A 141,967-nucleotide genomic window follows, 5' to 3' on the forward strand; every position below is an offset into this window, starting at 1 on the left:
TAATTGATAGTTTAGCAGTAAATGCAGTAACGTGATCGCAATAATACCGTTCCTAAGACAAGATACAACTTTCTCGCTCATAGTCTCGCGAGGTTTGACTCTTCATAGTGGCCTGACTTAAATATACTTATTTGAAACAAGTTCACTGTAGCCAAGTTATTTCAAGCTCTATTATAAATTAAAGTAAGAATAACTAGCACTTCTATTCTTCCTGGAATAAGATCGTCTACGAAAAAACAAGCTACCCAGATTTTGCTGCAAACAACTGCACACTACGCGTTTAGTTATCGAATTGGCCGTAGCGCGTTTTTATAATGTAACTCGGGACACTAAACTCACCATTGAATCAGGAGATCTTCCAACGCCATATAGAGTCAATAACCTATTTCTCTAAGGCACCGTCCTCTACACTAATAAGCTTGCCCGTTTTCTCCTCTAAATCATCTTATCACCGTGCTACCGACAAGACACATACTAGTTCAAATGTGCAAAGTAGTAGATAAAATGTTAATCATGTTTCTTGGCGAAATCTCGTAAAGTAAGATGTACCCTGCTAAATTGTGCCGACGATCTCGTACTACTTTGCCAATTAGAACTCGTTAGACCGTGCTCGTCTAATTCCGCATGGCGAAATCGCTTGTCTCCATCATCCCAATCTCGCCTCGACGCATTCGTTTTCAACGGAATGAACATCAAAATAGCGCGATAATCGGGAAAGCACCGCAAAGTTGTCACTTTCGGTAGGCAACTTCGTTCGCACACTCAGTCCGGATCAATCCTTCGAAAGCCCGCCATACTACGCACAACCAACGTAAGATCCGGCATAATGCCCATCAGTTTCTTCAAATACGAGTTCCATCCGAGCCCACGTCCATGATTTCACATCTATCCACGACATAGCGTTAGTTAGGCCAAACGTCTCGAACGGATTCACTCCGTAGCCAAGTTAAGCTCAAGCTTCAACTCGCATTTCTCGTATATCGAAATACGGCTATGTGGGGTTTCGGAGCTGTAAGACACTGGCAAACAGCTTCGCTTATAGATGAATAAGTGATTTCTCGGGAGAGAACTCTTCTCTTTATCATTACATCGACAAGTTCTTCCCACAGATGTTACTTCGAAGGTTCGAAAGCCGTGAACTCCATGCCTGTAGTGCGCAATGTAGCCCCTAGATACGATACTCGAACTTCGCATCTGAATAGATTATTCCGAGAGGAGGATTGGCATGTACAGGGACTGGTGAAGCCGGGCCGGACATATGACGTTCGAGAGGGCTTGGCAAGATTGGGACTGGAATAATCTTCATATGGACTTGACATTGCTCACTGCGTATAGCGTCCGTTATCTCGGGCGGTCCATCGTGGGCGATGAGCCCGCCTTGTTTAACAAACTGTTTTCATATGTAAAATAATGAAGTGCTTCAGGTCAATACGGGTCATACATAAATTCCTCTGAGACAATAGAGTTCCCAAAATACATAATAATAATAATAATATAATATTCATGATCACTGTATCACAAATTAATGTTTGAAAGCGAAAAAGAGGAAAATACACCCCAACTTTCAGGTTCAAGTCGCTTAATGTCATCAAAAACATATGTGTACACTCAATAAACGTCTAAACCAAATTAAATGTACTATAGCTAAAATAAGCCATTTCTTAATAGAAAAGAGAAGCCCACAAAGCCACTTGAGAAAGGAATAAGACAAAACCATACATCTACTTTATGCAATGAAATAACGCAGCACAAGTCTTGTTATTATCCAAATACCGCTAACGAATACGCGGCAAAAAAAAAAAGAAGTGTACAATCGCAAGAAAATACGCCGTACGAAAGTGGCCTGAAATAGACAGACCTGTTATTCTGATAACGCATATGATATCGTATATCTGCATTGTCGCATGCACCAACTCCATCGCTGAACAGCAAATACCATTGGCTTCTCCCTTGCGTAATACACCGGGAAATGAAACGAACCCAAAAATCGGTTTATACAAAATTAGGAAAATTTAGAAAAAAGAAATTTTATATCCACCGAAAAGGAGATTTCGATACTTACTACCTAAGTGATATCTTGTCACATGGTTTCCGAGTTGAGATAGGAGAAGAATCGCGCATCTGCTAATTCTCTGATAATAAGGCCTATATCCTTTGTGAATTAATGGGACACATATTTGATACACTCCCTGATCAAGCTGCTCCTCTTAGAAACGCGCAAACCCGCAGATATCGGTTCGGCCCGTCTCTCTCGACGATTCCTCGTATAAGGTCCAATCCTGAAACTTCTTACAGCGTTCTTACGTGAGCTCTTGCTCCCGTTCCTTTCGAATTCGCGATCATCGCTCTTCGACTGTTTCAATCCTCCTTCTCGCGAGAGCATCTTCTCGATGGCCCGATAAATTTTCGCGCTTATCGCAACAATGGCCGGTTCTGATTTAAAAAGATGCTCTTGAACCGCGAGACTCTCATATTACTCATAACCTATGTGATAAATTTAGAAATACTATATGGTAATCGTGTTTTTTCGATGAAGCACTAAATAAATATAATCAGAGGAAAGCACGATTCAGCTCACCTGCTAAAGAAAAGGCAACCTAAGCATCCCAAAAGGTATTAAAAATAAAAGATACAATTAGACGCAAAGGGAATCTACTTAAGAAAAACAAGTAAAAACGGAAAAAGCAAATGCCTATTCTGTGCAGCTTTCATCAAGAATCGATAAACCACCAAAATACCCAAAATTTAAAAGTAAAATAAATCTAAGATATCATTTGCCTAGTGATCGAAGTGGCTCAAAATCAACGGCTGAAAATAAAAATCTTACAAAATATAATAATATGACATTAAAATTTTAGATCAAACATATTGATCTTATTTTATATAGTATAAAAAATTTTCTATCAAAATTTTATCTGATTTGGATATTTCTATACTGTTAAACTTGCAAACGGCTCACCACGACCATTAAAATTATTGATTTTGAGCCCCTTCGATCACTAGGCAAATGATATCGAAATATCACAAAATTTATTTTCTAAGTACTTCAAATACTCTAGATCAAGTTTAACGGAACCGATCGTTGATTCGAAAGTCCCAATATCGAAAACGACTTAGAAGCACAGAAGGCTCCGTACTTTCAGAAGTATACCAGCTCTCTCTCTCTCTCTCTCTCTCTATATATATATATATATATAGGGTTAATTACACCAGTAGTCCCCAACCTTCGCACAAATTTTCAGTTGGCTCCCCAACCTTTTTTTTTTGCAATTGAGTCCCTAACCTCTTAATTTTATTACAATTATGTCCCAACCGTTAAAAAAACGGTTAAAATTAATGGAATTACCACGTCAGCGTCTATTTGGCAACTTTTTGCATTTCAATTTAGGTCCCTAAACTTTGCACATTTTTTAGTTTAGTCCCTAAAACTAAAAATTCAAAATTTTAAATTTAAATTCAAAAATAATATTAAAATTAAAATTTTAAACTAATGAAAAATTAGAATTTTGAATTTGAATTTAAAGTTTAATTAAAATTTTGAATTGAAATTCAAGTTTTAAATTTAAATTTTTAATTGAATCTAAATTTTGAATTCAAACTTAAAATTTTGATTTTGATTTTGATATTTCAATTTATATTTAAAATGAAAGTTTTGAAACCGAAATTTAAATTTAAAATCATATTTAAAATTCTAATTTTAAATTTTAAATTTGAATTCAAAATTTAAATTTGAATTTAAGATTTGATTTCAATTCTAAGTTTGAATTTAAACTTCGAATTCAAATTCACATTTTGAATTTGAAATTTCAAATCGAAGTTTGAAATTAAATTAGAATTTAGAATTCCAAATGTGAATTTGATTTTAAAATTAAAAATTTAAAATGTCACGCCCCGGATATCACGTTTCCCAGGCACGCCGACAAATCCGCCGTATACAAAGAAATTTTTTCTGTATACAAATCGATACTGTAACTGTATCTGTAATAATACAACACTACAACCAGTAGTATAGAGCTGCTAGGGAAAAAGAACATGCGTATATAATAAAAATGGAACACGACATATACAGTATCCTGATACAAAAATACTCGCTCCAGCGAGGTATAACATCAGTATGTAATGAACCAAAAACTATAACTACCTGTAGCTAGTACTCCACTAGCTCTGGCTTGTCTGGTAGGGCTCTAACTCGCGACGCCCTTGCCAAGATCAGGATCAGCAGCAGCCGACGACGATGGCTCTGCAAAACGAAAAGGAACAACAGGGCATGAGAACTACTGTATAAACAAGTAGTCCTTAGTGGGTGCCGCCCTCAACAACGTCGGTCAACCCACTAAGTCTATAGAAGGGAGCAAGAATAGTAGGAAATGCTGGAAGAAAATTTACAACTACAAGTCACTACACTATCATGCTCTACTCTAACCAACTGTAGTAAATGTCAAATCTGACCCAATCCAACTGGGACTGTAAGACTACCGATCCCTAGGACTGTGAACACACCCGTCTCGCCCGGTTGCGACTATACAGCTACCTCCACACTAATCGGCCCGTGGAGAGCAAGTCCAACCTGCACGAACGACACCAATGCGAAAACACAACACCCGTCTCCGGAGTGGCACTAGTGGGAGCTACCCAACCGAGTATGCAGCGTATCTCTGTCGAGCTCAATCAGGCTCTCACAAGCCAAAATCAAGTAATAGGGTCCAACTGATCTAACAACTAACAGGTCACGTGCCCTCGGCACAATCTGACGCCAAAACGGCGATAGGGGTCCACCGGCAACCCCGACGGCCCCCAACAGTCCGAAATAGTCTGAACACTACTGTAAAAATACACTCGGCATCCGAGCATGAGCGTAACTGAAATCTAAACTATCTGGGATATCCACCACACTGATACTGCAACGATACAAAATAACAACGGCTTCTAGAGCTAAATCAGATAATTTAAGCATATGACAGGTCATAATCGTTGTTTTCTCCTAAGTCAAATTTCAGTCCAACATGTGCTAGTAGATACACGCAACGAGGAAACTCCAATTCAGATTTTATATGGAATATGCCAAAATTCATGAACTGAGCAAAATTTATCAACATAACAACACATGTCGACCAACTATATACTTAGAAGACAAACCGACGATTAACCCACCTCGATAGCTAATCCCAATCTGGCGCGACGTCGAGAACGGCAAAATCGACCCTCGTCCGGCCTCCTCACGATGCTACGACGACGAAGACCTGCTCGAACGGCACCGCGGCGCGACGTCGACGAAACTCGAACTCCACCCGAGCTCTTCCTTGCTCGGCCGATGCCAGCGAGAGAGGAGAAGAAGCAAGTAGAATACTCTCTCTCAGCCTCTCTACACATGTAAATAGTGAAGGGGTGGAGTGGTGACACGTACGAGGCATGAAATTACCAAAAATTTCCTTACCTACTTAGGTCTACCGGTACACGGGCAAATGTATTGGTACAAATGGCAAGCCGAGAGCAGTTGCGCAAAATCTGTCGAAGTGTATTGGTACACCCTTGATGTTGTACCGGTACAGAAAGTGTACCGGTACACCTTGATGGTTGTACCGGTACAACGAGCAGAAAATCTGCAATTTGCAGATTTTCAAAGTTAAGTCCTGCTCTCGCGTCCCCGCTGAGTCTGTTTTGCGTCTATTTCACGCCAACACGACTCGGACTTGTCCCCGACACTCTCCAGAGCTGTCGACAGGCCTCAACAGCTGTACACCTGGGATACCACATAAAATTAAATACAAAATCGGAATTTGAATTCTAATTTAAATTTGAATCTAAAATCAAAATTTAAATTTAAAATTTAAATATTAAATTAAAAAGAAAATTTTGAATTTATAAATTTAATGAGTTAATTATACTATTGGTTCTCAACCTTTGCTCTGTTTTTTAATTTGATTTTTAATTTTTTTTTATTTTTTTGCAATATGCTGACACAGCGCCATCGTGCTCATGGTACGGAGTGGGCACACAAATCAATGTAGCGCCATAAATTGTGATGTACAAAAGTTGAAATGGAAGTTATACTACGACTTTTCAGAAGCGAAACGATGTCCAGGTCCTAATTAAGACCGCCTACTAGGTTGCACTTTGTGGGGCACGTTAAAATGGTTTATTTTATGGAAGGTGAAATTAAGATTGAAATAATTTATCAGATAAATTTTTATTTTGCTGTTTACTTGTATAATTGTGTAACTAAAATTCTTCGTATTCAACTATTTATTTGGTTGAAAGTGAACAGCATAAAAGTTGAAAATTTTGATCGGAAATTTTATTGGAGAGATTGGATTTCAACTGTGTTGATGTAATAAAAATAGCGTTAACTAGTACGTAGTTTAGCACGTGCGTTAAGATGGCATGCACAAATTAAAACACAATACGTGTATGTGCATGGTACACCGAGAGCCGCAAAAAAAAAAAAAAAAAGAGAATTCTTGGATGGGAATGGGTGCATGATAATGTGGGCGAGAAATGTGAGAGTAATTCCCGCGAGCAAAAAAAAGACGATTGTAGCGTTTCCATAACGCGAATTGTCAAGTAGCTGTAGATTGACAACAGTACTATAAATAACGTAAAAACGTTCGAAATAAAAGTCTTCCTCTCCTGCGAACAAGAAGACCACTTTCTTTTTAAGCATTTCTCTATTTTCGAGGAGTAAAATACTTATACAATCTTTCCTTTCCTACACTTTAAAAGCTTTTTTAGGAGTAGAATAGCTTAGTCTAAAATTAGGAATAGCTTGGTGTTACGGCCTTAGCGTTTTTGCCCGTAAAGTTCGTGCGGCGTCTGTTTTTCTGCTCGAAAATGGATAAGTCTAACTCCCTATTACTAGACTGGACTTTCGCGCCCTGCGACTAAGTATGCGAAAAAAAAAAAGAGAAGAGAGGGAGGCAGATCATGAGGGCTGACATTCCTAATATATAAATTAGCATCTAAGTATACGAAAAATTTTTGCATACTATCTAATTGAATTAAAATACCTGTCTAAAAATAGGATTGGTCATGTTAATGTAATATACTCTTTGTCCATGATCAATTAATCTAGAGATTAAGATCGATCTCTGAGGAGAAATTTTAGATTTAAATTTATATAACACCATTAAATTTATATAATATTGTTCTTAAATAGCTTAAGATTTTAGACTCTTCTTGCTTGTAATAAATTAATCATTTGGCGCGGTGAGTGTAGTCAATTGGTCTTCTAAACTCGAATCATGAAGGTTCTAAAATAAAATTTTCAATTATTGGATGCGACCTACTATACATATTAAAAGATATACATAGTTATGATCCAAAGATTGCAGATCATGTGCAGTAATTTATATTTAGATTTTCAGATCTTTAGAACCTGAAGTTGTTGACTGGTTCTAGTTAGTTCTAGTTAGTTGATGTCGCGGATTATATCCAGGCAATTGTGAGATCCTTTTATTGTTTACGATTCTTATAGATCGATTACACGCATTTTTCACTCAAAATAAATGTTCGAATAAAATTTCATAAATCAGAATCAAAATATATACAAATTATTCTAAGCAGTGGTGGTCACAAACCTTAGATTGAGATTGAACAGATCATCAATGGTCGATTTGGCTCGAGTGCAGCAAGACTTGGTTTGATCGAGTTCATGTTGGATTTATGTTAACCGGTCAAGTTGGCGAAGGCGTGTCTTTAGTGCACGTAATAAGATTATTAAAAATAGCTTAGAAACAGTCATCAAAAGGAGATTTGACAGTAATTTTCAGTTCAAGTTTTCCACTGAGAAGACACTTTTCCAACCAGAAAACTATTTTCTAACCTTTTTTACGTGCGACCCAGCATGCCCTCAGGACAAAAATGAACAACTTTTTTTTGACATTGCAAGAATATAAAGATAAATGAACTCTTAGAATGCACCATATTAACACCTGGGGCCCATTTGAAGTGTTCTAACCAATGGGGCCCAGGTTCACCACATAGGCAATGACCAAATCTCTTTGTGATGGAGAAAGAAATTCAAATGTGCATGAGAAAGACCCTTAAAAAGGGAAAGATTGAGCCTCTGCATCTGCTATGTTTTTGTCAGCTGCTTATAATTTATAACTCAAAGGTGGCAAAAAGCTTAAAAATAAATTAATTAATTAATAAAGAGGTGGTCACAAGATCATTGAATTCTGATATATATATATATATATATATATATATATATATATATATATATATATATATATATATATATATATATATATTAGAATTTAAGTTTTTGGATTGGATTTGAGTACTTTAACATAGTATCAGAGCTAAGGTCGAATCACGATCGTGGGGTCGATTTAGGGTTAGTCCTAATTATATCCTATTTCGTCGAAACTTATGTTTCGCTCAATTTAGCTTATCCAAATTCGATTTCATCTGATTTTTCATATGTTGATGTTGAGTTTGTGACACATGCTAGTAGGCTTATCACTTTTCAAAGGGTTATATTAAGAATATTGGCCCCATATTAAATACTTAAACATTTTAATTTATGTTTTTTTTTTCATGTACTATTGTAACTTTAGTTACAATGTCAAAATTATATCAATGAAAGTCATTTATTGTTTAAAAAACTAAATTAAAATAAAAGAGCAAATTTGGGGTACAAAGTCGCAATTATGCAATACTTTGAAAATTAAATGAAATAAATAAAAACTATTTCTTTTTATGTATGTATGGATGCAATTACTTTTATTTTGATTAATTATGTTATTGATCTTTAATCATTATTCATTTTTTCACTTTGCACTCTTTCAGTAAAACCCAATATCACCACCGTCGATATTATCCTTCGTGTCTCTACCCATCTCAATCTCGCACACAATGTCTACTGTATTTTTAACTCGAAGTATTCGAAAATTTTCGCATTAAACTCGGCATTCTACCAAATCCTTTTAGACATTCCAAAAAAATTTGATTTTAAGATAATTCGAAAGTAATCAAACTATGGCCGTGGAGCATATGAGTAGGCAGGGCTTTGATTATAGCTGATGTGGCTTATTCTGTCAAAATTAATACAAAATTAAATGGTTGAATCTAATGACAACAAAATAAGGAGATCATGAAACTAATAGCAATAAAATAAAATAAAGTAAAAATTAATTAAAGAGTAGGATCAATGATGATGTAGTTAACCCTTTATTTATCGTCTGGTGCATGTAGTCAAAAAGGTGTTGATTCAGATTATCACACCGAAGTCAAACTCAAATCAGGGAAACTTTGACTCAGAGAATAGTGTGTGGTGTGGGGTAACGTCAACAACTGCTAAATTTAAAAAATTATTATCTAAAAAAAAAAAAGAAAAGAAGAAAAAAGAAAAGAAAAAGAGTAGGCTAACTAATCCTTAATTAATCCCCCGCGCGTATTTTAGTTTTAATTTTTGGATAATTAGGATGGCCAATGAGTCGTGGACCCAATTAACTCTTGGATTAAAATGTAACACTCACACGGATGATATGACGCTTCTAATCAATCAAATTGTTCTTTTGAAATTCACCCATCTCATCATAATTTTTTAAAACAATATCTTTATTTTATTCGTTTTAAAAGTAAAGATGTAATTGACAGTATATAAATAAGATAATGTGGTGTCATTGCCACTTCCGCTCTACGCTCTACTTGAGAAAAAAAAAAAAAAATAGAATCGAAATTGTAGTGGTCACACGAATGCGTGGCGTCTCAAATCAATTATATTTTCTATCTGAATTCACTCATCTCATAATAAATTTTTAAAAATATTTTTAAAAAATAAATATAATTAGTTGAATATAAATAGAAAAAATTTTAAATTCCATTCTTATGATTTCGCACTATCTCACATTAGTACCTTATGGTTTAAAGTGTATTACATTAGTACCCTATGATTTCGTTTTCGCTTTTTCTTATTTTCTTCGTTAATTTTTTCCTTAAATTAGTAAGAAAGTTAAACTGCAGGTTATCAAAGTGAAATCTGATAAATACAAAGTATTTAAAGGGAACATTCGATAAATTATAAGTGAATATCTAAAGTTTTTTTTTTAATATGATTTAATGAGAGTTAACAAGAGAGAGACAGAGGTGCTGATCAAAAAGAAGAAAAACAAAGCGTCAGATATTAAAGTATACACCTTAAATCATAGAATACTAAAGCAGAAAGAAGCGCGAGAACCACATGTATAGTATTTAAAGTTTTTTATATAAATAATACAGTTTAACTGCTACAATTAAAGTATACGTCCTTCTTTTAGTGAGAAAATCTGCTAATCATAATTAGACTACGTCATCAATAATTAAGCCACTCACAATCTCACTTTTTAATTTTTAATAATTACGATGAGATGGATGAATCAAAAAAAAAAAAAAATCTGATTTGCTGGAACGCCCTGTCAACTTAATAAAACAGGTAGATTCTAGATTTTCTTTTTTTTTTTTTTTTCTTTTTGGCTCTTTACGTGGGTTCTCCACTTCTCCTTCAAGCAAGGGAGAATTGTGGGGCCCACAAAAGTTTCATTTTATAAAATTCTTTGTACCTTAATTTTCAAAAAATAAGAAAAAATTTTTATACTACTTCAGTAATTTCATACAATTTTTACTTTTAGTATTTTATAATTTAAAATTATATCAATTTAGTATTATGTGGTTTTATTTTTTTTCTTTCGTCAGTTTTTTTTTTTTAAACATTTTTTAAATTTATACAAAAAATGTCAGATATTCCATCTAAGTTATCAAATAATTATTTTCGTATCTTTTTAATTTTAACTTTATCAGTTGATTTAACGAAAAGAAAATTAGTGAAAAAAATAATAAAAAAAAAAAATTACGGAATACTAAATTAATATAACTCTAAATCATATAATACTAAATAAAAAAAATATAAAATTAGGAAAATGATATTTGAAATTTTTAAATAAATTAGTATATTATATTTGATTAAAATATGCGAATCAAAAGGTCAATTTGGTGTACTTATGGGTCTGTGGGTACTTTCTTCGGTCGAGTACAAATAAGAAAAAAGGACAGGTTATTAATGGTTTATATATGGTATATTAGTGTATGGCTAAATTACAGAAAACCTCCCTGTTAATACCGCTTTTCACTTTTCCTCATGACATTTAAAAACCTACACTTTTGCCCCTTTAAAATGAAAAATTTCACAGGGGGGTTACGTGATGTAAAATGACCATTTTGCCCCTCGCATTGTTGGTCTTCTTTCCTAGCCGCCCCTTCGATCCGCCGCTATTTCCACCTCAATCGCACCGATTCCTCCAATTTTTTCTCCACCTGCTTCCCTTCTCCTCCTACATCGTCGTCGCCATCGATTTCGGCGACATAGGGAAGATACTAAGATGTGGTTTGATGGAGAGGTAGGCGAGGACAACGAGGGCGAGAGGCGAGCGGCGGAGGGGAGCGAAGCAGATTGTAGGCGGAGGGGAAGAGTGGCTGAGGATGCGCGAGGCGCGAGGGGCGAAGCGGCGAGCGGAGGGGGCGAAGCATCAGAGAAGAGCAGAGGGGTATTTTCGGTATAAAAAAAATATTTTTTTACAGACCCTGACGGAACCCTAACAGTAGGGGTGAAGTGCAATTTTTCATTTTACACAGGAGGCAAAGTGTAGTTTTAAATGTCAGGGGAGGAAAAGTGAAAAGCGGTTATTAGTATATTAATATTTGATTAAAGTTATGTACAAATCAAAAGGGTCAATTTGGTGTACTATGATGGTCTGTTGGGTAGCTTTTCTTCGGCAGTACAAATAAAGAAAAAGACAAAGTTATTAATGTTTATATATGATAATTAGCTGTATGGCTAAATTACAGAAACCTCCTGTAATAACCCGTTTTTTCACTTTTTCCTCCTGACATTTTAAAAACTACACTTGCCCCTTGTAAAATGAAAAATATTCACAGGGGGGTTACGGTTGTTAAATGACCATTTTGCCCCTCGCCATTGTTGTCTTCTTTCCTGAGCTTCCTCAGCCGCCCCTTCGATCCGCCGCTATTTCCACCTCAATCGCCACGATTCCTCTCCAATTTCTCTCCACCTGCTCCCCTTCTCCTCCTACAATCGTCGTCGCCCATCGATTTCGGCGACAGTAGGGAAGATACTAAGATGGGTGTTGATGAGAGGTAGGCAGGGACAACGAGGGCGAAGGCGAGGCGCGGCGGAGGAGGACGAGAAGAGTTGTGCGAGGCGAAGCAGTGGAGGATGGCGAGGCGGCGAGGCGGGAAGCGCGCGAGCCGGAGGAGCGAAGCATCAGAGAAAGGCAGAGGGGTTTTTCGATATAAAAAAATATTTTTTAACAGAACTCCTGACGACCTACATAGGGGTGAAGTGCACATTTTCATTTTCAAGGAGGCAAAGTGTAGGTTTTTAAATGTCAGGGGGAAAGTGAAAAAGCGGGTTTATTAGTATATTAATATTTGATTAAAGTATGTACGAATCAAAAGGGTCAATTTGGTGTACTAATGATGGTCTGTTGGGTAGCTTTTCTTCGGCAGTACAAATAAAGAAAAAGGACAAGGTTATTATTGTTTTATATGTATATTAGCTGCTATGAGCTAATTTAACAGAAAACTGCCCCTGTAATAACCGTGCTTTTTATTTCTTCTTCCCCTGACATTTAAGTAAAACCATACACTTTGCCCCTTGTTAAATGAAAAATGTCACAGGGGGGTTTACTGTGTGTAAAATGCCAATTTTGCCCCGCCATTGTTGTTTTTTCCTGAGCTTTCCTTCAGCCGCCCCTAAAATGATCCGCCGCTATTTCCACCTCAATAGGCCACGATTTCGCTCTTCAATTCTCTTCTCCACCTGCTCCTCTTCTCCTCCTCAATCGTTGTCGCCCATCGATTTCGCTGACAGTAGGGAAGATCTAAGATGGTGTTGATGGAGAGGTGCAGGGACAACGAGGCGAAGCGAGGCGGCGGAGGAGGAGGACGAAGCGTTTAGGGCGGAGGGCGAAGCAGTGGAGGATGGCGAGGCGGCGAGGCGGCGAAGCGGCGAGCCGGAGGGAGCGAAGCATCAGAGAAGAGGCAGAGGGGTATTTTCGGTATAAAAAAATATTTTTTAACAGAACCCCTGACGGAACCCTAACGGTAGGGGTGAAGTGCACATTTTTTATTTTACAAGGGGGCAAAGTATAGGTTTTTAAATGTCAGGGAAAAGTGAAAAAGCGGGTTATTAGTATATTAATATTTGATTAAAGTATGTACGAATCAAAAGGGTCAATTTGGTGTACTATGATGGTCTGTGGGTAGCTTTTCTTCGGCAGTACAAATAAAGAAAAAGGACAAGGTTATTAATGTTTATATATGTATATTAGCTGTATTGTATGGAATGTGACCTTTGATTGGATAATAGGTCACAAAATTCAAATATTGTATTGGTAAAATTTTATAGAATTTAACTGAACTACAGATTATTTATCTAACACTTTTATCATCGTATTGTAAATTGAACATGGCACGCTCGGCTCAATTTCACTGTCCTAAGCACGTCCGATTTTGTTTGTTATATTTTGATTTTTACAGGTGATATGAGAATTTTCGTATTTGACATTGATAAAATTATATTTCGCTCAGCGGTATGGGCACTGCGTGTGTTAATGCATGAGCTCTAAATTTGAGTTCTTGTGTTAGCATATTATTGACGCAGATGTGTGTTGCAACACCTGCATAAGAGTTGTCAAATGAATCACCTTCGCACGAGTCGGCGTTGCAATGTTGCTCTAAATCGAATCGAATCGAATTCGAGTCGGGTCAGTTTGGATTGGGTCAAAATTTAAACCCGCTTATTTTATAACTCACTCTTCCTGTTGATCCCCTACCTATGTAATTATGATATAGAGAAATATAAGTGAAAATCTAAACAACTAATAATTAAGATAGACTAAGAAATCATACCTAAGCCAAATCTAATTGAGATCCGCAGTGATGACACTGTTAGGTTGCGAAAAAAAATTTATAAGGAAAAAAATAATAATTAATCCTTTATATTATTTTCTTTTCACCTACTGTAGATTTGATCGATATTAATTATCTGCACCTTTATCACACGTGTATGGTGCAAAAATTTACAATTTGTCTTTAAAAAAAAACCTAGAGAATGTATATATTAAAAAAATATAGCAATAGTACCAGGCGAGACGTAATTTTTTGAGTGATATTGATCTACTAATATCTTGTTCGCTGCCTAACGCTTCATTTGGGATTATGAGAAGATTGCATTACTTGCGGTGAGAAAGTATGATGAAAAAATATTTTATTTTTTTCGTATATAATACTGCGTTCCACATATTGCGATTAGTTGGTTATGATATATTTTCTACAGTTCCATCAGAGAACGCAAAAATATATTTCTATATTTTTTTTCTCAACTCTATTTTATCTCAACTCTGTTTTATCTAATAACGTTAGATAGACATCAATATTAAACTAACCCTAAGTATATCAACTTATATATTTATTACCCGAGGAGAATGGGGGAAAACTAAAGGTAAAAATGTATACATACCCTCCACTAAATGCCATTCTAAAATAGCCCCCTCAACTATATATACACATGTGATTGAGACCCTATTAAATCCTCAACTTTTAATTTTCAGAATAAAGTGGTTTTTGTTAAAAAAAATATATATAGGAGTTTTAACAAATTCATGAGCAATTTTACCAAATTTAAACACTTTAATCACTTCTTAGCTTATAAAACTAGATTAATTAACGCAAACTACTAATATATCAGTTATTAAGTTTGATAAAATTTTTCACTTAATTAAGTATGAAATCTCAAAAAAAATAAAAATAAAAATTGAGGGAGTCTCAATCAGAAAAAGGATAAAAAAAAAAAGAAAATAGTTGAGGGGCCTATTTCAAAATGGCCTCTAATTTTGAGGGGGTCTCCAACTTGTTTACCTAACTAAACTGGGTATATACGTCCTCTATTAACACTAACTTTGGATTAATTAAAAGTATTAGTTTACCTTTCTCTCTCAAATAAAACAATATATATATATATATATAACTTAAACAGAAACTTAATTAAAACAACTCTTCTTTCTATTACCGTAATAATTAAGTACTAATTAAATAATAAATCATACACCCCGAACAGCACGAAAGGTTTGATTTAGCAATTAGTATAAAAATATGTTTAGCTGGTGATTTTTCCAAGCTAAGAAAGCGCACTTAAGACTAATTTAACATATCAAAGTAGGCAATGAGAGCACACATTTTGTCGCATTACAACACGCTTCAAAACCAAATCACTATAAAGAAAAAAGAGAACCAAAAAAAAAAAGGCTCATGCTTTATTCCTAACAAGGAGAAAATATATGTCCTTTTCTGTCGATTTGAACGTTGTGTATAACATATTTTTATTGAAAATAAAGGAAGAAAAATCCATGTACCATTGCGTTACGCTTGATCATGCTTTTTTACTTAAATATTTTAGTTTCTGAACATTATGCAAATTTTGTTTTACTTCAAATTTAAAAAAATTTCGACCAATTCTAAAGTCAAGTAGATAGAATATATGAATTTCTTCTCAATCACTGCATTATATTGATTTATAATAAATAGTTCATTTTAGCAAGATAATATCTAAGATAAAAAAGGGTCCAGATCAATTTTATATATTTTTTCTTTTGAGACCGTAATAAGTGTACAAACAATCACAGTTTCAAATAAAAAAAAAAAAAAATGTACCCTCTCCTTGCACATCTATGCACAAATTATATGTGTAATATAATTAAGTGGCTACAAGTGCGTAACTAACATGCTTATAATATATAATTTGTTCGCAATGTGACCCAAAGTGCAGGGTATAAACTATAAACTAAAATTGCTACACACACGCACACGCACACGCACAAACACGAAGGAGGCAAATCATTATGTAGCATTTTTTTTTTATGTTTGCAAGTATTATTACCAACTATATTAGCTGTGCCCTGTAGTGTTAAATGTTAAAATTGAGCACCCAAAATTTAAATGTGATAAGAAAAGGGGGGGAACATGGAAGTGCAAGGAGATCCTGTAGAAATCGACCCCAAACTGTATTCTTCTTACACTTTCTGAAGTTTTGCTTGTTCAGTTCATTATCAGACTAGGATTGAAAAATTGGAGGCCCAGAAAAACATAGGCCCGGCCCAGCCCGGCCCGTCTCTGTCAATTGCCGACGGAGGGCCGTTTAGGGTAAAAGTGTGTATAGATATGATTCTCTATTTTACGGTGGAATCGTAAAAAATATATCGTAATTAACTCATTGCGATATGAAAGACATGACATTACGCATAGAAACAAATAAAATATTTTTCCATCATATTTTCTTAATACACGTAACGTAACGTAGAAGCCTTAAAAGTCTAGTTGTGCTTTAAGTTAATTTACTTACTTAAGAGCTCAGTCAAATTTAAGGCCACACTGTACTTCTAAAAATGAAGCGCGCGGCATATTCGTTCTTGAACTTTGATTTATTATAATTCTTAGCTTGAATATTTTGAATTATTGCAATCACACGCTTGTGATATACTGTTAATGTAATAGTGATATGATAGTACTGTAGATGGTGATGCGATAATAAATAACATACCACATCACTCCTGTAATTAAATTGGATCGTAGAGCTTCATTATAATAATTTAAAAAGTTTGAGATAGAAATTAAAATAAACTAAAATTTAAGAACCAAAATGTAATATGCTCGTAGTTTGAGGAGCAAAAATGTAATTTAACAAATTTAAAGGCCGACCGACCGTTCCTAGTACAAATAGTAAGAGCTGGGTGGTTGGTGTTGGAAGCGTGATTTGCCTAAATATCACTTATTGGAGGCGTGATTTTCTCTAATATTAATTGTTGAAATCGGTATTTGCACTGACACTGATTATATAATTCAAGATTTAAAATCGAACAAAATAATATAAAAAAAAAATATTGGAGGAGGAAGGAGATAACTAAAATAATACTCTATTAATAAAAAGTATTTGATTACACTATGAACGACACCCTTAGCCTTATACAGTTGTGTTTACTGTGACTTATTCATCTAGTTAATTCATACTTAACAATATATAATTATCAATTCATAACCGATGATAAATTTAATTTTTATTTTGAATAACAACAAATTCTAATCATAATTAAATAAAAAACTTACACTATTTTGTAATTATATTTTAAATGATATTTGGGACGACAGATTCGAAATCTAGGTACTTCACGTTACCGGTCCAAACGCATACTTGTAAATGCACCTCGCGCTCTGTAATTATATGTTCTAGCACCTCTCCTCGGCGAACGCGGCGAAGAGCTTCTGGGCGTCCTCGTCCTCGGAGAGGAGGTCGCCGGCGCGCTCGTAGACGGCGCGGGCGCGGGCGACCTCGCCGTAGCGGAGCTCGAACTTGACGTAGGAGAGCCAGCCCTGGGCGTCGGGCTGCCACTGCATCCAGCGCTCGAACACCTGGCGGGCGGCGGGGACGTTCCGGAGCATCTCCTCCATGTGGATGTACTTGTACCAGAGCTGGTCGACGCGGGGGAGGAGGGAGACGGCGCGGTCCCAGACGTTGCGGGCGTGGTTGACGAAGCGGTTGCGCATCTCGAACTCGGCGTACTCGAGCCAGAGGGTGCGGTTGCGGTAGTCGACGTCGAGGGCGCGCTCCCACACGGAGCGGGCGCGGGGGAAGTCGCCCTGGGACTCCTCCCACCGCGCGTACTTGGCCCACGCGGAGGCGCTCGAGCGCCCGCGGCGGAGGCGGCCCTCGAACTCCGCGCGCCAGCGGAGGCGGTGCTCGGCGAGCTCGTCGGGGCCGGCGATCTCGCGCTTGGGGGGGCGGATCTCGCGGTCGCGGAGCTCGCGCGCCTCGCGCAGGATCTGCTCCGCGGTGATCTGGATCGGGGCGGGGGCCTTGTTCTTGACGCGGACGGGGCGGGGGAGCTGCGCCTCCGCGTTCTTCCGCGACCGGACCATTGTTGGCGAGATCTCGAGCTATACAACGAAGGAGACGAAGGGGAGAGGAGAGGGTTTGGGACCTAGCTAGGGTTTTGCAAGAAGAGAGAGAGGAGCCGATCGAGGTGGGTGGTTTAAGCTGCTAGGGTTTTATATCCGTTTCGGATCCACGTGCTTAGAGTTGGTGTCGGTGTCGGATCCGATTCGGATTATCTGCTCATGTTTTACAGCCTCTACGTACGTTCGATATAGGATTTTCGGAATGGATCCGGGTAGGATTAGGAAGTTGGATATCGGGTTTGGAGGAAATCAACTCCGATATCTATATATTTTTTCAAAAGTAAATAAAAATTTGATATTTTCTAATTTTTCTGTAATTTATTAACATGCTTTATTTCGTTATCTCTTGTTAAATTTATTGACACGAAATTAACCTACGGACACCAGATAAATATTGAGTTGAGTGTTACACTTATAAAAGTTCACTCAATTTCACCAAAAGAGAAAAAAAAAAAAAAGAATTTTAATTGTTGGCATTCGGTTAAATCGAATCGGGTACGCCCATAAGCGGGTTCGATCCGACGGATATTATGTTATCTAATTGGATTAGGATTAATCTCGCTTTCAAATTAGAAAGTTAGTTAGAGATAAATCCTAGTCATATTAGGATAACAATTAATAACCGATTTGGCCTTATCTCTAACGCCATAAGGATTTTGGAATCCCTTATAAATATGCGGGCGATCCCACATAACGTAATATATACGGAAAGAACCGAAAAAGAGAGAGAATAAGAAAATAATAGAGAGAAACCACATCCTCCATTGACCTATTATTCTAGAGGGACTTGCACGGTGGATTTGCGATCGCGCTCGTTTGTAGTTCGATCCACCGCGAGTTCGGAGAGTTAGAAGATTTGCAAGGAAGATTCAAGGACACGTAAATCAATCAATCCGATCCGGCTCGAATCGCTTCCGCAAAAAGGTACGAACCGAAAACTTCCGCTGCATTCTACATTAATCAACACAATTGAAAGTTGAAGGTGTCATTTCAAAATAGTCCAAATATTAGGGGTTCCCTTGCAACATCTGTTAAGTGTACCATTAATCTCGCCATCTATTTTTCCCCCTAAATTTTAATTTTTGATTCAATTATTTTTTTTCCTTAAAATTTTTATTAAATTTTTTAAAAATATCGTGTAATAAATTTAATGATGATGTGTAATTGATAGGGTACTACCTTATTCTTGTACTTAACAATGATTTTAATAAGGTTCTACCACCCTTGGGTTTCACTAAAAAAAAAAAAATTTTTTTTAATGAAAAAATATAATTACAATAAATAATATAAATGTGGAATGTAAGTGCAAAAAAATGTTTGGAACTAAAATAAAATAGTTAAAAACGTATAGAATTTATTTGAATTATAAACTATTTTGAGTAGACTATCCAACATTTCAAAATTTTAATTGTACAATTCAAACTTTCAATTTATTTAAGCCAACTTATTTAATTTGGCTTTATAATTTAAGCTAATTACTTTAATAAATTTATAGTTGTAAAAATTTTATAAAGTATATTAACTACATGTGTAAAAATAAATGATACATTTAAATTTAAAGTCAAAATATAATTGATTAGCTCAAATCAAATACTAAAATTAAAATTTAAAAAATTTAAATAACTGACTCAAAATAATTCATACTTTATACAAATTCAATAAGTTTTTACCAATAAAATATATATATGGGTCAATTGCATACAGATCCCTACAAACATAGTGAATTGCAGATATATTCCTGTAAAGTTTAACTTTCATAAGTTATCTCTACAAAAATTCTAATGTTTTCAGATAAGCCTCTGCCGTTAGAATCTGTTAGAAAAGTTTAGTTAACCATAGATTAAATACTTTATCCGGATTAATTTTTGATATTTTTACCTCTCTTATATTATATTGTTATAACTTTTAGAGGGACATATTTGTGAGGGTAAAATTGAAAATATAAACAGATTTTTAATGGTTTTCTAACAGTAACAAATTAGAAGGATATATCTGAAAATATTAGGACTTTTGCAAGAATAACTTATGAAAGTTGAACTTTATAGGAATATATTTGTAATTCACTATGTTTGCGGGGATCCGTATGCAATTACTCCAAATATTATAAGGTAAAGGCCAGATCCAATGTGCAATTAACCCGGGCGCGGATAACAATATCGGCCGAACCACAACCCAAACCCAAACCCAATCATATATTTTGGTCCACCCGAAACCAAAACTTAACCCTCTCCTCTGTTCCTTCTCCTTCCGCGCCTCCCCTTTCTTCGTCGTCGTCGTCGTCTTCCTCCTCCCGAAACCCTAACCCTAATGTCGATCTCTCTCCCCAACCAGAGCATGGCGCCGTCGGCTCCGGCGAAGGACGCCGAGGCGAGCCTGGGGTTCCTGACGAAGCGCGACACGGAGGTGAAGCTCCCGCGGCCCACGCGCGTGAAGAACAAGACCCCCGCGTCGATCCAGATCACCGCGGAGCAGATCCTCCGCGAGGCCCGCGAGCGCCAGGAGCCCGAGATCCGGCCCCCCAAGCAGAAGATCACCGACCCCCACGAGCTCTCCGACTACCGGCTCCGCAAGCGCAAGGAGTTCGAGGACCTCATCCGCCGCGTCCGCTGGAACGTCTCCGTCTGGGTCAAGTACGCCCAGTGGGAGGAGTCCCAGGGCGACTTCACCCGCGCCCGCTCCGTGTGGGAGCGCGCCCTCGACGTCGACTACCGCAACCACACCCTCTGGCTCAAGTACGCCGAGTTCGAGATGCGCAACCGCTTCGTCAACCACGCCCGCAACGTCTGGGACCGCGCCGTCTCCCTCCTCCCCCGCGTCGACCAGCTCTGGTACAAGTACATCCACATGGAGGAGATGCTCCGGAACGTCCCCGCCGCCCGCCAGGTGTTCGAGCGCTGGATGCAGTGGCAGCCCGACGCCCAGGGCTGGCTCTCCTACGTCAAGTTCGAGCTCCGCTACGGCGAGGCCGACCGCGCCCGCGCCGTCTACGAGCGCTTCGTTGCCTGCCACCCCCGCCCCGACGCCTTCATCCGCTACGCCAAGTTCGAGATGAAGCGCGGCGAGGTCGCCCGGGCCCGCTCCGTCTACGAGCGCGCTGTCGACCTCCTCTCCGAGGACGAGGACGCTGAGAAGCTCTTCGTCGCGTTCGCCGAGTTCGAGGAGCGGTGCAAGGAGGTCGAGCGGGCGAGGTGCATCTATAAGTACGCCCTGGACCACATTCCCAAGGGCCGGGCCGAGGACCTGTACCGCAAGTTCGTTGCCTTCGAGAAGCAGTACGGGGACCGCGAGGGGATCGAGGATGCGATTGTCGGGAAGAGGAGGTTTCAGTATGAGGAGGAGGTGCGGAAGAACCCCTTGAATTACGACTCCTGGTTCGATTACGTTAGATTGGAGGAGAGCGTAGGGAATAAGGACATGATTAGGGAGGTCTATGAGCGGGCGATCAGTAATGTGCCCCCGGCAGAGGAGAAGCGGTACTGGCAGCGGTACATCTATCTGTGGATAAACTATGCATTATACGAGGAGCTTGATGCGCAGGACATGGACACGACGAGAGAGGTTTACAGGTGAACATCCCTCATCTTGAAGAAGAACTTGAATGCAATTTCTTTCCGGTTTATATGATAAAAACGTTGCCGAACCACTTAGTTTCAACTAGTGCTAGCATATAAATTAAAAGAGCACCAACATCTACTCTGCTAATTATGGTCTGCTAATTATGTTATGAAATGATGTACTATCGAATGGATTGGATATTAGGCAGCAAATATCTTGCTTTTAGGTAGCGCATGTGCTTACATAGGAAGAACTTATCGATGCAATTTATATGGTTCCATCTTACGATGATGCAGAATAGCAGAAGGAATTTTTTTGTTTGGTTGAGCTTTCACCTTAGCACAATGTCTTTTTGGGCAATTCAAAACGCATATCTGTGAACTTTATAAGCTATTTTTCCTTAGGCAGCAAAGTCATTGTGTTGAGTTTTCAAATTCAAGAACTTGATCATAAGAAGCAAAACTAGACTGTAAAGTAGCTTTTCTTTTCTTTTTTACTCTTCGTTTGTGAGGAAACCATCCCAGAGCTTTTTCATTTTTTAGAAATCATTTGAAGATTTTATTTCTTTAATTTCTTTTTTTTTTTCGTGTTAAAGCATGAGTGGTGTCATATGTATAGGGAAGAAATTGATCCTTGCAGTCCAGAACTTGATCGACAATATCTGTAGAAGCATCATTCGTATATTACCAAAAAAAGGCCATAAATTCAATTATTTTTTTCCACTAGAAATTTTCCGCGTTAAGCTTTATAAATGGCCGTTTGTTTTCAGTTGGAGGCTCGTGTCTTTCTCTTATTGTTTTCATGTAACTCCTTTTTGTTAATTCGTTTTCCCTATATTTGTTATCATCTTTTAGACGGAAGAAGCAAGATCTAGTCGTTTTATTCTTATGAACTATACTAACATTACTTTGGTTGATTCAGAGAATGTCTAAAATTGGTTCCTCACAAGAAGTTCTCCTTTGCAAAAATGTGGCTCATGGCCGCCCAGTTCGAGATAAGACAAATGAATATCAAGGCTGCAAGGCAGATTTTAGGAAATGCAATTGGAATGGCTCCAAAGGATAAGGTAGGAATTAAAATTTTCTACTTGCATCTGCTTCATCAAGAGAAACATTTGCGCAATGAATGTTTTATGAGTGCTTTCACTAATATATTTCTTATTTTTGATAGATTTTCAAGAAATACATCGAGATTGAACTACAACTGGGCAATATCAGCCGGTGTAGAACCCTCTATGAGAAGTATCTTGAGTGGGCCCCTGCAAATTGCTACGCCTGGAGCAAGTATGCAGAGTTGGAAAGATCTCTTAGTGAGACAGAGCGTGCTCGTTCAATATTTGAACTTGCAATTGCTCAACCTGCTCTAGACATGCCGGAACTTTTATGGAAGGTATTCCTTTGTTCCACTGTTTTGTGGTTATCATTCATATTATTCTGTTTTATTCTGTAATGCATTCTATCCTTTATGCTCTCATGGAATGCACATATAAAATGAGGATCTACTTAAAGTACAGGGCAAAAATAGATATCTGAAGGGAATCTTAGAAGAACTATCAATTACTAGCTACTAGGTTTTTTACTTTCTCTACTTGCCCAGATGTTCTTCCTTTTGAGTGGAGACTAATGTCCTTAGAAAAGGAGTCATTTCTTTTTACTCCTTTTCTGTAGTTCCATAATGATGGCATGCATGATTTTGGTTTTCTGTGGCCGTGCAAATTCTTCTTGGGAGATCCTAATGTATCTTGTGATATGTAATTATTAGCAAACCTTTTTTTTTATACCAAGAATATGTCGAAGTGATGTTCTTTTTTAGTTTTTTTCTCATTAAACTGTATTCTGATGCCCTATGTTTTGTGTGTTTTATTCAGACATCCATACAATGCATATATATTTTATGCATAAACCAAAAACTTGAATGCTAGATATCATTTAGCTTCAATCTTGTTATTGCTAAACAGGTGATGGAAGATTAACATGGAAATCAGTTTTGTTGACACGATTTGTATCTTTAAAGTGCCAAGAAGAAAAAAATTTGTTGGCATAGAGAATCTACTTTTAAAAATCTCTTTTAGGCACTTCCAACTGTGTGAAGCATTGCTATGATTTGTTGGATGGTTCTAAGAGTATCCATCCAAAATAGGTGGAGTATATTTGGCTGCTTCCTTTTATTTATTCTTTGGTCAATTTCCACATAGCTAACTACTTTGAAACAGTAACCCTGTGAACAACATCTATATTTTTAACTCAATTAAGCATTGTTAAGAGGCCTCAAGTGAACACGATACTTTACTTGGTACACTAAATATCATGGATTAAGATCAACAGAAAAATGCCAAGCACATGTACGAAATATAATGAATACTTAATTGTTATTTCATTAGCTATATATACTCATCATTTTTCATACTGCTACATTGTCTCGTATATGGTACATTCGTTTACATGGCTTTACATCCCTATCCTTGTCCAATGTCAGGTGTACATTGACTTTGAGATATCAGAACATGAATATGAGAAAACGAGGCAACTCTATGAACGACTACTGGATCGGACTAGGCACCTCAAAGTATGGATAAGCTACGCAAAGTTTGAGGCTTCAGCTGGTTTGGAAGACAAAGAGGTGGATGGTGAGGCGAAGTCCGAAAACCATGACGCCTCTTCTCAAGATCAGCAGATGGAGCGTGTTCAACGATGTCGAGGTAACTTAAGCAAACTCTTGCATTTTTCTTTGCTTTGCTATTTAAAGGTAAAAATACAAATTTTAACCTGTTTCTTGTTATTAGCTGTTTTTGAAAGGGCTTTCGATTACTTTAGAACCAGTGCTCCCGAACTAAAGGAGGAAAGGGCAATGCTATTGGAGGAGTGGCTCAACATGGAGAGCAGTTTCGGCAGTCTTGGCGATGTTAGCATAGTGCAGAAGAAGTTACCTAGAAAAGTTAAGAGGAAACGGGCCATAACGAGTGAAGATGACGCTCCTGCCGGGTATGCACTCTCTCTCTCTTTCTCTATCTCTCTCTCAACTGTTAACACTTTTCCCTCTCTCTCTATCTCTCTCTCTCAACTGTTAACTCTTTTCCTGACGTATTGTTGTTTTAATGTAGCTTCGAGGAATACTACGACTACATATTCCCTGACGAAGTTGCCATGGCGCCGAATTTGAAGATTTTAGAAGCAGCCTATAAATGGAAGAAGCAGAAGGTGGACACTGATGATGACTGATAGCAAAGTAACTGTTTGGTCAATCTTTATTTTTACTTACCTATGTGTTCTTAGAGTCTCTTGGGGAAAACCGATCACCTATAGTTCGTTGGGATGGTTTGTGTGCTTGTATATGTCAGCTTTCCCCGCACATTCCCCCCTGCGGAAGAGGCAATTTGTTTTCCAGTTGGTTTTTTTAGGGTTCATCAGTTGGACCATTGGCATGTTAAATGGACTTTCCACTCAACTGTACAATTTCTTTTATACTGAAACTTAGTTTAATCTCTCTCCTCTGTATCTCTCTCTTCTTCTTCCTCTCTTCCTTCTGATAATGTTATTAGTTTGGAGTAATGCTATGCTGAACAACTTGCTACATTTTTCAAACTTTCCTAGTTTATCTTATAACCAGTCTCTCTTTTGTTTTTCTGATAGCAGTGTTACAGCATCTGCTTCATGAGTCCCACCTCTAATACTGAATTTGAATTCGAATGTTATTTTTATTTTTATTTTTATTTTTTGTGTTGTGTTATATGGAACCCTTTCTTTTACCTCCTATGTTTCTATGTCCAAAGTAAGACATAAATTTAGTGACTATTTTTAAATTTTAACGTGACGAGGTATATCTAAGTGATACTATGTTGATTCTTGCAAGGAAAATTATAGATAGGTTATTCCATAAATATTTTTAATTTACAGTGATGCATGTTCCGTTTATATTGGTAAACAGTTCCTTGGAATATATACATCTAAAAATTTATTGTTAAGTTTATATATTGGCTTGATTTTGGAGACATGTATCATACTTTTTTTTTGGTAAAAACATATAGAACTTGCTAAAATTATAAATCATTTTGAGTCTGACTATTCTATCTTGCAAATTTTAAAATTTTAATATAGTCTGATTTTTTAATTTATTTGATTTAAATTGGTTAATAATAATTTGACTTTAAATTTTAATCGTTTATTTTTATCGATTTAATTTATACAAAATTTAAATTAAAATAAAAAAAAAATAAACAGTAAAAATAAAATATTAAAAAAATTGAATAGTCGATTCAACTTCGGAGTCGTAACCGGTAAAACCCTCGCTTGCGCCATTAACGGGCCTCAACCGCTCCTCTCACATCGCGGCTCTCCACTTTCCCCCCTTCGAATTCGAATCCCCCACTCTGCAACACGAAGAAGAGGATTCAAACCCTCACCCTTGGCGTTTCTTCCTCGACGTCGTTGCCCTCCTTTCGGAGATGGAAACCCTAACCATCTCCGAGCTCATCACCTCCCTCCAATCCGCCTTTCGAGACTCGGACATGGAGGAGGTGGAGCGAATCCTCGTGGCCCGAGACGAAGCCCTCCGTTCTCAGATCGCGAGAACCCTCTCGGAGGAGCTAATGGTGAAGGAGGTCGAGAGGATCGAGCGCGATGCTCGAATTCATAGCCTTGAAGGGGAATTAAGCGCTCTTCGGAGCCGTTACGCCCTATCGGAGGAGCGGATCAACAATCGTGGAGAGGGTTTTGGGTCGGAGAGGTCGGATAAGGGGCAAAATGCGAATTTTGGGGACGTAGAGAGTGGAAAGATCGCTCCTTTGGTGTCGGGTGAGGGGGTTAGGGTTTTAGGCGAGAGGGAGCGGATTGGGACGGGTGAGGAGGACGATGGGTGGAAGAGGAGGTGCGAGAAATTGGAGGCTAGGGTTTTGAAATTGGAGGAAGAGAACCTTAAATTGAGAGCGATCGAGCAAGAGAGATGCCAAAAGGGAAAAGCTTTAGGATCTATCGTGGAGATTATCGACAGCAGCAGCGACGATGAGAAGTGCGCTGAAGACCATGGCCCTAAAGAATCCATGAAGAGGTTGACTTTATTGAATCTCGAAGAGGAAGCGGATACTGAGAAAAAGATTAATACGGATTCAGTCGAGGATGATTTCGGCGGTCGGCACGCAGAGAACGTTCTTCCTGTCCCGACACCTAAGAGGAAGCGGGGTTCGAGAGTGATCATCAGTGATAGTGAGAGCGAGACCGATGATGATGATGATGATGATGATGATGATACAATTCCCATTGCCAAACTTAAGAGAAAGAGACTCAACGACAAGGTAATTGGAGGGATTAAAGATGATTCTGACGATATTCAAGAGGACTTTAAACCTAGTAAAAGACGTTTGGTTCGACTGAAAAAATGTAGTACAAAAAGTAGTATGGAAGAGGAGAATTCCCCTGAGGATGCATTATCTAAAGATCAACCGGAAAAGGACAAGCCTGCTACTAATCGGAAGCTCAAGTTCTTGGATGTTGAAAAAGACGAAGAGGAGGATGGGTCGGAGAGTGAGGGTGCGAGTCTCGGTGGGTTCATTGTTAGTGAGTCCGAAAATCTCGAGAGTTCTTCTGGGTCTGCTGATAGTTCTGCATCTGAAGTAGAAAAAGAGGAAGAAGAAGGCAGTGATGTAGATCTTGGTGAAGTTTTGGCCAATATACGTCGGGGAAAGAATAGTAAGAAATGGGAATATGAGGGTGATATGCTATCTGCGTTCTCGAATGATCCCGAGCTTTGCTTGAAGGCCGTCTGCGCACTCTATCGGCAGCAAACGTCAGAGGAGCAGTCGATGAAGGCGGCGATTGTTCGCAACAAGAGAGGATTTAACCAATTAGATGCAGAAAGGTGATATATGCCTCTATTCTTTTATTTTGGTGCTCATAATATATGCTGCTAATATGGTTACATTGTTTTGGTATGTTGGTAGAAGATATTGTTCTTTTCCTGTTCATTAATTATATACTAAAATGACCACTGACCTTGTTGCTTTTTTTGGTTCAAGCAAAATCACATTAACCAAGATTGAACTTGATTTGATACCACTGACCGGAGAAAGTGATAGTAGAAATGCATATTGCTGTAAAAACTCAAAATATTGAAATGCTTCTTTGACAGGTGCACGAGTGGTGAAATTTCAATTGTTCTCAGAAATCATCATTTAACTAGAGGTTTCATGGGCTGCTTTTTGGGCACTTATGTTTTTTCTCTACTCATTACAAATTAAATTGATTTAAAAACAAACTCTTTATATCTGATTGCACGAGGCCATAATCGGAGATTTAAATTAGTGCGGAGAAGCGTATGTTTAATATGTTTACTTTCACTTACTCCTGCTGAAATAGGAAATAGTCATTCATCAGTCCCTCTAAATTTACTGGGTAAGGCTTCCTTGGATTTATTATTTTTTATGTTTTTGATAGGCAATCATTTTCAGTTATAACCACATATCTTTATAAAAACCAAAATTCCTGCTTATTCATCCATTAAAGTGTCTGAAAACAACCATTCATAATCGCTTCTTCCGTTAGACATTGTGTTTCAGACCCCTCTCTATTGTCGCTGTGATTTCTTTGAGATTACATTATCGGTCTCGCTTAACATACGGCCTTAGTTTTGTTCCAGGGGATCTTTGATTGCTGAGTTTCTTATGGATGGCGGTTCCTATGGTCCGATTAAGAAGACGGTCGAGGACTTGGAAAAATACGATCCCGGAGGTTCTGATTTCTGCGACAAGCTGGCAAGGCGCTACTCGAAGCAGCTGTTCATGATTTACCAGAACAAAGAGGACCCTTGTTTCCATCCATCCTAACTCTAGCTAGTTGTTACTGTTGATATCTCTAGGTTGGCTCTTTTGAGAGCTTAATGTGTTGCTCTCTCTCTCTCTCCTTTGCTTTTTAAACTAAATACCCATGTATATACTTATGTACAGGCAACTAGAGATTACGAACATCTTACTTTTTGTGAGAGAGATTCCTTGTTCCTTTTGTTTGTGATTGTACAAATCTAAAATGAAGTTGGATTGTATGTTTAATATTAGTTTCTAGTTCTTGCAATGAAGTTCACCTTGAGGTGTTGCTACTTATGTTTCTTAATTACCTGATCAATCTTTACATTAACTTTGTATTTGCGCTCAATGAATCAACCATAAGTTCCCTACTTTTGCGTGATGCTAACTAAATTATCTTGGGTTCAAATGCAGAAGCTCTGACAAGTCGAGGTTTCTATTGCAGTAGGAAGCTGTTGGGTGGATTTAAATGAACAAATTTATCAATGGTTGTTGATCATCTGATTTTAAGGTACTAAATAGTTAAAAAAAATTTATCCAATCCATCCAATTCGACATGATCAGAAAAGTCCCCAAATTGGCCTTAAAGCAACACAGACTCAAAAGTGAACCCCGAATCGGAAACTGAAACCTGAAACAAACTACACCTGAATTGAAGCAAGTCTGAAAAAGTATAAAACCCAGTACAACCTGAAGCTCGTAAATTAGAGATGCGAGAAGATTTGAAATTGAGGGCATGTTTGGTTCGCATTTTTTTTACCCTAAAATCAGAATCAGAATGGGTGAATTCGGAGGATAAATTCGGCTGCTCCTCAGCATCGTAATGGAACCAAGCTATTCAATATGGACGACTTACATACATCATGCCGCTAATGAACGGCGGAAAAACTTTTATGCGTGAATAAAATTATGTACGTGAAACTACAAAATATGTGTACCCGTTTAAATGCCCTAAGATATCAGTTGAACTTCAAAACAATTTAAAATTTGAGATAATACAAATGTAAGTGTGAGGCGCTTACATGAAGCTGGCATATTAGAACATATAAATAGGGTAAACTATTTTCGGGTCAATATTTAGGTCCAACGAATTATCAGTACTAGGGTTATTACAATCCATGTGCCTGAGTCCAATTCCATCCAAACCTGCACGACCCAAAAGCCGAAACGGTGAAGTCAATCACAGGGCAAAAGTCGGCAGCGAGATACCTAAATTTCGCCGATTTTAGATAACTTTACAAACACTAGATAAGTCGGGGACGACAGCAGACGCTCGCCGATTTCTCTTTTAAATCGGTGTCGGCGACGACATTAATAATCCCAATAAAACTTAATACGTATAGTATACGTATCCTATGCAACGGTCTCGGCGAAGCGAGTGAAGCAAACGAGCGAAGATCACGGCGTCGGAGCGTACTCTACGCTCGCTGTTACTCTCCCGTTCCCCTTCCCCGCTCTCGAAGGAGAGAGAGAGAGAGAGAGAGAGAGCGAGAGAGAGAGAGATGCAGTGGTACTTCGTCGCCGCGCTCCTCACGCTCCTCACCAGTTCCCAGGTCCGTAACCCAAAACCCTTGCTTCTGATTCGATCGTCTATTCGAAGTACTCTCTCTCGATCGATCTCGTCGATGATTCTTCGATTCTCGATTCGATCGACGGATTTGATCTCGTTTTATACTGCTGATGATGTGCGTCTAATTGAAGGAATTGTTTGATAAGAACGGAAATGGGAGCAATGAATTGTATAGGGATCAGTGAATTGTTGATCGTTTGTTGTTTAATTTAGCGCGATGAGCCCCTATGAAATCCATCGATTAGGTTTGGTTTAGAACTGACGTAGGTGGTGCAGTAGATTCTTTTTGTGATGAGCTTATTTGCTTGTTGATTTTAATTGTCTTTTTTAGATCCTTTACAGTTGATCAGTAGAGAATGGGCCAAGCAATCAATTTGTAGCTGTTGTTTGCTGCTTTTGTAGGTAGAATAATTTTTGTTTGTTTAAGTCAGCATTTGGAACACCTGAATTGGGAATCTTTGGAGAATTGCGGAGGAGAAGTTTGTGCACTATGTGAGAGTGATATGCCCAGGGATAGAGCTCTGTGATAGAACAAGAGGGTTATTTTATTTGCAAACGCCAGGAATTTATTATTGCTTTCAGAATCAGATGCTTGATTTTGTTAGGAGTAGTTTGTTTGGATCTTTACGTCAGGTCAATGCTCAGAAACATTGCAAGAGAATGGGCATACAACCCAGCTGTTTAAATTTGACATCAAACATTTTACTGTATTACTGTTTCATCTTATTCTTGTTTCATTTTTTTCTCCGTCAAGAGCTGAAGTTCTAGACATGATTATCTTGGTGCAGACCTGTCTGATTTCTTGCTTATTAGATGAATATCTATACCTATTGTTTCTGTCCTCCATTAAATATGTTAGCTTTTAGTTAATTAGCTTCTTTTCCGTTCAGTTGTCTTTTGGGAACATGGCTATATGTGCAACCTTAGTCTCCGTGGTTTTTAATTTTTGAAGTACTCCAACATTCCTTTGTTTTCCAAGTTTTGGCTATTGAAACAGCGAGGCATATGCCTGCTCTGATAATGTTGTGCTCTTCTTGAATTTTGCATTTATTGTCAAGCTGTCATAATAAACTTGTTGATTGTGCAACTGTGTGACTTAATATACAGGGAATTTTAACTACCCTTTCACAAAGCAATGGTGGATACAAATATGATTATGCAACGATTCCCTTTCTTGCGGAAATCTTTAAGGTATCTTTTTTTCTACTGAGTATCTCTGCCTTTTCAGTTTATTGTAGCCAATTCCTAAGCATTTTAGTGTTAAATTCACGGGTCTCTCATGTGGAATTCAAATTGTATAACTTTATAGAAGCGCCTCAATGGTTTTGATTGCATCAGTATTTCACCGACATTTGCTGTCATTTATTTGTACTGCAGCTTTTGGTATCCAGTTTCTACCTTTGGAAGGATTCTCGCTCATCATCTCCTCCTAGGATGACTAAAGAATGGAAAAGCATGCGCTTATTTCCAATTCCTTCGATCATATATCTTGTCCACAATAATGTTCAGTTTGCTACTTTAACCTATGTTGATCCATCAACATACCAGATAATGGGCAATCTGAAAATTGTCACAACTGGCATTTTATTCAGGTGCTGCTCTCCGTCTCCAAGGAAGTGAGATCTATCTATGTTAATTTGCAATTGAAGAAATTCTTTGGTCCTTATTGATTTGTTGAAGTGATGCATTTTAATGGTAAATTGTTCTTGGTGCAGCTAAGCTACAAAGAGATGCTCTTGATGCGGCTAAACAATTTACGTTTTCTTTTTCCTCTTTTTGATTTGTCCAATTTCTAAAGGAGGAAAAAGAGTAGTGGAACATCTCTTAATTGTTGTGCCTATTAATTGCTTGATCCCTACTTGAGCATTTACATTTAACAGTTGAACAAAAGATTTCTTTTATCCATCTTATAAGGCTTTTTTGAATGAATTCAGTTCTGATATCGGATCTTGTCATTGTAACATAGACTATATAAATGTCTACAGGAAATATCTAAGTGAATAAAACTCAACCATTGATTATTTGATCTCTGATTTTTATTTCCCTAGGTCTAGAATTTTTTTTTTTTTGACACAGAAATATGTGTGTATGTTTTTTTTTTTTCTTTGACATGTAAGATTAAGGTTGCTGTTCATCAATTTTGATGGCCCAAATGCAGGCCCATCCACTTTTGCCTAGAAATATTAAGCACTCCTATTTATATGTTCTTTTACATTTGTACATGTGGCTATCTATATGTATGTATGTATTGAAAATTCTACAATCTGGTATGGACACATAAAAGCTGAAAGGAGGTGATCTAACATTTTAGGGGAGTTTTTAAGCTTCGATCTTGTCATAACAAATGTGAATCATGTGGCTGATTGTAGTGAATATTGCTTGAAGCACTATATATCAAAACTGAAAAAACTGTTTACCTCATTGGTTTCCATCTTTCATAAATCTATTGGATGACTCTACGGGAAAATGAATGGCCTGATTTATGTATCATATTGGGAATTCTGACCAGTTTTATTCAGGACTGCAGTATTTTAAGATGTGGAGATCATGTTTTGTTTCATGAATTCTCTGTCTTGAATCGGAAAATCTATATTCGACCTTCTCACTAGGTTATTTCTTTTGCTGACCACCCCACGCAGTTGAAGCCTTCGTTTTATCTGATGCATAAATCATAGTCGAATAGATTCTCAATGTTAGCATTGTGCCCTAAAATTGAGGCTTGCACAATTTTGGCTCCATTGATTCCTGCCTTAAATCATAGTTGAGTAGATTCTCAATGTTAATATTGCGCCCTAAAGTTCAGGTTTGCACAAGTTTGGCTCAATTGATTCGTCTTTTTAGCGTTATACTTCTGTCATGGCTTTTGTCTACACGTATGATATGAAATTTATAGCTGTATGTATGCAGTATGTTTTGGTGTTTTTGACGGTCCTTGAGTTATAGGGCAAACTTCTCTTCTTTGATGTTCTAGGCTGTTTCTAAGAAGGAAGTTGTCAAACCTACAATGGATGGCGATTGTTTTGTTAGCTGTTGGGACAACTACAAGCCAGGTTCTGTTTTTATCATGGAAAATATGTTCTCCTAGTCTTTGAGTTTGCGCCATGCAAGTACAAGACAATCTTGACTTGCACCTATAAATCACTGCTGAGTATTTATCCTGGAAGAAGTCTCGATGAATCTTTTATCAACTACTGTGTTGTTAATTAGCTGATATCTATAAATATAATCAACTGAAAGCAGAAAGAATTCTCTGAATTGCTCCATTTACAGTTAGTAAAAGATGCTTAGCCACGTGGACACTTCCTTTGAGTGATTCTTTCATATGAGACCTGAAGAGTTCTTAGTCTCCACAATCTACGGCGTCCAATTTTCATAAACTTTCACTTTGCGGAGCATTTTCATGATTATTTTATTTCTGTAGTCAAACCTCAAAAGGGAAAAAATTAGAAGTCTACGAGGAAAAAATAAAGATGAAACTCATAAAAGAATTGCCCCTAATTTGAATTCTCTTATTCCAGGTGAAAGGGTGTGGGGAAAAATCGTGTGACTCGCTCTTTTCTGCACCTATCCAAGGTTATATGCTGGGGATATTGTCTGCTTGTTTTTCAGCGCTAGCTGGTGTCTACACCGAATACCTAATGAAAAAGAATAATGATAGCTTATTCTGGCAGAATGTACAATTATATACGTAGGTATCTCTATCCGCCTGTTTTAATGTATCTCATTGACCCTGAGAAGCTTTATCTTTCAACAACTTCAGCTGTCGTCAAAAGCTTGACTGATTCATGAGTTTAACTTATGAAGAAATCATGCTAACTGTTTCTTTCTTATTTAAACATTCCTGTCAGGTTTGGTGCAATTTTTAATATGGCATGGCTTATACTAGGCGATTTTAAAGCTGGATTTGAGAGGGGACCTTGGTGGCAGCGACTGTTTGATGGTTATACTGTGACAACATGGTTGGTGGTTTTCAATTTGGGATCTACTGGGCTACTAGTATCATGGTTGATGAAATATGCAGACAATATCGTGAAAGTAAGTCCATTTTCTTGCTAGTATGATCAAGAGATTCAATTTTTCGTGGGTTTCGCTGTTTTGAAATGGCGTTTTAATAAGTAAAATCATCCTATTAAAGTACATTCTCTTACAAAGCTGTCATATTTCAATTTATTCACAGCATGTATACTGACACGTGGAATTATCTAATCTAGATAGCTTCAGCGATGAACATTTTTTTTTTTTGAAGAAAGGGGGGATTGCGTTGAGAACAAATTAAAGCAGAGAATGCTTCACAAAATATGCGACCAAATGTTATACCTACCTGGGTTACATTCTAAAATATGCCTTTTATTTTTCCTCTTTCCTTTTATGGCGAAAATGTTTTCAATCTCAAACACACCACCAATATTTTTTTGTATAATTTAATTGAACATGTCAACCTTTTTGTGAAGTTATTCTCGTTTTCTTATCTTGCTGTCATCAGAACTAATATGTGGAAACCTTAAATTTCATGAAACTACTTGAAGCTCGTTTTGAAACTACTCGAAGCTCATTTTTCCTTTCTGGGCAAATTGGCTAGTTCCATTTTGCCGACTCTGTCATACACTCTCTGGACCATTTATCATGAAAACACAATTGCAGGTGTATTCTACTTCCATGGCCATGTTGCTTACGATGGTCTTATCTATATTCTTATTCAACCTGAGGCCTACTATTCAGGTACTTTTAAGTATTCCTTTTGAACTCCGATCTGTCAAATTTGTTTTAATGTTAAACTAATAATCTGGAGAGCTACATTTGTAAAATTCTGTTGCTGGTTTTAACATTTATCTTTCTGATTTTTTGCAGCTCTTCTTGGGCATTATTATCTGCATGATTTCTTTGCACATGTATTTCGCTCCTCCACATCTGCTCATGGACTTGCCAGTCACATCGAAGCCGCCACCTAGCTCCTTAACTGATGCATCGATGAGACGAGCGGTGAATTCTTGATCTATTCCCTATCGTCGGTTGGCTAAATTAGTTCGCGCATCTATTTGTCTCGCAATTGAGCTGAACTTTCAAGATGAACCGTCTTCTCTAGTTGAGAAGTTTAAAACACACAGATTTTATAGCTTACGATCGAAAGATTCCACAAAGATTGCATTTGCGGACGAAGTGGAGGTGACAGGTGCAATCCACGCAGAAGCTGTTTTCGAAACTGTGCGTCGTGCTCGCTGCCTCAAGATAAACTGATTGAGGTGAACATAGACTAAATTTCAAGGGTTATGTGAGAAATTTTGATCCAGCTAAATTCACCTTCTAAATGCTAGCTTCCAAGTACTTTATCACAATGTAGGCATATTATTTTATAATTCATTATTTCTTATCATTAGTTTCACTCTCTTTGTTGTTTAGAATATAACTAGAATCTGTTGCTGAATACCATTACTTGTTCAACATGGATTATGGTTTGGAAATTAATCAACTTAGGTTACAATAGTTTGCATGGTAAATTATGAGGGGCAAAGCTAGGCTAGGGTTACAATTTTGAAGTGCGCAGAGATATTTTTTTTTTTTTAAAATCATTTCTACTGCTGCGTAGTTTTTCTTCCTTTTCTCCTTAACAAAATATGACAATCGACCAAACTTTGGCCACGTATCCCATGTTCTAGAAGATTCCAGTACACGGCCTCACGGGGTAGTTCATCGTTCAACTAAAAATTCTTTCAGCCGAAAAGAAAAAAGGAAAGAAAAAAAAAGAGAAAATTCTATTGCCAAATGGGTCCATCTTCAAAGATTGAATGGTTGTATTGAAATAAGAGGTGAGATGGACGGTGAACGTATAGCTACGACAAATGTATCGATGCACTCGATGTAGAGAATAATTTCTCGGAAGAGCAATGCTCTCTGTACACCTATAATATGTATATAAATTTTACACCTAGAATTTGGTTATTGGTTTTATTAAATCTTTTTAAAATGTTAAAAACATAAAATAAGTTTTTAATATACATCACGGATGTAATTGTAAAGCTTACATCCTAACCTATCCACGGCTGGGATGTCCTCACTTATCTTATCAATATTTTCTAATTAAAAATGAAATTAGTTTTTTTAAACTCTAGGATCTAAAAGATATAAGATATACACACAGCTAATATATTTTTTTATTTTTCTTTCCGAAAAATTTAGAGGTAGGTGGTACAAGTGTACACAAATATTAGAGCAGAGGTGGCATCAATTTACCCCTCATCTTCACACTTCCTGTTATGCGGTTAACAATATAGCAACGGAGCAACGCTTCACGAGATGCTTCTTGTTGTATGCAACTACACAGCATTTTTTTTTCCTAAAGAAGTTGTATTTATGTTCATGTTAGCATACATAATATAAAGAATTCTCATTGATTCATATATATATATATATATATATATATATATATATATATATATATATAGTCTCAATTACCATATAAATTTATCAATACATCAACAATAACAATACATCAACAATAAGTCGCGACCTTTAAAAGAGCATGCATCGTCATTTTCTCTTTTCCTGAACTAGTGGTAAATTTATTTCCATGGTGCATCCATCCATATATAATAGTACTAATAAATGCTTTGTTGGGCCTAATGGCCACTGATCAAGTATGAGGTTCCTGACTCAGATCCCCCAATCAATAGTGTAACTTGACTAGGCTCGCCACTTATACTTTTCCATCTCAAAGCTACATCATGCTTTTCCTCTCCTAAAAGAAGAAAAGTTTTCTTTACAACAATTGAATTTCTCAGAAGAATATAAAATATATCTATCTTACTCGTAATCATTCTATTTCTGCACTCTTTCTTATATCTGGATTTGAAATTTTTTGATAGACACAGAATTTTTCTGTGTTTGAACTGAATGAAAGAAAATTCAAATTCAGAATCTCCTACTTTGATATCCTAAATGCTTAGAACTTTTAAAATAATCAAAGGTTTCGCAGATACAATAAAGCGGGTCTCTTGATGTAATACTACTAGCTAGTCGATATTGAAATCGCATAACGTTGATACCCATGTCATTGTAGAACTACAATAGATTCATTAATAATCTCAGTACTAAGGCCTAAGGGGACGTATAAAATATTTTATGATGTCATTGTAGAGCTAATTATGTAGTCTCATTAATAATCTCAGTACTAAGTGGACGTGTAAAATATTTCATAGAGCATATACTCCCAGTTATTATAAGGCCTCAAGTTTCAAGATTCATTTATACCTACATGCTAAGGAGACCATATATAATATATATATTCTAGATCTCTCGAGAACTTTTTTTTTTTGAGAGAAATGTAGCATACTATCCGCTTCGTTTATTTTATTTAGAAATAAACTTAGCTGAAAATATAAATCAATTAGGATTCGAACTTGGGTCTCGGGTACCAACCACCAAACCTTTTGCCACTTGCTCTAGAGACGGTCGGTATCTCTTGAGAACATTAAATGAGATATGTACGCACCATCAGGGGCGGAGCCATTGAGGGGCCCACAGTGGCCATGGCCCCCCCAAACTTTTTTAAAATTACATAAAAATCCTTTGTAATAAAAATTAAAATATTATAAATTTTAATTTTAGGAGGCCAAATTAATTTTTTTAATAAAATTTGTGTCTTAACTTTTTTTTCAAATTTTTTGGTCATTTTTCTTCAACTCTTACAGTCTTATTCCTCTTTGAGTATATTGTTATTATTGTTGTTAGTAATAACTGATCGGTGAATCTGACAAATTTTTTTTCTTATTATCCGAGGATGAATTTTTTTTCTATCAAATCTAAATCTTGGCCCCCCGAATTTTAATTTCTGGCTTCATTCCTGTGCACCATGAATTTGTTCTTGGCTTCTTCATTGTTGTTTCTTAGTCCTTGTTGGATATTTTTGGTTGCGGTATGAGTTATTAATACTTGTAAACATCGCCAAACTTGTATTGTTGTAGAAATTAACCTCATTTTTTTGCCACCCAATTTATTAACAACTAATTAATGAGTGTGCCAATTTAGGTGGGAGACTTTTTTTCGCCTCATGTAGTCCGTCCATTCCTTCTTGTAATGTAGAAGAATATTCCACCAATAAACCAAAAAAAAAAAAGAAAAACTTCAAATACCACCTATGTGGTTTTACACTTTTCCACTTTAGTACAATGTCGTTTAAAGTGTATCAATTTAGTGCCCTATGATTTCATTTTTATCTTTTTATTATCGACTCTATTAATTTTTTTCGTTAAATCAGTGACAAAGTTAAAACTAAAGGATACTAAAATGAATATTCGATAAATCTAGATGAGATATCTGAAATTTTTTGTATGTAATTTAAAGAAATATTAACAAAAAAACTGATGAAAAGATAAAAATTAAACCACATGACACTAATTTGATACACTTTAAACCACATGGTGCTAAAGTGAGAAAGTGCGAAACCATATGGATGGTATTTGTAGTTTACCAAAAAAAAAAAGAAAAAACAGAGTTCATACCTTGAAATTTAACTGTTATTAGTATAAATATATATTTTTTCTATTTATGATATTCAGGTATTAACCTCATCAACCTAGTTTGGTATTGTGGTAGCTGAAAGCCTACAATTTAATGCTACAAAATATTTAAAAGCAGTAAAATTGTGTAGAGACTATCACAAAATGTATGCGGCGGTAATTTTATATCATTAAAAAGAATTAAGGACCTGAAGCGTTTCTGAATATTTGGGATTTTACCAACACAATCTTCTTATAATAAGGTAGTGTAACTCTTTTGTTCATTTCTTTTTTTTACCATGTTATGAGGTAAAAAAAAAAATCAAGAATTAATATTTAATTAATAATTAAATTTGATCGCGTTTGGTGAATCACAATGTTTAACAAATTGGCTGAATATTGTGTCGGTTGTCCCGAAACTTTCAGCCAAGTTTTATTTGGGTTCTCAAACTTTCAAGCATTCTAAACCCTAAATCCTAAACCCTGGCGAGTAGTTTTTGAACTTTTTAGGAGTTTTAACTTTTAAGTTTATGTATGTATGCATTTACTGTTAGAGGATGAATTATTGCTTGCACCCGGTGTATATTTGTACATATATGCACCATGGATTTATTTTTAGAAAAAATTAGATGTCCAAACTGGAAATATAAATATAAGATAGATAAATAAACGATAAATTTACATTAAATAAATGAGCAGATGAACTAGAAGCAAGCGACAACTTTTTTACCTGAGGACTAAATAAAACACCTTTGGAAATTTAATTAGAAACTTAAAAAATTGAGATCTTATTAAAAGATCACGAGAAAAATGAAACTGGGACTCAAAAAAAGATCTGGGACTACTAAGTCCAATTTAATTACCCTCGACAAATTTGACCCGGTTGTGAATCACGAAACTAAACCATTCAACTAAATATCATGGAAAAGTGCTTCAACCAAAAGTACTTCGCAACAACACACAAATACATTGTGTGGAGCGAACTTGGGCTCCATCATTTATTTCCACAACTAACCCACCCCCTTTTTGTTGCCATGCTTTGTACGACATTACTTGATGCACAAGCTTTCAAAGTGTTAGTTTGATATTGAGACTTATTTGATACAATTCTATAAAATAGAGTTAAAATAAAAATATATCGAAATATATTTTTACGTTTTCTAGTAGGACCGTAGAAAACATATAGTAATCGACTTATCGCGATATGCGGAACGCAATATTACGTACGAAAACAAACAGAATATTTTTCATCGTAATTTATTATCGCAAGTAGCGTAATCTCTCCGCAATCCTAAACGAAACGTAAATTTCTAAGGCCCCGTTTGGATCGCGGGATAAGCGGGGATAACGAAAGTTATCCCCGCTATTCCGCCAAACGGGGTGAAATTTGGCCGGGATATTTTATCCCGGTCAAACCTTGCTATTCTCGGTTATCCCGGAATAGCAAGGGATTTGCTATTCCACCATTTTGGTGGAATAGTGCTATTCCAATGCTTAATTTCAAACTTAATTAAACTTATAAATTGAATTAAACTAAATTATATAAATATAATATGTTATATATTATAATACATTATTTTTATTATAAAATTATTAATTGTACTATATTAATACATATTATTTATATTTAAATATTATAATAAAATTTATAATAAATTATATTTAAATATTATAATAAATTCTTTTTATTAAATTTAAATTTAAGTAGAATTTTTAAAAAATTTATAAATTTATTATAATAAATTATTTTTATTAATTGTTCCCACCACTATTCTTATTTTAAAATTTTAAAAATTAAAAATTTAAATTTTTAAAATTTATAATTTATAATCTCAAAATTAAAGTTTAAAATTTAAATTATAAATTTTAAATTTTAAATTTAAATTTTGATATTTTAAATTTTTGAAATTTAAAATTTGATATTTTATATTTTTTTAAATTTAAATATGATCTTAAATTTAAAGTTTGAAATTTAAAATTTAAAATTTTGAATTTAAAATTTGAGATTTTAAATTTCAAAGTTAAAATTTTAAATTTAGAAATATAAATTTAAAAATTTAAAAATTCAAATTCAAATATAATAAGTGGATAATATCATTATTTTTTATTTACAAAACCCATTATCTTTCTTATTCCATCTTACCTAACCAAACGCTATTTTTTTTATTCCAGGAATAACCGAATTTTCATCCAAACGCAAAATTGATCTAATCCTCGCTTATACCTCAATTTATACCTATCCCTGGAATAGCCACTTTTTTCTTATCCCCGAACCAAACGATACCTAAATTTATTACCAAATTAATACACCGCACAACAAAAACCACAACACAATATTGGTTGGTCGAGTGCTTAACCTGCACGCACCGTCGCATGCGTCGCGGTCGCTCATCGCAACTTCTTCTCCAATTTTTTTTTTTTTTTTTTTTGAAAAAGAAAAAATTATTGCTGCACCGCGGTGTATACTCGAAGCCATTAGATTTAGGAGTTTAAGACCTCTATCTAATCTTGATTAGGAGTTTAACGACGCACAACGCGGAGCATGCAATAATTCCTTCCCAGAATATACCTTCTCCTCTCTCTCTCTCTCTCTCTATAAATACACGTCTACTTCCACAAATCATTAGACAAAACTAACATCTTCAAGAAATAGAGAGAGAGAGACTCTAGAGTCTAGAGAGAGAAAGAAAGAAGGCTACTATTTTGCATGGAGACGACGACGACAGCGGCGGCGGCGAACGGGGGAGGGGACGGGGGGTTTTACAGCCGGAAGAATCGGCTGCAGGCCGTCGTCATGAAGGAGAGGTGCGGCGGGCACTTCCAGATGCCTCTTCACTACCCGCGGTACGCGAAGGCCGACTACGAGGCGATGCCCGAGTGGCAGCTCGACCGCCTCCTCGCCGAGTACGGCCTCCCCGCCATCGGAGACCTCGCGGAGAAGCGCAGCTTCGCCATCGGCGCCTTCCTTTGGCCCTCTTCCTCTAATTCCTTCTGAGCTACACCTTCTTCATTTTTCTTGTTTTTCGAGAGGAGTACGCGTTTTTAATTGTGTGAAAGCTAAATTACAGATAACCCTCCTGAATACATCGTGGCTTCGACAATAAATTAAATACGAAGAGAATAAAATATGAAGCACGATATATTGAAGAGGATTTTGTGTATTTTAGCCTTGTATAAAGGACTTGCGTTCATGTTGGCTAGATTTTTAGGTGAATTAATTAATTAAGTAGTAGATTGTGAGTTTTGGGTAGGGGTTTGGCACTAGATCTCATGTATTAACTTTAGGAATTATTAAGATTTAAAGAGGTTAATTAGTGGGTAAGTTTGGAATTAAGAGGATTTTAGTTTGAATGTGCGGGGATTAGAGGAATGAGTGTAATTAGAGTATCTAAGCCTACTTAATTTGTTTTTCTAATAATAATTTGTTGGGTTTTTGTTCTTTTGACTTTCTATATATATATGTAGCTATATATTGAGATTTTTGGTTTGTTTTCTAAATTGACTGTGGAATATTCATGTAATGAGAATGCATTATAGCTACAATTTTTCTTTTTTTTTTTTCTCTTTTCTTTTTGTGGTAAAAGTAACTGCGTTTTCATTTAGTGGTACAAGAAACTCAATTGTTTTCCCATGTATAATAACAACTTAATTTAAAAAATCCATCAGATCCATCTCTTTGTTATGGAGAGTATATATATACGTCTAAGGGCTATGTTTTACCCTATTTTTTTTTATTTGCTTAAGTTTGAGAAGTTGTTTATTACTTTTGGTCCTATAAATGGAATAGCCTCTTTTTTTTCTTTTGGTTTTTCCTATATGGGACGCTTTACAGTTTCTATGCATGCATGTATTTACAAAGTATTCATTTGTTTGTACAAAAGAATTTTTTTCAAAAAAAATTAAGGTTTACTTGCACTAATAGTCCCTAACCTTTAAGTTTTTTTTTTTCACTTTGATCACAATCTTTTTCTTTGCTATTCGGTTTCTAACTTTTGCATTTTATTTTAATTAGATCCCAATTATCCAAATTCATATTAATTTTGATTAAATCAATCGCATCAACTCTAGTAAGATCATGGCTACCTATGTAAATTGTGGTCGTGGTCTGATAACTCCCAATCAATTTTGATACTAAACTATTTTTAGTTTCTGAGTTTTTAGAATAGTCTGATAGTATTCTCAATTCGACACCAAGATGTCAGATGCTCTAAAAGAGATAATGAAGGTTGCATGCTTAAACACATGGAAAGATATTGAGGCACAATAGATATGCGAATACGGTGCATATGCGAGAAGAGGTTATAGACCCCCCTAAAAAAAAAGGAAAAAAATTGAGGATCAATTAACCATAAACAAATTAAGCATAAGCAACAGTTATCCGTACACTCTATTCATAGATATAAAATTTACACTCATATAGGGCTTTTGTGGCCCTAATTAACCTATTTGTCTTAATTTTTTTATCAGCATTTGGATCTTAGGTGTAAGATGTTGTTTTTTATTTATTTATTTGAGTTATTTATTTATAGTGTATTTACTGCGCGCGTTGCATTAACTCTACCAACAATGACTAGCTGGGCATGAGACCAGTACTACGCAATAAATATTAGCCAAATCTAGGACCAGAAAATCAGAAATTGTTCCCTGCACCGGGTCTACAATTACATCTCGTGCACCGCCTTCTAAAATTAAATTTTAATTTATTATGAATATTTATAATATTAAAAAAAATGTACATATCAAAATGCGTAAAATCTGAACATTGTTCTCTCATAAATCGAATAATGCACGATTCCTAATTTTTTGACATATATTGATGTTTTAGCAATAGGTTTTAAATTGATGTGCTTAGATGATTTACAGTATCCTAAATAGTTTACATATAAAAATTGACTTGCTTATATAAAATGAGTTTACTATCAACCATTAGGTTATTTACTACTTGGTGTTCCCACAACTAAAAAGTCTAAATTTTTTTTTATTTATGGGGTAAGCAATTAAAATGAGCTTTTAGAACACAAAAATAAATTCTAATTTTAGGCCACATTTGGTATCCTTGTTTGCTTTTTTGCTTTTTCTTTGTTAAACACTGATTTTATACAATTTAAAGCCAAATTATGAATGACAACTTGTTTACAAATATTGTGGAACCTAAAAAGGTTGGTTATCAAATAAGCATCTTGGATATAAGAATCACAAATAAATTCAATCATATCTTCTTGCTTTCACCACACTAGGATGTTGCTATAGAGATTTCCATTCATACTTAAAATACATGTTTTTCGGAAGAGCGTTACTCAAATAGTAATTCTAACGCTTAAGACTCCATTCAGACTCAAATACCATTCATAATATCACGGTATGTGCATCATAATAAGTCGATTAAGATATAATTTTTTGACAGTTGTATCGCAAAACTTGAAAAATATATCTTTATATACCTTGGCCGCGACTATGTTTTTATAAACAGTGTTATGCGACCCTTAATTAATACCAAACGAGCCCTAAACAATAGTAAACATGCTTTTATGTTGAGTCACTATCCAATAATGTGATTTTTGAGATTCTGAAAGATAAAACCAGAAAAGGATAAAGCTACACAAAAAACTATCTTGGTCCAACTTCAAACTGAGAGAGAAGTGAGATATTCTGAGGGGTCTAAGGGCCCCTTGAGGCCCACAAGAGCAGGAATATCCAATCCATGTACTGTGCTTTTAAAAGAGTTTCTATTATATATTCTCTCTCTCTTCCCTATCAAGTAAAAATGTATGGAAGCCCTTAAACTATAGGATTTTTTGAATTTGGCCCCCTAAATTATATATATATATATAGTTAGATATAGATGATGCGGTGCAACTGCTACGTAAAAGACCATTTCCAATTTTAGGATATTTGATTCGGCAATTTGAGTTTTTAGAAATATTTTAGAGAATTTGAAGACAAAAGAAGCTATATTTCATGCAAGTTTACTGCAGTCTATCAGTATATCAAATTGTTCAAAATCTGATTACTTTAACGATTGATTAGACTTAGTTGTTCCTTAAATAGTAAAAATATATTTCAAATAAGTTGATAATTTGTTAGGAAATTCTTCTTAATGTCTTGATTATGAATGATGATTTTGATTTCCAATAGAGGAATTTTTATACTATGTATTTCAAGCTTATCAATTTGTATAATATGTTCATTTTTTTCAATTGCATAAAAAAATTTTGTAATTTATATTTTTTATTTTTAATAAATTATTATATATACTTTAGATGGTTAATGTATTCTAAATTTTATTTATCAAAAAATGACCAAAAAATTATCCAAATTTAAATAAAAAACATAAAAGTTGAGGGGGTCTATTTCAAAACAAAATCTTTTACATAGTTGAGGGTGTTTCCGTACATTTTTCACTCTCCTCTATCCAAAACTCCAAAATATTTCCGAGTCCCATCACCACCGCGCTCGCACCGAAGCCACAGCACGGAAAAGCGCTTCTCCCTACAGCTACTGCCCATGGCGTTCCTTCTCCCTCTCACGGAGATCGCCCCGATCCGCGGAGCCAAAACCCCTCCCAATCGCAGAAGCAGCAGCTGCGGCAGCAGAAGCCGCGCGGAGAGGCGGGGCGAAGGCGCTAGGGTTTGCGTGCGCGGGCGCGTCAAGGGCGAGGAGAAGGGGCGGGTGATTAGGGTTTCGGACCCGATTCGGGAGCCGCTGGGGCTCGCCCCCCTCTTCTCGGGGTCGCTTCTTCGGGAATCGTCCTCCTCTTCTCCATCCTCTCCTCCCTCTTTGAGGGACCAGCAGAGAGAGGCGGGAGACGATAAGCAGGATTATTATGTTAATTTGGGGTACGCGATTCGGACTCTGAGGGAGGAGTTTCCTGATATCTTCTACAAGGAGCCTAAATTTGATATCTATAGGTATGCGTTTCATCCCGTTCTTAAGCTTTTTCTTAGTGAAAATTTGATTTTTTGGATCGATTTTATTTGCGAAATGTTAGATTCTTTTGCCGTTCTTAAACTTTTTCATACCAAAAGTTCGATTTTTGGATCAATTTTATGTGCAAGTTGTTGGATTGTTTTGTTTTGTTAGGTTTTTCACTTCCCTTGCATCTGTTTGAGATGAGTCGGAAGTAAAATTTAAGTTTTCTTTGTGAAAAGTTGAGAATTAGGAGCTTGAGTATAGTCATATAGATGCACCACTAACATTGCTTATGCTTTTCCAAGGTTCAATTTTTGTTGGTTTTGTTGGTTTGAAGAAGCTGAGATGGTTTACTATAGATGCCAGTGGTATCTAAGGTCTTAGGTTTCAAAAGTGAGTAATTTATGTAATGAAACCCAATTTAATAAGTTCATGGAGATGGGGATGTGTGAATCATGTCGATTGGCGCACTTTGGTCTGCGAGGTATTAATTGAAAGGCTTAGCCTCATCACTGTTGAAGTGGGAACTTTTGGAGATGAACACCTTGTAACCCAAAGTGATTTTTTGGAGTATATAGTTTACCTTCATCAAATTTCAACATCATAGACAATTAGTTATTGCAGCTCTTGTTGGAAGTCTTATGCACCATTTGTGTTAACAATGGAGATAAGAGTAATATAAAAATTCTTGCGATACTAGAATTACAAAGCACCAGCACCTATCTTCTCTTGAAGAGTATGCTGAGTGATAGAACCTTATAGCAAGAATTTATACTGCAATTGTAGACTTGGTGATCCTTGGCTAGATATGTTAGGATCTGTTGGATCTATGTGGATTTTAGTTCCATATCATATTTCACATTTGAAGTTAACTAGTCCTTTTTTTCCTTCTACTTATCATCTGTCCAAATCGCTTTAATTTCATATTCCTTCTCTTATATTGGAACTTAGCACATCTGAATTAGACATTAAACTGAGTCTGGACTAATTTAGAGCTGGATTATTTGTGGCCTCCAAATTACTGTGGATAGTTGAGGGTTTATGATCATCCTCATCTTCTCTAGTATGTGTGCTCACTAGGCAACATTTAGAGAACCAAGTTATTCCATATTGTCCCGCGTGAGAAGTTTTTGAGCTTTTCTCTGTAATGCGCGCGCAACTAATGTTCTGTGTCCATTAACACAGCTTACTGAATGTTATCGTATAGCATGTATATGTTACCTTTTTTAGAGTGTTACGGAGTGGAACAGCAATACAATTATGTTTACTATATCAAATTATCAGATTTAGCGAAATAGATTGAACTGAGTCAACTGGACACTATGACCTTCTATCCTAATATCGAGCTTGAAGGATAGAGTTTGCCAAGCTATGGATCCATAGAATTTGAAACAATAAGTGTCAAGTATTATAACTTTTATTTACAAAGTTTTGCAGGAAGAATATTATGAGATAATACACACTTGCTAATGTGTACTTCAAGCTTTTTGAATATTCATCGCATTCAGATAGTTTTCTTTTCATTTACATTATGCTTTAGACATTTGATATATTTTCATAAAATGTTTTTCTATTTGATATGTTTTATATCATAAAATGTTTTTCTTTTTGTTTCTTTTCCACGTGAGAATTATTAGGATGATGAGAACTTTCAAGATGTAGATACTGATAGGTCTTTGGGGGATGTTTGTGTACTGATTTTTTGAAAGTTACCAATTAGATATATATATTTTTTTATACCTTTGGGTTCTATACCTCCATTTTTCTTTTTTTTTCCTCCCCTTATATTTCCTTTTACTTATACTTCCATTCAGTTATGATATAGTCTAGAAATCAATAACTATTTTATTCTAAGATGATCGATTTTTTTTATACCAGAGATGATATTGTCTTCAAAGATCCTTTGAACACCTTTGTGGGCGTTGATAGCTACAAACGGATATTTTGGGCTCTGAGATTTAACGGCCGAATTTTCTTCAAGGCCTTGTGGATAGACATAGTCAGCGTATGGCAACCGGTGGAGAATGTAATTATGATTCGTTGGATTGTCCACGGCATCCCTCGTGTGCCATGGGAGAGCCATGGCCGCTTCGACGGCACCTCCGAATATAAACTCGACAAAAATGGCAAAATATATGAGCACCGTGTAGATAATGTCGCTCTCAACTCTCCAACGAAATTTAGGGTTTTGCCAGTGGAGGAGTTAATCCGGTCTCTTGGCTGTCCGTCTACTCCAAAGCCAACTTATTTTGAGACATCATTATTATTTGGCTTCCTGTTAAGATTCACATGGACAAGATGCTACCTTACATTTTATCTTACTCTTTCTTTTGTATGTGCAGCTGAAGGTTGAGAGTAAGTTTTGGGTCTACCAATATGCCGCCAAAGTTTTGTCCCATTTGTTGTATGATAGTGTATCTACTGCTATGAGTAGATATTAGCATACTAATTAATGTATAATATCTGTATAGTAACTGGTAATGAATAAAATAAAAGCCTTCTTGTTTAAATTATAGCGCTTGTTTAAGAAAGATGCTGATTTCAATTGTATAGCTAGTAATGTAACAGAGTAGGTGTTCTTGCTTTCAAGCTTAGTTACTCGGAAGAAGCAGCACTTGTGTTCACTTCAATTGTCATGTAGAGCATCTTGAAATGTAGATCATCATTTTGTCATGTGGGCTATGTTTATACATTATCCTAATTATATCAACTATGGTTTATTGGGGTATAACAGTGAGGGTGGTTGGTTGATGGTTCTACAACTCTTTGTTTGGGGTGTGATGAAGTACTTGATATGCTATCATCAATTGGTTCATTAATTTCATAAATTTTACTCTAAATAGTTGGCATCACTGTGTAGAACTATTCCTTGTTTGGGAAGTTCATAGGTTGAACCCTGTATATATATATATATATATATATATATATATATATATATATAGTAGAAGCTCCAATGCCACATGCTGAATTGAATGGCTAGGAAACATGAGTGAAAAAATACCTCTGATGCTTAAGAGTGATTCTGATGCTACTGTTGCTCAGGGTGTGATGTAGAAAACCAGTATTTGGAGAATATGTTCTTAGGATAATTTGTTCTCTAAGACATGTCTCAATCTTGTTTCTTGGGCACCACCAATTGCAAATTGTGCTGGGCTTTGTTACTTGATCAACAGCTTGTTCTGTTTAACACCTGCAACTTGCCAGAAGCCAATGCTAAGAATTCCATACTTTTTTCACAGCTGAAATATATTTGATATATCTTTCATTCAAAGCTAGAAAATACAGGCCCAGGAATACCTTCCCCAGTTAAGGTTCCTCCATATATTATTCTAATGTTCTCTGTATTGTTTCTCCTTCGAATTGCATTGTTGATTAATTTCTGTATTGAAGGCAAGCCCTAATTTGGCAGGATATGGCATCCTAAGATGACGTGTCGAGCTCGGGTAGGTCTAGTAGGTAACGTCATAAAACTCGTGGCATTTGGCTAGAGCTTAATGCAGAAAAAATATTTAGTAGGTAAAGTTGCGTGTTTGGCTTTACTAGAAGGTGCTGTATTATTATGTGATGAAATGCCATCTAGATAGTGCTATCAAAAGATACACAGTTTAATTCCTCCATAAGCTTCTTTCTACGACAGAATTAAAAGCACTAAATATAGCTTATGGACTTGGAAAGCAAAATCCATTAAGCTTTTTCACACCTATAAAAGTTTGAGACTTTTCTGATTGTCAAATGCTCTATTAAAATTCGAAAATAATTATAACTGCAAGCGGAAGTAGAAGAAAGGCTAAATAGGCATTAATACAACATAAGTAGAGGATCTTGAAGGAAAAGGTCCAGATCTTTTGTTTGCAAATTATTCTATCACTAAATCTCAAAATTGAGAAGTTGTTTCACAAACCAGGCCAAACTCGCAATAATCATGTACCTAACATAAGAATAAATCTCCACAAAAAGAGGGAAAAGTCTCCTCTATAATACTCTTTTAAGGGGGAGGTTTCCTCTAGAACCTGATGCCATGAGCATGTTTTATCTTGGCCAAATATTCCCTGCAGAAGTTCTAATGAAATTTTCACTATGTCATGCATAACAGATACCACAAGAAAGAAAGATACTAATGATACAATATCCCTGACATGTATCAAAAGAAAATATCCTCCTCTCTTCTTTTTACTGCTAGAAACCTAGTTAGAGAAGTTCTTTTCATAATGGAATTTAGGATTAGGGAATGAATTCTAGCAGCTGTCTCATAATTATCGGATTAATGTTGATGTTTAAGTAATAAGTTAGGTAGATTATTTAATGGGTTTGTGAGAATCTTTTACAACCTTCCTTATTTACTCTTTTTTTTTTTTATTAGTAGAAGTAATTGGTATTGTTGGATTTAGGTAGATCAAGATTACTATTTACTGTCGAATAATCGAATACCATAAACTACAAATTCACAAATAGGTAGTGAAAACATACCAACTTACATGCTGCAAAAGCATCATTTCTGTTTGCTTAAAAGTTAGGGCAGGTTAGGAATCACATTTATTGCATTTTTATTTAAATTTGTTTTGCTTAAAAAAGTGATCTTATATGTGTATGTTTACAATCAATATTACCAATTAAAAATAAAAATATAAAACTCACCACCACCAACTGCTAGAGTAGTTGATTGGTATTCTTCATTCGGGATAATGGATCTTAGGTTCGAATCCTGTTTATAACAAATGGACTCCTACTTAAGCAGAATTCGAATTAAAAGATCATTGCCCTGGCTTAAGAGGCACCAATTAACCAACTACTCTAACAGCCGGTGTATTTTTCTACTTAGTATAAGTGATTCAAAACATTTTTATGAAGTGTGAATACTACTCTAGCAGCTACTGCTTTCAATTTTTTTTTTCCTAATTAGTAAAAGTAATTCAAAACATTTTAATGAAGTGTGAATTGATGCTTAGAAGCTCAGATTTTTGCAATTCACAAGAGCAGCATCTGATTCTTTAATTAAAATAACAGAAAGTAATGGAAATTATAGACAACAAAATTTAAATTGGTTGAAAAACATTAAGCAAAGGTAAGGAATAATGCAAAAAATAAAATAAAAAATAAAACTGGAATTTAGGTCGAGCGTACGAAATTTGGCGAATGCAATAAAGTTGAGTACTGGTTATTAGTAAAAATTAGCATAATAGATACAACGAAAGGGAAGAGAAAAATGTATATATGAATTACTTTTTCTACTTTAATTTACGCTAACAAAAGTTTGAAAGATACATGACTAAGTAACTTCATAAAAGATTGGAAAAACACTACCTTAATTATTCTTTTGTTAACTTAATGAACACAAATAGAGTCCAAAGCTTGGTATGCAATTTATACAATGAAATTCACAGTTTACTCAGCAATTTTCTAAAGAGACAAATATTTCTCACTATTATTGTTCATGCATGAATGAGAAGCAACAATATGAGAACATAGATTTTTCTTCCTCTCTTTAGCTGGAAGGTTTGTGCTGTTCAGACCTTGTTCTATCATGCAACAGAGAATAATATTTATGCGCTTGAAGTAAAAAAAAGAAAGAGACGTAGAAAAGCAAAACACCGAAAGGGTAAATTTTCTGGGGTTTACAACATACAATAGCTTTTTACTGTTTTCAATTTTTGAATTCAAAATTCCAATCCACTCAAATTTAGTGTTTTTTTATCTATTGTTAAGAAACCATTCCCTTAAATGATTTTACATGACCACCTCCATATGCATCTAGGTTAGTTCGAATTGGCCCTTGCATTACTTATTCTCATCTCTTGATTTCTTCCACTGTTTCAGTCCTTTACCCCCCTTTGTCAATATGTGTTCTTATACTGACTAAGCTTATTCGGAGATAAAGCAGTATGTGTTCTTAATTGACTAAGCTTATACATCTAAAACAAAAAGAATGGAGCAAACGCTAAGCACCATGCAAACCAAAAACACCCATGCAACTACACCTACATACGTTAACATTTCATGCACACCTATGTAGCGAACATTAAAATCCATGCATGCAGTGGTATAAACTGGTAAAAGAAGGCCATGTCGTACAGTCACCTCACTGGAATAATAGATTCCAATTCCCCATCAACATAAACATAATTGAGCTGAAGCATCTTCCTCTCTATCCAATGTTTTCCTAATCCTTCCTTCTATTATTGAAAAGTATTATTCTCGCAAATACGAAATAATTATACTCCCCCTACGCCAAATTGCACCACCATCTCACCCTCAAGGACCATGCATGACCTTATATAACTCTCATCATTCCCAACAATCTCTTCGTCTCACAAAGATCATCATCACCTGAATTCTAAGCAAGCAAGCATTGATTTGCTCTTTGATCATCTAAGTACCAGAGAATGAATGGAAAGAAGGGTAGTATACGAATTGACTTCCACTTACCTCCGAAGGCTGTGGCGCCTGAAGTTGAGAAGAACGCTGATGCTAATAACATAATCGAGAGCTTGTCTCCAAGGAAATGGATATGGGATGTGTGGGAGTTCGCCAAGACGGACACCACGAGGGTGACCTTCTCTCTCAAGGTTGGGTTAGCCTGCCTCCTAGTATCCCTGCTCATACTCTTTCGTGCGCCTTACGAAGTGTTCGGGACTAACATCATCTGGTCCATACTCACTGTCGCAGTTATGTTCGAGTACACAGTTGGTATGCACACAATCATGTTTCATCTTCATATATTATGGTGGCAATTAGATTTTTGTATGCTTATATACTGTAGCATTTATACTTAGACCATATGTTAGGTCCAGGAATGGGATTTGTCTTCTTTATCCTAAGGTTAATAATCCGGTGTCCAAGAACAACTGGGAGCAGCAAGATTGGTTTTGATCTTACATCAAATGAACAACTACAATAATTGCAGGGATAATAACACTGAGATAACTAAGGAAAAAGTTAAAGCCAACACAGTTCCAAAAGTTGGCTAGAAAACGTGGTTTGACCACGACTGTTGTGCCCTAATTTACTTTTATTTTAGTTTGTTTTGTAGTCCATGGTAAAATAAGGGGGATACAAAATCTCCCCTGTCACTCAATAAAGCAAAGCCGTAAGTGTGTCTATTCTTTAAGTTACGTGATAATATGTGCACTAGTGCGACAATTAAGTTAATCTCTGCACTACAGGTGCTACATTTAATCGAGGATTTAACCGGGCTCTTGGAAGCTTACTAGCCGGGATTTTTGCAATAGTAGTGATACAAGTAGCAATGTCCAGTGGCCACATTGCAGAGCCCTATGTCATTGGCATCAGCATCTTCCTCGTTGGTATGTCTCACTTGTTATATCCCTCTTCTATCTCTTACTGTTTATTATCTGCTTCTCCATTCTGCAACAATCACTTCACTGAGTTTTTCAATCCCACTGTGATGTTACAACTAAAATAAATCCAAGCATCCAATTAAAAAGGTTCTAACAGTCAAATTTATCACTTCCTTGTTAGTAGACATCTTACATTTACATAATAACAATGTACACATGTAGGAGCTATAACATCCTTTATGAAGCTGTGGCCATCTCTGGTCCCCTACGAGTATGGCTTCCGAGTAATCCTCTTCACCTACTGCTTGATCATTGTGTCGGGCTATCGTATGGGAAATCCTATCAGGACTGCCATGAACCGCCTCTACTCTATTGCAATTGGAGGGTTCGTCGCCGTCCTTGTGAACGTCTTCATTTCGCCTATATGGGCAGGAGAACAACTACATAGAGAGCTTGTCAATAACGTCAACTCTGTAGCCGACTCCCTCGAAGGTCCTTCTCTCTTCATTCTCTAATCTTTCAACTTCCTCAAAATATTTCCTATACAACTGTTCACCAGTTCTTATTTGCAATAGAGTGTGTCAAGAAGTATTTAAGTGATGATGGATCAGATCATCCTGAGTTCTCAAAGACAGTGATGGACGACTTTCCTGATGAGCCAGCTTTTAGAAAGTGCCGAGCAACTTTAAATTCAGCTGCAAAGCTTGACTCACTGGTACCAATACTTTAATAGCAAACGCATATAGGTGCACTTTAATGAACTGTCAAAAATTTTCTAAAAATGTTCTGCTAGGGTTCTTTGTATTTTTAGATTTAATGACCAGCTCATCTAAATACTCTTGCTATCTAGTTAAAATACTCTTGTAATAATTGTAGGCCAATTCAGCAAAATGGGAGCCACCTCATGGGAAATTCAGGCAGTTCTTCTGCCCTTGGGCAGAGTATGTCAAGGTCGGGGCCGTGCTTCGACACTGTGCTTATGAGGTCATGGCTCTGCATGGTTGCCTTCATTCAGAGATTCAGGTGCTGTTTAAGTACTCCATCTTCTCTCTCACACAAAAACTACTCTATCATTGATTCAGTTCTAGTAGCTTTCTTTCCCACATATTCACTTTCTCCTCCTTTTTGTCCGTTGAATTTACAACAAAGAATGAATTCTTAACACAAAATCTTAGAAAATATGCAATGAGGATTTCGGACGTGGCCTTGTTCGCAGGCATGATCTGTTTATCTGGGGATGGATGAAGTTCTTGGTTGGACCCACACCTTTGGGTTGCTTCTGTAGTTAAGAATAGAATCAGATGCCTTCAATTGAGTCTGATCATGACCCAAAGTGAAAATTTGTCAGTTTATGTAAGCTTCATTCAATGCCAGTTCGATTGAGGCAGATCAAACAAAGCTCCAACAAATCTTCTAATTTCGAAAGCTCCCAAAGCTGAACCAATCCAACCAATACCTCCTCTGAAATTCATTTGAATTAATCTTAGATCATTTCTAACTGTATATCACTATATTGTACAAAGGAGCCAAAGTATCCAAATCTATAGATCTAAGTTTCCATAAACTAAATTTGTACCCATGCGATGCACGGGCATATTTATAATAATTTAATTATGTTATATAATATGCAGTCGAAAAACTAAGAAATTAACTATTCTTTACCAATCAATAATGATTTGGCAATGTAAAAAAAGAGAAAATAACTGCTTTGCATAATATAGAGTAGAAGATAGATGGTTGCAGAAAAAATTAATCAAAGAAAAAAACAAATAAAATAGACAACGTAAAGAGGAGAGTTGATAATTATTTGGAGGAGAATTGTAAAAGAATAGGAAACAGACGTTGATCACTAAAGAAAGTTGTTCCTTCTTTTCTATGTAAAATAGTTTTATGGAACTTATATAATTATGTCAGAAATGTAGTCCGAAATTTATATTTATATATTCATAATAGCCGAAATCTAGTCTATATAGAGATAAATAACTTTAATCCAAATAAATTTGTCTTATTTAAAACATATATTTTTATCTTATAGATTTAAAGTTGGATTAAGTAAAAAATTTTAAATCTTTTAGTTTAATTTATAAATAAAATATTAAGATATTTCTATCTTGTAGATTAAATTTAACTAAAAGCGAATACTAAGATATTTTCATCTTATAGATTTAAAGTTGGATTAAGTAAAAAATTTTAAATCTTTTAGTTTAATTTATAAATAAAATATTAAGATATTTCTATCTTGTAGATTAAATTTAACTAAAAGCGAATACTAAGATATTTTCATCTTATAGATTTAAAGTTGGATTAAGTAAAAAATTTTAAATCTTTTAGTTTAATTTATAAATAAAATATTAAGATATTTCTATCTTGTAGATTAAATTTAACTAAAAGCGAATACTAAGATATTTTCATCTTATAGATTTAAAGTTGGATTAAGTAAAAAATTTTAAATCTTTTAGTTTAATTTATAAATAAAATATTAAGATATTTCTATCTTGTAGATTAAATTTAACTAAAAGCGAATACTAAGATATTTTCATCTTATAGATTTAAAGTTGGACAGATTAAAAATGTGTTTTTTAAAGGGGTTTTCTACAAGGGTGACGACGTGGACTCATGAAATTTCTCAAAACTCTCCAACTCTCTATATGAGTCCAACTATATGTATTTCTCAAGGGAAAACATAATCAATAGTCATGCTACAGATTGACACTTTTAATAAATGCAATCTTGTCTAGCACACTCTCTTGTCTAATAAATAAAAACATATCTTGAGAATTGCAGTCTATTCTCTACCAAGTTGCTCTTGATCTAAGCAATAGAGAATTGATAATTGCATGGCTAAGTATTTGTGGAACCCACTTAGAAGAAAATAGTCAAGCTAACTTATTAACCTCTTCTCAAATCACAATCTAGATCTAAGACTATTTCTACGCTTTTGCAGGCACCATACCACCTAAGGTGTGCATTCCGGTCGGAGATCCTAGATGCCACGAACCAAGCAGCAGAGCTTTTGCGCAGCTTGAGCAAAGACATAAATAATATGAAATGGAGCCTTCAAACTAGTCTACTGAAACACGTCCATAGCTCAACTGAGCGTCTCCAACACTCTATCGACATGCATTCCTACCTTCTCACCTCGAGTCATGACCAATACGATACTTCAAACAAATTACAAAGAAAACCATCCAAAACAACCTCTTTTAACCTCAAGGACTTGACCGATAACTTAGACGAGCCAGAAACTGGAAAAACTGAGACTATGCAAGTTGAGTCTTATCACGAAAGCATGAAGAAGCAACAAAGAAGGCTACACTCATGGCCGTCGAGGGAAGTGGACGACTTCGAAGAAGAAGGGAAAATTGTTTCTGACCTAGTCCCCAGGATGCGCGCACTTGAAAGCACCGCCGCATTGTCACTCGCCACTTTCACCTCGCTACTTATCGAATTTGTGGCTCGGCTTGATCATTTGGTTGAGGCTGTCGATAAGCTCGCTAAGATGGCCAAATTCAAGCAAGAGTATACAAGCTAGAATAGAATAAAGGATTAAGATGCCTAAAAAGGATCGAAGAATGACAAGCTGAAGGGTTTTTCTCATATTTTCATCCCTTGATATGTGTTGGCCCATATTTTCATTTGGAGCAATAAAGGTTTTCGTCCATAGCTTACCTTCATTTGTTTTCTTGCGGTGCATCAAACGACCTACTCAATATCTTTAATGACTCAAAACTAACCCTCCCACTCAAGCTGTTTTCTGTACTGCTCCCTCTCTAAAAGCAGCATCTTTTTCTCTCTTTCGAAATTTAACATTTGAAGGAAAGTATAAATGGATTCAGGGAAATCAGCACTGATAACAAGTGATAATTCGAGTGGTTTTTCTTTTAAATCATTGACATGTTAAATGATAATTCGAGTGATAATTCGAGTGGTTTTTCTTTTAAATGATCAGCATTCACAGCATATATGAAATTAAATGCCCTAAATGCATTCTCTTTTCACATTTACCTCCATCAATGATCTAATACCACAAACTATCCAATAACAAACTGCAATTAATCTTGAAATTTCTCACATTATTTCCAACTAAACAATGCAAAACCAAAAAAGGCACGAACCTGTTGATCAAACACACCTAATTATGATGGAGGTGCATTGAAAAATATCCACAAGAAACCTATAAGGCGATCAAAGCGCTCTATTCCAACCTATAAAAGGGACAAAAAACAAACAAAAAAAAACTTATTTGTAATATGAAAATAAAAAGGGGTAAATAGAGGAAGAGATCAAAGAGATCACTCGCACATTGTCATTGGAGTTACTTTCTCTTGCGATCTTTGATCTTAGGGTTTAGGACCTCGTCCTTGCACATGCGAGGAGGGTTTCGAAACTTATTCGGAGGAGAAGAGGACGAAGCGGAGCGGAGAGGGGGATAGGAGGGGAGAATCTCACCCTTTTTTAGGGTTTTGGAGCTTATGAGCTTTTCGGGAACGACGAACTCGGTTTTTTTTTTTTTTTTCGCCATTGCCGAGGTACGAGAGTCCCTTTTCTTCTTCGTCTCCTTCGGAGTTGAGAGTCGACGGGTATTCGTGAACCGGACCGGTTCAACGACCGGTTCGTTTCGGTTCAGGGATGAAGAATAGTTGTAAATGTGTGGAGAGCCCCCTCAACTATAGGTTATTTTGATGTCCATCCCCTAACCCTTTTTTTTCTCTCAATTGACAAACTTTCGGAATTTTTGTTAATACTATTTTAATTTCTTGTCATATTAAATTCAAATTTTATCAAACTTATCCATTTCGTTATAGCCGTTAACAATCAATGAAATTCAGAGTCCATCTGCTGAAAAAGCATGGAGCAATTAAAGTTTAACAAAATTTGTACTTAATTTAAGAAAACATGTAACTAATTTAGTAAAAAAAATAAAATTAAAACATTTGAAATTTGAGGGCGACTCCAATGAAATTTAAAAAAGTTGAAAATTTTTTAATGGTTGAGCTTGTACGAATAAGCTCAATTTTTATGTGATTTAAGAACTTGAGAATTTTCGGCCATTTGTGGCCCGAGCCCACTTGCTATGCTTGGCCCACTAACCCAATAGACGCCCAAACCCTACGGTGAAAATGCACGAGGACCCCTTCAATTACTGCTAGTTTTGAAGTAGACCCCATAGAAACTTTTTTTTTCGGGGAACGTCAAATACCACCCCTGTAGTTTCACACGTTCTCACTTTAGTACCCTGTGGTTTAAATTGTATCAATTTAGTGCCTTGTGATCGATTCCGCTAATTTTTTTTGTTAAATCAGTGACAAAGTTAAAACTAAAGAATACTAAAGTCAATATTCGATAAATCTAGACGGGGTATCTAAAATTTTTTGTATATAATTTAATAAAATATTAATGAATAAAAAAAAATGAAACCACGGGGCACTAACTGATGCATTTTAAACCATAGGGTACTAAAGTGAGAAAGTATGAAACCACAGGGATGGTATTTGAAGTTTACTATCTTTTTTTTTATTGACACCCGTTAAACTTTTATTCATTTTAATTTGAGTTATTTTAATCATATGGATAATAGATTCTATTACAACTAACAATTTCTTTATTAGCAGAACAAGCAGTTTTTGTCGGTTAAAAGATAGGCAGAATAGTTGAATTTTACTAAATTATTGCAGATTTTAACACAATTTTTAATTCGTTAGTGAAAATAATTCAAATAGAAGCAGAAGAAATTCAAGGAGATGCCAATACCAAAAAGAAAATGAAAGTCTAAATACATTTTTATGTAAATAAATAAAAGAATAAAAGAGTGAAACTGGCATTGTTATTAGAATACAAAAACGCAATAAAGAAACTTTGAACAGTTCCTGACCAAGTAAGTCCCTCTCAAACAAACAGCAGGAAATTTCACACCCACCACCAGTTTAAACAAACATTGCAGGTCGCTTTCATGTCACTAATTCTCTCATCTTGTTCCAATAAGCTAATCTTCAACTGGTTTTCGCGGAAAAAAGTCACCATCTTCTCTCCTTCTCACTCTGACGAAGACCGATCAACACAGCCTAACTTGTTCCCATAAGCTAGCTAATCTTCTACCAGTTGTCGCGAAATGGTCGCCATCTTTGCTGCTTCTGACATCATCTGCACCTCTTCTGCTGCAGCTTAACTTGTTCCGATAAGCAGTCGCATTGTTATCTTATTAATTTTCTTTCTTAGGCAAGAAAGGATCACCTAGAACCAACTATACAATCATCTTAATTAAACTATATTGTAAGTCCAAGGATTACACTGTGACAGTGACCATCATTTAGAAAATGAGGAAAAGGTGAGATCCTTAGAGACATCTTCTTCAGTTAGGTCACTTGAGACTTGAGAGAGAGATTATTGTAGTTTAATTTTTTCCAAATAAATAAATCAAGGACTCATATAAATCTTTGCAAGTCAATAAAGGACACTGCTAGTTGCTGAACTTGAATGAACTACTAAACTTAACTTTTTGTAATTAAGTCATTAGATATGAAGCTCTATTTCAACTGGATAGCTACATCAAACTCTGCCCTATTTTTCAAATAAAGACAACAAGCCACATCATTTTTTTTAGTGCTACAGCAACAAGAAAATCTCTAAATTCAATTGCCACATGGATCAGGTCCTCAGGATGACACAGCAAAAGTAAGATTCTGAGACTCAAAAGCCACAATGATGCCATTTACCCAGAATTCAAACACCTAAGACAGGATTATCTCATACTCACGAAGGCTCGAAGCCAATAGTTCGCAAAATATTTTGGTCACAAAATATGCTCACAGTTGGTGGATACTAATATTTTGAGCTAATTCCAAACATAATAACATAAAATGAAACTGAAAAAAAAAATGCAACAAGAACCAGTATCACTTTTCAGTTCCATAGGCATTCGCAAGAAGCTTCCAACAAAGCTAACCTGTATTCACAGAACCAAACATATACAAGTTGTTTGCAATCGAGAAAAACCTATCAATCCTAGAACAGAGATCTAAACCTTCCATTTGGTATACAACTAACAAGCTTAACATAGACAACAGTTTCTTTCCCCCCCTTATTTATTTCACAAAAGGGGACTTGGACGAATCACAAGCAAGTTGCAAGCACTACAGATGACGAATCAGAAACTTGATTACCACATTTTAAGACAGCAGAGATACCTTACGAATGAAAAAAAAAAAAAAAAAGGATCAACAGTAGTAGCCCAGACCTAGGCCGAGTTCAGGAATGTGTTTCTCAAACATAACCACTTCAATGTTTTGAAGTCCCCGAATATTCTGCAAGGGGTTTTGAGCTTCACTATGATTCCAATATCCGGTAGCATTGGAGCAAAGTTTCCAAACACTCATAAAATTTTGGGGGCTCCAAAGCATCAAAGCGGTTTCATTTAGCGAAATTTTTTCCAAACTAGGCGATACAGAGAAGCAAATCAGACTGAGTTGGATGGAGATATCAGGTTAGCAGTTTTAAGTTCTAGAGCCAATTGTGAAGCAAACCATTCGGAATAACACCATTCTCACCTTGGCCACTGTTGCTGCTTCCAGAAGTAGAACTGCTGGACAACATTGAAAATACACTTCCACCATGCACCCTGCCTTCAGGTTCCGCATTAACAGCTCCGACAGTATTAACTCCATGAACACGGTGGTCTTCCACCAATGCAGTATGAATAGCACAAAGGCCAATCTTTCCCCTAGCAAAGCGGTCACAAGGAGCACTCCCCATGCCAAAACCTGACCCAGCTTGACCCCACGTGCACCGCTTGCCTCCCCCATGCGCCTTGCAGTAATCAGTGCTCCCCTGCGCGCTCTTCCCACATCCATCGAACTTGCAGCGCTTGCCCCCTCCATGACGGACGCAGTAGTCTGTCCGCCCCCTCGCACTCTTCGTGCAGTCAGGGAACGCACACCTTTTGCCCCCACCATGGGCAACGCAGAACTGGGTCCCGCCATGCACGCTCTTATGGCAACCTCCTGGAAACGAACAACGCTTTCCCCCGCCGTGTCCTTTGCAGTAAGGCGTGCTCCCCTCAGCTCCCTTGTTGCATCCTGGAAAAGTACACCTCTTGCCCCCTCCATGCGCCTTGCAGAACATTGTGCTGCCCTGAGCTCCCTTCTTGCACTCAGGGAACTGGCACCTTCGCCCCCCTCCATGGGAGATGCATAGGCCAGATCGGCCTTCCGCACTCCGTGTACAGTTCTCCATCTGGCACCTCTTGCCGCCACCATGCTTGATGCAGCGGCCGGACCTCCCTCTGGCTGCACGAGCGCACCCCTCCTGGCTGCAGCGCCGCCCGCCGCCGTGAGCTATGCAGCAGTCAGTCCGGCCCTCAGCACTTTTAGTGCACCCAAGGAATTGGCACCTCCGGCCCCCTCCGTGCGCTTTGCAAAAGATGGTCCGGCCCTCAGCCCCCTTCTGACAACCTACTTTCTGGCACCTCCGACCTCCACCGTGGGCTATGCAGAACCCAGAAGCTCCTCTAGCTCCTTTCCCGCAACCCAGAAACTGGCAATTCTTAGCACTGCTGCTGCGCTGTGGCAGTAGAACAACTTCAGAAGTCGAGGCGGTCGGACTTTTCAAGTTTTGTACTGAAGTTGGTGGGAGTTGCGGAACATAAGACTGAATAGGCTTTCCAGGAATAACTTTTTTAGATAGGAATGCTGCATTCTCCTCAGAGATATGTATATAGGGTGAAAGATTATTCCCAGTTTTCCACCGAGAAGATGTTGATCCTTCATCAACTGTCGGCACTGAAACAACAGTTACCAAATTATGGAATACATCCTGATGAGGCGAAGCTGGAATTGTATTAGCATTTGTGATGACAGATTCAGAAGGCCCCACCGAGAGACTCAGCTGAAGGTCAAATTTATGATCACTTGCCAATGACTTTGGAGCAGCAGAAGCCGGAATCTTCAGGCTCGGGGCACTCTCGTTGCCAAGACTAAGCTGAAAATTCAAGTCCAGATCCATCGAGGACTCGACATCACTTTCCTTAGAGGAAGACACAGTGCAAGCTGTTGCCAAGCTTTGTTTGCTGCTATCAGATGAACTCGACGGGCGGCCCAAATCTAGCGAGAGTGAAGTGCTTCCCAGATGCTCAATTGCATTAAAATCAACCCACTTCCTCTTTATCCCTTTTGAAACTGTAGAATCAAGCCTTAAGATGGTATCTGTATGATTTGCAGCTCCTGCTGTGATTGTGCTCCAACCCCCAAAAGAATAAGAAGAAACATTAGCGAATCCTGGGTGTCCAAACCTGTTGTCCATGACTACTACTGCCAAAAGATTTCTCCAGAAAAAAATTAGCCTATCTTAAGACTAATACAGTCAGAAAATCTAGATCTAAATTTACAGACAATTAAGAATAGTGGACTTTGTAGAAGTCCTTGCATCCACCACTAACAAAGCCCGAGGTATCACGGCGGTCCATGTTGCAGGAAACTGAAGTGAGATAGAATAAGCTAAATGGTAGTGGCAGAAATCAGGCTAAAACAGATGGTTGGGACCAACTGGTTCATAAGATAGAACAAACATCTCACAGTCCTGCAAACACCAGGAAACAAAACAAGCTACATAAGAAAACAAGGAAATTACAAAAATATAATGAAAATAAAACAGAATACATAACAGATGAACTAAATCTCCCACTATTGCGAAGATTGCTCAGTACTTTCCAATGTCTTATCGCAAAATAGTCTAATCAACATGTATCATATGCAAATTCACAGTAACAAAATTATGTAACTACCTAAGAATCTACAGCAGTTAGTAAAATAATAATAATAATAATAATAATAATAATAGTTTGTATGAGAAGTTGTATTATAAAGTTGGGAGTTCCCTTAAACTCAGTAAAGCCACAGTAATCTTTCAAAAAGTGCTTATACCTTTCCTATGTAATCTCTCTCTTATTAATGTTTTATATTTCACATACCTCTCTCTTTTTGCTCGTGATTTACCAATGATTCTATTTACCTATGTCCCCCTAATTTTCTAAACTTTTTGAGTTGAGAACTATTATGAATCTACAATACTTTACACATCGTGGATCACAACAGGGACCATATCTTCTACAGGTCTGTGCGAAGACACAGAAGTAACGATATATTTATCTACGGCACCGAAAATTTTCAACAGCATGAAACTCCTCCCTACCTACCTACTAAGAGGGTGCAACTTCCTGAGGACTTTACCAGAAATTCATAAGGTAGCAATAGCATCAAGTTAAATTAACAAGCTTCTAGAGAAATATTTAGCACAAAGACTACAGCATCACAGAGAGTAGAAATATTATACAAGAGATGTGTAGAGTTGCAACAAACCTCAAAACGCAGTTTTTAACGATCAAAAGCCCAGGATAATGATGGAGAGAACTGAAACAATAAAAATAAAAATAAAAAAAGCAAAGTTAACAACTTAAGACTATGTGATCCTTTAACATAATATCAACTCCAAATCAATCAGATCATCTAGCAGAACAAAAGCCAAATCATTTTTTTTTTCCTGTTGTTTCTTCTTTTCTTTTACCAATCACCCATAAAAGCAATAGCCCAAAACCAAAAAAGGCAGCACCTTCACCAGGAAACTCAATTTCCATACTATGAACATATTATGTTCAACCAAAACCCAAAAAAAAGCCACTTTTTTCACCAGGGAACTCAGATTCGATACTGTGAACAGATTATCTTCAACTCTAACAAAAAAGGGAAGGAAAAAAGTGCTTTTCTTCACCAGAGAACTCAGATTTGATACTATGAACAGATCATGTTCAACTCAAACGAAAAAAACGCACTTTCTTCACCAGGGAAATCAGATTCCGATACTATGAACAGATTATGTGCAACTCAAACCAAAAAGAAAGAAAAGCAATTTTTTCACCAGGGAACTCAGATTCCGATAAGATTAAAATTCAACTCAGACCTTAAAAAAAAGAAGAAGAAAAAGCACTTTTTTCCACCAGGGAACTCAGATTCGATACTCAAACCTAAAAATCTCCCCAAATCCCCCAAATTTCCCGAAGATATAATCGATTCCAAGTTCCGACCACTAAGAAGTCGATTCGAATAAGTCCGTAGCAACCAAATCACGCCAAATAGAGAGGACCAATTATCGCAACGGAGAGAGAGAGAACCTCGAATCGACGATTCCGAGGAAGGGGTGAGATGTCGAGCGGGCGATGGGGGCTAGGGTTTATCGCGCGGAAGAGGCGAGAAGAGCGCGAGAGAGGGGATACGCTGGAGAGAGAGAGAGAGAGAGAGAGAGGGAGAGAGAGAGAGGAGGCGCACGGAAACGAGAGGAATTGGAAAACGGAAAACCTCACCCATGAGGACGAAAAGGGCTTTTTTATACCCAAAAAAAAAAAAAAAAAAAAAGGCTGCCTAAAAAATTCACTACTCTAAACTTTTACAAAATTAGACCATCTAAGTTTAATTTTACAAATTTAAATCAAATTTTAAAAAGTTGATCAATTTTTTTTTTCTAACTCCGAAGAGAAAGGTGGAGGCAGAGGCGAGGCGCGCCGCCTCTGCCCTCGCGCTCTCATCTGTGTCTGCGCACCACCCACCCTCCTCGCCTCCGTCTCTACCAAGTTTGCACTCGCCACTGCCTTTTGAGATCCCCCTCCTCACGTCCCCCATGTGCCCTCGATCGCGCCCACTCACCCCCCGCTCTCCTCGACTTCGACCTCGCCGAGGCTACGCCGCAATTCTCTTATTTTTTTTCTTTTCAAACCTACTACACTGCCTCTGAGGCCCTTTGTGACCCACCTCCACCTCCACCTTCATTGCAACAGATTTTTAACCCACAAAATCTATTTTTAAGAACCCGCCGTCCTCACCATCGCCGCCGACGACGAAAAGGAAGCGTTTCTCGGCGCCAAAAAGCTCGCTGGCGAAGGAAGGGCACGTGACCCACCACGCCCATCCAGGTCGGCGACAAGCGAGGTGGAGACGGAGGAAAGCGTAACGATGCCGGAAAAGAGGGAGGGCAGGGCGGGGTTGCACGACGCGGCGCGATGCGACTGCGAGCATAGTCTCGGCGGGGTCAAAGGTGCGAAAGGCGGCGGGTGCACAGGAGCATCTCTGGTCAAGCATTTTTGTTTGCTTAAAATAAAAAAAAATTAACTAAAAAAAAATAGAGAATAAGGAAGAAAAACTAGAGAAAAAGAAAGAAAAAGATGAAGTTGCACCATTAAAATAAAGTTACATTATTTTAGAAAAACGTTGCATTATTATAGACGTAAGTTGCACTCTTTGAGATATAAACTGCAACCTTTAAAATAAAAGTTACACTCTTTAAATAAAAATTACATTTTTTGAGAGAAGAAACAGTGTAACTATCTTCTAAATAATGTAACTTTTGTTTAAAGAGTGATTTTTATTTTAAAGGGTGCTCTTTGGAAGACGACACGATATAACTATCTCCCAATAGTGCAACTTTCATTTATAAAGCATAATTTTTATCTTAAAGGGTGCTATTTGGGAGAAAAAATAGTATAACTATCTCTCAAGTAGTGCAATTTTAATTTAAAGAGTGTAACTTTATTATAAGGGGTGCAGTTTATATCTTAAAGAATGCAACTTATGTCTATAATAGGGGTGCAGTTTATATCTTAAAGAATGCAACTTATGTCTATAATAGTGCAACATTCTTTTAAAATAGTATAACTTTATTTTAACAAGGCAACTTTATCTTCTTCTTCCTTCTTCTCTAGTTATTCATTTTTATTTTTTTTTTAAATTTTAAGCAAACAAAAGTGTTTGACCAGATATACTCCAGTGTACTTATCGCCTTTCTCGCCTTCGACCTGCCGAGGCCTCGCTCGCCGCTGCTCTCTGGGATGCCCCGCTCATCGGCGCCCTTCTCTCTTTTCCGGTGTCGTTACGCTCTCCTCCGTCTCAACTTCGCTCGCCGGCCCGGGATAGACGCAATCGATCTCGTGCCCCCTCCCTTGCTAGCGAGCTTCTTGGCGTCAAGAAGCACTTTCTTTTCGTCGATGGCGGTGAGGACGGCGAGTTCCCAGAAGTGAGTTTGATGGGTGAAAAATCTGTTGCAATGGAGGTGAAGGTGGAAGTAGGTCGCAAAAGGCCGCGGAGGTGATGGAAGAGGTTTGGAGAGAAAAAAAAAGAGGATTGCAGCGTAGTCTCGGCGGGATCGGAGGCAAGAAAAACGGGGGGTGAGTGGGCGCAGTCGGGGGCGCATGGGGTGGAGGTGAGGAGAGGCATCCTAAAGGGCGGCGGCGAGCGCAGTCTTAGTGGGGTCGGAGGCAAGGAGGGCGGGTGGTGCGCAGATGCGGGCGAGGGTACGAGGGCAGAGGTGAGGCGGGCCGCCTCCACCTCTCTCTTCGGAGAAGGAAAAAAAAAAAAAAGGAGAGAAAGAAAGGAATAAGAGTATTTTGGTCAGTTTTCTAAAAAATCAGTCCGAATCTGTAAAATCGAAAAAGGCGGTTCAATTTTGCAAAAGCTCAAAACTTGTGAAATTTTTATACAAATTGACCTTAGTTTATCAACTTATTTTTTAAAAAATAATTATCGAACTATTAAAAGTTGAGAGAGCATCTTTATATTGTCATATAAAAGCTCAAATATAAATTATATTTATGTCCCTATATATATATAGAGTGAGGTTACTGTGCTATCGGAAGCACGGAGCCTTCCGTGCTTCCAGCTTGTTTTCGGTGTTGTGACTTTCGAATCGTCGATCGGCTCCGTTAAACTTTATCTAGAATATTTGAAGTATCTAGAAAATAAATTTTATGATTTTACGATATCATTTGCCTAGTACGAAGGGGCTCAAAATCAACGGCTGAAAATAAAAATCTTACAAAATGTAATAATATGACATTAAAATTTTAAATCAAAGATATTGATCTTGTTTTATATAGTATAAAAATTTTTCTATCAAAATTTCACGTGATTTGGATATTTCTACACCGTTAAACTTGCAAACGGCTCACTACGACCATTGAAATTTATTGATTTTGAGCCCATTCGATCACTAGGCAAATGATATCGAAAAATAATAAAATTTATTTTCTAGGTACTCCAAATACTCTAGATCAAGTTTAACGGAGCCGATCGACGATTCGAAAGTCGCAACATCGAAAACGAGCTGGAAGCACGGAAGGCTGCGTGCTTCTGACAGTATAATAGTCTCACTCTATATATATATATATATATATATATATATATATGTAAATATTGTTGTAAAGTTGATACGCGCATATGCGCGGAACAAACACCTCCTGCGGGGTGGTTGTATAAATAAATACACTTGTAAGGACTTGCGTGTAAATACCAGCTCAGTTGCTGTTAAAAGGGCGTAATTTCTCAATTTTGAAAGGGCATGTGCGAAAAAAGGTTTCCCACTAAATAAATAAAAAAATAAAAAATCGAGCCTCGAAGGGTGCGTAATGCGCGAAGGTGTGGAGCATATCCGCGCACATTAGAGCACGCCGCGCACGGTAAGGGGGTGGGGCCCGCGGCGTGGCGATGCGGTCGTGACTCGTGAGGGGGGCGCGATCCCACGTCACCCGCTGCGTCACAGTGGGGAAACGCGGTAGAAACGCGGAATAGGAATAGAACGGGGAAACGCAGTGGTGGGGCCCGCAGTGGGCAACGCGAAACGACCGGGTTTGTTGAGGCGGATCACCGCGGGTGTTCGCAGCGGCTTCGAAGTCACTTTCGCGGTATCCTATTCGGTGCCGTAAGTGAATGCGGGGACTTTGGACACGTGGCCCCGGGGCCCACCGCATCTTGGTCTTCATTTCAAAAAAAAAAAAAAAACTTTTTCTTATTTATTTAAAATGTAATAGATAAAATAGTTAATTGTTCATTTTAAACCTATCGAATAATAAATATATTTCTATAAAATTTGACTTTTTCCTTATTCTTATAAAAAATCCAGTAATACTGATTTGTTACTGTTAAAAAACTATTTATTTTTAATAGCAGATAAGTAAAATGTCAATTTTGTCATCACAAATATGTTCCTCTAAAAGTCAAAATTGCTATAATTGTGTAGAAATGACCCCTAAAAAATTTTCAATAGTCATCTTTTTTCTCTTTAAAATCCTATCTAATCCAACATTGTTGCAGCCTCTTCCCTCACTTTTTTCTTCTAAACTTTTTTTTGAGAAAAAAAATTATAAAAAAAATTGAATATAGAAGTAACATGCATTTGATATGGACGAAACAACACACGTCGTAGATGAATGGAGATGGAGAAATTCTAGTTACGGATTCGAAACTAGCATGAAGGAGAGAAAGAAAAAGGAAGAAAAAAAAGAGTTTCTATTGATATTGTTTTGATTGATTGAAGAAGGTATGATATAAGAGGGGTAAAAATGTCAATTTACCTCATTGACTAACAAGGATTAAATATTTTACCTATGATTAACTAAATTTTTCTAACGGATCCTAACAGTAGGGGCATATTTGAAAACATCAGAATTTTTGTAGGGATAACATAAAAAAAGTTGAACTTTGCAGACATATATTTGCAATTTGCTATATTTACAGAAAGCTGTATGCAATTAACCTTAGATAAAAATGCAACGAACCTATCTAAACTATGGACTGTTTTAATTCGACTACTTATTCTTTTTTTTAAGAAAAATTAGTTTTACTGTCCAACCTTTTAGTTTGTTTGTTTGACTCAGTCGGCGATATTTTAACTTTAAATTTTAAATGCATCATTTTTCTTTACAGATTTAGTTAGTATATTTCATATAATTTTCACAGAGTTGAGCTGGATTACTATTAATAGTATTTGAGTTCTTTTGTTATCGATTTTTTAGCCGTTAAATCTATTCTTTAATTAATTCCACCCTTTAGATCATACTATTCAACCAACCACTCACTCAACCCTAGAGAGACCACTCTCATCCTAATTCTATAATTTTTAATTCAAGGGTTAAAAACTCGATAGCAGAAGAACCCAAATACTATTAATAGTATTTATATCCAATTCCAATTTTCACATAGTGCAATTTAAAATGAAATTGCTGTTAATTCGCTCAAATCAAACAAATTGAAAGGTTTTCTAATAAAATTATTTTTTAAAAGATCGAATAGCAGATTCAAAATGATCAATAGTTCAGATAAATTTTGTACATTTTGTTACACTATTTAGAAATTATTTAAGAACTTTTCTTTTGTTTTTAAATTATTAAACACTTAGAATGAAAGGATTAAAAGTAATTCACTAACTATGATGCTTAATATTTTTTAATATTATTAATTTAGTGATTGAAAATTTTTAAAATTAATAAATTCAATGGCCCGTATGATAGAATTGAAAGTTTAACCGTATAAAATAATTCAAATCGCATAAATTTTTGATAATTTTTTTTTATAAACAACCAAATTTTCAAATTTTGCATATTGCACCTATTTGATCACTTTGATAAATAATATTAAAAATTATAAAAGTAATTTTGAATTAATTTGAATAATGTAGATTATATCCACCAGCTCCGATTTTTAATTCAGATATTCCATTATTAAAATAAATATGTACGTTTGCACGAATATCTTATTCTTTTCAAATATTATGCAAATATTCTTTTTATTTATGTGTATGTTGTGGTATTTGCATGTCAAACTTGGTATTTTTGTACGTACCCTTAAAAATCTTTTTTTTTTTTTTTTTCCATTCGTGCTATATGAGAATGTAAAAATAAAACTTTAAAATACCTGTATATATATATTTTCCTTTTTTTTCTGTAGAGACACCATCAATATAATGACTTTTATAAAAATTATTCTTACATGTTGTTAATGTATGGCATTCAAAATATATAAACCTTATAAATTTGTTACCATAATATTAATTAAGATTTTCACAGATTTGTTAGTATCTATTTGTTGAAATTCATATGCAAAAAATAATAAAAAAAAAACCTAAAGCTATTTGGTTCCTCGAAAAAATTTGAAAATTTATTTATGAAAAAACATTTTCATGAAAAATCTCTTTCTCAGTTTTTTCACCCGTTTGATTCCAAAGAATAGTTTTTTTCAAATTGTTTTTAGATTTCACGAAAAACTAGTGTTGTTGTTTTCATGATTTCTTGAATAACGAAAATTCTTACTTTTCATGAAATTTGAAAATAAAATTTAAAAAATTAGTTTTATTGAAATCAAATGGAACAGAAAGCAAAAAAGAATTTTTCATAAAATATTACTTGTCGAAAACTTTTTTTTCACTTTTTTGAAAATTAAAATAACCCTGAAATACATTTTTTCAGATAAAAATAATCTCGCATTTTTGAGCTATCAATTAGACTAATACAATGGATGTAGAACAATTAATGGATTCATTTTTTGTAAAATTTTACAATCTAAGTTACCGATTTTATTAAAATTTTAAATTTATTTAAAATAATAATAAAATATAAAATAGTAAATAATGTAATTTTAAATGCAGAAAAAAAGGGGAAAACAATATAAAGTGAAAGCGAATCTTTTATAACCTTTTAAATAATAAACTGTGATTGATGATGCGTTTTAGTACGGGTTGAATCTCTTTAGCAGTACAGGATCCTACCAACATGTCTTTTTTTAAAATTTTTAAATTTTTTTTTTTAAAAAAAATAGATCTACCAACATGTGAAAGACAAAAAGTGTCTTCTTTGCCTAAAAGATTCTAAAGTATATTTTCCATCTAATTAATGATAGGGGAAAAAAAAAAATCCAGCTAAAAAGAGTCATTTGCTTCAGAGGGGAGTACAATAGTGTTAAAAAAACATATAAAAAATATGAGAATAATGTAACTTTCCCATGCAAAAAAAAAAAGTGACCACATATAAACCGATTAGTTAGAGTGGACATTTCATATTTAGGTAAATTGCAGAATATTTGGGTTATGTTATATTTGTGGATTTTAAACTTTTCTATTCGAAATTAAATTGTTAATAGTGTTTTACTCTAGTATTTATACTAAGAAAAAAAAATAGGAAAAACTTCAAAAACCCCCTCTGTGGTTTCGTAGTTTCTTACTTTGCCCCCATGTGGTTTAAAATGTATCAATTTGCCCCCCCGTGGTTTCTTTTTTCTCTTATTCTTATCAATTTTATTATTATTTTTTCTTAAATCAGTGATAAAGTTAAAATTAAAGGGTACTAAAGTGAATATTTGATAAATCTAGATGGGTATCTGAAGTTTTTTGTATATAATTTAATGAAATATTAACGAAAAAGCTACTGAAAAGATAAAAACGAAACCACAGAGGAGCAATTTGATACATTTTAAACCACAGGGAAACAAAGTGAGAAACTACGAAACCACGGGGGGTTTTTTGAAGTTTTCTCAAAAAAAAGATATTTTTTAAAAAAATTTTAGATCTACCAACATGTGAAAGACAAAAAGTGTTTTCTTTGCCTAAAAGATTCTAAAGTATATTTTCCATCTAATTAATGATAGGGGAGAAAAAAAATATCCAGCTAAACATAGTCATTTGCTTTAGAGGGGAGTACAATAGTTTAAAAATATATATATATATATATAAAATATGAGAATAATGTAACTTTTCCATGCAAAAAAAAAAAGTTACCACATATAAACCAATTAGTTCTTAGAGTGGATATTTCATATTTAGGTAAATTGCACAATATTTGGGTTATGTTGTATTTGTGGATTTTAAACTTTTCAATTCGAAATTAAATTGTTAATAGTGTTTTACTCTAGTATTTATACTAAGAAAAAAAAATAGGAAAAACTTCAAAAAACCCCTCTCTGGTTTCGTAGTTTCTCACTTTGCCCCCCTGTGGTTTAAAATGTATCAATTTGTCCCCCTGTGGTTTCTTTTTTCTCTTATTCTTATCAATTTCATTATTTTTTTTTCTTAAATCAGTGATAAAGTTAAAATTAAAGGGTACTAAAGTAAATATTTGATAAATCTAGATGGGTATCTGAAATTTTTTGTATATAATTTAATGAAATATTAACGAAAAAGCTACTGAAAAGATAAAAACGAAACCACATATGAGCAATTTGATATATTTTAAACCACATGGGGGCAAAGTGAGAAACTATGAAACCACAGGGGGGTTTTTTGAAGTTTTCCCAAAAAAATATCACCTACAAGCAATAAATCTGAAAGCCGCATATTTTGCTATCTTTATCTCATATAATATTTCATTTTTCAACGTCTACTATGTTGCAGTCTTCTTCTCTTTTTTCTATTTACAAGAAAAAGAAGTGTAAGAATAAATTAGAGACAAGTAATAATTTTTTAAAATTTTCTAAAGTAAGGACTAAGTAAAGTATTTCTAACGTATTTGAAAACACTGATATCTAACTTAAACATTTGAGGACCAAATTAAAACTTAACTAGAAGTTTAGGAATAGTAGCACAATTTACCTTCCATATTTCAACTAAAGTATATGAGTAATTTAAACCTAAAATGGGACCAAATCACTTTCCCCACTTAGCGAGGTGGCTTGCCACCTCCTATCCCATATATATATATATATATAGAGAGAGAGAGAGAGAGAGAGAGCGCGAGGCTATGGTGCTTGTACAAATACCAAGCATTTGGTGTTTGCAAATTTTTTACCGTTAAATTTATCCCGTTAATTATTTTCATCTGTTAGATCATATTATTCAACTAACCATCCACTCAACCCTAAGAGGTTCATATCATCCTGACTGCATATTTCTTAATCCAATAGTCAAAAATCTACGAGCATTAATAATTTAATACTTTTAAAAGTACAGGAACCCAATTATATATAAAAGCTGTAAAGAGAAAAAAAAGAAAAAGAAAAAGGATCGTTGTGGGCTAATGGGAAGTTCCAACTTGTCACATGGAATATTGTCCTTTTTAATCCTAATGTCCTTTCCCCTTTTGCTCCGCCACACGTGGAATATGTTGAAACCCAATTTTCTTTTTTCATCATATAATTTAGCATTTTTTTATGTAATTTATTAAAAAAATTTATGTAATTGAGTATATTTTTATTTTATCATCATATAATTCAAAAATTATACTTAGTTGTTTTGTAGTTTAACGTACTTTTACTTCGTTATTAATTTTGTTTTTTTTATTAAACAAGAATATATCGTTAAACAGAATATCATCATATGATTTTCAATAAATTTCACTTTTCTATTTTATTCATCCCGCAGATTTTTTTAATAAAATAAAAATAAAATTATACGATAGCTAAGTTTAATTTTTTCGAACTACAGTAAAAAGAATTGAAACTTATCTCCAAAAAGAAAAATGAAAAGTTCATGGTTTATGGTGGAGGTCTTAGTCTCGTGCGAAAATAATGAAGTGTACTAAAATAACAAACACCACTATCCTTAATAGTGGAGAAAAGAGAAAAAGGTCCAAAATTTTATGTTTTTTTTAAATAAAAAGGGAGATTATAGTAGATGCTGGGTTTTGTGGGGTTGTGGAAGTGGACCTGGAGCATTCACCATAAACAGTGGTCTCTAGCACGTGGCTCTCACGTGGCCTGGATGGTAGGTTGCTGACGTGGAGGGCCCCCTTGGATTTTGGTGGATCTCTCAAAGGTACTAGATTTTTTTAAGTTGACTCTGTGCCAATCATACCCCACCAGTTTCTGGGCAGGTACAATGAACCTAGAAAGGAAAAATGAAAATGATATGATATTTTTATGCCAAAAAAAAAACAAAATGAAATAATTAAATAGATGCTTTTTTATTTTTTATTTTTTTTAGGGTAAACTTCAGATACCACCTATGTGATTTCGCACTTTTTCACTTTAGTATTCTATGGTTTAAAATATATCAAATTATGCCCTGTGATTTCATTTTTATCTTTCTGTCAGCTTCTCCGTTAATATTTCGTTAATATTTCGTTAAATTATATACAGAAAACTTCAGGTACCCCACCTAGGTTTATCGAATATTCACTTTAGTATCATTTAGTTTTAACTTCGTCACTAAAAAAATTATTAAAATAGATAATAAAAAAATAAAAATAAAATCACATGATACTAAATTGATATATTTTAAACCATATGATATTAAAGTGAGAAAAGTATGAAACCATATATGGGTGGTATTTGAAGTTTTTCTTTTTTTTTAATCTACCAACATATATATAGCATCTGTAAAAGTTACTTTTATTGAATCTGGTTAAGTCTATATATTTCGTTAGCAATTGAAATTACAAAGCAGGATGGAATTAGAATGAGAATTGGCCGATAATATTTAACTCATTTGATTTGCAACCATTGTATGGAGTGGAATGAGTGGTTGCTCATTGTACCTGGGGATAAGGTTCTGCTCATCCAAGCTGGATGCAAATCAAGAATTATACGATTCTCATTCCACTTTGGAACGAGATTCGAAGTGGGATTCCTCACAAACAAGTGGTTAGAGTGCGAGATACTCACCGCGATTCCTATTTAAGGCCGAAATATATTACCGAACCAAACATCTATGATTGATATGAGTAAATTTGATAAATATGCTTGTAGCAGATTCGATCAAGTTTAATGAATCTACTCTGCTAATCTGATACTGTTAGGCTTGGTATTTTATGCTTACCAGCTCTGTTAGCGGTGATTGAAACTCCGGCTAAGTCACAATCTCTATTAAAGTTACTGCAGCAAAGAGTAAAAATAGAGACCCTCCAACATATGCAATAACCTGCAGGCACACAAGACAACTTGTTAATGTTACTAGGTTAGATAAGACATGAAGAAAGCTAGGTGTAGAGGTTTCAGCAAAAGAATTAAAAAATATATATAAAAAGCTTGGGGATCGTTTGGCCGGACTGAAACTTTTGTAGAAGTGCTTTTTAAGTAAAGCTGTTTAAAGAACTTCGGAAAACTACTCCATAGATATTTCCACAACAGCTTCCTCCAACCACGCAAGCGGAAGCTCCAAATTTACTTAATCATTTAGTAAAAGCAGAAGCAGAAGCTTCAATCGGAGATTTCGCTTTTGAGACATTGACAATCATTTCAGCTTCCTCTAATAGCAAAATTCCAAATATTCATTGTTTATATCTCTCGCTTTGCGTCTTTTCTTGGGTTAGCAAGTTTCGCAGCTCATGTTTATAATAATCTACAATAAGTCCAACAAATGGAGATTAATTGTGCCTCAGTGCTAATAAACATTCTGTATGTTTGATGTACATATTCTGGAGTTTGTGAAAATTACATGCAGGAGCTGCTTTAACAGAAAGAGACATTAAAATGCAATACATACCTTCTCAGACAGAAATGTCCCAAGCAAAGAGCCCCCGAGAACCGCAACCTGCAAATTTTGTAAATACATTAGATTTAGTAGCCTATTAGATACAACATTTTTTTCAGCGAAATTCCCTGTAAAGTTTTACTTTACGATATGTAAATATAACTTTGATGTTCCAAATTTTACCAGAGTTGCAAGAGCATGACCCGCTAGTGCGCCTCCGATAACACCAAGAGGAGAAGAAGCTGCAGCAAGTGCTGCAAAGAGAAAAGAAAAGGAAAAAAAGCGAGAAAGAGAATTATGTCTTAATGTGCCGAAACTTTAATCCTAACAATTGATTCTATCATACTGTTTGATTAATTAGAGACCCACCTATTGTGGAGAAAAATGATTTATCACCCCATTCGGCAACAAAAACCAAAAGAAAAGTGCTGATTACTGTACTGGCCACAGCCATGATTCCTGCGCCATTTCCTGATAACTCTGAAATTGCTAGTTCAGCCTGGAATTATTTTGCATTGGAGAAACTTTTAAACAAGGAATTTTGCTGAAAACATTTTGTAATTAACCGAATTTAGAAAAGCAAGACAAGAATTTTTTTAAATCTGAGAAGTCATATTTGGCTCAAATTAGAAGACGCACCAAAAGAGGAACATTCTTGTATAATGTTGATTTAAGTTCAGTGTTTGTAAATTAATCCGTTACAGGTGACCAAATGACCATTCTGCCATGTCTTTTGTATAAAAAAAAAAATCCACAACAACCATTTTCAGAAGAAACTAAATTTTTATTTGAATAATGAAGATGGTCCATGAATCAGCTCATATGTCGTTACCATCTCAGAAATTTTTAACTATTAACAAACTATGTGATCTATTCTGTGCAATTGCCAAGTTGTATGATAATGAAAGATGGTATCTTTGAAGGTTCTTATCATGTCAGAGACTCATCAGTCAAGTCACCGTGTACATATATATACAATATGTCTGCAAATAATAAACAAAAAGAGTACTAACGGCCGAAAAGAAACTTTAAGTGCGATCGTACTCCGTGACTTGACTGAGCATTTTTAAGAAACTAAAGGGCAATCAAACACGAGCATTTTTAAAAGCCGAGGAAGAATGGAAAGTGTAGATAATTATGGAAAACTACAGGAAAGAAAGGATAAACGGGTTGTGATTATCAAATATGATAAAGAAGACAGGAAAGCATTTGAAAGCAGGATCATTCTTTGAAAGATCAGAAAATACCAAGAAATAGAACAGGAAATTAAATGGCATATTAAGAGAGAGAAATTGATAAAGGCTCATATTAAGAGAGAGAAAATGAATTTTGATGAAAGCAATAAATGGTTGTGTTTCTAAACATAAAGGAACTGATGAACGGCAATAGTTTAGCACAACAACTTGTACCTCCTCTTGTTCTTCCTTAATCTTTTGATCATCACCTGAAGCAGCATCAAGTAATGTAGTGACTCCAAAATAAACCTAAAATCAATCAAAATAATTTAAAACATACTTTTTGTAATTTGGTTAATAACTAACATGTCAATATTGCAGGGTGATAGTTGTTACCAGGAGGCAAACAGCTGCAAAGTCATCAATTGGAAAGTCTATATCACCAAACCTGAAACCATTCAAGTCCAATGAGATAAATCTAGATTCCAAGTAAAAAAAAAAGAAGATGAAGGGGTTAAATAAGAAGATGCTCTTACATATATATCTTTGTAATCATCTATAAATATGTATGTAGCTATGTAAATTCTTAATTTTCATATATATACCTCTCCGAAGTGCAGTTTTTTACATAACTGTATGCCTAATTATTTTGCTGAAGTCATCCAATACCTAGGAGCAAGCCAATTTTATGTTAAAAAGAAGATTTTCCCAATAAGGTTGCTTAATTAGTACATCAGTATATACATGTAAGAAATAAGATTTTGGAGGGTATATATCAATATTTAGATTTCACGTATATATAGATAATTTTGCCAACGCTTTTGTGTAATTGTCTCAATAAATATATAGAACAGTAGGCACAATTACCGAAATGGAATGATGCCGTCGACAAAGTGAAATGCACGGCCAAGAACCACAGATACAACTGTCATTGCACTGTAAATCACAATAAATTCAGTTCCACACATTCTTAAAAGTTAGAGCATCTCATCTGACAAACGGAGAGAATTCCTAAGAGTTGATACATCAAGTAATTTCTAGGAAAATCATCTCTTATTATTCATATACCTCTCAGGATAGTATGCTCTTCCATTACTCAATGAGAACAAGATGATAAAAATAGATGTGCAATGTATATATAATTATATATTTTAGGTGCTTCATTATTATAGATAAAATTAAAAAATGGTGTCCAAAATTCAGATAGTGAAGATGACTAGTATCTTTTCTCTATTTAGTTGGTCAAATGATTCGAAAGACATAATTTGATGGAAACAAATGCATTAAAAGCATAAAGAGAAAAGCTTAAAAGAGACTGATCAGGATTGCCATTCAATCAAGTGCTTACGCAAGAGCTCCAAATGTGCCAGCGAAAACAACAGCTCCCGAATTTCTAGCCGCTAAAAGTGCCTATTCAAAAAAGTATTGAAGTGCAACAGTCATAAGTGCTTCATTTATTCACATTATTCAAGATTCACAATATAGTAGAAAGGAAGAGAAAGATAAACAGTAAAAGAATCTAGATAAACAGTAATAGAATCTAGATGAAACCCTCCTTACAGCAATAAAGAATGTTTTGTCTCCCAACTCGGAGAAGAAGATCAGCAAAAAGGCCTGCAAAGTTATGTTAACAGCATAGATGGCATTAGAAATGCAAAATACATGATCAATGAATAATTCGAACATATATATTGGTAAATTTCAGTTTGTAGAGGTTTTGGTCTTCTAAAGTATCATCTATACAAGTGGAAAGGCACCGTTCCTGCATTAACTAGAGCTCCTCAATGCAAGTGACGAAACAGATCATCTTGACGAAGGCATAAGAAATATAATTTTTCATTGTTGTACAAGTTGTTAAGTGTAATTTTTTAAAACACAACATGACAAAGTGAAAAAGAGCGAAACCGCAGAATAGTTAAATAAGTAGCAAAGTGAAAAAGAGCAAAACCACAGGAGGGTAATTTGAAGTTTATCCATCATTTCATCTGTGTATAAAGAAGTATATGCTTGTTCCTTGTCATAATAACATTATAGCTCCCTTTACGGAGCATGATTAACTAAAAAGATCAAGAGAAGAGAGATTTTTTTTTTCTTATTTCAGAGCAGGCAAAACATGCATATTTCATGAAAGAAAAGAACAAATTGTCAAACACTTGTGGAACATGAATGTTGGCATCAGAAGTTAAAAGGAAGTTCTCCTAACTGAAGCAAAACCTGTACTAATATCACCAAGATCCCCCATATAACTAATCAGCTGTGCTCCGCCAAATTCCGTACTTGCAACCGCTTGCTGAGAGTCTAGCGATATAAGCAGTGCTGTTAAGATTGTCATTTTAATCCCACTCTGGAAACCGGAATCTTCTGGGGGTTTATCTTCCGACGAATGGCCATAGTTCATCAACTCAAGAGCGGCCTCACTGCCATAGTCGACGCATTTGAGGTCCTACAATATAAATTCAGATCCAGACAATTCTTGAGAATAGTTGAAATGCAGAGGAGAATAAGGATCTATACAGATAATTTAAGTTTATGCAAGGAAGCTTTTAAGGGACTTCGCTAAATGACAACAAATATCTATAGGTAAGAACGTATAGATCTTACCTGAAGTATGGACTATTTTGAATCGACTACCCAACCTTTCAAAAATTTGGATTTTACTATCTAACCTTTCACTCTGTATGATTTGAGCCAGTTAACAGCACTTTGACTTCAAAATTCGTATGTATTATTTATCTTTACATGTTCAGTTAGTATACTTCATACAATTCTCGCAGCTATAAATTCATTACAGTAATTAGCTTAAATTTTGAAGTCAAATTATCGTTGACTAATTCAAATCAGTCAGATTGAAAGTTTGGATAGTAAAATCAAAATTTAAAAAGGCTAGGTAGCAAACTCAAAATGGTCCATAGTTTGGGTAAGTTCTATACGATTTTACCAAGATCTATATCGATGATCGTGGCATGCCGTCATATTATCTACTCATGCCCCGGTGTTTGGTTCGATGCATTAAAATTCAACTGCTGCCTCTGCTGCGGTTGGAACTGCAGGAGGAGGTTAATCTGCAGCAGCAGTTGGAACTACGCCCTAATAACCAAAGCAAAGCATGCGAAGATCGAAGAGCTTACAATGTCAGGTGAAGTTGCAGATGGCTGGCGACTGCGGCTGAACAATGTATCAGATTTAAGTTTACACCTGGAAATCTGTCTGAAATACCTGCATGATGTTGAGGATCGCCTGATTTTGCTTCAGACAGCATGGGGAAGATAAGATGAACTCTATATACCTGCGGGAGTAGCTTCCGCAGAAGAGCCTCTGCGTCGGAGAAGCGGGGGAAAGAGGAGGAGGAGGAGAAATTGGAGCTCTCGATCGCTTCGTTGGGCGGAGAGGATGAAAGTCGGCGCCGATTAGCGCCTCGCGTATGCTTAAAGTCGGCATTGCGGGCGCTCTCTCTCTCTCTCTCTCTCTCTCTCTCTAGAGCGGAGGAGGAGGGGAGAGAGTTTGGGAGTTGGAGGAGAAGAGGAATTTTTAGCGAGGAGATAAGGAGTGTGGGGTACGAAGGGGTCGGTCCCTGTGGCGCGCGCGCTGCGCAGGTGTCCGATCAGATGGGGCCCACCGTTTCGCCACGTCAGAAGTAACGGATTTGACGACCCCGCAGGTGAATTTTTTTTTTTTTTTTTTGGAGGGAAAGATAAAATGCTATCTGTTTTATTTATTGAAAAAATAAATTCAGCTATATAACTAATGCATCACATGTCTCGAAAAAGTTCACATTTTATTAGCGTAGGAATGTGTGGCCAGGTGTTTTTTTTCTAGAACTGTAAAATTAAAATTTTTTCTATTTTCTATTTTATTTGATAAAAAATAAATAATATAAAAAATAAGGATAAGGGTATAGATTGAACTTTTTTTTTTATCAAATTAAAAAATTCAGCTGGTTTACCAAAAAAGTCTTTGATTCTTCCAAAAAAACTTTAAAAAAAAATCTATACTTTAGTTTTATAAAAATATTATTTTTTTGAAAATTTATTTTTCAAATTTTTTGATAAATGATATTTTATTTTTCAAATTTAATACATGATTTTTAATTTTATATAAAATTGAAAATAAAATTTGAAAAAGACTAAATTTTTCACGGAAAATTAAAAAAAAATTAAAATTTTTTTAAAGTTTTTCGAAGAATAACGGTATCTAAACGAGTGGTTCGATTTGACCGTTTCCAGCGGAAACGTGCGACGTCAGCAACGATGCACGAAGAAAGGTCGAGAAGGAGGAGGATTTCACCGCATCCCACTTCAGGAAACCTCTCGAAACCCCCACTCCCTTCTCGTAACCAGGGGACTATAAATACGCACCATTTCCTACGCCATTTCCCCATTCAAAAAATATCGAGATATCCCAACACGTCTACGAAACCTTGAGAAAGAGGGAAAAAAGGGCGATTAGGGTTTGTGGATCGCGCTCGCTCTGGTCTCGAAGTCACTTGGTACCCGTTGGATCGCGCGGAGGGTCGTCCGAATTTCGTACATTTCTCTGATCGGTGAGTAATTCGTTCGTACTACTCGTTGAATCCTCTGGATTTCGCTTAACCCCATCTCCCTTTTTTTCGGTAAATATGTGTGGATTCGAGTTGTTTTAATTGTGGAGTTTGATGAATGAATCAGTAATTTTGTTAAATTTTATTGCTTTGACTATTTGTTTAGATAAAGAGAGTGTGAATTTGTTAGTTGTTAATGTGTGATACTTGATAAAATTGTTATTTTGAGGAAATTTTCTGATTTAATTGAGTGAAATAGCTTAAGTTAAAAAATTTAAAGTTGAAGGATGTTTAATCATTTTTTTAATCAAAATGGTCTATAGTTGTGGGGGTCTCCGAAATTATTCTTAATTTTTGCTGCATTCGTGAAATGTTTTTCTTTGAGCTAATTGTTAGGATAGTTCAGATTCCTGTTCTTGGTCTCCAATTATCTTTGAGCTAATTGCTAGAGAAAAGACGCCAATTGGTAAATTTGGTGACTTTGGCTTGTAGAATATAGTAGGTATTTGTTTGAGCTGTTTCGGCTCTTCGATCGCAGTATAGCTATAATGTCTATATCTGAGAAATTTTTATGCTGTGAGAGATCGATATTAGTTGCTGAACATGTGGGCTTCAGAATGAGTAGAAAGTTCTGTTATGAAACATGATTAGAAAAAGAAAAAGAAGAAAAAAGATTCGACGATTCACATAAGTCGTGTTTAATATAACTGATTTTGTGTTTTGGCGAATTCAAGCTCAGGACTATAGATTAGTGAGATTTTAAGCTCGAAATGTTTTTATGTTTGTGCTCACGCATCACATCTTAATGGTTTTCATGGTTACAGCTCCTAGAAAAGTAGAAATAATTAGTTGTTACAGTACTTTTGATTGTATGCTTTCTATGACCTCTTCCTTCGTTTGCATTGCAATGCTGCTTAAAAATTGTATAATTTTTCATCTTACAGGTTACCTGCGCAATAACAGAATAGATATTTGCAGGTTTCAGATTAAAGTACCTTTCCTTGGTTTTTACTCTTATCTCAAACTGGTAAATAATGTACCCAGCTTATAAATACATGGACCCATACTATCACCCTCATCACAGAGACCACTCTCCAAGTCCATATAACCAATACCCTAATTGGGAGACTAGGCCTCCTCAAATGAGAGTAGACCATTCTTCGCCAACCTCTCCTTTTGGTCCTTGGCCTTATAACTCAAATTCAGCTGAATTTAATGATTGCTGTAACCATAACTACCCACCTGGGTTTTACAGTTATAGACCTCCATACCCTCATTATCCACCACCTCCTCAAGCCTACTACCATGGTCCATATCCGCCTTACCCTGAATCGTACCCAGCTTATTTTGTTTCCCCGCCTCATTACTCGGTTAACCAAGCTCAATATGATTACGACAAGGGTAAAGGCCATTGCTGTGGGTGCCCGAACCATGTTTGTCATTCGAGAGACAGTACCAATGTGAAGATTGAAGAGCAAAAACCTGAGACTGAGCAGAGTAATAACAGCAAAAACACTGATTTGATTCGGTTTCCAAATTATTCGCATCCGGTTGTCTGGATCCCACCAAATTATTTGAAGGGTATGGATGGCAACAAGGCTTCTAAAGCACAGCCGGAGAATTGGACTAGGTGGGTTCCTCTAGACATGAATAGTTTGAAGGGTTTGAGGCAGGGGGGAGATGATAAAGGCCATTTGATCAGCGCGCAGAAGGCTGCACCATTCTCATGGCCGATAATTTGGGTTCCTGGTTATGATAAACAAGATGACGCGGTTAAAGATTTGAAGAGTATCAATGTTGACCCAAAAGCTTCAGAAGATATTTCTTCACCAAAGATCAAGATCATTCCACTTAATTTTGGTGAAAATGAGAATAATGTGAATAAACCTGCTCCTAAGAAGGATAAGGTGGGAACACATGAGCATCCAGAAGCTGTGACGGAGAAGGAAGTAAATGGTAGAACCATTCCAGTTGTGGAGATGAGAGAAAGTGATGAAAAGAAGCTTAGCCTTGATGGGAAGAGAAAGGCCAACATCCATGAAAAGAAGGATGATAATGGAGCTGATTCTTTGGGTAGCAAACAATCATCGCCTGTCAAGTCTTCAAAGTTGCCTCCTATATGTTTAAGGGTGGATCCATTACCTAAAAAGAAGTCTATAAATGGTTCGTCAAGATTTCCTAGCCCACCTAGTCGTAAGGGAAAGGAGAGTGCTCAGAAGGAAAAAGAACAAATCATCCAAACTGAGAACGCGCCCAAGGAAAAGATCCATAAGACTGTGCCTGTTGTTTTTGTGAAAGGTGTGCCAGAGAAAAATGCAGAGGAGGTTGGCGGAGAAAAATATGGTGGGAAAAGCAAAGATGGCTATAAAGGCAAAGTAGACAGGAAGGCTTTTGAGAAAGCGAAGTTGGAGAAAGAGAAACAGGTTGTTGAGGAGAATAAAGAATGCAAGGAGAAAATAAAAGGTGGTGAAGTTGAGGAAAGAAAGCAACGAATGGATTTTTCGGAAGCTGAAGCCGCAACTCTTATTCAGTCTGCTTACAGGGGGTATGAGGTTAGGAAATGGCAACCGTTGCAGAAGCTTCGGAATATAAAGCGTGTTCAAGAACAGGTGGGAGAAGTGAGGAAGCGAATAGAAAGCCCCGGAGCTTCTTCAGAGATGGATGCCAAGCAGCGGATGATTATTGGTGAAACCATCATGAATTTGCTATTGCAACTTGATACAATTCAGGTATGCACCATATTACCTTTCTTTTACGTTACATTTTTTTTTCTCCTCTTTTGATTAGATTGTTACAACTTTTGTAATTTGTTGCCTTAAATTTAATATCCTTGCAAGGAAAATTTCAAGGAGAAGGAACTTACTCTAGATTATGTTGGTTGATTTATGCTGCTTTTCCTTTTCCTTTTTTTTAGGATAAATTTATGCTGCTTTTTCTGTCTGCAAGTGATAAGTAATTTAGTGTGATAGTTTTGCTCTTATTATCACTAATAATTAGGAAAAATGTTTTTGCTTATTTTCCTCTCACTAACACTAATTCTCACTACCAGGGCTTACACCCGAGTGTAAGAGAGGTGAGGAAATCTGTGGCAAAGGAGCTTATTTGCCTACAAGAGAAGCTCGATTCTTTGAGTCAACAATCAACTATGACGGATGAATTTGTGAAGGTTGAAGAACGAAGTACTAACAAAGATGCTGAAGAGCAAGCTTCTCTTGCCACTTCTGAGCAAGTGTGTGGAGAGGGATCTGATGAAAACCACGTTGCATGCTTTGCTGAGAGCGAAAAATCCGGCACTGTGCAATGCAAGCATGAAGAGATATCAGAAGAAGGTGAAGCAAAGGAGTCCGCATCCGAAGAATCCATGCAAGTGAAAGATGATATAGTATTCACGTCACTCAATGGCTACAAAGATGTGCCTGATGCTCTATTTTCGGAATCTGAATCAGCAAGTGAAGTACCATCCATTGCAGTGGAGGAAGGCATGAACCCTCCAGCTTCTTTAGTTGCAGAAGCCGAAGAGGCAGTTTCTGCTCCAAGAGAAGCACCAGCAGAAACAGAAGGGGCTTGCTCTGTGAAAATTCAAGCTTCTGATTCTGTTGCTGGAAAAGATATAAAATCTGACAAAGTAAAGGCGAAGACATTGGACGGGCCATTGGTAGCAGTAGAAAATAAAGAGGAAGCTGAAGATTCTATTCTCGCATCTACTGGCATAAATATAGAAGGGCTTCATTTAGTTCAGGAGGGATCACTGAGAAAATCATCAGTTAATTCTTCTGAGAGTGGCAACACACAGGCTGTGGCTGTATCTCAGGAAACTGAGTGTACAGCTGATTTTATAGCATCTGCCGAACCCTCTACAGAAGAAAAATCAACCAATTCTGATGCTTCAGCACCTCTTGCTCAGAATATTGAAGCTGATACTAAACAAGAAGAGCTTGAGACTGCACAGTTCAAGGGAGAAAATGCACCCAATTCTCAAGCTACGGCACCTGTTGCTCAGAACATTGAAGTTGATACTAAACAAGAAGAGCTTGAGCCTCAAACACTACCGTCGGTAGAAGAAAGCAGCGTCACAGCAAATGCTTCAGAAGTTAAAGCAGTTGATGAATATACTTCTACTGCAGCTCTTGTGCATCCAGAAACTGAGGATCTTGGTACTTTCACAGAGCCAAAGAAGAACCTGGAGATGCATTTAATTGAGAATGACTCGACTTTGGTACAAGATTCAGCTCTATCGTGTGACGGAGATCGCAATTCAGGAGAGAATCTTGAAAATGGAAGCGAGATGAGCAAAACGGTGGGAGCTAATTTTAATGAATCTGTTGAGCAGAGGCAAGAAGATGCACATTGTGAAGAACCAACTTCTGAGCCTCCTATTGAAGCACCTGTCAAAGATGAAGACACGAAAGGTCTAAAAGAAGGGGGAGCAGAATCAACTGCTGAGATATTGTCAGTCCCTACGGTTAACTCGATCCCGACCATCAATATGAGCAATGAAGAGAAGTTGATGGAGGAGAATGAGAAGCTGAGAGAGATGTTACGGAAACTTCTCGACTCAGGGAAAGAGCACTTAGCGGTTATTTCGGAACTCGGCGATAGAGTTAAGGAGTTGGAGAGAAAGCTGGCAAAGAAGAAGAGGGTAAAGGTGGCAGTGAACAAGCTGAGGAGGTCCTCTCCTAATACAGTGGCATGCCATTGAGCAACAATTTGAAGAAATGTATGGATTCGAAAGAAAATCTACATGTAATGTAACTCTTCGGCTTCTATCCTCTTTGCATAGTATTGTTTCTTTTGAATGTAGTACAATAAAGCGCACTTTGTACTCAATGTTTGTGCTCCTGGTATGCCATTTGAATTTCAAAAACTGAAGTTGAGGTGTAACGCCCCCAATAGTCCCACATCGGATGGGTTACTGATTCCGATCAGTTTATATGAGATCTATATGTTAGTAATAATAACTGGGCTTAAGTATTTTGGGCTGGTGGTTTGGGCCCAACGAGTTATTGTTGCTAACGGGTCGGGTCGTTGTAATTAGTATTAGAGACGAATACTAGTCGAAAGTGTAAGAACTAAGCACTATGCAGGACAGAACTAAGCACTATGCAGGACAAAATGCTATATCAACGGATTTGGTGGGAGCTACCTCTTGAATCCGTAGGAGCCATCTCTAGAATATCACATAGTGACAGAACTAAGCACTATGCAGGACAAAGTGCTATATCAACGGATTTGGTGGGAGCTACCTCTTGAATCCGTAGGAGCCATCTCTAGAATCTCACATTGCCTGGTAATGGTCCTGGTCTGTCTGTCTATCTGTGATCTGGTTTGGACCCGACGAAGACGTCAAGGTCTGATGGGAGACTGATTTCCATCAGTTTATATGAGGCCTACACGCTAGTAATAATAACTAGGCTTAAGCATTTTGGGCCGGTGGTTTGGGACCAACGAGTTATTGTTACTAGCGGGTCGGGTCGTTACACGAGGTCCATGTGATGTAGCTGAAAAAGACTGTAGAGTTTGGATGGTCTCAAATGGTGTTATATTTGCTGCGTCATTACTATGTTTACGACATTACTGTGTGGTCAGTTATGCACTAGCCATGCATGTACAGTTTGAGATTTAAATTAATTGTTAAGCTCATTTAGAGGCTAGAATGAGGCCTGGGCTGAGTAGGGCAGCTAGGGCTTCTTCAGTTGGTTTTTGCCGGAATCTGCTGGAAAATCTTCAAGCTTGTGGTAAGGGCAAGAGAACCAAAATGAGCCTTTGGTGCGGTTAAACGCAGAAGTGTTGCCAATTCAAATTTGTGATAGTAGAAAAAATTTTGTTAAAATATTGTTAGCTTGTATAAATTTACCATCTAGTCAAATTCGAAGTAATTTCTTCAAATCGAAAGAAAATTAAAGTAGGATTTGGAAAATTTTTATTTACTACTGAATTTGAATCTGGATCAGTTTTCTGAGTGTGAGAGAAAAAGAATAGATTAGAGCTAATCCGCTTTGTTCATTTTTTTTTTTTCTAAGAAATGAACTCGGCATCTTAATAAACACTATCTCATAAATTTGCAAAATTACTGCTCAACCATACGGTGTGAACAAACGCCTCTCTTTCATAGTTGAGCACCGATCACAAAATGATGGGGTTTGTGATGGGATTTTGGACGGTCCTGATCAAACCATGCCCAGATCGAAACATCACAAGCCCGCTGCCCACGACCACGACACCGGCTAGGGGTGGGCAATCTAGCTCGCTGTTCGTCGAGGCCAACTCGTGTTCGACTCGAAATGAGCTCGAGATCGCTCGCTCGTTTAGTAAACGAGCCGAACATCGAGCTGGATTTTCAGCTCGTTTAATAAACGATGCGAACACGAGTTAGGGTTAGCTCGCTCGGTGTTCGGCTCGATAACAGCTTGAATACATATATTTTATATTTATATAATTTATTAATTTATATTTTATATATACAATAATATACATTATTATATATATATTTTATATTTAATTTTAGCAAAATAAAAATATAATGCGAGCTTATTATAAACAGACTCATTTATATGTAAAAGTTTTAACTATTAGATCAAAGTCTAATGGATAAAATTTTATAATTTTATTTTTTTATATATATTTATTTTAATCTTTTTTAATTTATTGTCATCTGGCCAGCTCGTGACCGGCCGTGTTCGGCCTGTTAATAAACGAGTCGAACACGAGCTGAATGTTTTCAGCTTGATGTTACTTGTAACGAGCCAGCTCGTGTTCGGAGCCGACCCCAACTCACTCGTGTTCGGCTCGTTTACACCCCTGCACACGGCCCTCACCTCCTAGTAGTAGGTAAAAATAATGATATCTAATTAAATTTATCTCTCCAACAAAATTGTAAAAGCAAATTTTTTTTGTTCATCATTTTAATGTAGAATCATTATATTGTTCCTCAATGAAATTAGTTAATTTCAAAATTGCCTTTTGTTCTTTCCGCTCAATAGTCGTTGTTGTTCTTTAAGCTATAACAAAAAAAAAAAATGATGTTCTAATATTATATAGAGGACTCCTCTTTACACCTTGACTGGAAAAGAACGGAGACTAAATAAGATCAAATATTCTGCAGGTTGAAATTTAAATTCATAACCTTTTATTTTTATATCATAATGAATAATATAAAATAATGGTTGTTCTTTAGAAATTTAAACCATCAATTGTTTTATTTTTTTTGAGAAAAAAATAGCATACTACCTGCTTTATTCAATAAAAAAATAAATTTAACTACAAAATATGAAAGCAGTTAAGGGCTTAATAAAAACGAGAAAAACACACACACACACCCACACACGCGCGCCTCCCCCCACACGGCTCAATAAGAACGAGAAAAACACACACCCGCATACACACACGAAATTTCAAATACCCTATGTGGTTTCGTATTTTTTCACTTTAGTATTTTATGGTTTAAAGTATATCAAGTTAGTATAATGTAGTTTCGCACTTTCTCACTTTAGTACCCTGTGGTTTCAAGTGTGTCAAGTTAGTACCATATGGTTTCACACTTTCTCACTTTAGTACTCTGTGGTTTAATTTTTTTTTAAAATTATATACTCCGAAATGAATAATAAAAAGAGAAAATTAAAACCACAGGGTACTAACTTGACACAAAAATAAAACCATAGGTTCCTAACTTGATACACTTGAAACTACAGGGTATTAACTCGATATACTATAAATCACAAGATACTGAAGTAAAAAAATACGTAACCACCTAGGGGTGTTTGAAGTTTCCCCTAAAAATAATTATTATGGAGAAAATTTTAAGGTGGTCGCACCGGAGCCCGGAGCGTTAGGGGTGGGCAAAAATTGGCCGTACGTGGAGATCTTAGGCTGATGGGTGGGTGAATGAATCTGCGTCTATCTGTTGGGAAAAATTCTAAAATGCAATAGGTATATTAATGGCGTGGTGATGCGACCTCAACTTTCCTTTTTAATAGTTTTCTTTTAATAAACAAGTTCAAATTTAAATATCTTGTTATTTAGGAATATATTTAGGAATAGGCAGTTATTTTGTTTGGGAATATATTTATTAGGTATGATTAGGAGTAGTTTAAGGATTTGGACTCTATATAATGTTATCCGGAATTACAAGAAATAAGAAAGTAATATTGTCTCTTTTTCCTCATATCTTGTCTTCTCTTTCTACCTCTTCTCTCTACTTCTTTACTTCTCAATTCTTTAGGAGGTTCGATCCCCTCGAAGTGATCGTTTATCCCTATTGATACGGTAGGACCGTATCATTTGGTATCAGAGCTTGTATGGTCCTGACTCGAGCCAAAAAAGAATCCTTACGAAAGATGGACGGGGAGTTTGTACGACGGGAGGAAATGAACAATATTGATACTCGATTGAACAAACTGGAGACCGAGGTAAGATCCATTAGCGATTCTATTAACGATCTTAAAAATTTAATTATCGCTATGAATACAAAGATAGATGTGCGACCGCAAGCACCGTCCGAAAATACATCCGCCGCAAGTTCCGATAAAAGTCGTCCCCTTCTTCCTACTCCGTTCAAGGAAGGAACATTGATTCCTACTATGGAGAACTCTATGATGGTGATACCTCGTGTCACAAGACTGGAGTTTCCCCGATTTGAGGGCGAGGATCCAACTGGATGGGTGTATCGAGCAGAGCAATTCTTTAAATTTAATCAAATACTGGACGCGCAAAAAGTTCCACTTGCATCGTACCATATGGAGAAGGAAGCATTGCAATGGTTTCAATGGTTTGAGAAAAGCAGTGGAGTTGTAGCGTGGACAAATTTCGTAGAAGCACTCTGCACTCGTTTTGGTCCAACCATGTATGAAGATTATATGGGTGAATTATCAAAATTACAACAAGGACCTACTCAGAGTGTTCGTGACTATCAAGCTCGATTCGAAATGCTAGCCAATCGCACTTCAGGACTAACTGAGGCATTTTTCATAAGTTGCTTCGTTAGTGGGCTGAGGGAGGACCTAAAGCATGATGTCCGAGCCTTCCGACCAACTTCTATGTCAGCAGCCATCGGTCTTGCTCGTCTACAAGAGGAAAAGTTGATAGCTCAACATCGTATTATAAATTCTAAGCCTTCTCTTTTGTCTGCCTCTACAACACCAATGTCTAATGAGACGCTTCCACCTATAAAGCGCCTCACACCGGCTGAAGCGAAAGTAAGAAGAGATCAAGGCCTTTGCTACAATTGTAATGAAAAATATAGACCCGGACATCGATGCAAATCAAAGCAACTATTTTTAATCGAGGCCGAACATGATGAAAATAGAGAAGATGATATAAAAGGATTAGACAAGCTTGAGGATTTTCCACCTTGAGGACAAGGTGGCTTTCGAGGGCGGAGGAGATGATGCGACCCCAACTTTCCTTTTTAATAGTTTCCTTTTAATAAACAAGTTCAAATTTAAATATCTTGTTATTTAGGAATATATTTAGGAATAGGCAGTTATCTTGTTTGGGAATATATTTATTAGGTATGATTAGGAGTAGTTTAAGGATTTGGACTCTATATAATGTTACCCGGAATTACAAGAAATAAGAAAGTAATATTGTCTCTTTCTCCTCATATCTTGTCTTCTCTTTCTACCTCTTCTCTCTACTTTTTTACTTCTCAATTCTTTAGGAGGTTCGATCCCCTCGAAGTGATCGTTTATCCCTATTGATACGGTAGGACCGTATCACGTGGCATAACAAACCAATCAAATTAATTTTTTTAAGAATATATGTACCATCATGATTGTAAAAAGGTATTTTTATTATACTTTTGTTTGAAAAGAAAAAATGTGATTGACTTGTTATTGATGACGTAGTGCAAGTGTGTGTAGAATTCCTCGTCTGTTGGGTTGGTTTGCTGTTGGAGCCGCGGTTTTCTAGAAGACGTTTCACGTGTGCCGTCAAATCAAATCCGATCAGTGTAAAAAAAAAGAAAAAAAAAGAAAAAAAAAAATGTTATAATTAGCGAGGACGATGGAGCAGGTAGGATTGGACGTGCAGATTTCATCCAAACCTGCTGACGCTCTGATTTGACTCCGATTTGATGTTAACCCCAGAGTTTGGCTTCTCGAGGATTTGATATTGAACCCAGAGTCAGAATCACCCATTCATTTTTAACAGTGCTATTATACACCCTTTAAAAATGGGTAAAACTTCAAACACCGCTCATATAGTTTCACATTTTTTCACTTTAATACTCAATAATTTAAAGTGTATCGATTTAACATCTGTAGTTTTATTTTTATTTTTTTATTATTAATTTTATTAATTTTTTTGTTAAATCAGTGATAAAGTTAAATCTAAAATGTACTAAAATAAATATTCGATAAATCTAGATGAAATATTTTAAATTTTTTGTATGTATTTTAACGAAATATTAACGGAGAAACTGACGAAAAGATAAAAATGAAATCATATGACACTAATATTACTACAACAAAAACGGTCTATAGCGACACTTTTAAATGTAAGTACATGTCAAAAAAATGCTGCTAGCTAAAATTACCGACACTTTTAAAAAGTGTTGCTATATGTGGGGTCGCTAGGTATATAGTGACAGTTAAAGAGTGTCGCTATAACTTAAAAGAGTGCTGCTAATTTACCAACACTTATTTAAGTATTTAGCAACTGCCGAAACTCTATCTCGTTGGCTACGGTGGCGGAGGAGAACAACAGGAAAGACTCTTCGTCTAGAATTTCAGTGGATTGAGTGAAGAGAGAAGAAAAGATGACAATTGATTTTTCTTTTCTGTTTGTAATCGGACCAAATGGACTGAGTGTGGTGGGTTGAGTAGAGTAATTTTTTATTTTTGGTTGGATTGGGCTTTATATTTAGGCATTAGTAGATGTTTTTTTTAAGTTTTAGTATAAATGGGGCACTTACTCAAAAGTGTCCCAAACATGTGTCCCTATAACCTAATTCTGTTGTAGTAAATTTAATACGCTTTAAACCACAGGGTACTAAAGTGAGAAAGTGCAAAACCATAGGGGTGGTATCTGAAGTTTATCCTATAAAAAAATAGAGCCCGCTGATGTAGCGCTTCTACGTGCTATTAAATTATTTTTAATGTTGTGGTATTCGAATCGATGATCGGTTCTATTAAATTCTATCTGTACTATTAAAAATATTTAAAAGTTAAATTTTATAATTTTTAATATTATTTATTTATCAAATGAGTGGTCTAAAATAAATTGTTGAAAATAAAAATCTAAAAAAAATAATGATAAAAGACTTGAATTTATGATCAGATATATCGATCTTACTCTAAATAGTAAAAAAAATTTCTATAAAAAATTTAATAAATTTGAATTATTTTACACCGTTAATTCATAAACACATATCATATCGGCCATTAAAATCACTAGTCAAATAATGTCGAAAGAATATGAAAATTTGTTTCTAAATATTTTCAATAGCGTAAATCATTTCTAACGAAGCTGATCGTCAATTTGGAAGCCGCATCATCGAAAATAACTTGGTAGCACGAAGGCTATCATGCTATCGATAGTATATATAGTAGCCGGATTATAAAAATTTATATATTATATATACGAATCCAGCTACTATCCTTTTAGAAGAATAGAGATCTTCGTCCATCTAAATCGTCTTAGATGATAGTGATTCTGAATTAATAAACAAAACCGTTAAAATTAATCTAAAGTAATTAATACGTTTAGAAACCAAATTTCATCGATTTTAAAAATTATTTACATTGTGATTAAAGAAACACAAAATCGACAGTTCTTAACGGTCTATATAAGTCGTTTGCTTATTTAATATTGTAACACCACTTGAATTTTTGATAGAAAACTTTTTATATTGTTTAGATAACGTTTGATAACTTCGATCATGAATTAAGAAAGTCGAACCTTTATTTTTACAAGGTTATTTATTTTTTATCATTTATTTTTCAACTCTTCAATTGATTTGATAATAATTTTTAAAAATTAAAATATTCGATTTCTAAGTATTTCTAATAGTACAGATCAATTATAATGATGCTGATCATCAATTCGGAATCTCGATCATACAAAATGATTTGGTAGGATGAAGGCTTCTATTCTTTTAAGAGGGTGATAACTATTCTCTATGTTATACAACTTATTTATCTAAAGAATGCATATGATAAGTAAACAAATTTTCGCTCCTTAAATAGATAGATAAATAGATAGATGTATATTATATATTTTGAAATTAAAAAAAGGGTAAGTCACCGACCGTCCCTAGCGCAAGTGGCAAATGACTTGGTGGTTGGTACTCGAGACCCAAGTTCGAATCCTTGTTGATTCACATTTTCAGCTAAGTTTATTTCAAAATGAATTTATTTCAAAATGAAATAAACGAAGCGGGTGGCATGCTACCTTTCTCTCTCTCTCAAAAAAAAAAAAAAAAAAAAAAAAAAGGGCTAAGTCTACAATTCTTATAAGTTTCAATTTATACTATTCTCCATTTAAGGGTTGTAACAACTCCTATGTTGTTTAGTCATCCACTTTTGGTTGGTGTTAGAATTATAGAAGAAAATAAGACCGGCGTAGTATATATAGCCTTTGAATTGAGGTTGGTGTTAGAATTATAAAAGAAAAAAAAAGACAAGTGTAGTATATATAGCCTTTGAATAAGGATTGAGGTTGGTGTTAGAATTATAAAATAAAAAAAAGACTAGTGTAGTATATATAGCCTTTGAATAATAAGGGTTGAAAAATTACAACCAAAAGTTGGTTGAAAAGGTTGCATTGCTCTTTATTTCGCATCACATAAAAGGAAAATTACAGTTTTGAACCTCAAAAACCTTTGTGAGTGCATGATATTTTGATTATTAAATTTTCATGTATTATAATTTCTAATTCAAATTTCTTAATTTGTAAAAAGTAAATTACAGAATTTAATTTAGTTGACTAAATATTAACAAATTATTAATATAAAATTAATCTTAAAAATATCTTTACAATTTCGCCAATGTGGGAAAAGAACGGTGGCCAATATACCGCCAATCCTATGCAATATCTTTACAATTAGGACTTGTTTGGTTCAAGGGTGGAATTGGAATGGATAATGGGATATGAATGAATTGGAATGGTAATTGAAATGGCCTACTCCCCCAAGACGTTTGGTTTATTTGTGGATTGAAAATTGGAATGAGTTATTCACATTTCATTGTTTGGTTCGTATAAACTAAAAAAATTATAGAATACTCTAATACTAATTTTACTCTCAAATATAAATTTATATTATTTAAAATTTATGAAAAATATAATACTATTCTCTAATAAGTTTCCTAAAAAAAAATTAAATTTATTTTTAAAAACTTTTATTGATGTGGATTAGGAATAGGATTTTGAGAAAGGATAGGGGTTTTTTTTTTTTATTTTTTATTATTTTTTTTATTTTATGAGAAAGGGGTGAAGAGAAGGAGGATGAGATGGTCACATAGGCTTCGAGAACTTAGTGGGCTTCCGGAATGAAATCTCAATCCGCGCTAGAAGATCGGAATCAAGTTGAAGGCTAATGGGCCATTCCCATTCCAGTCCGGAATAGGAATTCCAAACCGATTCATGCGAACCAAACAAAATTAACATGATTTGATCAAACCGATTTTCATTCCATGCCCAAAATGGATGAACCAAACAAGCCCTTAATATATGCATTAGTCCATCAAATCCTTTCATATTATATATGCAACAGAGTAAATTGTGGGAACCTTGTATTATTATTCTTTGCGTTTGGTTCAGGTATAAGTAAGAATTGCTTGTTCTAGTGATATGTACAAGTTCTGGTATAAACAGGAACTAGACCAATTTTGCGTTTCGATGAAAATTGAGTTGTTCCTAGGAATAAGGTAAATAGCGTTTGGATGGTTAAATTGGAACAAGAGGAATAAAAGTTATAATTTGAAATTAAAATTATATTATCTAATTAATTAACATCAAAATATTACTTAAAAATAAATAATAAATAAATTATTAATAATTAATTATAAATAATAAATTAATAATAATATCGATTATCTATTTCTTAAGAATAATAATTATTAATAATTATTATTTAATTAATAATTATTAATAAATAATAATTATTAAATTAATAATTATTATTATCTAATTATAAATAATTAATTTTAATTAATTATTTATTTATTTATTTTATTATTTAAGCAATAGATAATGATTTAAATATATTAATTAGATTAATTAATAATTTACTATCATTAAAATTTAAATTTAGACTTTAATTAACCTTGTTCTCATCTTGGAACAAGCTTGTTCTAAGAAAAAGGTGAAACAACAGTTCCAGCCAATTCCAGCCTTATACCAGCTAGTTCTAGAAACTCGGGAACTACTATTCTCGGGTACCAAACTCTGTGTTTGGGAACAAAAGGGGGAACAAGAGCTTATTCTCCCCTTTGTTTCCGACCCAAACGCTATCTTAGAGTAAATGGAGTGGCGAAACGTTTTGTGTTGCTGGAATGGTGTTCTTATAAAATATACATTAATATGTTGTCAGATATATATTGTATTCTTGGACCGTATGAATAAATTGATCAACGGTCTTTATATTACGTATGTTAATATAGGAATGATACATAAGGACAATATTTTAGAAGACCTATAAAGAGTAACTAGTTAAGGGACCCGTGCGATGCTGCGGATAGTTATTTTAAAAATTAATTTTAAACATTAGTTATAAAAATTAATTTTAGAATAATTATGAAATATTACGGATAAATTACGAAATAATTTTAAATGGTGCAATAAGTATATATATGCGCATGTCTAAGGAGTTGAGAAATAATAAATGGTGAAATAAGTATATCAAAAATTTTTCGTAGGCATAGTAGTCTCCCATTAGTTAGTGAAATAATTTTTAATAGGTATCGTAGTCCCCCGGTAGTTAGTGAATGAGAAGAGAAATCATTATTTGTGATTCTTGTAATTAACTTTCATTAAATATAAAATAAACTTAAGTTGCGTCATTTTTTTTTATTTTTTAAAGTACAATTTATATGTGAATGCTCAACATAATAAAATTAATATTTATATCTAATACCAATAGTTTAAATTATTTAACATTTATTTATATATTGCCTAATGATCGAAGGGGCTCAAAATCAATAATTTTAATGGCCGTGGTGAGCCGTTTGCAAGTTTAACGGTGTAGAAATATTCAAATCACATGAAATTTTGATAGAAAATTCTTTATACTATATAAAACAAGATCAATATCTTTGATCTAAAATTGTTTCTGGCCTTGCTACTTCGCGTTGCACTATTATCCCTGTTGCGGGGCGTGTAGTTTTTGTCATTTAGCTTGAGAAATTGTATTAAAGTCTTAAAGCCGAACAGCAAACAGCGGGGCCGGCGAATAGAGGGGCGGATATGGTTCGGGTTTCGAGAAATGAGCGAGATTGTGTAAGGCGGAAGTGGCGCATTTAATGCGCGCCAGACCGTAGGGTAGGGTAGTATACGTATGTCAAGAAATACGCGGGAGGCTATTATATACAAGGGGCATTTTGGTCAGGCGACGAAAAAAGCGGAACGAATTTGCAAAAACGAAAAAGATGACCCAGTTTTGTAAAAGTCCAAAATAAGTAGATTTTTTATGCAAATTGACCAAATTCTTTTACGACAAAGTAAACACCGGAAAATTTATTTTAGCTTAAAAATTATTTTTAGATTATTTTTATAAGCAACCAAACACATCCCAAGAATAAGCTACACTAAACAGCAAGCCTTCTTTTTATTTGTTTTTTTTTTTTTAACATAAAGATTAAAGAGAAGGACATGCCTAGACATAAATCCCCAAAATAATATATATATAAAAACAAGGAAGTGAAGTGTGAGTGAGCAGCAATAGGCTTAGGCCTAAAAAGAAAAGTGAATGATTGTTTTAGTGGAGAGGCCACTGCTCTTGAGTCCTTGTAGCTCCCTCTCTTATTTTCATGGTGTGATCACACTTAGAGATACACACGCACACACAAAAAAGAAAAAAAAAAAAAAAGTGAAAGATTTTTCGATCATGGTGTGATCATTCGATATTTAGAAAGATCCAATCGTACCAGTGCTAGTAATTCATAAGCTTAAGCAATTTGTTGAAGTTCTGAGATTATCTTATTTCACTTCAGTAAAATAGAAGCTTAATCATTTGTTGTTTTTTTTTTGAGTATTCTGGAGGTCCTGTATGTCTCATTCATAAAACCTAATTTAGTATTCGAATAAATAAAGCGAAAAGCGGGCTATTTTTTTTAAAAAAGTTAGTGTTTATTATGCTATGGACACATAAGTACTATTTTTTGAAACTAGTGGTGGGGGGAGTGTTCATTTTCACCTTTATAGTACACTTAAGCTGTTTCTACATTATCTTTTGCCTCCTTGTTCATTTTGTGGCTATTAGGGTGCGCGTGCGATATATATATTATTTTTGTAAATTTATTTGATTCAAAATAAGCATAGACGAATTGTGAACGGAAAGAAGCTCATGAAATTGGTTTGAAGATCATTGTATTAATGATTTGGTATTTGGTTTGTAAGCTTTTAGAACATCTTTTTTGTTTAATGATAATTATAACTTGTCCGATAAATATGTTTAAAATTGTTGACTTAAATAGGCTAGTATTTTGCCCTATGGCAGAAGGTTAAGTCAGGTTGAATTACGTTCGAAATGGTGGAAGACGAAATTGGGTCAAGTCATGTTCGAAGTGGCGTAAGGCTGGTTGCGCCGAGTCGCAATCGAGACTCATAAACATTGTGTTTGTATGTTTTAAGTAAATTGATTGTGTATTTAATTCTAATAATTCGAGCTTTTGAAATTAATAGTTGACGCCAATGATCCGGCAAAAACAATCCTCACTCATCACATTTTTTTACTATTTTTAATTGAAAATTTTATAATTTTATGGTAGATTAAGTAGATGTATATATACCTAGCGAAATGAGACGCATTGGTTGAAATGTTTGTTTTACGAGATATTCAACGCTTAGGCTTTGTTTAGAATTGTAGGGAGATTGCATTACGTGAGGTAAGAAAGTACGTTGAAAAAATATTCTGTTTATTTTCGTACATAATATTGCGTTTCGCATATCGCGATGAGTCGGTTACGATATATTTTCTGCGGTCCCACCGGAGAACGCAGAAACATATTCTTATATGTTTTTTTCTCAACTCTATTTTATCTAATAGTGTTTGATAGGTCTCAATACCAAACTAAGTCTTAAGAATGCTAGAACAATTTAGCTTGTATTTCTGCTCAATATTTACAAAAGATGATTTACTAATCGATTAAGATGCACGTAAAAATCCTGCAATAATTTGTTTCGTATAAAAATTTTTTTTTACGATCGTAAACCAAAGAGTATAGTTGTGTAAAAATCTAAAGTTCCTAGCTAGTGCAGTTGATTGCTCGGTAGTCTATTTGTCCGATAATGAGAAAAATTCACAATAAAATTCTAAATATATTTTTTTTATTTCTCCCATCTATTTACTATGTGTCTTTAAGTAATTTTTTTAAAAAAAAATGGTACATTGAACCAGATATTCATGTGTTCGGATGGACTACAAAAGAGATCCTAATTTTACGAAGGACTAAGTCAATAATTTATCATGACCTAGTATTGTGTAAAAGATCATAGATAATCAGGCGAACCAAGTACTAAAATGTATTAATAGTGGAAGTAGAAATTAAACTTAGGGCGAACCAACAATTGAAAATCAGAACACGGCGAAAGCGAAAATCGAACTCAAAACCTACTCCCACAAAGAGATCTTAAGTTGACTCTAATACCAGGCAACTGAAAAATGATTTAGGATTAGTTTTAAGAAAATAAATACACTAGGTTTTTTCCTGACATTCAAAAACTGAATCCTGGATTTGGTGCATGTACCTTGAGAGAGAACTCCCCCCCACNATCAGTAGTAAACTGGGCCGTTTACTACCGATAGTAGCTCAGTCAAGCTATATATATATATATATATAGAGAGAGAGAGAGAGAGAGAGAGAGAGAGAGAGAGAGAGAGAGAGAGTTGGACTGGGCTACTATTAGTAGCAAAATTTCATTATTGCTACCAGTTTTTTAGCTTTTGGATCAACCATTTTCATTATTTCTAACAATTGGATTAAATACTATAACCCAGTGGGGACCACTCAACCCTACGGGGACCACTCAACTCTAACCGACTAATATCATCCCGACCCTACAATTTTTCATCCAAGGGTTAAAAACTTGATAGCAAAAAAAGCGTTTTACTATTAATAGTATTTCAGCCTAATTCTATATATATATATATATATAGAGTCCGACTATTATACTCTTATGAGTATGATCGCCCTCGTACTCATAAGTTGTTTTTAATGATAGAGCTTCCGAAACGACGATCCACACCGTTAAACGTTATCTAGAGCATTTAAAACTTCTAGAAATCAAATTTTATAATTTTTTGACATCATTTATCTTACGATCAAAAGCTCACAAAATTGACAATTTTTAACGGCCGGTATGGAATACTTGCTAGTTTAACGATGGAAAAGAATCGGAATAGGTTGAATTTTTGATTGAAAATTCTATTAACCACCTAGATAAAGATCAATAACTTCGATCTTAAATTGAAGGATTCGATCATCCATTTTTAGGACGTCGTTCGATTTCGACTGTTCATTTTATGCCCGCTTGATGGACTTTATTATGATTTCGAAAAAATTACGAAATTTATTTTCTAGAAGTTTCAAATACTCTAGATCATATTTAATAGAGTGGATCGTCGATTTGCAAGTTCCACCATCGAAAACAACTTATGAGTACTAAGGGCCCACTACTCATAATAGTATAGTAGCCCTACTCTATATATATACATATACATATACATATACATATACATATATATATACACACTTCTTTTCAAGCATGCTTTTTAAATACTTATTCATAGATCCTATGAAAATCTTATTTAACTGCGTAAGTTTCTATGCTCTTAAGTACTTTTCCATATTTCTATACAAAGGTTGATGCGTCAGTAATTAGTCAAAATTATCGATAGAAGGTTATTGTTTAATGAGTTAGTTTGTTCCGATCATTTGAGCCTTTCCCCATGAAACCCTTGTCGGTGTCTATGTTTGTTTCCGTGTGTTTGATTGTTGTTGAGTCATTTCTAGATATATAATGTACCAAGGCCTCCTTTATTATACTACTGTTCTATTTGTTTTCTTGAACTTAATATATATTTCATCCAAAGGAGTATGCATCTGCACCGTCGTGTGACCGATAGTTTGCAATTCACATATCTATAGAATTTTTGGTAATATATATCTATGTAGAAATTATATGAGATTAGAAGCCCTGTAAGGACTGAGATTTTTGCAGTGTAGCTAAACTCTCATTTGACGATGTTTTTGTGTGTAATTTAATTACAAAAGCACTCGTCAAGTTTTGGGCGAAAACGAGTTAAAACGGAAATTCTACGCGATTTCCAAGTTTCACTTAAAGTGAATAGTAACTCGATTTTCCGGAGAAGCCACGGTGGGAAGTTGGCTTCTGGCTCGTACCGGACTCTGTTCATAGCAGTCCAATAGCTCGTTTCGACCGGTTCAGCTATTCTGGAACTAATGACGCTGACGAATTTTGAGTTTGACGCACGGATTTCGAGAAAATCCAAAAATACATGTTTTATATGTATTTTTGCGTGTTTCTTTCGATCGGAACGAAAGGTTGGATTTTGTCGTGAATCCGTGGTCGATCGAGACGAAACGAAATCGCAGCTTTGTTGTCTCCGTCGTGCTGATCGTACTGGTGCAATCCGTTCGCAAATCTGACGGACGGATCTGCGGAGATCGTGCGTTGATCGAGGAGAGGTCGGTGTTAGCAAAACGGTATTTTCGCAAAAGTCGCGATATTTTATGTACCGTTTGGCGTGGGATCGCACGTGGAGGGGCGTTCATGCGTTTTAGTCGTACGGTGAGGGACTCGGATTGAAATTCCGATGTTTGGGGGACCTTTTTGCATGTTGCACCTTACTTTTATAGTCTCTTTAGGGTTTGGAGCCACTCAACCCTAACCCTAGCCTTGCCCTAGCCCCCTAGCCGCCTCCTACCTCTTCCCTGCACCTGCTGCGCGCGCCCAGGCCGCCGCCGACTGAGCCCCGGCTGGCCAACCGCCGCCGCAGCCACCACTTCTCTCTCTCTCCCTCTCTTTCTCTCTCCCTCTCTCCTCTCGGGTTGTGAGGAGACCCGAGACTGCCGCCACCTTCGGACCCTCCCTCGGTGTCGCCCCGTGCTCCGGCGATCATCACCGCCGACCGCCGCCGTCGCCTGCGCCGCCGCAGCCGCTCTAGCCGCCTGCAGCAGCCCAGGCCGAGCTCAAGCCGAGCTGGGTTGCAGCTGCTGCCAGCGCGCCGCCGCCGCCTGGAATCTCTCCCGCCGACGTCCTCGGAGCCCGGGGACCACTTCCCGCCGGTCGCCGCCGCCCCAGTGCGCCGCCGCCGCCGCCTCGGCCGGCTGCAGCCGCCCAGCCCGAGCCCAGGCCGAGAGCTGTGTGCGGCCCCTTCCTCGCGCCGCCGCCGTCCTGAGCCACCTGTGCCGCCCTCCCCCGACCTCCTGCAGCCCGCCTCCGCCGTCCCGGAGCTCCCCGGCCGCCGCCGTGGCCGCAGCAACTCCTGGAACCCGAGCCCGATCTCGTGCGGGCTCAACTTGCTCCGCCGCCGCCGCCGCCGCTCCTCGCCGCCGTCTGAGGTGAGCACCGTGTTCCTCACCTCCCCCTCACCCGACTCAGGGCCCCGCGCGCGCCGCCGTGCCGCCGAAGGCCGGCCGGAGCAAGGTTGCTCCGGCCAAGCCCGAAATAGGGCTTATTTGAGTGGGTTCCTTGTTCTGGGCTTCCCGAGCTTCCTCGATCTCTACGGAAGGGAGCACGATGATCCTGGCAAGTTGCTGATCATCGTGCTCACCTTAGTTTCTGTCGGGGAGACTCCGTTCCGCTGTTTTGGCGATGTCGCTCCGTTTCAGCCTTTTTGGCTGCTGTTTTGGGCTTGCGCACGCGTATCCGGCGATCCGAGGCTGTCCTGACGCCTCCGGAGGTGAGCACGGTGATTGTTGGTCAGTGCTGATCACAATGCTCACCTTCCCGTGGATCAGAAGTGTCCGGTTAGTTCTGTTCGGCGCGATCTTCCCTGACTGCGCGCTATTCGCTGAACCTTCGGGTTGCTCCCGCGCTTCCCACAGCGAGCCACTGTGCTCCGGATCGTGAGCACGGACTCCGGTACGTTGAGACCTGTCAGTACGTGTCTCTGCGGACTTCGAAAGTCCTCGGTTTGCGTGAACGAGCCGCTTGATCGCTCAAATTACATAAAATGATGATATTTTATGTAATTAGAGGGTCTTTTATGCAATTGTGCTTTGCGTGGCTACCGTGGGCAGTGTGTGGGAGTTTGTAATGACCGCTGGACTGATTGTCCATGGTCTGTTAGCTTTCGCGGAAATCGGTAGGTCGATTTCGGCGCATTTTTTGGCGAAATTCGCCGAAAGAACGCGGTTTCGGTTCGGATTCTTTTCGACGGTGTTTGGTTGCTTCGTGTTTTGTCGCTGAGCCTTGTTGGCTGGTCACCATCGTCATTTTGTGGGTTCGATGATGATAGGTGAGCGACGGAGGGTTCCGGTGTCGAATTAGACACTTCCGGGAACCCGGATTCGTACGATTATCCGGCGATGATCGTATTGTTGTGTGACCTTGTGTTCGCTGCCAAGGCATCCAAATTGGAGTGCTTTGGGGCAGCGGGTGACTCGTGGCACGAGTCGGTGAGTTTCGGGGCACTCAGTGGGCCCCGACGGCGTTCCGGTGTGATTTTCGGGACTTCCGGTGAGTTGCGGGGATCGGTTTTGGGAAACCGATTCGGGGATCTTGTGTGGGGATTTGTGAGTCTCGTGCTTTGGGTTAGTGGTTTGGAAACTGACTTAGTGGATCTTCTTAGGTCCGGTAGACTCTGTGCGTACCCAGTGTTCCGACGCGACAGTGACAGGTGGGTGCTTCGAGCTGGTTGTCGGTGAGAGCGTTTCACCTCCTTCTCCTGTTTTTCTATTCCAGTATATTAGCTCTACATGTCAGTTGTTTGGTTATCGTTTGGTTATCGTATTTCGTTGACTGCATTGGTTAGTGAATGATAGACATGTAGAGCAAGTTGCATTTGTATTTCAGTATCTCTGTGGACCTTGGGTCCAGGCAACACATTGACTCTCTGGTCGTGTGTTTCGATCTGGTTGATCGAGGTTCGGCGTTGTACGCCCTAGCTTCTATTTCAGTTTGGCATTGTACGCCCTCGTTGTTGGCTTCGGCCTAGGCACCGGCTTTAACCGGGTTTGTTTTTGTTTGAGCATACCAGCATGACTTAGTCACGGCACTTGGGGGTATTCATGACACCAGATCGGTTTGGCCACCGATCGGAGGTGTACTTATCCAGATAGGTCGTCCTGCGGGGCGGATGGATCAGGTCGGTGCAGTTAGTGACAGGCAGCGCTTGAGGTCTGCGGACCGATACAGCAGGCACAGATTGGGTACAGTTTCTGGTTCAGTACATTGAGGCATTCTTTGCATTATTTTCTATACAGTAGCAGGTTTATTTATTGCTTCCTATTTATCTGTTGTAGCTACTGTAGTTCTATTTCATATCAGCTTACAGATATATATTTGGTTATCTATCTCCTTTGGTTTTCGGTGATTACGACTTGCCTTCGTGGCTCTGTCGTACCCACTGAGAAAACCATGGTTGCGGTTTCTCACCCCCCATTTCCCCCCCCAGGTGACAGAGACGAGGAGTTGGATTTTGGGCTCGACGAGAGGACGATCTAGCTAGTCTGGTATAGCGACCGTCACCCTGGTTATCTCTTTTCCGCACTTAGTAGTTTTCTTAATAATGGTTCAGTTAGTTGATCTTATGTATGCTTGAATGTATGTGAACTGTGGTGTTGGTTTCTTTTATACATGAGATTTGAGTTTTCGATCTGTGGTTTTGGTTCTGTGGAGATTTGGTTTTCTTGTAGTGATGCATCGTGGTTTTCTACCCCTCGAGGTAGTCGGTTTTCAAAAATAGAGTTTCTGTGTGGGAAACAGTTTTAAAAAGGTTTTCGAACGGTTTTTATGAATGAATGAATTAGAGTTTAAAAACAAAAGTTTTCGTGTGGGGAGCACTTTTAAGTAGAATGTTTGTTGTATTGTGCATTGCATCATCCAGCGCCTAAGGAGTGCTTAGAGGCATGCATCATTCTAAGGATTGTTAGCTGTATGGAAATACATATCATGCTTTGGTTGTTGTTTGGTAAATGTAGGTTGTGGTTGTGATCCTGTTGTATCGTTGGTACGCCGTGCAAATACAAAGGAGACTCTGTCCGAGTGGACAGAGGAACTTTGTATTTGTGGCGGGTCTGCACGTCGCGTGGGCCAGGTTGAAAAAAAAAAAAAAAAANTAAATGAGTATGTCGCATCCTTAGCACTACTACAAAATTGCCATTTACTTTTTCTGATAGTTGATTTTAGAATAAATAATGGCAAATGTCAAGAAAATTTACTTCTATATGGTATTAAAGAAACCCTATAAAAGCCAAAATTGTATGTACGGGTAGACTGCAGGGTGTGCCATGGCACATGCCATGTTACTAGTTAATACTTTTTTTTTTTGAGAGAGAGATAGATAGCATGCTACCCGCTTCGTTTATTTCATTTAGAAATAAACTTAGCTAGAAATGTGAATTAACTAGGATTCGAACTTGGGTATCGGATACCAATCATCAAGTCCTTTGTCACTTGCTCTAGGGCCAATCGGTATTTCTAAATAAGAAATAGTTAGCATGCTACCCGCTTCGTTTATGTCTTGTGGCTTATTAAAACATGTTTGGGGTGATATGAGCAAGCATGCGATGGTGTGGATAGCAACAAAGGAAAAAACACACACTTATGAACATGTGCTGGTGAACAATGATAAGCAATGAGAGAGGGGAGGGGATGCATTTCTGAGCATGACCACATTCATTTCCACTTTAAGCCACTGTAGTCCACCCAAGTACATAACCCCACTCTGTCCCAATCTTAAGCATATTTCCGCTTCTATTCTCAATTATAGTTGTCCTTAATATAGTACTACTGATAAATCAGAGAGTTTTTTTTTTTTTTTATTTATTTTGCCGTAAGAAGGTGAAGTAAGAATACGATCTTTCCTAACACCAACTAACTCCAAAGAAAAGCTGCGTAGGGGTCCGTTTGATATTAAGGTCCATCTGATAGCATATAAAATAAAATTGAGTCAAAAATATATAGAAATGCGCGTCTTTTATATATGATGAAATATTAAAAATAATATCATAATTAGACTTATGATGATATGCGTAATAAAATATTACGTACGAAAATTAAAAAAAAAATCGAATTGTACTTTTTTATCGCATGTGATATAATTTTCTGAATCTCAAATAAAGTCTCAAAATACTTCTTTTAATAGTGTACTCCTATGTTGTTCACCCAATAACATTAAATTTTATGGAAGAACCAAACATGATCTTATTTCTTGTCCTACCACTTTCCTCTCTCTCTCTCTCTCTCAATCATCCATTAAAACAAAGAAAGATCACATGAAAATCTCTTTGGAGCATGCTTCTCTCTCTCTCTCTCTCTCTCTCTCTCTCTCTCTCTCTCTCGCCTAGAGATGAGCCATATGCCATGGGACCAGGATCAAATATGAACCATCTAATTGAGGCATGGCCAAGGCAATAGGCAATGTTGTGGCCATTGGTTAGGTAAAAGAGGCCCCATTTGTGCCCTGCACCAATCATAAAAGGAACCCAATCCAACCAACTCCCATGCCCCACTAAATTCCCCTCCCCTCCTCTCCTTTCCCCTTCTACAATACTAGGACATAAGTGGATCATAAGGAAACAAACCCATTGAACACATTACCTCTTGGAAATGTTATCAAGAGAAAACAAAGAGAGAGAGAGAGAGAGAGAGAGAGAGAGAGAGAGAGCATTAAATGTTGGATATGATGGGGGAAAACAATAAGATAAAGGACATGAAGGGGGGAAAAGCTAAAAGGGTGGGGGACTCATTTCCTGAAATGAGCCCAAACAAGCTTAGGTTTCAAAGATAGAGCAGGTATAAATAGTACACATACATGTACACACACACACACACACACACACACACACACACAACCATGGCTTAAAAAACAACCACAACCACCATTATAACTCTTCTTTATCCTCCATACTCTCCTCTCCTCTTCTTCTTTATAGGGGAAAAAGAAACCCCTAAAAAGGGTAACTCCCTTTGGATTTTCTCTTCCTCCTCCCATAATTGGTCCCAAACAAAGAAACTGCAATATGGGTTTTTCTCTATTGCTCCAAAATTGAAGGCATGGGTATTTATTTATTTGTTTATTTATTTATTTATTTTGGGTTCTGGGATCTCCTCTGTTTCATGTTACCCACCCTCATTTCAACATTTTTGTGCTGAATCTGGGTTTTTTTTCTTTTTTCTTTTAATTCTTTTTTCTCATGGATACAGGAGAACCCAGTTCTTGACACAAAGGGAAAGAAGGATCTCAGATCAGGGAAAACAGAAAAAAAGAAAAAAAAAAAAAGAAGAAGAAAAACTTGGTGCCTCTTCTTTCTTTATATACTTATCAAGGTACAGGGGAAAAACCCATCTCTCTTTTTATGATCATTGTATGTATTCTGTTTCCCTATATTCATTTATAAATAGTTAGATCAGCATTGGGACAATACATGGCGATTATATGAGTTCTATTTTATTCTATTCTATTTGGTTGGTTTACTTGTAATTTATTGGCACATCCCAATCCCTGCCTTAGGTGTCTAAATTTTTTGATCAAATGAATGGTTTGCTCTATTGTTAAAATTTTTTAGTTGCATAATGATGTGATTTTGGCATATTTCTGTTTCTAAAGAGACTTTAATCCTGTAAATGTTTCAGTATGGATCCTCCCTGAATCTTTCATAATATATCTATGTTTTTCACTGGCTTATACAAATGATTTTTTCCTTTGAATTATGCTACTTTTTTTGTTATCTGATGTACTAAAATTGTAATTGCATAACTCCTTTCTTACTATGCTATTCAACATTAACAGTGATTGTGTCAAAATTCTTGTAGTTTCTGTTCCATCTGATTTGCCGCTTTTTTGATTCATTTTGTGTCTGTCAGGTTATTTTCTTTCGCGGTAATGGAGAGCGAGGAATGGGAATCATATCCTTGTTCCTACATTGAATGTGAGGCCAAAGATCAGAAAATTATTTCGGAAGACGCTTACGACCAAGATGAAGCCACACTAATATCCTTGGACACCATTTTGCCGGACGACCTCCTAGAAAAAGTTCTTTCCTTCTTACCGATCGTGAGCATCATCCGGTCGGGCTCCGTCTGCAAGAGATGGTACAAGGCAGTCCGCTCGCATCGTTACACGTGGTGCGACATCTCGCCGCAGAAGCCGTGGTATTTCATGTTCACGTGTAGCGACGAATCCGTCGATGGCTTCGCTTACGATCCGATCCTTCGGAAGTGGTATGACTTCAATTTCCCATGCATTGAGAAGAGCAACTGGTCTACTTCTTCGTCTAGCGGATTGGTTAGTTTAATGGATAGTGAGAACAGGAGCCGCATTTTTGTCTGCAATCCTATAACTCGGGATTCGAAGAGGCTTCCGGAAGCTCCGGGAGGAAAATCGCCTGATTATAGCGCATTAGCTATATCGGCGAAAAAGAAGTCGCATTCATACACTGTTGCAGTGGCAAAGTGTAAGCAGGTACTGGAGGAATACTACCAGTGGGACTTTTCGATTCATATTTACGAATCTGAGAGTTGTTTGTGGGTCACTTCGATCAGTGAAACTTTAGTCGGGTGGAGAGGAGGTGACGAGTGTGTTATTTGTGACGGCATTTTATACTATCTTATTTACTCCATCGGTGTCTTGGGAAACATCGAGCCCCGTCATTGTTTGATTATGTATGATCTCTCAATCAGAACTTCTCATACTTCTTTGATGCAATTGGCGATTCCAGTTCCGTGTTCTCTCACTTGCGGTAGGCTGATGAACGTCAGAGACAAGCTGGTTTTGGTTGGTGGGATCGGGCGGCACGATCGGCTGGGGATTATCAAGGGGATAGGCATTTGGGAGCTTGATAAGAAGGAGTGGCATGAAATTGCTAAAATGCCGCATAAGTTCTTTCAAGGTTTTGGGGAGTTTGACGATGTTTTTGCGAGTAGTGGCTCAGATGATCTGATCTTCATACAGAGCTACGGATCACCGGCTTTGCTTACTTTTGATTTGAGTCAGAAACTGTGGAAGTGGTCAGTCAGAAGCCCCGTGACGAAGAGATTCCCCCTGCAGCTATTCACTGGCTTCTGCTTCGAACCGAGGCTCGAGATCGCCCCCTAAGTTTGATGTTGTTTCATTGCTTTGAATTTGGTTTATTGGAAATCGCAGAGTTTGCTTTCCTTTTTGGAGCCACAGTAAGAACAATATGTGGATCTTGCGAATGCAAAAAAAGAAAGAAATGTTACATTTCATAGAGAATATCATTTTTGTGCTACCACATACAATTTTCTTTTCTTTTCTTTTCTTTTCTTGAATTATAGATCTAAGTTCTAACTGTTCATATATGTGATGGTGCATTAAACTCTTCATGTTGTTCCTTTCTTAATTGCATTTAGCTATGTTTCTTCTTTGTCTTTTAGAGGCAACTTCAACAATCCTTCATCTCATTATGCTTTTCCTTTTGCTTCTTGTAATGCCTTTAGCAAGGTGCTTCGTATTATCTTGATTTTGTTTCTCGAATCTTCATGATGACAATTAAGTTATGCATATATATATAATTTTTTTTGCAGCTTGCTTATGTTATTGACTCGGTCAATTTTTTCGCTCGCTGAACAAATGTGAACAGTGCTTCTTGTTCGTATCTTTGTTTGTATGTTTGCTGATTTCATCAAATTGTGATAATTTTGGATCGAAACGTATACGACAAAGAGAATAATACAGATGATCACATGACTGGACCTGGATCACGGCTTAAATCCGTTTGTCGTTCAGGCTTTCCAAACTATTTAACCTGCGGTATGCGACAAGTCTTATTACATTTTACTTGTCCTGTCCTCTTATGTGCACAGAAGTTATGTGAGGTCAAAATCTTAGTTGTTCTTGCATTTATTCGTCTCCTGGCGCTGTTTGTTTACTTCCATTTATTTGTTTCACGAAGCTATCGAACATTTAGAAAGGTTTAGACATGTAATGATAGATAAATTGGAAGAGATTATAAGATTACTCTATGTTACAAGAAAGGCCTCAAAGGTCCTTTCGTTTGATGGGAGGGACCTTTTCGCAGTAATGGTATGGGGATCATGCTTTACTCTTATTAGGGATGCTTTACTCTTATTAGGAAAAATGACTTATCAGCATCAGCTCAGCAGCACTCAGTGGCTTTTTTTGAGTATGGATCTTTTGCATATGTACCCCTCAAATATGTTGGTATTTGCATGCTTATTCCCTGAAAACTGAGGAGGCATGTGCGCGACTGTGAAACTATTCTTGCAGAGTATTTGTGCAATTTCACATATATTCAAGGGATGTGTATGCAAAAAAAAAGACCTGCTTAAGAACTGTGCTTCTGTTGCTGTAGTGGGGCAGGAGGTGTCAGCTTGAGCCTCAGATCAGGCCATTATCTATCTTATGGCCATAGGGAGGGGTGTGTGTATCCTTGACCTCAAAAAGAGTTTTATTTATTTATTTATTTGTTTATTTTGCATTGGTAACAGCTTTTAAGCGAAGCTTGTTTCTGCTAGATTACTACATTTTTGAGCCTTAAAGCTGCTTTGTTCCTTTTCATGTTAACATTAGTCATAACTCAGTAATAAGTTAGGTAAGTTCGGAAATTAATCTATTAACTATTAAATAGAAATATTGGGACCAAAATGTGATTCCTCAAATTGTATTTTACCTTTGGATTTATTTACATACATGTGGATTAACTATTTGTTTAATTTTTCCTGCATGATTTGTCATCTTGTGTTAGATTTTTTTTTTTTTGTCTTGTATTGTCCCCCACTGCTTTGAATATTTGTCACATTTGGGAGACCCCAAATTTTACAGCATGCAGAGTGTGTGAAAGGTTAGTTTGTGTTGCTGCACACACTCTGTAAATTTCATGTTGCTCCACACAATGGGAGATATTTCACACAAGTGAAAACATGAAAAATGATTTTAAAATGATAAAGACCACAGAAATATCATCAGAATCCAATAAAACAAAGAAGCAGAAATATGTGGTTTTAAGTTTATGACAAACAGAAAAAGCCATTTAAACTGCTCGAGAGAAATCGCAAAACAAAGGAAGATGTTCAACTAGTTCCTCATGTAAGATAGTAACAGGGGACATACCCAATTTATCCTAGCGAAGAAATTTATATATCTTTTTAATAGCTACATTCGTAAACAGAACCCCAACTAAAGCTCGCTTCAGAAAAGTTTTAATACGAGGGATGATCGCTAAATTACTTGCATCAAAAGCGGTTAAAAAATTAAATGCAATTCCCGTGAAACCAACCTGAACAATATGCTTTGGAAGTAATTGAATGTGAAAATTTCGCAATGCGCTTAAGAAGTAATCAAATTGTTGCTGACACTGTAATCTACTGTAAGCGTCAATCACTTAAAACTTCTGATTCCTTTACTTTGACTGCTCTCTGTCGAAAATGTCAGCGCTGTCGAATTCTAAGTTTCATTGTAAGATAATGCAGACCTGATAAATGTAACAAAGGGCCGGCAAACTTAGCAGCTGAAACATGATTTCATGATTCCTCTTTTGCTTTTGTGTTTGAGATTGTAGTCATAATACGTACCGGGAATTGGTCGGTAATCGCAACACTATCGTCTTCATTCTTGTGATCAACACTTCTTAGGTAATTAACACACAGTATCAGATTCTCCAGTTTTGCACATACAGTTGACGATATTATGTAATGAATATCCACAATCATCTTTTGTTAACCTGGACTAGTTACAAGCTATAACATAATATTTTTAGGAAAGTAAACATCATCCTAATTACAGTGGAATTAATACAAAGTGGAAACTTGTTTATGTGCATATATTTCTTTGTATAACTGAAATGTCAAAAGGTGATTTTCATTCCTGTTAATGTCTTATTTGAGGTATTGATACACACTGTTAATTACTTCCTAAGTGAAGAATTAAAGCAATGATCATATTTGTGCATATCACATACCGTGTCGAGCATCGCTAAATTTTTTGTTTGTTTCAGGATTTGTAATATTTCAGAAATTCTCTATATTAATTTTCTACTGGATTCAATTTTTCCGATCTAATCTGATCTGATTGAATCTAGTGTTAGTATGCTGTTGTCACATTAGGGAGGTTAAACTAAAAACTAGATGGTAAAAATATATGCAACTATCCAAATTTTAAATATTTTGATTTTACAATCTAATACTCTATTTTATTTAATTTTAGTTATTTGTTAGTTCTGAAAAAAAAGTGTGCACCCGATACATTTGTACATCAGTAAACTGTCTTTTATTGATCATTTATTTATTTCATCGGATTATTTGATATCTACCATCGAATAAGTTGTAATTTTTTTAATTAAGAATTAAGCTATTGAATTAATAATATAATACACATTAAAAAAAATAATGTACAAATATCTGGATGCACTAGGTATAAATAATTACTTTTAGTACAACAAAGCAAAACTATTTAAAGAGTAGATAGTAAAATTAAAATGAGAAACTCTACTCTTTCACAAAACTAAATTTTATTGGCTATTTACTATTAGTTAAATAAGTCAAACTTTTCACATGATGATAATAAGTTAAGAAAACTAATAAGTTGAGTTGGGTGAGTGCAATAAATTAAAAAGGGTTGCAGTCTATAATAAATATAACTGTGAATCAGACTTAACATTTAGATTGATTGAGCCATGTCAAAATATGCAAACGTCGTGATTGTGCTATTAAGTGTTATAGATTTGTACTTTCTATCGGCACATAATTTTAGAATAGTTAGTTCGCACCTGCAACCTGTAACTTAGGAGCTATTTTGTTGCATGTATCTTCAACTGCACTACAATTGAAAATGCATGCATCTATTAAATTTTTGTTTGGTTTGGTGTAGTTAGGCTCAACTGCTGCAGTTGCATCTGTATGAGAAGGCCCAACTACAGCAGTTGGGCCGGAGTCAACTCACCCATTAAAAAAATAATAAAATGTGATTTTTTTATACGCTTCTTTTTTTATTTTTTCCAAGAATACCTATTCATGAAATCTGTTAAAATTTAATAATGTCTGCTGGGGTCAATAAATTTTTTTCATATACTTTTTTTTCAGTCTGCTAGTTTAATAATGTTTTAATTTGCTTTGACCAAATCTATAATATATTTACATTTAAAATTTATTAAATTCATATATAATTTTATAATATATAAATTATATATAGATATAAAAATTTAAAATATAATTACGTTATGTTTACAGGAGGTAATCTCACATTTCTATCTAAAAATTAACAGAATTTATAAATACAAATCTCAACTGCAGACTACCAAGCAGAAAAATATATAACTGTAGCAGATGCACCTGTATAAAACCAAATAGATTAGATATAATTACAACTGTAATATTTATAACTGTATGTATTTTTAACTATACTATTTGTATAACTATATCAAACCAAACGGCCCTAGTGTCTTCTCTGCTCCATTCGAGTTGATTGAAATGAAGTGTGTCTGTGTCCTGCTTGCGTGAATGCAACTACATGTGCCTACGCATGCACAGTGCAAATTAAGAGCACAAGGAACCTTTGGATTCTCAACTGCATCAGTTCCGGATATATATATATATATATATATGCATGTAATATGAACATCAGTACATGGTCCCTTGGCCCTCGTACTATATTTTGTTGTTATAATAACTCTATTATTAGTTATTGAGTAATGCTGGTGGCACACTTGTCTGGGAGTGTAGGAAATGTATTCCATCCATTCGAAGATAGGGTGATGTGATTAGCGAACAACACTTCATTCTTGGATGAGTGGATGTTCATATCATTTGTGCATATAATATGAACATCTTTACATGATCCTTTGGCCATACTATATTTTGTTGTTATAAAGTATATAACTCTACTATTAGTTATTGAGCAATACTGGTTATACACTTTATTGGGGATGTAGAATATACAACCTATCCATTCAAAGATGGGGTGATGTGATTAGTGGATAACACTCCATTCTTGGATCAGTGGGGTGTATTTTGTACACGTCCATTGGAGTGTAAAAGAAACATTTTCTTTAGTTATGAGTTTGCCAACAAATTTCTTTACTAAACTCGATCTCTTTACCCTGTATTTTGCCCTAGTAGAATTTTAAGTCGATGCACTTAGTCCCCCGCCATCAAGATTCTGTCAATAGTTCATTCATTTTTTATAATTTATGATTCGATACATTAAAATATTTTAACAATAGAAAAATATATTAATTATTTTTTAAGAACAAGTAAGAGCAGTTTGATCATTTTGTCCTCGTTGTTAACGCCATAATTTTTAAAAAGTATTTATAAAATTTTGGAAGGATCAAATATAAAAATTTTTAAAAGTCAGTAAAGAAAAGTAAAATATTTATATAAAAAAATTATACTTTAACTATTTTAAATTATTAAATATTATATTGAAATATAAATGTAGTTCAAAGTAAAAGTAAAAACAGGGTCGACGTGAAAAACAGGTCGAGGTGGTCACAATCCCTTGTTCCCCAATTCTGCTATTCAAGTATTAAAGTTTATTGGCTGAGAAATTTTGTTGGACAGTTTTTAAAGTGAGACGGTTCACGCCCGTTATCATACCAATGAAATGAATTTTAAATTAAAAATCATGTGAACGGCACATAAATTTGTCTGCATTTGAAAATGGTCCCTCTTTTGTTTTTTTTTGGAGATTATTTCCCCATCAAAGAGTGTCCTTGGCATTCAATGCGTTATAAGACAACTCGGTGGGCACACAAAATTTCATAGGCTGCTTCTTCTTCGGGCAAAAATTTTATGAGCATCGTCCCTAAACTAAAAGTTTGGGGATGATGCGGATGGGCGCGTGCGTCGCCCTCTCCTACGAGGAAAAAGAAAAAAAAAAATGTGGGCCCCAATTTTTAGAGAGAGACAAAGAAGCTGATGGAGAGGAAAGGAGGGCCTGGATGGGTGCGGCGCCCATTCGCATCGTCCCCAAACAACGATGCCCATGAAATTTTTGCCCTCCTTCTTTACCCACCCACATCATATCATATTCATTCCATCTTCTTAATTCTCTATAAAAATATTTTATTGCTCAAAAATGTGTGGAGACCTTTCTACTAAGGACCAGTTTAAAACAGGCCTCTCAATATTTTTTTAAATCATATTAACATTCTTTTAGCATTTAATTTTATCTATTTAAATTTATTCTAAATTGCTCAGTTAAAATTTTATTGAATTTAAGAACTCTATTAGATTTGATAAATATTTAAGATTACCTCATTTAGTTATAATTATTAATTGTAAAAAATAAAAATTAAAAAGTGCCAGGATCATTGAGAGCTTTACGTAAACAAATAAATTAAATGCGCCGTAGAATTAATCCTCTGTGCAGAAAATTGCTTATCATGGGCAATAGAAAACCAAATTTAAATCCATAAAATAATAATTTAAAAATAGATTTGACTGATATGACTGTGACTCAATCGATAATATGGTTTGATTCAACTTTTTGAACAGGATAAGTCTTAAAAAATCATTTGAACGTTCGAACTGCCGCTTGACAATCGAATAAATAAATTGGTTGGTTTTAATCAAATCGGTAAGATTTTTTTTGATCAAATTATATTAAAATCCAACTGCTTAAAACAAATTTAAATAATTTTATTTTCCATTAATATAAATTAATTTTATAAAAAATAAAATTTATATATTTATATCTACTTAATTTGATCTTAGATTAGACTAAATAATCTTTACTCCCATATCGGCCGATATCCTATCAGCCGACCTGTAGATTGACAGGTACATATTAATATTTCAACTAAAAAATCAGGAATAAAATCAATTCGATTTTTAAAGCATAGTAGACCTATAATTTATGGGTTATACCGACTCTCCACACCCTTCTACCTACATGGTTTACCACCATTTATTATTTAGAGTTAATTTCATAAAAGTCCCTAAAAACATAATAAATTGTAAATATATTTTTGTAAAGTTTAATTTTTATATATTATTTCTACAAAAATTTTAATATTTTCAAATATATCTCTCTGATTTTTTTCTGTTAAAATACTGTTTATTTTATAAATAAAATAACCTTTTTGCCATCACAGATATGTCCCTTCAAAAATCTCAACTATTAATTAATTCACCTTATTAACTAATTAAAGTTAAGTATTTTATTCATGGTTAACTAATTTTTTCTAAAAAATTAAACTTTATGGGGAGATATTTGCAATTCATTATATTTATAGAGATCTACATGAAATTACCGATATTATTTATTGGGGCAATTGCTTATATACCCGTGAAAAGTTTCCGACTTTCTGATTTATCCTTCTTAGAAGGTTAATATTGAAAATACCATTTTTACGTTTCAATCTATTTTTAATATACCCTTATAGTTAAAATCTGTTAATGAATTCTGTTATCTTTATAAAATTACTATTTTTTTCTTTCAAATATATCCTTCTACCATCACTGACTTTTTTTATTTGCCCTTAAGTCAGGGGTACAAAAATATTTTATTTTTTGATCTTTTCACCAACATTTCTTATTTGCCCTTAAGTTAATGGCAAAAGTGACATTTTAATTTTTTTAACTGTGGTAGATATTTAACTCATGTTTAATTCAAGTTAACTTAACGGATGGGCAACTATAGAAATATTTTGGAACAACGGAGGAACGTATGAGAGGGGATATTTCCCCAATTTTAAGAGGTATTTAGGCAATTATCCCTTATTTATTATTTATTATTTATTACATTATAACCTTCTCCGAGGTTATCAAACTTTCTCACAGCAACTCTCTCTCAGTTGTGGGCTAGCAAAAAGCGGCGAGAGCAGAAAGAACGAAAGAAAGAACGAAAGAAAGAGGGAGAGAAAGCAGAGCTAATCTGAAAAAAATGGAAGAAGGGGCTAAGAAGGAGAAGGCGGAAGAGGAGGAGGAGGAGGAGGAGGAGGAGGATTTGCTATTCGGCTTGAAGATAAGCAAAGCGATAATAACCGCGGTGGGCCAAAAGGGCGGCTTGTCCACGCCGGCGCCCGCCTGGAAATTGGAGGACGAGGACGAGGACGAGCTCTCGCCGGCGGCGAAGCCGAGGAGGGTGCGGGGGAGCGCCGTGTCGGCGCGGAGGCTGGCAGCGAGCTTCTGGGAGATGCAGAACCTGCAGCCCTCGCCATCGCCGCGGCGGCCTTCTTATTCTGCGGCGAGACCGAGGAGCCGGCCCATTGATCGGGTGAGATTGCTTGTCGGTAGATTCTTATTTTTTATTTTAATTTTATTTATTTTTAGTGTTTTGTTTGCTTTTCTTGTTTAGCATAAATTTTAGAAAGAATTTTATTTTAGGGATAATTACTTGAGTGCCGAGCTTGAAATATCACCAAGAGAAATGCTGTTGTTTAGCATAAATTTTAGAGAGAATTTTATTTTATTTTAGGGATAATTTCTTGAATGCCGAGCTTGAAATATCACCAAGAGAAATGCTGAAAGTGATCTCGACGGAAGGGTGAAGTTGAGGATGGAGTAGACTGTTACTTTTCTTTTCTTTCGCTGTTTGTTTGTACAGCTGTAGAGCTGAAATTTTTCTTATTTTATAGAAAGTGAATAACGTAAAAGCTGAAGATGAGTTAGGCTTCGTTTGATATTGTGGGGAGACAGCGTTACGTGCGGTGAGAAAGTACGTTGAAAAAATATCATGTTTGTTTCCGTACGTAATATTGCATTCCGCATATCGCGATGAGTAGATTACAATATATTTTCTGCTGTCCCGCCGGAGAACGCAGAAGCATATCCCTATATGTTTTTTCCTCAACTCTATTTTATCTAATAGCGTTTGATAGGTCTCAATGCCAAACGAAGCCTTAATATATTATTATTATTATTATTATTATTATTATTATTTGGTAATTGATTTTGGCATGGGACCGGCTGAAGTCAACTATGCTATTACGGAGAATTTGAGTTGCTAGTGAAGGTGAAGTAAATCAAACAGCACAAGTGGGCATTTACGGTCGAAGGTCACCTCACCGCTCTCCACTTTCAATGAAACAAACATACCTATATAAAGTCTACAATCCTACAAATCTTAATCCCAGGGTTAAAACCAATATATAAAGAAAAAAAAGTGGAATAGGAATTTTTACTTTTTGGGTTTTAACAGTAAATGATAAAACTAGAATAGAAATATGCACCCTTAAATGAGATAGAGTGTATGATTACAACTGAAAAGTGGTTGTAGTGCAAGCATTGCTCTATCACCAATGCTCTTTTGCGAACATTAAAGATATTATCAAATGCGCCTATTAGTGTATAATTCATTCAAATTGGATGTATTGTTTCTAAAATTTTATTTTTACCTCCAGTAAGCTAAAAAATCTAAAAAACTTATCATTAGATGAGCAATTTTCATAAATTAAACAATTTTTTTAAAAGAAAAAATTAATTAAATAAAAGTGATAGATCACACAATGAGGAAATAACATATCATAAATAAGTTATAAAACGAAATATATATATATATTCTGAATAAAAAAAAAAAATTTAAAAGACAACCTGTGTTAATATCTTGTCCTAGAAGGAATAGTTGAGGATAAAATTGTCATTTTATCAAGTTAACTAGTGTTTAATTATCTTTTGACCTAGGTAAGGGCATTTGTAATAAATTCATATACTTGAAGGAGTATACATGATGTTTTAGATTTTGTAGGGTCATCAATAAAATTTTGAAAGTTAAGAGGGGTATGTTTTATATTGCCCCTATTTATGTGATTAATTGTGTGCCATGTTTGATTGACTTTTCTATTCTTGTCATTTCTATTAAATATCGGATAAAAAATAAAAATATATGAGAAATGCTATTTGTATATCCAAAAGTCCGGCGTAAATTATTCAACCCATCCAAGGTTTAGACAACTTATTTGAGTTTTGAGCATTAAGAAAATAAGGGTGTGACAAGACTAGTGTGACAAAGTCGGCCCTTGGTTCGAGAAGGCGTAAGATTTACACCCACATTTGGTTGTACAGCTAACATTGCTGAAAATATAGTACGCAGGAGTTTGTCCACCATCTAACGGTTTGAGCCTTTATATTCGTTTGAACTTTTTTTTTCTGGCCAGTCTAGTAGTCACATGCTAGTCACATCTTTCACTTGGAGTTATTCATGCCATGTGCTTGTCGCGCCCGGCACAAAGATAGCAAAATTAATGGCATGTGTCCTGTACTATAATGTGTAGCGACGTCTTTACCTATTTTAACAGTTGCTAACTGCAGTTTCTGATGATGAAGTGAAAATTGTTTTAGATACATCAGCTTTCTCTTTTAATTGAGCTTTGATTTGTAATTTGCAGCCCAAAAATTCTGATGGCTTAAGGAGGGAACTTGCAGCTTCTTTGATCCACAATCATAAACTGCCGGAGAGAAGTAGCCTAACCCTGCAACCTCTATCTCCAGCAAGTTGTAGTAGCACAATGGAGGTAAATGTTTGCTTTTGTTTCTTTTCGAGCAAATTCTTCACGTTCTTAGACTTGCATTAAATTGTAGTCTTATGATTTTGAGAAATAGTCAGTTTAAAATGATTCAGGAATTCGATATCAGACAAGTATCGACGTATCAAGTATGCATTAGTTATTCTGGGTGTATCACTGAAATCATCACTAGTTACTGAAACTAGACATTTCATTATGGATTTCCAAGAAAACATGCCGTTAGATGTAATTGATAGTTAATGAACCACTACCAATTTTTAAAATTAAAAATATAGTTCAGATTTTAAACTGTTTATGTTTTATTTTACTTGTTTTCCTGCCGAGTTATATGTAATTGGAAGCACCTAGTAGTGGTCTTACTAATTTTTGCTTTTGTAGATTCTAGTGTGTATGCCAGACTTGTTTCCACAGTTGCATATGCATCTTTAAATTTACACATTAAGCCCATGATTCTACTATTCGCAGCCAGCTCTTTTCGACCAAGCAATCACGCCTAGCAGCTCCATAGATCTTAAGGGTAAGCTTGTGGAGTCCGGGTATAGACTTAAAACATCTGCAGAATTATTGAAAGTATTGAATCGCATTTGGAGCCTGGAAGAAAAGCACGCATCTGATATATCTCTGGTGAAAGCGTTGAAGGCAGAGTTACAGCACACACAAGCCTGCACTCAGGAGCTGATGCGGGAACAGCACGGATATCGGCACCAGGTGGATTCTTTAATGAAGCAAGTTTCAGAAGACAAACAAATTAGAAGAAGCAAAGAGCTAGAAAGGGTTGAAGAAGCAGCCCAATCAATGCAATTAGAACTCGAAGATGAGAGGCGGTTGAGGCGGCGGTCTGAGAGCCTCCACAGAAAACTAGGTAAGGAGTTATCTGAAGCAAAAGCTGCTTTTCAAAAAGCAACAAAAGAGCTAGAAAAGGAGAGGGAAGCAAATTGCCTTTTAGAAGACCTGTGCGATGAGTTTGCAAAGGGAATTAGATGTTATGAAGAGGAAGTCAGGGAGTTGAAACACGGGCCTGAGACGAATTATAGCCCTAAATTCGACCGGATGGTTCTTGATATTTCCAAAGCATGGCTAGATGCACGAGACCGAATGGAAGCTGCAGAATCGAAAGGAGACTTGGCTGAAATGTGCAAAATTACAGAAAAATTAAGTGGTGAAATCCAAACTTTTCTTCAAGCTAAGAGTGACGACATGCACAAGAACGATAGAAAAAGGGGGAGTAATTTGCGGCGTCAATCTCTCGAGTCTTTATATCTAAATGGAAATATGAGCGCGCCTCATGATGCTGAAGAGGATGATTCCGTAGCCAGTGATTTGCACTGTTTTGAGCTTAACATGGGTGCCTTGAGCCATGAACAATTAAACCAACATTCCAAACATGGCACAGAGAAATTAGATTCAACAAGAAATTGTCACTTTGCGGAGCGAAGAATGAGATACTCTGAAAACACCAAAGGTGAAAGTTCGTGCAGCATGCAATTTGAAGCTGATTGTCCTGACAATGTTACGACCCGTAAATCCGAAAATAGTCATTCTCAAAAAGGTGGTAAGGGGTCAAGCATGGAGTGGGATGGCATGAATGTAGTAAACCATCTAAACGATAGCTTATTGAAGAAGCACTTAGAATTCTCCAAATGCTGTAAAATCCAACATGATGACAGTGAGAGGGAGAAGCCTCGCAATCACTTATTACGGAGGGGCCAATTTATTAAAGAAACTGGTTCAGGAAACTTGCGTAACCTGTCAAGTCCCTTGCATAATGCATCTTTGGATCTTGAAATATCCGAACCTTCATCAAAATTACGAAGGGGAATGAAGGAGACCTCTTTGAAGACTAAATTAATTGAAGCAAGGTTAGAGGGCCGGCACTCTCGGTTGAAAGCCTCGAAAGCCTCGTCAATTGACAGAACAAGAGAATGAACATCAAAAGGCAAGTTTAGTTTAGTAAACCGCTGTTTGCATCCAATTTGCAATCTTTGTTGTCCAGATATGTGAAGTGGAATAGAGCTTGATTACCTAGCTTTGTGGCCTCTTTCACCCTGTAGTTTTTGGTAGTCTTGAATACCTTGTTCTATGAAGTTATGTGACGACTTCCGAAGATGACCTTTATTAGGTATTGGACTATCACTACTGTATATTATTGCAGAATCAGTATGTAGTTGTATTGTATAATTATCAAACGGCCTCTCATGTTTTATGCTTAAAGAATCCTTGGACTGTTCTTTTTTTTTTGGCTCCCCTGTTTGTAACCCCAAATTCTCTGAGGTGCATGTCCTTTACATTTCAAGCACTATTTGGGTATAAATCTTTCATTTTAGTTTAGGGCCTTATTACACCCTACTACGCTATACTTTAGTATTATTTTTGTTTGACAAAAAAAAAAATATTTGGTGCTCCACAAAAAAATTCGTTGAAAGAAAACTAAAACTGATTTAGTTTTCTTCTTTTTATAAAAAATCGATTTTACATAGAAAAACCGAATGAAAAAAACTGTAGACTTAATTTATATAAAAAAAAGGGTTCAACGAAGCATACGATCAAAAATCAAGCATCACAGGCGCATGATCATAAGCAAAAACAAGTAAAATGACTCTGATACCCATTGTTGGAATAGGAGAGCAGCGAAGGCTTACAAATTGAATAGACAATGTATCCACAAACCAATAACGGATTGGGTTTCTTATTTCACTAGCCTTCTTGTCTTGAATTGTTCTTGCCTCTTGGACCTTCCATGTATCTCGACTTCACTCCAAAACTCCGAGAACGAAAAGAATCTCTATTATTCCGTACGTTTGAAATTCGAGAGAAAGGGTCGTATTTATAGTTTATTAGGACCCCTTAAAATAGAGATTAAGATCAAGATTTCTATTGATATATCCGTCGGGAGATATGTTTCTTAATTAATAAGAAACATATAATTCATCCTTATTCTTATTAGGATAAATTCCAATCTACATTTTATATGGATCGAGTTGAATTTGAACGGATCAATATGGACACACCACATTGCAACAGAACAAAACGATATGTGGAGCTGTGAGTTTCTCTGTTTGTAAACTTTGAGCTGTCATTTCTTAGAAAGAGACACATATGACGGTGATGCTTGTGAGCGCATGTTTGTCATAATACTTTTCTGATACATTAAGGGCCTGTTTGGATGTCGAAGTAAGTTATTCGTGAGTCCACCTCATCACGCTTTGTTTGATCACTGTCTGATAGGCATTTGTCGAAACTAGCACACATTGAAATTCTGCTGAGAATGCCATTATTCGCCTTTATTGGGTCTAGCACACTAAAATTTGCAGCAATAATCATTCACTTGCAGACTATTGATTCTGCTATTACAAAGCCCTCGCAAAGTTTAGTCTGAAGTTTCTGACCGGAAAATGAACTGCATGAACTGATTCTTCTGTCAGCAGCAACTCATGTTCCTCTAATCGATCCGAAACACGTGTGATATTTCTCTTTTCTTTGGGTTGCCTTTGAATATGGTCATAGTTTGCTCATCTAGATCGATAAGCACTGTGCATAGGGTGTGTAGTGTTGGACCTACAAAATGTTATGAATGAGTTGGATTCAGTAAGCTATATAAATGTACTAACTACTAACATTTATAATGAGTAATTATTGAGTAATGCTCTTTACTGATCACCTGTCATGAAGATTGGAAATTTCTCATCTGCAGCATCTCCAAGAATTTGCAATGCCTCTTCTTTCGACTCTACGGAAAGTAAAGCCGCTCGTCGTTGTCGGCAGATGGAGTTCTCATCTTGTAGCTTTGTTTAAAGAAGCAGCATGAAATCATTTACTTAGTTTAACTCCCCTAGATCTTGTTAAGTTATCGACACGATGTGTTCCCGAAACCAAATGCTCTTCTCTGCAGTTTAGTACCTGTTTTACTTGAAGATGCAGGTACATGTTTGCGTGGAAGAAAGGCGTTGCTCCGACTTCGCGAACAGAAAATCGGTTCTGAGATGTTGTCTCGACGTTCAGAATCCGACGGTTTCTTACATCTACCAAATTGTAGCAGTGGCCCACTGAAACATTCGGCGACCGAATTCTCTGCAGAGAAAACACAATGGAATTGGAATTAAACATCCTTTCCAAAAGTTTTCAGTAGTTTACCGGTACAGAATTTCGCATACATTCACTGCATCAGCAAGGCCAGTTGCTTCGAGGAGATCTCTCGATACGAAATTCCGACCGACACCCCCTGCGGCGATTTCGTCGTTGGACGGAGGCACTGAATTTAGTGTAAAAGCCTGACGAAAACATCAGGAATCATAATGAAAACCCATGAAATGATGCTATCAAATCGCAGCCGCGGGGAGAGTAAGTAAACACACATACCAATCCATTGCTGTTGAATCCAAATGCACAGCTTGGGAGCTCCCCTGCATAGGTGTAAGCAGTGAATGAGAGCCCATTTGGAAGTTCTGCTCTCACCAAGAAGCTGCAGCATTGCAGACAAACATGCACAAAGTTCACAAAGATATCGGTAAGTTTGGCGATTACATAAAGTGCTTATCCAACTTTCTATATCAAAAGCAGAAATTCTAATCTGAAACTTCTGCTGCTTTTGCACACCAAAATCTTACTTTTATTATTTACTAATGTCACAACAGAAGTATCAAACTTTATATTCGCCAAACACTCTACATACGAATAGCTCTAGTCAGACAAGCACTTTTGCAAACAGCTTTGAGAAATTGTGAGACATAATATTACGTGTGGCCCAGAAGAGCTACGTTGGCATCTTCATTGTGTGCGGCGAAGGCCATGGACTCATCGACGACGAGAACATCCGAGCAATCATCATCCACAGCTTCTTCCTTTTCCTTTATCCTCTCATTGGGAATAAAGGGTAGTATTTCTTTTCTAAAATTCAGCAACATTATCTGTCCCAGAAAAAAAAACGTAAATGAATTACTGTAACTTCGAGTGATAGCTATATGTTAGTTATTTATTTATAATTATTATTCAAAAAAAATGATCTAATAAAAAATGGCTCAGTATTAGACTTAAAACTCCTTTACAAAGAAATATATATATATATATATACCATAAATTGGAAAAAAAAAAAACCCAAATGATTAACGTTCGAGAAATTAAAGTTCAGCATATCAACTTCAAAGCGTTTAAACTTTGGGAATAAGAGTGTAATTTTGCAATAACAATTAGTGATGTAATTACACATTAAATTAATCGTTATATATAACTGCTAGAAAAACATTGGATTAATGAAAAGATAAAATCGACTACCCAAACTTTTAGGCTTTTTTTTATTTGAGTTAGTTAACGGCACTTTGACTTTAAAATTTAAACTAATTATTTATTTTAATGAATTTATAGTTGCGAGAGTTACATGAGTTATACTAACTAAATTTTGAAGTAAAAAACTGTTGGCTGATTCAAATCAAACAGATTGAAAGGTCGAATAGTAAAATTAAAACTTTGAACGATCGGATATATAGTTGATTCAAAACAGTTCAAAACTCAGATAAGTTTTATACATTTTTTTACCAGAAAAGAGAAAGGAAAAGGAAAAAAAAAAAGAAACATTACATGAAGAAATGGAACACCACTCCCCACTGCAGTCCCAAGAAGCTCGTCCCAGTACCTGGGGTACCTCTCTCTATTGCTAGTTTCTAGAGCTTCCAAAAGTGATTTAGCTCGAGGGGTGCGAGCAAAAGGGAGAAGCTGCTTCTGGAGGGTGAGGTCCGTGGCAACTCGGCTTTTGATTAAGCCGGAGAAGCGCTTCCCGATCAAGCAGCCCATTTGATGGGCTTCTCGACACAGCCCAATATCCAAGGTTTCTACTGCATTCCCCTCGCTTGGCTCATCCATGTGTGTGTGGAGATGGAGATAGAGAATTTGAGAGGGATAATATCTAATATACCCTACAAAACTTTTCTAAAATATCTTATATATTTTATTTTAAAAAATTTTTAAATACCACTTCGATGATCTCGCAATTTCTCACTTTAGTATCTTGTGGTTTAAAGTATATCACTTTCGTATATGCCTTATTATAGTTTTTTAATTTTTTTTGTTAAATCAGTGACAAAGTTAAAACTAAAGGGTACTATATGAAGTGAATATTCGATAAACTATAGGAGGGGTATCTGAAGTTTTTCGTATATGATTTAACGAAAAGTTAATAGAGGCCTAAGACTGACGGAAAGAGAAAAATAAAATCACATGATACTAAATTGATTCACTTTAAATTATAGGGTATTAAAGTGAGAAAGTGCGAAACTACAGTGATGGTATTTGAAGTTTACCTTTTTATTTTTTTATTTCAAATATATTTCTTATATATTTTTTCCATTACTCAAAAATAACTATGCCGTTAGTACTCGTTAAGTCGTTTCGAATTAAATTTCTACTATAGTTAAAAAAAAAAAAAAAAATCAAAGTACCTCTTTTGCCTCTAACTAAAGAACAAATAAAAAAAGTTGATGACGGTAGAAGGGTATATTTGAAAAAGACAAACAATAAAAATACTTTTTTTCCCCCTAATTTAAAGAGCAAATAAGAAAAATTGATGATAGTAGAAAGATATATTAAAAAGGGTAAAATAGTAATTTTATAAAGATAACAGTTATTCCCAACCGTTCCACTAATAAAATTTAATATATTTGAAATAACTTGCAATGTTAAAAGAGTATTTTAATGTCAGTCTTCTAAGAGGAGTAAATAAGAGAATAGAAAACTTTTTAGGGATATATAAGTAATTGCCCCTAATTATTATAGCAACCTTAGCTTCATAGTACATTGCATGAGCCACACTCTAAAAACTTATTACAAAAGATTTTGAAGTTAAATTCTAAGATATGATGTATTTAATGATATTTGTTAGGTTATTACGTAAGAAATTATAGACAACAAAATCAAATTTTTACAGACAAAATAATAATCTTTTATCATAATTTTAAGTCTATTTAATGTCCATAATAGATTACTAGAATTCAGAATTTTAATTTTAAAATATTAACAATTAAATATTATATGTTGTGCCTAAAGTGTATGTACATATATATGCAATCGATGTCCAATTAATCATGTTTAAATTTAGAATTACTAAAAGTCAAAGTCAATCCTAATGGAAATGAAAATGTTTAATATGATATATTTTATTTCATTTCCATCTATTTAAATTAAATTGAATGCTATCATATTTTAATAAAAAAAATTATATATCTATATAAGAGGTATTAGTCCTACCACATTCTTACGTATATTCTGGTAAAAAAATTACCATCAGTTTCACATCATACGAAATAGTGCCCGGGACAAATGGAGAAATCAAATCATCCAAGATTTGACTAGTGACACTTCATATCACAACTGGATTTCTCACTTTCGCAAATGGCACTCTATAAGTTATTTTTGATTCTCTTTATAATTCTGGACATTGGTATGTATTTATTTTTAGGCCTTTTTGCATAAAAAATCCATTTATTTTGGGCTTTTGCAAAATTGGGTCATCTTTTTCGTTTTTGCAGATTCGGTCCGCTTTTTAGCAAACTGACCAAAATACCCTTATATATTTTTCTCTCTTCTCTTTTTTTTTTTTTCTCGTTCCTTTTTTCTCTTTTTTTTTTCTCGTTCCTTTTTTCTTTCTTTTCCCAGAGACGTCGTCGTCCCCGGCCGTGCTCGCCCGTGCTCGCCGCCTCGTAGCCGAGGGCTCCATGGACACCGCCCGCGCCGTGCTGGAGCGGAGCGACCCGGAGTGGCGCCCGGCCGACGCCGTTGACGCGTCCATCGAGGGCCGGTGGACGCGGCGGCGGCGGCACGGCGGGGGGAGGGGCGGGGACGAGGGCGAAGGCCCGGGGCGGGCTGGCCGGCGGCACGGGATCCGCGGGCTTGAAGACCCGCGCGTGGAGCTTCACCCTGTCGCTCGTCTCCACCGTCGACGACGCCATGGGCGCGGAGCTCGGAGGAGCTAAGGAAGCTCCACGCGCCCGGGGCGGGCCAGCACGGCTGGAGGAGGGGCGGCTGCGAGGCCGGAGGCAGAAAGAGAAGCAGCAGAGGAAGAAAAAGCAGCAGAGGAGTTAAAAGAAAAAAAAAAAAAGAGAGAGAGGCAGAGAGAGAAGCAGCAGAGGAAGAAGAAGGAGAAGAAGTGTAATGGTGCAACATTATAATGGTGTAATGGTGTAATGGTGTAAAATAGTGTAATGGTGTAATGGTCCAGATTGCACCATTAGGGCCAGATTGCATCATTTAAAAAAATTTTACACTTTTTTTTTCCCCTCTTTCTCTTCTTTTTCTTCTTCTTCCTCTAGATTGCACCATTAGCTTTTTTTTTTCCCTCTTTCTCTTCTTCTTCTTCGACGGAGGCGTCGGATCGGCGGTGGGGAACGTAGGGGGAGACGGATCGGGAGGCCATGAGGCGCAGCGGAGACGATGGGCGATGGGGCTTCAAGGTGCGGCGGCTCGGGGCCGGGGGGGGCCTCGTTGTCGTCGTCGTCACCAGGCAACTAGTAGGAACGCGTAGGAACGCGCGGCGCCAGCGCCGGCGCGGCGGTAGTCGGGCTCGGGGTCGGCGCGGGGGAGGTCGACGAGGAAGTAGAGCTTCCCCGGCTTGAGCGGGGCGTCGGGGTCGAGCGGTCGGGCTCGGAGTCCGACGCGCTTGACCTCCTCGGACTCGAGCACGGCGAATCCCGGGTGGTCTCGGAGGTCGACGTCGGCGCCGAACTCCAGCAGCAGCTGGACGAGGTCCGGCCGGCCCTGCGCGATGGCCGAGTGCAGCAGGCCGACGCCGGACGCGTCGACGGCGTCGGCCGGGCGCCACTCCGGGTCGCTCCGCTCCAGCACGACGCGGGTGGCGTCCATGGAAAAGAAAGAAAAGAACGAGAAAAAAAAAGAGAGGAGAGAGAAAGAGGAAAGAGAAAAATGTATAAGGGTATTTTGGTCAGTTTGCTGAAAAAGCAGACCGAATCTGCAAAAACGAAAAAGGTGGTCCGATTTTGCAAAAGTCCAAAATAAGTGGATTTTTTATGCAAAAAGGCCTTATTTTTATTATATTTTACACGCCACTAGATTTATTAACAATTTCTCCCGCCTCGTATATTATTCATTAGGTCATTTGGAAATTACGTCATTAGCTTCAATTTTTTTTTGGATTGACGCCTTGTAATTTTTGTTTTTCTTTTCCAAATTGAGAGATTTTAGTTGAATAAATTTAGAATCATATCAAATTCCTCGATAATGCCATTGTACTTAATACTTTTATAATTACTATCTAATAAATAAAATTGAAATGATTTTTTGGCAAATGCTAATAGAACCATTAAATTTAATAAAATTTTCAAACCTAATTAACTAGATTACGTCAAATTAAAAGAAAAAAAATTTAGAAATTTAAAAAGACATAAACTGTCTCAGAACATTTTCCAGCTTTTAATAATTTAGTAATATTTATTTAAGGCATTTGCATACATGCTGGTCCTTTTCTTTGTCCATATAATGATACAGTAGAGATTTTCTCCCCACCGAAGCAACCCCACGTGTCCATCAATGGCCACCGAGAAAATCTCCTACCTCACATTTTTTCCATATATATATATATATTTTTAATATATAATATCTTGCTCTTACTGTAGTTTATGTACTATTATTATCAGATTTAGGGAGTGTACAGGTTTTGCTCAAATCTCGAATAAATTCAAGAGCATATTCAAAGAAATTCTGAGTGTCGGTCGGGTCCTTCGCTTTCATTACATCAATATGGAGTATCTAGAGAAATAGTAATAGAACTTTTTTCAACATTTGTAATTCCTGGTCTAATGAGACCGATGAATTACACGATCTGATCGCACTGATCCTCTCCTTTCATTCTGTTTATTTGTACGTGAGGAGGAGCGGGCATAGGATCACTCTTGTCGTATGCATGTGCGCGCGTGCGTGTGCGCGTGCGCGTGTGTGAGTAAGTGCAGGAGGGGGGAGCATGCATGGGAGCTCTATTCAAGCCAAAGTAGGTAAGAGATATAGGAAAGAGTAGTGTGGAGCTGCTGGTTCATGGAGAACTCATAATCTGGGATATCAATGGCCCAGAATAAGGGTTTGCATGTATCAGGAGATTCACACCCTTCCTACTTTCCTGTTTTGGTTTGAAGTGGGCTCTCTCTCTCTCTCTCTCTCTCTCTCTCCAGTTTTTAGCAAATTAGATAAGTAATCAATAAAAACATATTTATGGATGTAGAAATTAAATCTTTTGGAATAGTATGGATACACCTGCATGCTCGGATGTGGCGGAAAGATAAAATAGAATTCTGATCCTTTAAAATAGAACTTGGTAATTTGATACTTCCACCTTTTGTTACGGATTGTTGGAAATTGTTAGAGAACTTTGATGCGGGGTTTCTTTTCAAACACCAGCTAGTTACATTGCTCTTTATTTAAAAATCCCTATGTAGGACAAAACAAGTTTTAATTTTTTGACTTAAATTGATTTCGATAAATATATCACATCTTGTCCTTTGGACTTGACGGGAAGTTAATATCAGAGCTCATTGTTCAAAAATTTTAATTTGACTAATCTTTTAAATAGTGACGTGTCACTAAAATGACAGTTTTATCAACAAAAAGTCGTGCTAATTTTAATAAAACGTTATGTCTAAAAAATGAAAGTGTTTAATTGCATATATTCAACTAGCTTGGTTTTTTAGGCTTTTGCGTTCGGATTTGTTCTGTGTTTTGCATTTAAGATCAGATTAACTATGATTACTTTGAGTTTAGGATATGTTTGGCTTCGATTATGTTATGAATAGACAAAGCCACAAGAGTGGGGTTCTCCTCAAGAGCTTGAGGCTTACCTAGATCTTAACATCAGGCGTAAGAACAAGACGAAGCAGTGTACGTAACATGAGTTCCTGAAGGCTCGCAAGTGGGAAGTTAGGATGGTGGTGGAGTTTCGAAACGGCGGAGGTGAGAAGGTGGTGCATTTTATCTGGCTGGCTGAGTTCTCTACCAAAATTGGCATTGCCGAATACTTGCGCGAAGTCAACTTTATCTGCCAGATTGATTTTGAGTCGATTAATTGTAAAGAAAATTGTGCGTGAGACTCGGAATCAAGAGATTCAAGACTTTGTTTAACTTGAGAGGTAAAAATATTAGACCAATCTATCATGTACAACCATATTTTGAAGATACGATATGACTAATTAGTCAAATTTTTGGATGATTTGGTTCAAAGATGCTTAAGTTCTATTACCATGCAAAATAATTGATTATTCTAAAAGCTCTAGTGATTAGATAATGATTTTTTATATTTTACATGTAATTAGATTTAATCAGTGCAATCGATCAACCGATATGGTTCAGATTTTTCTTTGATCAATTGGCTTAAATATTACAATGCTAAAACATCCAATATTTTAAAAAGAAACTGTGAAATGTTACAAGTGTGATGAGAAATTGACTAGTACATAGCAAAATTGAAATCATAGTTAGGAAACTGTTGACCCTTCTTTAACAAAAAATGAGGAACCTATGCCCACATAAATGTGTCAACATCTTTCTCAAAAAAAGAAAAAGAAAAAAAAGAAATGTGTCAACATAAAATTATCTTTTCTAAGGAATAGATGATTCTTGAGTGTCCTAATGGAGAATCACAATAATCATTTGAACTTCATGTATACATATATATATATGTAATATAATAACTAGAGTGATCAAAATTTAATCCTATATTCTTATCTTCTTGAGAAAGTTGATTCAACCACCATCATTTATTCTCAAAGCACTTCATCTGATCTTGCAAATAGATTTTTTTTTTCGCCTCTTCGCTTCAGGAGAAAGAGTGACCTACTCTTTTAACTTAGTCTAAATTAGAAGCTATGAAGAAGAACTCACTTATTTATTAATAAAACTGATCATTAATTATAAAAGAGTAGAGCCTCTTATTTACAGACCTAAAATCACTATCATAATTCTATAAGAATAGAATAGATCAAATATATTCCAAATCTAACAATATCTCAAATAAAATATTTTTTCTAATCTAATACGTAAAATAATTTTAATTCAATATGAAAAAAAACTTTATATTCAGATTTTTTTTGGATTCAAGATGATTGTAATAAAGCTTTAGAAAAAAGAAAGCATTAAATCAAATTCTTTTAGCACATCGTTTTGCAAACGTAGAATTCTAAATTCTTTTGAGACTCTGAATTACAGTTCTATCTTATCGCTACAACAAAAATAACAAAATATGTTATTTACCAAACACTCTATAAAAGGTATTTACTGTTGAAAGTTAAAGCAGAAAATGGACACTAAATAAAAGTAGCACATAAAGAAACAAAAGGAATCCTAATTTGGATTAAAAAAAATTAAATTAGAGGTAAAGATATAGATTTAACCAAAAAAGGGTGAATACCATGAAAGAAAAAGTAAACAGTTTGCTTACGCCACCAAACCTGAATATATCCTGAACGTAAGAATGGTTAGATTCTTTATTTTCCTTTTTCTTATTCTTGTTTGTGAAGCTGGTGCCATTCCCATGCATGTTTCACTAAAAAATAAAAAATAAAAACATAATTTTTTTAATTTTACTATCTAATTTTTCAATTTATTTAGTTTAACTCTATTAGCGATACTCCGACTCTAAAATTTGAGTGTATCGTATATCTTTACAGGTTTAGTAAATATACTTTATACATTTTTTGTAAATATAAATTTACTAAAGTAAATAAATAACTTAAATTTTGAAGTCGAAATACCACTAACCGACTCAAATCAAACAAATAGAAAAATTAAGCAGTAAATCAAAATTTTGAAAGATTGGGTAGCAGGGTCGAAATGGTCTATAGTTCAAGTAAGTTTTGCACTTTTTTACAAAAGGAAAAAAAATCTACTTCTACTATACGGGACCGTTTAGTTAGATGTAATTATAAATGCAGTATATATAGTTAGAAATGCATGCAGTTGGAAATACAGTAGTTATAACTACATGAATCCCGTTTGGTTCGATATAGTAGAAAACGCTGTAAGTATAAATAATTTATTTGGTTGCATACAGTTGAGAAATAATTTTTAAAATTTTATTATTTTATATATATATATATATAATAGTGAGATTACCTCCAATATAAAAAAGAAAAATAATTTTTGTTTAAAAATATTGAGAAGGTCGTAAGCATACCTTTTATTTAAAGTTATTCTCTCCAACTGCTGTAGTTGGAACTCCGGCTAATTTGGGCGTAGTTCGAACTACTGCAGTTGGGTCTCCTCCTGTCGTTCCTACTGCACCAGTTGGAATTAAATATATCAAACCAATCACGGAATTTGCATTTATATGCAGTTACAACTGCAGTGCAGTTACAACTGCATGCAACCAAACGGTCCCTACATGCATCAGATTTATTGAATTTAATGAAATTTAACTATATATATCAAATTTAACTATATTTTGGATTTGATAGACTTTTTATAAACACTAAAATTGATTATGTTAATAGTATATCATGCTAAAAAATCTTCATAACTAGTCGTATGTATTGGGATGAATTGATGGGTATAAATCATACATGTGCCGAAATGGAGTGTACGCATATCTTTTTCCTATTTATAATCAGTGAATATTTACTGAGACCCCCTCAACTATTAGGAAATCTTGAATGACCCCTTAACTTCTTGTTTTTTTTTTTTGTTGCCACATGCATGGTATGTCCACGTTAGCGGGTTATAATTTAATCTCATCCAAATAAAATATGGATCATGATTTATCCTAATGAGTTTAGGATAAGAATAAATTATATATTTTTTATCAGTTAAGAAACATATCTCCTTATATTTTAAGAGAGGTTCATAATATTTTAGGGGTTTTATTGTTCTATAAAGAGTTCTCCCTTTTCTTTCTTATAATCCATCTAAGAATTCTTCTTTCTTCTCTTTCTTCTCTCTTTGAAATTTTCACCTACGTTTCCGGAGTTTTGAAGTGTGGATATAGAAGGGAACTTTAGTAGCCCTCTTCGATTTATATCCATATATGACGATCCGTGACGCAAGACATAGTCGTGGGAGAAAGCGAGATACATGCAAGATCCAGAGGCGACAAGGATGATCCAAACAGGCTAGTAAAATAAGCAATCCGATCCGATTTCGGTTGTTGGATACGTTGGCTATTCAGTTGTAAGTTTTCACTGTCCTTTAATTCCAACATTTTTAAATTAATATCTCGTAACTTTTAATTCTTTTGAATTAAGCAATTTTAATCAATTTGGTTAGAAATTCTATTATTGATTGCTGAAAGAGTCATAAAATTTAATAAACTTTTAATTTAATTGATTAGAATTAGTAAAAGAATAAATTACATAAGTGGTTACCAAACTTTTGGTTAAAATTTTATTAAGGTCACCGAACTTTCATTTCTTTCAAACAAGTCATTTTTAACTTTGCTTCAATTTGGTCACTTAACTTTAATTTTGCCCCCTTGTTTAATGAAGTAAATAATAACTAAAAATAACAGGACAATAATTAATTTTAATCAACTTAACTGTTATATTAGTTTAAAATTATTACTTATTGAATTAATACATGCATGATCTCAAATTAGTAATTGGATAATTTATATGGGATAAATTAATATAGTCATATCCTTCTTTGAACATGGAGTAACTAAATTATTTACTATTTTGCCATTTTGTTTGACAAATTAATCACCGAAATTAAGTAAGGCGATCTGATTCGGTGATTTAATTGAAACAAATTAAAGTCTATTAACACTAAAGTGAAATTTTATTAAAAGTTTAGTGACCAACAATATAATTTACCAAATAAAAAGTCTATTTTAATGGATTAGAATTAGAATAACTCTATTATTTGCCCCAAATGGAAAAGCACCTATGTGCTACTTCTCCAAAACCTTTTTTTCCAAAAAAAAAAAAAAAGTTTAAATATCGAATTCGACCGTTGGGTGTCTAGGGAATCGTGTATCTCCGAATTATGCTATGCCCTCTCCTGCTTTATTTTTTCTTTATATTAATAAATAGTATTTATTGATACGCGCGAGATGCTCTCGGCCAACGAGAAAATAAATATTTTTTTAATATTCCCCGCAAATGCCCAAACTCCATCCAACGGTCGAAGTTAAAACTAGGGTTTACAATCACACATCCCTAGGAATGCAAACAGGATAGATCTGGTCTAGTATCGGATTAGGAAGATTCGAAACAGATTAATTTTTATCTTATTTTTATCTCTATTTATTACTTCATTCAGTCTGTATCGAAACAAAATTTTTTTTAACAAATTATAATATATCAAAAGAGGAAAAAGATCATTTATTTTGTACTCTATATTGTTAGTTGAGACAAATTATCTTGTTTTTTAAAATTTTTATTGATTATTTTATTCGGAGTAAATTAGGATAGAAGTTCTACCAATCTGAACCCATTTGCATCCCTATGCGCGAGCTCCCTCTATATAAACCCACCACCACCTCTTCCAAAGAGCATACACACACCTCCCATAGTAAGGAAAATAATACCAAGGTTATTATAGTGTTATTTGTGTCTGTATGCGTGCATGTGNNNNTCTTTTTTTTTTTTTTGTTTTTTTTTTTTTTTTTTTTTTTTTTTTTTTTGGTGGTGAATTAAAGGGTGGTGGGTAATTATAAGGAGCTACCTTCAATCCAACACACGTGGGGGAGTTGGCACGTGCGGCTGCTGGTTCATGAATACCCTTTTTGAGTGTACGCCGTGGACCCGGTGCACTCCGTGGGTGCGCATGACACAGGAGACGAGCTGGCCCTTTCGAGCTCCTTCTCATGCTTGGATTGAAGGGAGCTCCTCTCTTTCTCTCTCTCTCTCTCTCTCTCTAAATTTTTCTTTGGGCTTTTTTTGCATTTAGACCCCTGACAAATTTTTATTTTAAAAATAGCCCTGTCAAAATTTAATTTGCAAAAATGGCCCTGGGCCTGCCACGCAGGCGCCACGTCAGCGCCACACGGGCAGGACTGGGCCCGTGTGTTAAGTTGAACACGGTGAACCATTCACCGTGTTCAAACACGGTGAATGGTTCACCGTGTTTAGTACGTATTTTTTCTTACGTATTTAAAAGTGGAATAGAGAGTAGGGATGTAGATATGGATATCCGAAATATTATCCGAATTCAAATCCGAATAAATTATATATATATACATAATTTATTTTTGTTTATTTATACAATATATAAAATATTTAATAATTTTTATTCCTTAGATCTTCATCCAACCCAGCGGGTTTTAAAAATCTATACCGTTGGATGAAAATCTAAGGAATAAAAATTATTAAATATTTTATATATTGTATAAATAAATAAAAATAAATTACGTATATATATATATAATTTATTCGGGTTTGGATTCGGATAATATTTCGGGTATCTATACCTATTGACATCCCTACTCCTTATTCCACTTTTCAATATACAAAAAATACGTAAGAAACACGGTGAACCATTCACCGTGTTTAGACACGGTGAATGATTCACCGTGTTCAACTTAATACCCTGACCCCAGCCCTGCCCACGTGGCGCTGACGTGGCGCCTGCGTGGCAGGGATAGGGCCATTTTTGCAATTTTAATTTTGATAGGGCTATTTTTAAAATAAAAATTGCTCAGGGGGCTATTTGCAAAAAAAACCCTCTTTCTTTCTTTTTTCTATTTAGATATGCAAGGTATTTTATTCAATATATTTTTTCAGAATAAAATTAATTAATTATTTTGTTAGTAAAATATACTGTTCTATTTAAGTTATGACTTTCAATAAGTTGAAAGAAATAAAAATTAAATTTTTCGTTGTGAAACATACAAGAAAATTTGTATACAGAATAAGTAATTCTTAATTAACTTGTTCTAATGTCCAAAAAGAACGTGGATTTACTATGTTTTCGTGCGTCAATTATTCTAAAACTTTTTAGTTAGATAATTTTATATTCATCAATGTAAATATAGATGACTAGACATCGTGGTCTCATGCGAATAGCTTTTAAACTCACATATTTTCATCGAAAACCCACTTAATCTTTTTCAAAAAACTTATTTTAGAAATCTTGCGTTCGGGTTTTGATCCGTAGGCCTTTCACGTTCATGCACACAATTTCTTAGACTCAGGACGTCAGGTCGAACAAGAAACTTATCAACCAACTAATGGTTTTTTTTTTTTTTTTTTGGGTGGGACCACTTATGTTGTTTTACACTTTTTCATTTCTCACTTTAATATTCTGTGGTTTAAAGTGTATCAATTTGTGGTTTCATTTTTATTTTTTTATTATCGATTTTATTAATTTTTTTCGTTAAATTAGTGACAAACTTAAAACTAAAGAGTACTAAAGTAAATATTTGATAAACCTAGGTGGGGTATCTAAAATTTTTTGTATATAATTTAATGAAGTATTAACGAAAGAAATGACGAAAAAATAAAAATAAAACCACAGGACACTAACTTGATATACTTTAAACCACAGAATACTAAAGTGAGAAAGTGCGAAACCACAGAGATAGTATTTAAAGTTTACCCTTTTTTTTAACAAAGAGAGGGGTTTAAGTTTTTTTCTTTTTAAATAAATTCAGCAAAAATTGTAAAGTAACTAGACTTTGAGGTTAGGATCTGGCGTACGGATCATCAGGTCCTTTTGTTACTTGAAACAATAATAAAGTTCTGTCAGCTTAAATCAAACTTGTCCTTTTTTTTTTTTTGTCATATCAGCTACTGGATTTGTCTAATTTTTTGACTAAATTATAGAAGCCCCCTTGCATTTCAACGTTTGTCTCAGTCACCCTTTCATAAAAATTACATCAATTACTTTTCTAGCTATTTAGAGTAATTATTGAATTTAGTTGTAAAACTTTATAAAAATAAATTTACAAATAAAATTATCTATAAGTAATACAATATAATTATATAAATTGAATAAATTGGTTAATAAACTATCAATTTTTTATATATTTTAATATATAATTGAATATATGCTGAGATGTGGAACAGTGCATATGCTGACTCATTCTAAAAAAATTTTAGTCTATGTGTTAACTTTTAATTTTTTTTGAATTTGTTCGCTATGGCGATAAATTAAGTATAAAATAATAATTGGTGTAATTTTTAATACATAAAAATAATTGAGATTGGACTAAAATGCAGAGCGCTTTTTATAATTTAGTCTAATTTTTACTTTGCGTGGTCGCGTATAGTAATTTCACAAATGCCCTTGTGCTTGAGGTTTTTTTTTTTTACCTTTTTTTTTGGGTTTTTGGTGTGTGTGAGAGAGATTACTTGAGGCCATTTACAAAGTGTGACCCTTCATAAATTGGGGGAGAAAAATTGGGGAAAAATATAGAAATAGAGAAGAAAAAAATTGTGAACTCTTTTCAAGCTCATTGTTTTTTTTTTTTTTTTTGAGAGATAAATAGCACGCTACCCGCTTCGTTTATTTTATTTAGAAATAAATTTAACTGGAAATGTGAATCAACTAGGATTCGAACTTGAGTCTCGGATACCAATCACCAAGTCCTTTGCCACTTGCTCTAGAGAACCCGATCTGTTATTGGTTCATGAATATATTGTCCATCCAAAAATGTGAACCTCAGAACTCATGGATAGCTCCTTGTGTAGCAAATTAGTGTGCTGTATAATAGTTGTTAATGAATGACGTACATATTTTAGATGTCGAATTATTGTTGATCCATTTAGAAGAAGAATGCTTATACAGAGCTACGCTTCTGACTTCTGTACTTTCAAAAGTATAAAGATCTTCATACTTATAAATTATTTTCGATAATAAAATATTTGATTTGACAATCAGTTTCATTAAACATAATTTGCTACATCAAAACTATCCAAAAATTAAATTTCATAATTTTTTTGACATCGTTTGTCTAATAAACAAGTAGTTTCAAAATAAATGGCTAAAAATAAAAATACTATAAAAAATAATAATAAAAGATAAATTTGAAATTAGGAGTATTAATCTTGCTCTTGATGATTAGCAGAATTTTTTATTAAAATTCCACCTAAGTAATCAACTATTTGGATAGTGTTTAATTTTTCCATGAATTGCAATTTAAAATCTCACTTTATTTACAGATGTAATTTACTACAACTCCATCTGTGGAACATCTCTCTACTGGACTGATAAACAATAATTTGATTACTTGTACCGACCGTTCCTAGCGCAAGTGGCAAAAGGGTTTGGTGGTTGATACCCGAGACCCAAATTCGAATCCTAGTTTATTCACATTTCCAGCTAAGTTTATTTCTCCATGAAATAAACGAAGTGGGTAGCATGCTACCTTTTTCTCAAAAAAAAAAAAAATAATTTGATTACTTGTGGCATAATGTTTTATCAAAAAGAATAACGTATTAACGTATTTCTTGCTTCCATTTGTGTTTGAATTCCAGAAAAAAAATTCTCAGGAAATAGTTTTTTTACTCAGAAAAGTATTTTTTGTCTGTTTGAATTTAAAAAAAAAAAAATTGTTAAACACTTTGCATTCAACTCCGAAGCTTTGATATCAATTGTAGAGAGGCAATAACGAAACCTGCAAAATCAAGACGTCAACCACAGTAATTAATTAAATAAGTTGGATGTAAATCACCCACAAGCAAGATATGTAAGAAATTAGAGTAAATTAACCAAAGTGAGAAGAAAAAGTCCCAGCACTGCATCCACGGGTGCGAAAAAGATCAAATTTACTATTAAAATGAGAAGATTACAAGAGTTATTTAGATATTACCGTTCTATTACAATCGGCATTGTTGGCATTCGGTTAAACCGAATCGGGTGCGCCCATGTCCGACAATCGTTATGTTATCTAATTAGATTAGAATTAAACTCGCTTTTAAATTGAAAAACTAATTAGAGATATATTCTAGCCATATTAGAATAACAATCATAAACCGATTCGGCCTAATCTCTTACTTTATCTATTAGGATTTTGGAATCCTTATAAATATATCTAATCTCTTACTTTATCTATTGAAATTTTGGAATTCCTTATAAATATACAGATTATCTCTCATGAGATAGAACAAGAAATAATACAATAATTTGTGAGCCGTCTTGTCAGAGAGAAAAATTATATCCTCTATTAACCTTTTTTTTAGAGAGTCTTGAACGGTGGATTAGAGGTCGTGCACGTTTGTAGTTCGACCTATCGCGAGTTTGGAGCGTTATAAAATTTTCATAGACGATTCGAGGATGCACGAATCAACCTCTACGATCTGAACTCATCGCGTTCTAGCACGAGTCGTTTTCACAAAAGATACGAACAAATATTTTTACTGCGTTCTACAGGCATAAACAACCATCAAACGGAAAAACCCTTATTGCTATACTTCCTTTGCAGCCCTCCTGAACCCTCAAATCCTGCTTCAGAATGCTTTTAAAATGTTTCTAATCAACCATTAAAGCCTTGAATCAAGCAAAAAAAAAAAATAAAATAAAAGAGCTTCTTCTCCAACCCTCTTATCGTGTCTCTTCTTTACATCAAAAAAAGAGAACGCTAACCAAATTTTTATCGTCAAATCACTTTATGAATTCATCACCGACGGAGAACAAATTGATACTTTGTATGATCAACTCTGGGGGTTAAAAATCCCGCTCAAGCACAAAGTTTTTATTTGGATTCTACTTCGAAAGAGATTACCCATAGCAGACAGACTGTTTCGCCGAGGGTGCCTTGTGGATCAGCACTGCAGGTTCTGTGTGTTACTAGCCGAAACCTGCGACCACCTATTTCACGACTGTATCGTCGTCAGATATCTTCGTTTTAAAGCAGGAGCATTAGTGGCGGCTGATTCGGATGTGAGGGATGTACGTCAGCTATGGACTCAGACCTCGGACATCCCCGAGGCCGTAACGAGATAAAAAATTTTAACCAACTTGGCGGCAATTTGGTGGGTTGTCTGGACGGAGCGTAACGACATTTGCTTCCGCGACGTGCCTCTCAATGCCTCCTGGGCACTCGAATGTATCGCCGTTTTGATCGAAGCCTGGAACGAAGCACTTTGATACTCTCCTGTGCTCGGCCCTTTGTTTTACCTTTGTTTATTTTGTTTTCCCCTTGTTTGTTTGGCCACACGGACTTGGTTTTTTTCTCGTTTTCTCTTATTCCTTTGGCTCGGTTCGGAGGCCCTATCTGCTTCCAATTTGTAAGTTAAATTTAATTTGCTTAATAACTGAAGCAGATAGTTTGCTATCTATTTCTCAAAAAAAAAAAAAAGAAAAAAAAAAAAGAACGCTAGAGAAAAAAAAAAGAGAACTCTTTACTACACAATGAGGAATCTCTCATGATAACCCACTTAGCCTAATTAACTAAAGGGACTAACTAAAACCCAATACCAACTATTAACTAATCCACCCCAGGAGTTTTATTAAATCAAATTCAAAATAAATCAAATGGGTGGTGAGTTTCACATCACAAACCCAACATTTACAATGACAAAAGTCTTACTTGCAGATCACCTGCCCAATAATTTATGGTGTCCCTGTGGTGACCACCACTTCTCCTTTTTTTTTTCTCTTTTTTTTTTTCTTTTTTTTTTCTGTGCAATATATATTAGAAATTTTGTTAAATTTAGTAATTTCATTTCTTATTGGAAAAATTATACCAGTATACTTTTTTATGGGTGTAAATCTTACATCTTATTTGTCTTAAGATTTATAAAATTCTTTTTAGAGTTTAAGTATTAACAAAAAAAAAATTTGATAAAGCTAGTTGAAAAGTAGTAGTCAGTGGATATTGATGGGGTTTAATATTTACACTAAGTCTGCTGCAGATGTACAGCCAGTATAGATTGTATCAAAAACGATATTTTTTTGCCTGATAGATGACTTGATCATTTCTAATACGAAACAGTCTCATTTACCATCTATTATATAAATTTGCATATACGTCAAGACTATTGAAGAACATACGAAACAGNAGATGTACGTCAGCTATGGACTCAGACCTCGAACATCCCCGAGGCCGTAACGAGATTAAAAATTTTAACCAAATTGGCGGCAATTTGGTGGGTTGTCTGGACAGAGCGTAACGACATTTGCTTCCGCGACGTGCCTCTCAATGTCTCCCGGGCACTCGAACGTGTCGCCGTTTTGATCGAAGCCTGGAACGAAGCACTTTGATACTCTCCCGTGCTCGGCCCTTTGTTTCCCTTTTGTTTATTTTGTTTTCCCCTTGTTTATTTGGCCACACGGACCTGGTTTTTTTCTCGTTTTCTCGTTTTCTCTTATTCCTTTGGCTAGGTTCGAAGGCCCTACCTGCTTCCAATTTATAAGCTAAATTTATTTTGCTTAATGAATGAAGCAGGTAGCTTGCTACCTATTTCTTAAAAAAAAAAAGAAAAAAAAAAGAGAACGCTAGAGAAAAAAAAAATGAGAACTCTTTACTACACAATGAGAAATCTCTCATGATAACCCACTTAGCCTAATTAACTAAAGGGACTAACTAAAACCCAATACCAACTATTAACTAATCCACCCCAGGAGTTTTATTAAATCAAATTCAAAATAAATCAAATGGGTGATGAGTTTCACATCACAAACCCAACATTTACAATGACAAAAGTCTTACTTGCAGATCACCTGCCCAATAATTTATGGTGTCTTTGTGGTGACCACCACTTCTCCTTTTTTCTTTTTTTCTTTTTTTTTTTCTGTGCAATATATATTAGCGTTACTAGTAGTAACGAAGGCAATTATTACGAAAATTTAATGAAAGTGTCTGAACAAGTCAAACTGTACAAAGACTTCTGAGTTGTTCCCTATTTTGGAGTACATCCATAGAATTAATTTTTTAATATACCTGGCACCTATTTTTATTTATTTTAATTATATTGTTATAAATTAGAAATTTTGTTTAATTTAGTAATTTCATTTCTTATTAGAAAAATTATACCAGTATACCTTTTTATGGGTGTAAATCTTACATCTTATTTATCTTAAGATTTATAAAATTCTTTTTAGAGTTTAAGTATTAACAAAAAAAAAATTTGATAAAGCTAGTTGAAAAGTAGTAGTCAGCGGATATTGATGGGGTTTAATATTTACACTAAGTCTGCTGCAGATGTACAATCAGTATAGATAGTATTTAAAAAAAAAAAGAAAGAACAATACACTTATTAACCAAGAATATTCAAAAAAGTATAATTCATATGGTGAAAGTAAATAAAATAAAATAAAAAAAAATTTAGGAAAGTGTTGATCAAATAGATAAAATAATGTTGCATGTACCCCGTGTATCAAAAACGATATTTTTTTTGCCTGGTAGATGATTTGATCATTTCTAATACGAAACAGTCTCATTTACCATCTATTATATAAATTTGCATATACGTCAAGACTATTGAAGAACATACGAAACAATCTCATGTTATGGAACGCTTTACTTAAATATATTTTTATATTTTTTAAGAATAAAAATTTGGTGGGTGTATTTTTAATATAAAACCATTCATTCCATCTATCATCCATCAAATAAGCGGCATGAATTTCAAGGCTATATAAACTGCAGATGAGATAATCTCATAAACTGTCCCTACTTAATTTTTTTCCTTCCATCATAACTTTTAGACGCGTGGGGTGTAAGAACAAGTTTACATTTAGGCTCTAGAAATTACTCTCAATCTCCATACAATTTTTAGGCAATTGAGGAG

General features: G+C 35.8%; 14 protein-coding genes and 1 long non-coding RNA gene across 20 annotated transcripts; 9 read left to right on the forward strand and 6 right to left on the reverse strand.

Annotated features, from left to right (window-relative positions):
* Nucleotides 16,952-18,083, reverse strand: LOC109716454 (protein crooked neck-like). The gene has a single exon (XM_020241917.1). It carries the CDS (start codon nucleotides 17,965-17,967, stop codon nucleotides 17,278-17,280), a length of 690 nt encoding a protein of 229 aa, XP_020097506.1. The 5' UTR covers nucleotides 17,968-18,083; the 3' UTR covers nucleotides 16,952-17,277.
* Nucleotides 20,201-25,055, forward strand: LOC109716453 (crooked neck-like protein 1). Its single transcript, XM_020241916.1, has 6 exons — nucleotides 20,201-21,572; nucleotides 22,483-22,627; nucleotides 22,732-22,950; nucleotides 24,037-24,259; nucleotides 24,344-24,542; nucleotides 24,662-25,055. The coding sequence occupies exons 1-6, from the start codon at nucleotides 20,314-20,316 to the stop codon at nucleotides 24,777-24,779; spliced, it is 2,163 nt and encodes a 720-aa protein (XP_020097505.1). The 5' UTR covers nucleotides 20,201-20,313; the 3' UTR covers nucleotides 24,780-25,055.
* On the forward strand, nucleotides 25,827-28,623 carry LOC109716846 (protein IWS1 homolog A). Its single transcript, XM_020242449.1, has 2 exons — nucleotides 25,827-27,411; nucleotides 28,189-28,623. The coding sequence occupies exons 1-2, from the start codon at nucleotides 26,003-26,005 to the stop codon at nucleotides 28,373-28,375; spliced, it is 1,596 nt and encodes a 531-aa protein (XP_020098038.1). The 5' UTR covers nucleotides 25,827-26,002; the 3' UTR covers nucleotides 28,376-28,623.
* Nucleotides 29,653-35,301, forward strand: LOC109716537 (CMP-sialic acid transporter 1). Its single transcript, XM_020242046.1, has 8 exons — nucleotides 29,653-29,904; nucleotides 31,029-31,112; nucleotides 31,299-31,513; nucleotides 32,893-32,971; nucleotides 33,440-33,609; nucleotides 33,770-33,956; nucleotides 34,563-34,640; nucleotides 34,770-35,301. Exons 1-8 carry the CDS (start codon nucleotides 29,854-29,856, stop codon nucleotides 34,911-34,913), a joined length of 1,008 nt encoding a protein of 335 aa, XP_020097635.1. The 5' UTR covers nucleotides 29,653-29,853; the 3' UTR covers nucleotides 34,914-35,301.
* LOC109716416 lies at nucleotides 36,367-57,127 on the reverse strand. Its single transcript, XR_002217923.1, has 4 exons — nucleotides 56,920-57,127; nucleotides 56,733-56,822; nucleotides 48,324-48,512; nucleotides 36,367-36,654 (listed from the first exon to the last, which is right to left on the reverse strand). It is a non-coding gene; the product is annotated as an uncharacterized LOC109716416 (long non-coding RNA).
* Nucleotides 40,902-41,858, forward strand: LOC109716415. Its single transcript, XM_020241845.1, has one exon. It carries the CDS (start codon nucleotides 41,121-41,123, stop codon nucleotides 41,406-41,408), a length of 288 nt encoding a protein of 95 aa, XP_020097434.1. The 5' UTR covers nucleotides 40,902-41,120; the 3' UTR covers nucleotides 41,409-41,858.
* LOC109716414 lies at nucleotides 44,808-47,835 on the forward strand. Its single transcript, XM_020241844.1, has 2 exons — nucleotides 44,808-45,321; nucleotides 47,201-47,835. The coding sequence occupies exons 1-2, from the start codon at nucleotides 44,918-44,920 to the stop codon at nucleotides 47,673-47,675; spliced, it is 879 nt and encodes a 292-aa protein (XP_020097433.1). The 5' UTR covers nucleotides 44,808-44,917; the 3' UTR covers nucleotides 47,676-47,835.
* Nucleotides 51,412-56,291, forward strand: LOC109716413 (aluminum-activated malate transporter 9-like). 2 transcript variants are annotated; one of them, XM_020241842.1, is made up of 6 exons: nucleotides 51,412-52,006; nucleotides 52,483-52,623; nucleotides 52,840-53,109; nucleotides 53,193-53,332; nucleotides 53,494-53,640; nucleotides 55,562-56,291. In XM_020241842.1, exons 1-6 carry the CDS (start codon nucleotides 51,703-51,705, stop codon nucleotides 56,147-56,149), a joined length of 1,590 nt encoding a protein of 529 aa, XP_020097431.1. In that variant the 5' UTR covers nucleotides 51,412-51,702; the 3' UTR covers nucleotides 56,150-56,291. The 2 variants fall into 2 exon arrangements, with proteins under 2 accessions (XP_020097431.1, XP_020097432.1); XM_020241843.1 differs by having other exon boundaries at nucleotides 51,651-51,885.
* Nucleotides 59,463-63,950, reverse strand: LOC109716311. 2 transcript variants are annotated; one of them, XM_020241666.1, is made up of 3 exons: nucleotides 63,776-63,950; nucleotides 62,967-63,017; nucleotides 59,463-62,187 (listed from the first exon to the last, which is right to left on the reverse strand). In XM_020241666.1, the coding sequence occupies exon 3, from the start codon at nucleotides 61,909-61,911 to the stop codon at nucleotides 60,115-60,117; it is 1,797 nt and encodes a 598-aa protein (XP_020097255.1). In that variant the 5' UTR covers nucleotides 61,912-62,187; nucleotides 62,967-63,017; nucleotides 63,776-63,950; the 3' UTR covers nucleotides 59,463-60,114. The 2 variants fall into 2 exon arrangements, with proteins under 2 accessions (XP_020097255.1, XP_020097256.1); XM_020241667.1 differs by lacking the exon at nucleotides 62,967-63,017.
* Nucleotides 72,830-79,474, reverse strand: LOC109716758 (GDT1-like protein 1, chloroplastic). Its single transcript, XM_020242314.1, has 13 exons — nucleotides 79,282-79,474; nucleotides 79,124-79,211; nucleotides 78,199-78,438; nucleotides 77,556-77,609; nucleotides 77,344-77,405; nucleotides 76,863-76,931; nucleotides 76,392-76,443; nucleotides 76,230-76,304; nucleotides 75,190-75,319; nucleotides 75,004-75,074; nucleotides 74,833-74,880; nucleotides 74,167-74,268; nucleotides 72,830-73,233 (listed from the first exon to the last, which is right to left on the reverse strand). Exons 1-12 carry the CDS (start codon nucleotides 79,431-79,433, stop codon nucleotides 74,197-74,199), a joined length of 1,113 nt encoding a protein of 370 aa, XP_020097903.1. The 5' UTR covers nucleotides 79,434-79,474; the 3' UTR covers nucleotides 72,830-73,233; nucleotides 74,167-74,196.
* On the forward strand, nucleotides 80,370-85,413 carry LOC109716125 (BAG family molecular chaperone regulator 6). The gene is made up of 3 exons (XM_020241442.1): nucleotides 80,370-80,535; nucleotides 81,477-83,261; nucleotides 83,582-85,413. Exons 2-3 carry the CDS (start codon nucleotides 81,567-81,569, stop codon nucleotides 85,229-85,231), a joined length of 3,345 nt encoding a protein of 1,114 aa, XP_020097031.1. The 5' UTR covers nucleotides 80,370-80,535; nucleotides 81,477-81,566; the 3' UTR covers nucleotides 85,232-85,413.
* On the forward strand, nucleotides 105,613-108,219 carry LOC109716067 (F-box/kelch-repeat protein At3g61590-like). 3 transcript variants are annotated; one of them, XM_020241357.1, is made up of 3 exons: nucleotides 105,613-105,669; nucleotides 106,081-106,203; nucleotides 106,741-108,219. In XM_020241357.1, exon 3 carries the CDS (start codon nucleotides 106,760-106,762, stop codon nucleotides 107,969-107,971), a length of 1,212 nt encoding a protein of 403 aa, XP_020096946.1. In that variant the 5' UTR covers nucleotides 105,613-105,669; nucleotides 106,081-106,203; nucleotides 106,741-106,759; the 3' UTR covers nucleotides 107,972-108,219. The 3 variants fall into 3 exon arrangements, with proteins under 3 accessions (XP_020096946.1, XP_020096945.1, XP_020096943.1); XM_020241356.1 differs by having other exon boundaries at nucleotides 105,614-105,669; nucleotides 105,810-106,203; XM_020241354.1 differs by lacking the exon at nucleotides 105,613-105,669 and adding an exon at nucleotides 105,697-105,934.
* On the forward strand, nucleotides 115,614-120,556 carry LOC109716835 (uncharacterized protein At5g41620-like). The gene is made up of 3 exons (XM_020242432.1): nucleotides 115,614-116,071; nucleotides 118,182-118,307; nucleotides 118,785-120,556. The coding sequence occupies exons 1-3, from the start codon at nucleotides 115,739-115,741 to the stop codon at nucleotides 120,243-120,245; spliced, it is 1,920 nt and encodes a 639-aa protein (XP_020098021.1). The 5' UTR covers nucleotides 115,614-115,738; the 3' UTR covers nucleotides 120,246-120,556.
* On the reverse strand, nucleotides 120,908-124,205 carry LOC109716053. Of its 2 annotated transcripts, XM_020241333.1 has the most exons (7): nucleotides 123,891-124,205; nucleotides 123,054-123,223; nucleotides 122,676-122,778; nucleotides 122,471-122,587; nucleotides 122,217-122,387; nucleotides 121,978-122,101; nucleotides 120,908-121,874 (listed from the first exon to the last, which is right to left on the reverse strand). In XM_020241333.1, exons 1-7 carry the CDS (start codon nucleotides 124,170-124,172, stop codon nucleotides 121,759-121,761), a joined length of 1,083 nt encoding a protein of 360 aa, XP_020096922.1. In that variant the 5' UTR covers nucleotides 124,173-124,205; the 3' UTR covers nucleotides 120,908-121,758. The 2 variants fall into 2 exon arrangements, with proteins under 2 accessions (XP_020096922.1, XP_020096923.1); XM_020241334.1 differs by lacking the exon at nucleotides 122,471-122,587.
* On the reverse strand, nucleotides 126,798-127,216 carry LOC109716632. Its single transcript, XM_020242168.1, has one exon. It carries the CDS (start codon nucleotides 127,161-127,163, stop codon nucleotides 126,798-126,800), a length of 366 nt encoding a protein of 121 aa, XP_020097757.1. The 5' UTR covers nucleotides 127,164-127,216.

The sequence above is a fragment of the Ananas comosus genome, linkage group 10 (assembly GCF_001540865.1).
Source record: "Ananas comosus cultivar F153 linkage group 10, ASM154086v1, whole genome shotgun sequence".
Lineage (NCBI taxonomy): Eukaryota > Viridiplantae > Streptophyta > Magnoliopsida > Poales > Bromeliaceae > Ananas > Ananas comosus.

Coding starts and splice junctions, on each gene's coding strand:
- LOC109716454 (XM_020241917.1), bottom strand. CDS start 17,967: ATGGTCCGGTCGCGGAAGAACGCGGAGGCGCAGCTCCCCCGCCCCGTC.
- LOC109716453 (XM_020241916.1), top strand. CDS start 20,314: ATGTCGATCTCTCTCCCCAACCAGAGCATGGCGCCGTCGGCTCCGGCG. Junction 24,260..24,343: donor GCGTGTTCAACGATGTCGAG/GTAACTTAAGCA, acceptor TCTTGTTATTAG/CTGTTTTTGAAAGGGCTTTC. Junction 24,543..24,661: donor GAAGATGACGCTCCTGCCGG/GTATGCACTCTC, acceptor GTTTTAATGTAG/CTTCGAGGAATACTACGACT.
- LOC109716846 (XM_020242449.1), top strand. CDS start 26,003: ATGGAAACCCTAACCATCTCCGAGCTCATCACCTCCCTCCAATCCGCC. Junction 27,412..28,188: donor AACCAATTAGATGCAGAAAG/GTGATATATGCC, acceptor GTTTTGTTCCAG/GGGATCTTTGATTGCTGAGT.
- LOC109716537 (XM_020242046.1), top strand. CDS start 29,854: ATGCAGTGGTACTTCGTCGCCGCGCTCCTCACGCTCCTCACCAGTTCC. Junction 33,610..33,769: donor CAGAATGTACAATTATATAC/GTAGGTATCTCT, acceptor CATTCCTGTCAG/GTTTGGTGCAATTTTTAATA. Junction 34,641..34,769: donor ACCTGAGGCCTACTATTCAG/GTACTTTTAAGT, acceptor GATTTTTTGCAG/CTCTTCTTGGGCATTATTAT.
- LOC109716415 (XM_020241845.1), top strand. CDS start 41,121: ATGGAGACGACGACGACAGCGGCGGCGGCGAACGGGGGAGGGGACGGG.
- LOC109716414 (XM_020241844.1), top strand. CDS start 44,918: ATGGCGTTCCTTCTCCCTCTCACGGAGATCGCCCCGATCCGCGGAGCC. Junction 45,322..47,200: donor CCTAAATTTGATATCTATAG/GTATGCGTTTCA, acceptor TTTTTATACCAG/AGATGATATTGTCTTCAAAG.
- LOC109716413 (XM_020241842.1), top strand. CDS start 51,703: ATGAATGGAAAGAAGGGTAGTATACGAATTGACTTCCACTTACCTCCG. Junction 52,007..52,482: donor TATGTTCGAGTACACAGTTG/GTATGCACACAA, acceptor TCTGCACTACAG/GTGCTACATTTAATCGAGGA. Junction 53,333..53,493: donor CTGCAAAGCTTGACTCACTG/GTACCAATACTT, acceptor TAATAATTGTAG/GCCAATTCAGCAAAATGGGA.
- LOC109716311 (XM_020241667.1), bottom strand. CDS start 61,911: ATGGACAACAGGTTTGGACACCCAGGATTCGCTAATGTTTCTTCTTAT.
- LOC109716758 (XM_020242314.1), bottom strand. CDS start 79,433: ATGCCGACTTTAAGCATACGCGAGGCGCTAATCGGCGCCGACTTTCAT. Junction 79,212..79,281: donor TGCGGAAGCTACTCCCGCAG/GTATATAGAGTT, acceptor AACATCATGCAG/GTATTTCAGACAGATTTCCA. Junction 78,439..79,123: donor CTGCAACTTCACCTGACATT/GTAAGCTCTTCG, acceptor TTTATATTGTAG/GACCTCAAATGCGTCGACTA.
- LOC109716125 (XM_020241442.1), top strand. CDS start 81,567: ATGTACCCAGCTTATAAATACATGGACCCATACTATCACCCTCATCAC. Junction 83,262..83,581: donor TGCAACTTGATACAATTCAG/GTATGCACCATA, acceptor TCTCACTACCAG/GGCTTACACCCGAGTGTAAG.
- LOC109716067 (XM_020241357.1), top strand. CDS start 106,760: ATGGAGAGCGAGGAATGGGAATCATATCCTTGTTCCTACATTGAATGT.
- LOC109716835 (XM_020242432.1), top strand. CDS start 115,739: ATGGAAGAAGGGGCTAAGAAGGAGAAGGCGGAAGAGGAGGAGGAGGAG. Junction 116,072..118,181: donor GGAGCCGGCCCATTGATCGG/GTGAGATTGCTT, acceptor TGTAATTTGCAG/CCCAAAAATTCTGATGGCTT. Junction 118,308..118,784: donor GTTGTAGTAGCACAATGGAG/GTAAATGTTTGC, acceptor TACTATTCGCAG/CCAGCTCTTTTCGACCAAGC.
- LOC109716053 (XM_020241333.1), bottom strand. CDS start 124,172: ATGGATGAGCCAAGCGAGGGGAATGCAGTAGAAACCTTGGATATTGGG. Junction 123,224..123,890: donor GTGGTGTTCCATTTCTTCAT/GTAATGTTTCTT, acceptor TTTCTGGGACAG/ATAATGTTGCTGAATTTTAG. Junction 122,388..122,470: donor GCCTTGCTGATGCAGTGAAT/GTATGCGAAATT, acceptor TTTTCTCTGCAG/AGAATTCGGTCGCCGAATGT.
- LOC109716632 (XM_020242168.1), bottom strand. CDS start 127,163: ATGGACGCCACCCGCGTCGTGCTGGAGCGGAGCGACCCGGAGTGGCGC.